Genomic DNA, 132,713 nt, shown 5'->3' with positions numbered 1-132,713 from the left:
ATACTATTCTTGGACATCAACATCTGAAAGCCACTAAAAAATGGGATACGTCAAGAAGATTTTAGTGATAAACAAGTAAAAGACTGCAGATTTCTTGCAGCTGTATAGTCCTTAGTAAGCAGATAGCAATGGTGATTGTTTAAAACCACGTGATGTGCTTGATGAATGGTTTAATTTTAAGGTGTGCATTAGTTACACTAGTCAACAACTGAAGATAATGGAGAATGAGGGCGTTGATCCCCCTACCTCTCACATGCGAAGCGAGCGCTCTACCATTTGAGCTAATTCCCCTTCCATTAGATGTTTTTACTGTGCAAAGCTTTAATTTCACTTTGTGTAATGAATTGACAAATCTTCCTAACATGGTTGCATATCCAAACACTGTCTTTATAGTTTTTCTCTGCAAAATCTCAACATGTTCCAATGGTGGACAACCATAACATACTATTTTGGTTTCCACAGTTGACACGCTAATGCTAGAATGGTTGGCAAGGCCCTATATACAAAGGTAAAATAAAAACCTGGGGCTTCTACATGAATCAAAAAATCTAAAAAGTGACTCATTACCTATGTCCGTAGTTGTGCTGAGTAAAAAGAGACTGACCAGCAAATCTTTCTGATGTCCATTTTCCCTGATGGTAATTTTGCATGCATCTTTTTACCTGAGGCTATACACTCCTTGTGAGCAAAAACTTAGACCCATCAAGAGGGATCAACGAGTTGCCATTGTGTTTTTGCGGAACCCACTGAATACTATTCTTGGACATCAACATCTGAAAGCCACTAAAAAATGGGATACCTCAAGAAGATTTTTAGTAATTAACAAGTGAAAGACTGCAGATTTCTTGCAGATGGATAGTCCTTATTAAGCAGATAGCAATGGTGATTGTTTAAAAACCATGTAATGTGTTTGATGAATGGTTTAATTTTGAAGGTGTGCATTAGTTACACTAGTCAACAACTGAAGATAATGGAGAATGAGGGCGTCGATCCCCCTACCTCTCACATGCTAAGCAAGCGCTCTACCATTTGAGCTAATTCCCCTTCCGTTACATGTTTTTACTGTGCCAAGCTTTAATTTCACTTTGTGTAATGAATTGACAAATCTTCCTAACGTGGTTGCATATCCAAACACTGTCTTTATAGTTTTTCTCTGCAAAATCTCAACATGTTCCAATGGTGGACAACCATAACATACTATTTTGGTTTCCACAGTTGACACGCTAATGCTAGAATGGTTGGCAAGGCCCTATATACAAAGGTAAAATAAAAACCTGGGGCTTCTACATGAATCAAAAAATCTAAAAGGTGACTCATTACCTATGTCCGTAGTTGTGCTGAGTAAAAAGAGACTGACCAGCAAATCTTTCTGATGTCCATTTTCCCTGATGGTAATTTTGCATGCATCTTTTTACCTGAGGTTATACACTCCTTGTGAGCAAAAACTTAGACCCATCAAGAGGGATCAACGAGTTGCCATTGTGTTTTTGCGGAACCCACTGAATACTATTCTTGGACATCAACATCTGAAAGCCACTAAAAAATGGGATACCTCAAGAAGATTTTAGTAATTAACGACTGAAAGACTGCAGATTTCTTGCAGATGGATAGTCCTTATTAAGCAGATAGCAACGGTGATTGTTTAAAAACCATGTAATGTGTTTGATGAATGGTTTAATTTTGAAGGTGTGCATTAGTTACACTAGTCAACAACTGAAGATAATGGAGAATGAGGGCGTCGATCCCTCCACCTCTCACATGCTAAGCAAGCACTCTACCATTTGAGCTAATTCCCCTTCCGTTAGATGTTTTTACTGTGCCAAGCTTTAATTTCACTTTGTGAAATGAATTGACAAATCTTCCTAACGTGGTTGCATATCCAAACACTGTCTTTATAGTTTTTCTCTGCAAAATCTCAACATGTTCCAATGGTGGACAATCATAGGATACTATTTTGGTTTCCACAGTTTACAAGCTAATGCTAGAATGGTTGGCAAGGCCCTATTTACAAAGGTAAAATAAAAACCTGGGGCTTCTACATGAATCAAAAAATCTAAAAGGTGACTCATTACCTATGTACGTAGTTGTGCTGAATGAAAAGAGACTGACCAGCAAATCTTTCTGATGTCCATTTTCCCTGATGGTAATTTTGCATGCATCTTTTTACCTGAGGTTATACACTCCTTGTGAGCAAAAACTTAAACTCATCAAGAGGGATCAACGAGTTGCCATTGTGTTTTTGCGGAACCCACTGAATACTATTCTTGGACATCAACATCTGAAAGCCACTAAAAAATGGGATACGTCAAGAAGATTTTAGTGATAAACAAGTAAAAGACTGCAGATTTCTTGCAGCTGTATAGTCCTTAGTAAGCAGATAGCAATGGTGATTGTTTAAAAACCACGTGATGTGCTTGATGAATGGTTTAATTTTAAGGTGTACATTAGTTACACTAGTCAACAAGTGAAGATAATGGAGAATGAGGGCATCGATCCCCCTACCTCTCACATGCGAAGCGAGCGCTCTACCATTTGAGCTAATTCCCCTTCCGTTAGATGTTTTTACTGTGCCAAGCTTTAATTTCACTTTGTGTAATGAATTGACAAATCTTTCTAACGTGGTTGCATATCCAAACACTGTCTTTATAGTTTTTCTCTGCAAAATCTCAACATGTTCCAATGGTGGACAACCATAAGATACTATTTTGGTTTCCAAAGTTGACACGCTAATGCTAGAATGGTTGGCAAGGCCCTATTTACAAAGGTAAAATAAAAACCTGGGGCTTCTACATGAATCAAAAAATCTAAAAGGTGACTGATTACCTATGTACGTAGTTGTGCTGAGTAAAAAGAGACTGACCAGCAAATCTTTCTGATGTCCATTTTCCCTGATGGTAATTTTGCATGCATCTTTTTACATGAGGTTATACACTCCTTATGAGCAAAAACTTAGACCCATCAAGAGGGATCAACGAGTTGCCATTGTGTTGTTGCGGAACCCACTGAATACTATTTTTGGACATCAACATCTGAAAGCCACTTAAAAATGGGATACCTCAAGAAGATCTTACTGATTAACAACTGAAAGACTGCAGATTTCTTGTAGCTGAATAGTGCTTAGTAAGCACTTAGCAATGGTGATTAAAAACCATGTAATGTGTTTTATGAATGGTTTAATTTTAAGGTGTACATTAGTAACACTAGTCAACAACTGAAGATAATGGAGAATGAGGGCGTCAATCCCCCTACCTCTCACATGCTAAGCGAGCGCTCTACCATTTGAGCTAATTCCCCTTCCGTTAGATGTTTTTACTGTTCCAAGCTTTAATTTCACTTTGTGAAATGAATTGACAAATCTTCCTAACGTGGTTGCATATCCAAACACTGTCTTTATAGTTTTTCTCTGCAAAATCTCAACATGTTCCAATGGTGGACAACTATAAGATACTATTTTGGTTTCCACAGTTTACAAGCTAATACTAGAATGGTTGGCAAGGCCCTATTTACAAAGGTAAAATAAAAACCTGGGCTTCTACATGAATCAAAAAATTTAAAAGGTGACTCATTACCTATGTACGTAGTTGTGCTGAATGAAAAGAGACTGACCAGCAAATCTTTCTGATGTCCATTTTCCCTGATGGTAATTTTGCATGCATCTTTTTACCTGAGGTTATACACTCCTTGTGAGCAAAAACTTAGACTCATCAAGAGGGATCAACAAGTTGCCATTGTGTTTTTGCGGAACCCACTGAATACTACTCTTGGACATCAACATCTGAAAGCCACTAAAAAATGGGATACCTCAAGAAGATTTTAGTGATTAACAAGTAAAAGACTGCAGATTTCTTGCAGCTGTATAGTCCTTAGTAAGCAGATAGCAATGGTGATTGTTTAAAACCACGTGATGTGCTTGATGAATGGTTTAATTTTAAGGTGTGCATTAGTTACACTAGTCAACAACTGAAGATAATGGAGAATGAGGGCGTTGATCCCCCTACCTCTCACATGCTAAGCGAGCGCTCTACCATTTGAGCTAATTCCCCTTCCGTTAGATGTTTTTACTGTGCCAAGCTCCGTTAGATGTTTTTACTGTGCCAAGCTACTGCTAGAATGGTTGGCAAGGCCCTATATACAAAGGTAAAATAAAAACCTGGGGCTTCTACATGAATCAAAAAATCTAAAAGGTGACTGATTACCTATGTACGTAGTTGTGCTGAGTAAAAAGAGACTGACCAGCAAATCTTTCTGATGTCCATTTTCCCTGATGGTAATTTTGCATGCATCTTTTTACATGAGGTTATACACTCCTTATGAGCAAAAACTTAGACCCATCAAGAGGGATCAACGAGTTGCCATTGTGTTGTTGCGGAACCCACTGAATACTATTTTTGGACATCAACATCTGAAAGCCACTTAAAAATGGGATACCTCAAGAAGATCTTACTGATTAACAACTGAAAGACTGCAGATTTCTTGTAGCTGAATAGTGCTTAGTAAGCACTTAGCAATGGTGATTAAAAACCATGTAATGTGTTTTATGAATGGTTTAATTTTAAGGTGTACATTAGTTACACTAGTCAACAACTGAAGATAATGGAGAATGAGGGCATCGATCCCCCTACCTCTCACATGCTAAGCGAGCGCTCTACCATTTGAGCTAATTCCCCTTCCGTTAGATGTTTTTACTGTGCCAAGCTTTAATTTCACTTTGTGAAATGAATTGACAAATCTTCCTAACGTGGTTGCATATCCAAACACTGTCTTTATAGTTTTTCTCTGCAAAATCTCAACATGTTCCAATGGTGGACAACTATAAGATACTATTTTGGTTTCCACAGTTTACAAGCTAATGCTAGAATGGTTGGCAAGGCCCTATTTTCAAAGGTAAAATAAAAACCTGGGGCTTCTACATGAATCAAAAAATTTAAAAGGTGACTCATTACCTATGTACGTAGTTGTGCTGAATGAAAAGAGACTGACCAGCAAATCTTTCTGATGTCCATTTTCCCTGATGGTAATTTTGCATGCATCTTTTTACCTGAGGTTATACACTCCTTGTGAGCAAAAACTTAGACTCATCAAGAGGGATCAACGAGTTGCCATTGTGTTTTTGCGGAACCCACTGAATACTATTCTTGGACATCAACATCTGAAAGCCACTAAAAAATGGGATACGTCAAGAAGATTTTAGTGATAAACAAGTAAAAGACTGCAGATTTCTTGCAGCTGTATAGTCCTTAGTAAGCAGATAGCAATGGTGATTGTTTAAAAACCACGTGATGTGCTTGATGAATGGTTTAATTTTAAGGTGTACATTAGTTACACTAGTCAACAACTGAAGATAATGGAGAATGAGGGCATCGATCCCCTTACCTCTCACATGCGAAGCGAGCGCTCTACCATTTGAGCTAATTCCCCTTCCGTTAGATGTTTTTACTGTGCCAAGCTTTAATTTCACTTTGTGTAATGAATTGACAAATCTTTCTAACGTGGTTGCATATCCAAACACTGTCTTTATAGTTTTTCTCTGCAAAATCTCAACATGTTCCAATGGTGGACAACCATAAGATACTATTTTGGTTTCCAAAGTTGACACGCTAATGCTAGAATGGTTGGCAAGGCCCTATATACAAAGGTAAAATAAAAACCTGGGGCTTCTACATGAATCAAAAAATCTAAAAGGTGACTGATTACCTATGTACGTAGTTGTGCTGAGTAAAAAGAGACTGACCAGCAAATCTTTCTGATGTCCATTTTCCCTGATGGTAATTTTGCATGCATCTTTTTACATGAGGTTATACACTCCTTATGAGCAAAAACTTAGACCCATCAAGAGGGATCAACGAGTTGCCATTGTGTTGTTGCGGAACCCACTGAATACTATTTTTGGACATCAACATCTGAAAGCCACTTAAAAATGGGATACCTCAAGAAGATCTTACTGATTAACAACTGAAAGACTGCAGATTTCTTGCAGATGGATAGTCCTTATTAAGCAGATAGCAATGGTGATTGTTTAAAAACCATGTAATGTGTTTGATGAATGGTTTAATTTTGAAGGTGTGCATTAGTTACACTAGTCAACAACTGAAGATAATGGAGAATGAGGGCGTCAATCCCCCTACCTCTCACATGCTAAGCGAGCGCTCTACCATTTGAGCTAATTCCCCTTCCGTTAGATGTTTTTACTGTGCCAAGCTTTAATTTCACTTTGTGTAATGAATTGACAAATCTTCCTAACGTGGTTGCATATCCAAACACTGTCTTTATAGTTTTTCTCTGCAAAATCTCAACATGTTCCAATGGTGGACAACTATAAGATACTATTTTGGTTTCCACAGTTTACAAGCTAATGCTAGAATGGTTGGCAAGGCCCTATTTACAAAGGTAAAATAAAAACCTGGGGCTTCTACATGAATCAAAAAATTTAAAAGGTGACTCATTACCTATGTACGTAGTTGTGCTGAATGAAAAGAGACTGACCAGCAAATCTTTCTGATGTCCATTTTCCCTGATGGTAATTTTGCATGCATCTTTTTACCTGAGGTTATACACTCCTTGTGAGCAAAAACTTAGACTCATCAAGAGGGATCAACAAGTTGCCATTGTGTTGTTGCGGAACCCACTGAATACTATTTTTGGACATCAACATCTGAAAGCCACTAAAAAATGGGATACCTCAAGAAGATCTTAGTGATTAACAACTGAAAGACTGCAGATTTCTTGCAGCTGAATAGTGCTTAGTAAGCACTTAGCAATGGTGATTGTTTAAAAACCATGTAATGTGTTTGATGAATGGTTTAATTTTAAGGTGTACATTAGTTACACTAGTCAACAACTGAAGATAATGGAGAATGAGGGCATCGATCCCCCTACCTCTCACATGCTAAGCGAGCGCTCTACCATTTGAGCTAATTCCCCTTCCGTTAGATGTTTTTACTGTGCCAAGCTTTAATTTCACTTTGTGAAATGAATTGACAAATCTTCCTAACGTGGTTGCATATCCAAACACTGTCTTTATAGTTTTTCTCTGCAAAATCTCAACATGTTCCAATGGTGGACAATCATAGGATACTATTTTGATTTCCACAGTTTACAAGCTAATGCTAGAATGGTTGGCAAGGCCCTATTTTCAAAGGTAAAATAAAAACCTGGGGCTTCTACATGAATCAAAAAATTTAAAAGGTGACTCATTACCTATGTACGTAGTTGTGCTGAATGAAAAGAGACTGACCAGCAAATCTTTCTGATGTCCATTTTCCCTGATGGTAATTTTGCATGCATCTTTTTACCTGTGGTTATACACTCCTTGTGAGCAAAAACTTAGACTCATCAAGAGGGATCAACGAGTTGCCATTGTGTTGTTGCGGAACCCACTGAATACTATTCTTGGACATCAACATCTGAAAGCCACTAAAAAATGGGATACGTCAAGAAGATTTTAGTGATAAACAAGTAAAAGATTGCAGATTTCTTGCAGCTGTATAGTCCTTAGTAAGCAGATAGCAATGGTGATTGTTTAAAAACCATGTGATGTGCTTGATGAATGGTTTAATTTTAAGGTGTACATTAGTTACACTAGTCAACAACTGAAGATAATGGAGAATGAGGGCATCGATCCCCCTACCTCTCACATGCTAAGCGAGCGCTCTACCATTTGAGCTAATTCCCCTTCCGTTAGATGTTTTTACTGTGCCAAGCTTTAATTTCACTTTGTGTAATGAATTGACAAATATTCCTAACGTGGTTGCATATCCAAACACTGTCTTTATAGTTTTTCTCTGCAAAATCTCAACATGTTCCAATGGTGGACAACCATAAGATACTATTTTGGTTTCCAAAGTTGACACGCTAATGCTAGAATGGGTGGCAAGGCCCTATATACAAAGGTAAAATAAAAACCTGGGGCTTCTACATGAATCAAAAAATCTAAAAGGTGACTGATTACCTATGTACGTAGTTGTGCTGAGTAAAAAGAGACTGACCAGCAAATCTTTCTGATGTCCATTTTCCCTGATGGTAATTTTGCATGCATCATTTTACATGAGGTTATACACTCCTTATGAGCAAAAACTTAGACCCATCAAGAGGGATCAACGAGTTGCCATTGTGTTGTTGCGGAACCCACTGAATACTATTTTTGGACATCAACATCTGAAAGCCACTTAAAAATGGGATACCTCAAGAAGATCTTTCTGATTAACAACTGAAAGACTGCAGATTTCTTTTAGCTGAATAGTGCTTAGTAAGCACTTAGCAATGGTGATTAAAAACCATGTAATGTGTTTTATGAATGGTTTAATTTTAAGGTGTACATTAGTAACACTAGTCAACAACTGAAGATAATGGAGAATGAGGGCGTCAATCCCCCTACCTCTCACATGCTAAGCGAGCGCTCTACCATTTGAGCTAATTCCCCTTCCGTTAGATGTTTTTACTGTTCCAAGATTTAATTTCACTTTGTGAAATGAATTGACAAATCTTCCTAACGTGGTTGCATATCCAAACACTGTCTTTATAGTTTTTCTCTGCAAAATCTCAACATGTTCCAATGGTGGACAACTATAAGATACTATTTTGGTTTCCACAGTTTACAAACTAATGCTAGAATGGTTGGCAAGGCCCTATTTACAAAGGTAAAATAAAAACCTTGGGCTTCTACATGAATCAAAAAATCTAAAAGGTGACTCATTACCTATGTACGTAGTTGTGCTGAATGAAAAGAGACTGACCAGCAAATCTTTCTGATGTCCATTTTCCCTGATGGTAATTTTGCATGCATCTTTTTACCTGAGGTTATACACTCCTTGTGAGCAAAAACTTAGACTCATCAAGAGGAATCAACAAGTTGCCATTGTGTTTTTGCGGAACCCACTGAATACTACTCTTGGACATCAACATCTGAAAGCCACTAAAAGATGGGATACCTCAAGAAGATTTTAGTGATTAACAAGTAAAAGACTGCAGATTTCTTGCAGCTGTATAGTCCTTAGTAAGCAGATAGCAATGGTGATTGTTTAAAAACCCTGTAATGTGTTTCATGAATGGTTTAATTTTAAGGTGTGCATTAGTTACACTAGTCAACAACTGAAGATAAAGGAGAATGAGGGCTTCGATCCCCCTACCTCTCACATGCTAAGCGAGCTCTCTACCATTTGAGCTAATTCCCCTTCCGTTAGATGTTTTTACTGTGCCAACCTTTAATTTCACTTTGTGAAATGAATTGACAAATCTTCCTAACGTGGTTGCATATCCAAACACTGTCTTTATAGTTTTTCTCTGCAAAATCTCAACATGTTCCAATGGTGGACAACTATAAGATACTATTTTGGTTTCCACAGTTTACAAGCTAATGCTAGAATGGTTGGCAAGGCCCTATTTACAAAGGTAAAATAAAAACCTGGGGCTTCTACATGAATCAAAAAATTTAAAAGGTGACTCATTACCTATGTACGTAGTTGTGCTGAATGAAAAGAGACTGACCAGCAAATCTTTCTGATGTCCATTTTCCCTGATGGTAATTTTGCATGCATCTTTTTACCTGAGGTTATACACTCCTTGTGAGCAAAAACTTAGACTCATCAAGAGGGATCAACGAGTTGCCATTGTGTTTTTGCGGAACCCACTGAATACTATTCTTGGACATCAACATCTGAAAGCCACTAAAAAATGGGATACGTCAAGAAGATTTTAGTGATAAACAAGTAAAAGACTGCAGATTTCTTGCAGCTGTATAGTCCTTAGTAAGCAGATAGCAATGGTGATTGTTTAAAACCACGTGATGTGCTTGATGAATGGTTTAATTTTAAGGTGTGCATTAGTTACACTAGTCAACAACTGAAGATAATGGAGAATGAGGGCGTTGATCCCCCTACCTCTCACATGCGAAGCGAGCGCTCTACCATTTGAGCTAATTCCCCTTCCATTAGATGTTTTTACTGTGCAAAGCTTTAATTTCACTTTGTGTAATGAATTGACAAATCTTCCTAACATGGTTGCATATCCAAACACTGTCTTTATAGTTTTTCTCTGCAAAATCTCAACATGTTCCAATGGTGGACAACCATAACATACTATTTTGGTTTCCACAGTTGACACGCTAATGCTAGAATGGTTGGCAAGGCCCTATATACAAAGGTAAAATAAAAACCTGGGGCTTCTACATGAATCAAAAAATCTAAAAAGTGACTCATTACCTATGTCCGTAGTTGTGCTGAGTAAAAAGAGACTGACCAGCAAATCTTTCTGATGTCCATTTTCCCTGATGGTAATTTTGCATGCATCTTTTTACCTGAGGCTATACACTCCTTGTGAGCAAAAACTTAGACCCATCAAGAGGGATCAACGAGTTGCCATTGTGTTTTTGCGGAACCCACTGAATACTATTCTTGGACATCAACATCTGAAAGCCACTAAAAAATGGGATACCTCAAGAAGATTTTTAGTAATTAACAACTGAAAGACTGCAGATTTCTTGCAGATGGATAGTCCTTATTAAGCAGATAGCAATGGTGATTGTTTAAAAACCATGTAATGTGTTTGATGAATGGTTTAATTTTGAAGGTGTGCATTAGTTACACTAGTCAACAACTGAAGATAATGGAGAATGAGGGCGTCGATCCCCCTACCTCTCACATGCTAAGCAAGCGCTCTACCATTTGAGCTAATTCCCCTTCCGTTACATGTTTTTACTGTGCCAAGCTTTAATTTCACTTTGTGTAATGAATTGACAAATCTTCCTAACGTGGTTGCATATCCAAACACTGTCTTTATAGTTTTTCTCTGCAAAATCTCAACATGTTCCAATGGTGGACAACCATAAGATACTATTTTGGTTTCCACAGTTGACACGCTAATGCTAGAATGGTTGGCAAGGCCCTATATACAAAGGTAAAATAAAAACCTGGGGCTTCTACATGAATCAAAAAATCTAAAAGGTGACTCATTACCTATGTACGTAGTTGTGCTGAGTAAAAAGAGACTGACCAGCAAATCTTTCTGATGTCCATTTTCCCTGATGGTAATTTTGCATGCATCTTTTTACCTGAGGTTATACACTCCTTGTGAGCAAAAACTTAGACCCATCAAGAGGGATCAACGAGTTGCCATTGTGTTTTTGCGGAACCCACTGAATACTATTCTTGGACATCAACATCTGAAAGCCACTAAAAAATGGGATACCTCAAGAAGATTTTAGTAATTAACAACTGAAAGACTGCAGATTTCTTGCAGATGGATAGTCCTTATTAAGCAGATAGCAATGGTGATTGTTTAAAAACCCTGTAATGTGTTTCATGAATGGTTTAATTTTGAAGGTGTGCATTAGTTACACTAGTCAACAACTGAAGATAATGGAGAATGAGGGCTTCGATCCCCCTACCTCTCACATGTTAAGCGAGCTCTCTACCATTTGAGCTAATTCCCCTTCCGTTAGATGTTTTTACTGTGCCAACCTTTAATTTCACTTTGTGAAATGAATTGACAAATCTTCCTAACGTGGTTGCATATCCAAACACTGTCTTTATAGTTTTTCTCTGCAAAATCTCAACATGTTCCAATGGTGGACAACTATAAGATACTATTTTGGTTTCCACAGTTTACAAGCTAATGCTAGAATGGTTGGCAAGGCCCTATTTACAAAGGTAAAATAAAAACCTGGGGCTTCTACATGAATCAAAAAATTTAAAAGGTGACTCATTACCTATGTACGTAGTTGTGCTGAATGAAAAGAGACTGACCAGCAAATCTTTCTGATGTCCATTTTCCCTGATGGTAATTTTGCATGCATCTTTTTACCTGAGGTTATACACTCCTTGTGAGCAAAAACTTAGACTCATCAAGAGGGATCAACGAGTTGCCATTGTGTTTTTGCGGAACCCACTGAATACTATTCTTGGACATCAACATCTGAAAGCCACTAAAAAATGGGATACGTCAAGAAGATTTTAGTGATAAACAAGTAAAAGACTGCAGATTTCTTGCAGCTGTATAGTCCTTAGTAAGCAGATAGCAATGGTGATTGTTTAAAACCACGTGATGTGCTTGATGAATGGTTTAATTTTAAGGTGTGCATTAGTTACACTAGTCAACAACTGAAGATAATGGAGAATGAGGGCGTTGATCCCCCTACCTCTCACATGCTAAGCGAGCGCTCTACCATTTGAGCTAATTCCCCTTCCATTAGATGTTTTTACTGTGCAAAGCTTTAATTTCACTTTGTGTAATGAATTGACAAATCTTCCTAACATGGTTGCATATCCAAACACTGTCTTTATAGTTTTTCTCTGCAAAATCTCAACATGTTCCAATGGTGGACAACCATAACATACTATTTTGGTTTCCACAGTTGACACGCTAATGCTAGAATGGTTGGCAAGGCCCTATATACAAAGGTAAAATAAAAACCTGGGGCTTCTACATGAATCAAAAAATCTAAAAAGTGACTCATTACCTATGTCCGTAGTTGTGCTGAGTAAAAAGAGACTGACCAGCAAATCTTTCTGATGTCCATTTTCCCTGATGGTAATTTTGCATGCATCTTTTTACCTGAGGCTATACACTCCTTGTGAGCAAAAACTTAGACCCATCAAGAGGGATCAACGAGTTGCCATTGTGTTTTTGCGGAACCCACTGAATACTATTCTTGGACATCAACATCTGAAAGCCACTAAAAAATGGGATACCTCAAGAAGATTTTTAGTAATTAACAACTGAAAGACTGCAGATTTCTTGCAGATGGATAGTCCTTATTAAGCAGATAGCAATGGTGATTGTTTAAAAACCATGTAATGTGTTTGATGAATGGTTTAATTTTGAAGGTGTGCATTAGTTACACTAGTCAACAACTGAAGATAATGGAGAATGAGGGCGTCGATCCCCCTACCTCTCACATGCTAAGCAAGCGCTCTACCATTTGAGCTAATTCCCCTTCCGTTACATGTTTTTACTGTGCCAAGCTTTAATTTCACTTTGTGTAATGAATTGACAAATCTTCCTAACGTGGTTGCATATCCAAACACTGTCTTTATAGTTTTTCTCTGCAAAATCTCAACATGTTCCAATGGTGGACAACCATAAGATACTATTTTGGTTTCCACAGTTGACACGCTAATGCTAGAATGGTTGGCAAGGCCCTATATACAAAGGTAAAATAAAAACCTGGGGCTTCTACATGAATCAAAAAATCTAAAAGGTGACTCATTACCTATGTACGTAGTTGTGCTGAGTAAAAAGAGACTGACCAGCAAATCTTTCTGATGTCCATTTTCCCTGATGGTAATTTTGCATGCATCTTTTTACCTGAGGTTATACACTCCTTGTGAGCAAAAACTTAGACCCATCAAGAGGGATCAACGAGTTGCCATTGTGTTTTTGCGGAACCCACTGAATACTATTCTTGGACATCAACATCTGAAAGCCACTAAAAAATGGGATACCTCAAGAAGATTTTAGTAATTAACAACTGAAAGACTGCAGATTTCTTGCAGATGGATAGTCCTTATTAAGCAGATAGCAACGGTGATTGTTTAAAAAACATGTAATGTGTTTGATGAATGGTTTAATTTTGAAGGTGTGCATTAGTTACACTAGTCAACAACTGAAGATAATGGAGAATGAGGGCGTCAATCCCTCCACCTCTCACATGCTAAGCAAGCACTCTACCATTTGAGCTAATTCCCCTTCCGTTACATGTTTTTACTGTGCCAAGCTTTAATTTCACTTTGTGTAATGAATTGACAAATCTTCCTAACGTGGTTGCATATCCAAACACTGTCTTTATAGTTTTTCTCTGCAAAATCTCAACATGTTCCAATGGTGGACAACCATAAGATACTATTTTGGTTTCCACAGTTGACACGCTAATGCTAGAATGGTTGGCAAGGCCCTATATACAAAGGTAAAATAAAAACCTGGGGCTTCTACATGAATCAAAAAATCTAAAAGGTGACTCATTACCTATGTCCGTAGTTGTGCTGAGTAAAAAGAGACTGACCAGCAAATCTTTCTGATGTCCATTTTCCCTGATGGTAATTTTGCATGCATCTTTTTACATGAAGTTATACACTCCTTATGAGCAAAAACTTAGACCCATCAAGAGGGATCAACGAGTTGCCATTGTGTTGTTGCGGAACCCACTGAATACTATTTTTGGACATCAACATCTGAAAGCCACTAAAAAATGGGATACCTCAAGAAGATCTTAGTGATTAACAACTGAAAGACTGCAGATTTCTTGCAGCTGAATAGTGCTTAGTAAGAACTTAGCAATGGTGATTGTTTAAAAACCACGTAATGTGTTTGATGAAAGGTTTAATTTTAAGGTGTACATTAGTTACACTAGTCAACAACCGAAGATAATGGAGAATGAGGGCATCGATCCCCCTACCTCTCACATGCTAAGCGAGCGCTCTACCATTTGAGCTAATTCCCCTTCCGTTACATGTTTTTACTGTGCCAAGCTTTAATTTCACTTTGTGAAATGAATTGACAAATCTTCCTAACGTGGTTGCATATCCAAACACTGTCTTTATAGTTTTTCTCTGCAAAATCTCAACATGTTCCAATGGTGGACAATCATAGGATACTATTTTGGTTTCCACAGTTTACAAGCTAATGCTAGAATGGTTGGCAAGGCCCTATTTACAAAGGTAAAATAAAAACCTGGGGCTTCTACATGAATCAAAAAATCTAAAAGGTGACTCATTACCTATGTACGTAGTTGTGCTGAATGAAAAGAGACTGACCAGCAAATCTTTCTGATGTCCATTTTCCCTGATGGTAATTTTGCATGCATCTTTTTACCTGAGGTTATACACTCCTTGTGAGCAAAAACTTAAACTCATCAAGAGGGATCAACGAGTTGCCATTGTGTTTTTGCGGAACCCACTGAATACTATTCTTGGACATCAACATCTGAAGCCACTAAAAAATGGGATACGTCAAGAAGATTTTAGTGATAAACAAGTAAAAGACTGCAGATTTCTTGCAGCTGTATAGTCCTTAGTAAGCAGATAGCAATGGTGATTGTTTAAAAACCACGTGATGTGCTTGATGAATGGTTTAATTTTAAGGTGTACATTAGTTACACTAGTCAACAACTGAAGATAATGGAGAATGAGGGCATCGATCCCCCTACCTCTCACATGCGAAGCGAGCGCTCTACCATTTGAGCTAATTCCCCTTCCGTTAGATGTTTTTACTGTGCCAAGCTTTAATTTCACTTTGTGTAATGAATTGACAAATCTTTCTAACGTGGTTGCATATCCAAACACTGTCTTTATAGTTTTTCTCTGCAAAATCTCAACATGTTCCAATGGTGGACAACCATAAGATACTATTTTGGTTTCCAAAGTTGACACGCTAATGCTAGAATGGTTGGCAAGGCCCTATATACAAAGGTAAAATAAAAACCTGGGGCTTCTACATGAATCAAAAAATCTAAAAGGTGACTGATTACCTATGTACGTCGTTGTGCTGAGTAAAAAGAGACTGACCAGCAAATCTTTCTGATGTCCATTTTCCCTGATGGTAATTTTGCATGCATCTTTTTACATGAGGTTATACACTCCTTATGAGCAAAAACTTAGACCCATCAAGAGGGATCAACGAGTTGCCATTGTGTTGTTGCGGAACCCACTGAATACTATTTTTGGACATCAACATCTGAAAGCCACTTAAAAATGGGATACCTCAAGAAGATCTTACTGATTAAAAACTGAAAGACTGCAGATTTCTTGTAGCTGAATAGTGCTTAGTAAGCACTTAGCAATGGTGATTAAAAACCATGTAATGTGTTTTATGAATGGTTTAATTTTAAGGTGTACATTAGTAACACTAGTCAACAACTGAAGATAATGGAGAATGAGGGCGTCAATCACCCTACCTCTCACATGCTAAGCGAGCGCTCTACCATTTGAGCTAATTCCCCTTCCGTTAGATGTTTTTACTGTTCCAAGCTTTAATTTCACTTTGTGAAATGAATTGACAAATCTTCCTAACGTGGTTGCATATCCAAACACTGTCTTTATAGTTTTTCTCTGCAAAATCTCAACATGTTCCAATGGTGGACAACTATAAGATACTATTTTGGTTTCCACAGTTTACAAGCTAATACTAGAATGGTTGGCAAGGCCCTATTTACAAAGGTAAAATAAAAACCTGGGCTTCTACATGAATCAAAAAATTTAAAAGGTGACTCATTACCTATGTACGTAGTTGTGCTGAATGAAAAGAGACTGACCAGCAAATCTTTCTGATGTCCATTTTCCCTGATGGTAATTTTGCATGCATCTTTTTACCTGAGGTTATACACTCCTTGTGAGCAAAAACTTAGACTCATCAAGAGGGATCAACAAGTTGCCATTGTGTTTTTGCGGAACCCACTGAATACTACTCTTGGACATCAACATCTGAAAGCCACTAAAAAATGGGATACCTCAAGAAGATTTTAGTGATTAACAAGTAAAAGACTGCAGATTTCTTGCAGCTGTATAGTCCTTAGTAAGCAGATAGCAATGGTGATTGTTTAAAAACCCTGTAATGTGTTTCATGAATGGTTTAATTTTAAGGTGTGCATTAGTTACACTAGTCAACAACTGAAGATAATGGAGAATGAGGGCTTCGATCCCCCTACCTCTCACATGCTAAGCGAGCTCTCTACCATTTGAGCTAATTCCCCTTCCGTTAGATGTTTTTACTGTGCCAACCTTTAATTTCACTTTGTGAAATGAATTGACAAATCTTCCTAACGTGGTTGCATATCCAAACACTGTCTTTATAGTTTTTCTCTGCAAAATCTCAACATGTTCCAATGGTGGACAACTATAAGATACTATTTTGGTTTCCACAGTTTACAAGCTAATGCTAGAATGGTTGGCAAGGCCCTATTTACAAAGGTAAAATAAAAACCTGGGGCTTCTACATGAATCAAAAAATTTAAAAGGTGACTCATTACCTATGTATGTAGTTGTGCTGAATGAAAAGAGACTGACCAGCAAATCTTTCTGATGTCCATTTTCCCTGATGGTAATTTTGCATGCATCTTTTTACCTGAGGTTATACACTCCTTGTGAGCAAAAACTTAGACTCATCAAGAGGGATCAACGAGTTGCCATTGTGTTTTTGCGGAACCCACTGAATACTATTCTTGGACATCAACATCTGAAAGCCACTAAAAAATGGGATACGTCAAGAAGATTTTAGTGATAAACAAGTAAAAGACTGCAGATTTCTTGCAGCTGTATAGTCCTTAGTAAGCAGATAGCAATGGTGATTGTTTAAAACCACGTGATGTGCTTGATGAATGGTTTAATTTTAAGGTGTGCATTAGTTACACTAGTCAACAACTGAAGATAATGGAGAATGAGGGCGTTGATCCCCCTACCTCTCACATGCTAAGCGAGCGCTCTACCATTTGAGCTAATTCCCCTTCCATTAGATGTTTTTACTGTGCAAAGCTTTAATTTCACTTTGTGTAATGAATTGACAAATCTTCCTAACATGGTTGCATATCCAAACACTGTCTTTATAGTTTTTCTCTGCAAAATCTCAACATGTTCCAATGGTGGACAACCATAACATACTATTTTGGTTTCCACAGTTGACACGCTAATGCTAGAATGGTTGGCAAGGCCCTATATACAAAGGTAAAATAAAAACCTGGGGCTTCTACATGAATCAAAAAATCTAAAAAGTGACTCATTACCTATGTCCGTAGTTGTGCTGAGTAAAAAGAGACTGACCAGCAAATCTTTCTGATGTCCATTTTCCCTGATGGTAATTTTGCATGCATCTTTTTACCTGAGGCTATACACTCCTTGTGAGCAAAAACTTAGACCCATCAAGAGGGATCAACGAGTTGCCATTGTGTTTTTGCGGAACCCACTGAATACTATTCTTGGACATCAACATCTGAAAGCCACTAAAAAATGGGATACCTCAAGAAGATTTTTAGTAATTAACAACTGAAAGACTGCAGATTTCTTGCAGATGGATAGTCCTTATTAAGCAGATAGCAATGGTGATTGTTTAAAAACCATGTAATGTGTTTGATGAATGGTTTAATTTTGAAGGTGTGCATTAGTTACACTAGTCAACAACTGAAGATAATGGAGAATGAGGGCGTCGATCCCCCTACCTCTCACATGCTAAGCAAGCGCTCTACCATTTGAGCTAATTCCCCTTCCGTTACATGTTTTTACTGTGCCAAGCTTTAATTTCACTTTGTGTAATGAATTGACAAATCTTCCTAACGTGGTTGCATATCCAAACACTGTCTTTATAGTTTTTCTCTGCAAAATCTCAACATGTTCCAATGGTGGACAACCATAAGATACTATTTTGGTTTCCACAGTTGACACGCTAATGCTAGAATGGTTGGCAAGGCCCTATATACAAAGGTAAAATAAAAACCTGGGGCTTCTACATGAATCAAAAAATCTAAAAGGTGACTCATTACCTATGTCCGTAGTTGTGCTGAGTAAAAAGAGACTGACCAGCAAATCTTTCTGATGTCCATTTTCCCTGATGGTAATTTTGCATGCATCTTTTTACATGAAGTTATACACTCCTTATGAGCAAAAACTTAGACCCATCAAGAGGGATCAACGAGTTGCCATTGTGTTGTTGCGGAACCCACTGAATACTATTTTTGGACATCAACATCTGAAAGCCACTAAAAAATGGGATACCTCAAGAAGATCTTAGTGATTAACAACTGAAAGACTGCAGATTTCTTGCAGCTGAATAGTGCTTAGTAAGAACTTAGCAATGGTGATTGTTTAAAAACCACGTAATGTGTTTGATGAAAGGTTTAATTTTAAGGTGTACATTAGTTACACTAGTCAACAACTGAAGATAATGGAGAATGAGGGCATCGATCCCCCTACCTCTCACATGCTAAGCGAGCGCTCTACCATTTGAGCTAATTCCCCTTCCGTTACATGTTTTTACTGTGCCAAGCTTTAATTTCACTTTGTGAAATGAATTGACAAATCTTCCTAACGTGGTTGCATATCCAAACACTGTCTTTATAGTTTTTCTCTGCAAAATCTCAACATGTTCCAATGGTGGACAATCATAGGATACTATTTTGGTTTCCACAGTTTACAAGCTAATGCTAGAATGGTTGGCAAGGCCCTATTTACAAAGGTAAAATAAAAACCTGGGGCTTCTACATGAATCAAAAAATCTAAAAGTTGACTCATTACCTATGTACGTAGTTGTGCTGAATGAAAAGAGACTGACCAGCAAATCTTTCTGATGTCCATTTTCCCTGATGGTAATTTTGCATGCATCTTTTTACCTGAGGTTATACACTCCTTGTGAGCAAAAACTTAAACTCATCAAGAGGGATCAACGAGTTGCCATTGTGTTTTTGCGGAACCCACTGAATACTATTCTTGGACATCAACATCTGAAAGCCACTAAAAAATGGGATACGTCAAGAAGATTTTAGTGATTAACAAGTAAAAGACTGCAGATTTCTTGCAGCTGTATAGTCCTTAGTAAGCAGATAGCAATGGTGATTGTTTAAAAACCACGTGATGTGCTTGATGAATGGTTTAATTTTAAGGTGTACATTAGTTACACTAGTCAACAACTGAAGATAATGGAGAATGAGGGCATCGATCCCCCTACCTCTCACATGCGAAGCGAGCGCTCTACCATTTGAGCTAATTCCCCTTCCGTTAGATGTTTTTACTGTGCCAAGCTTTAATTTCACTTTGTGTAATGAATTGACAAATCTTTCTAACGTGGTTGCATATCCAAACACTGTCTTTATAGTTTTTCTCTGCAAAATCTCAACATGTTCCAATGGTGGACAACCATAAGATACTATTTTGGTTTCCAAAGTTGACACGCTAATGCTAGAATGGTTGGCAAGGCCCTATATACAAAGGTAAAATAAAAACCTGGGGCTTCTACATGAATCAAAAAATCTAAAAGGTGACTGATTACCTATGTACGTAGTTGTGCTGAGTAAAAAGAGACTGACCAGCAAATCTTTCTGATGTCCATTTTCCCTGATGGTAATTTTGCATGCATCTTTTTACATGAGGTTATACACTCCTTATGAGCAAAAACTTAGACCCATCAAGAGGGATCAACGAGTTGCCATTGTGTTGTTGCGGAACCCACTGAATACTATTTTTGGACATCAACATCTGAAAGCCACTTAAAAATGGGATACCTCAAGAAGATCTTACTGATTAACAACTGAAAGACTGCAGATTTCTTGTAGCTGAATAGTGCTTAGTAAGCACTTAGCAATGGTGATTAAAAACCATGTAATGTGTTTTATGAATGGTTTAATTTTAAGGTGTACATTAGTAACACTAGTCAACAACTGAAGATAATGGAGAATGAGGGCGTCAATCCCCCTACCTCTCACATGCTAAGCGAGCGCTCTACCATTTGAGCTAATTCCCCTTCCGTTAGATGTTTTTACTGTTCCAAGCTTTAATTTCACTTTGTGAAATGAATTGACAAATCTTCCTAACGTGGTTGCATATCCAAACACTGTCTTTATAGTTTTTCTCTGCAAAATCTCAACATGTTCCAATGGTGGACAACTATAAGATACTATTTTGGTTTCCACAGTTGACACGCTAATACTAGAATGGTTGGCAAGGCCCTATTTACAAAGGTAAAATAAAAACCTGGGCTTCTACATGAATCAAAAAATTTAAAAGGTGACTCATTACCTATGTACGTAGTTGTGCTGAATGAAAAGAGACTGACCAGCAAATCTTTCTGATGTCCATTTTCCCTGATGGTAATTTTGCATGCATCTTTTTACCTGAGGTTATACACTCCTTGTGAGCAAAAACTTAGACTCATCAAGAGGGATCAACAAGTTGCCATTGTGTTTTTGCGGAACCCACTGAATACTACTCTTGGACATCAACATCTGAAAGCCACTAAAAAATGGGATACCTCAAGAAGATCTTAGTGATTCACAAATGAAAGACTGCAGAGCATTTGCAGCTGTATAGTCCTAAGTAAGCATTTAGCAATGGTGATTGTTTAAAAACCATGTAATGTATTTCATGAAAGGTTAAATCTTTAGGTGTGCATTAGTTACACTAGTCAACAACTGAAGTTATTTGGAGAATGAGGGTCTCGATCCCCCTACCTCTCACATGCGAAGCGAGCGCTCTACCATTTGAGCTAATTCCCCTTCCGTTAGATGTTTTTACTGTGCCAAGCTTTAATTTCACTTTGTGTAATGAATTGACAAATCTTCCTAACGTGGTTGCATATCCAAACACTGTCTTTATAGTTTTTCTCTGCAAAATCTCAACATGTTCCAATGGTGGACAACCATAAGATACTATTTTGGTTTCCACAGTTTACAAGCTAATGCTAGAATGGTTGGCAAGGCCCTATATACAAAGGTAAAATAAAAACCTGGGGCTTCTACATGAATCAAAAAATTTAAAAGGTGACTCATTACCTATGTACGTAGTTGTGCTGAATGAAAAGAGACTGACCAGCAAATCTTTCTGATGTCCATTTTCCCTGATGGTAATTTTGCATGCATCTTTTTACCTGAGGTTATACACTCCTTGTGAGCAAAAACTTAGACTCATCAAGAGGGATCAACGAGTTGCCATTGTGTTTTTGCGGAACCCACTGAATACTATTCTTGGACATCAACATCTGAAAGCCACTAAAAAATGGGATACGTCAAGAAGATTTTAGTGATAAACAAGTAAAAGACTGCAGATTTCTTGCAGCTGTATAGTCCTTAGTAAGCAGATAGCAATGGTGATTGTTTAAAAACCATGTGATGTGTTTGAAGAATGGTTTAATTTTAAGGTGTGCATTAGTTACACTAGTCAACAACTGAAGATAATGGAGAATGAGGGCGTCGATCCCCCTACCTCTCACATGCTAAGCGAGCGCTCTACCATTTGAGCTAATTCCCCTTCCGTTAGATGTTTTTACTGTGCCAAGCTTTAATTTCACTTTGTGTAATGAATTGACAAATCTTCCTAACATGGTTGCATATCCAAACACTGTCTTTATAGTTTTTCTCTGCAAAATCTCAACATGTTCCAATGGTGGACAACCATAAGATACTATTTTGGTTTCCACAGTTGACAAGCTAATGCTAGAATGGTTGGCAAGGCCCTATTTACAAAGGTAAAATAAAAACCTGGGGCTTCTACATGAATCAAAAAATTTAAAAGGTGACTCATTACCTATGTACGTAGTTGTGCTGAATAAAAAGAAACTGACCAGCAAATCTTTCTGATGTCCATTTTCCCTGATGGTAATTTTGCATGCATCTTTTTACCTGAGGTTATACACTCTGTGAGCACAAACCTAGACTCATCAAGAGGGATCAACGAGTTGCCATTGTGTTGTTGCGGAACCCACTGAATACTATTTTTGGACATCAACATCTGAAAGCCACTAAAAAATGGGATACCTCAAGAAGATTTTAGTGATTAACAAGTAAAAGACTGCAGATTTTTTGCAGCTGTATAGTCCTTAGTAAGCACTTAGCAATGGTGATTGTTTAAAAACCAAGTAATGTGTTTGGTGAAAGGTTTAATTTTAAGGTGTACATTAGTAACACTAGTCAACAACTGAAGTTATTTGGAGAATGAGGGTGTCGATCCCCCTACCTCTCACATGCGAAGCGAGCGCTCTACCATTTGAGCTAATTCCCCTTCCGTTAGATGTTTTTACTGTGCCAAGCTTTAATTTCACTTTGTGTAATGAATTGACAAATCTTCCTAACGTGGTTGCATATCCAAACACTGTCTTTATAGTTTTTCTCTGCAGAATCTCAACATGTTCCAATGGTGGACAACCATAAGATACTATTTTGGTTTCCACAGTTGACACGCTAATGCTAGGATGGTTGGCAAGGCCCTATATACAAAGGAAAAATTAAAACCTGGGGCTTCTACATGAATCAAAAAATCTAAAAGGTGACTCATTACCTATGTCCGTAGTTGTGCTGAGTAAAAAGAGACTGACCAGCAAATCTTTCTGATGTCCATTTTCCCTGATGGTAATTTTGCATGCATCTTTTTGCATGAGGTTATACACTCCTTATGAGCAAAAACTTAGACCCATCAAGAGGGATCAACGAGTTGCCATTGTGTTGTTGCGGAACCCACTGAATACTATTTTTGGACATCAACATCTGAAAGCCACTAAAAAATGGGATACCTCAAGAAGATCTTAGTGATTAACAACTGAAAGACTGCAGATTTCTTGCAGCTGAATAGTGCTTAGTAAGCACTTAGCAATGGTGATTGTTTAAAAACCACGTAATGTGTTTGATGAATGGTTTAATTTTAAGGTGTACATTAGTTACACTAGTCAACAACTGAAGATAATGGAGAATGAGGGCATCGATCCCGCTACCTCTCACATGCTAAGCGAGCGCTCTACCATTTGAGCTAATTCCCCCTCTGTTAGATGTTTTTACTGTGCCAAGCTTTAATTTCACTTTGTGTAATGAATTGACAAATCTTCCTAACGTGGTTGCATATCCAAACACTGTCTTTATAGTTTTTCTCTGCAGAATCTCAACATGTTCCAATGGTGGACAACCATAAGATACTATTTTGGTTTCCACAGTTGACACGCTAATGCTAGAATGGTTGGCAAGGCCCTATATACAAAGGAAAAATTAAAACCTGGGGCTTCTACATGAATCAAAAAATCTAAAAGGTGACTCATTACCTATGTCCGTAGTTGTGCTGAGTAAAAAGAGACTGACCAGCAAATCTTTCTGATGTCCATTTTCCCTGATGGTAATTTTGCATGCATCTTTTTGCATGAGGTTATACACTCCTTATGAGCAAAAACTTAGACCCATCAAGAGGGATCAACGAGTTGCCATTGTGTTGTTGCGGAACCCACTGAATACTATTTTTGGACATCAACATCTGAAAGCCACTAAAAAATGGGATACCTCAAGAAGATCTTAGTGATAAACAAGTAAAAGACTGCAGATTTCTTGTAGCTGAATAGTGCTTAGTAAGCACTTAGCAATGGTGATTGTTTAAATACCATGTAATGTGTTTTATGAATGGTTTAATTTTAAGGTGTACATTAGTAACACTAGTCAACAACTGAAGATAATGGAGAATGAGGGCGTCAATCCCCCTACCTCTCACATGCTAAGCGAGCGCTCTACCATTTGAGCTAATTCCCCTTCCGTTAGATGTTTTTACTGTGCCAAGCTTTAATTTCACTTTGTGAAATGAATTGACAAATTTTCCTAACGTGGTTGCATATCCAAACACTGTCTTTATAGTTTTTCTCTGCAAAATCTCAACATGTTCCAATGGTGGACAACTATAAGATACTATTTTGGTTTCCACAGTTTACAAGCTAATGCTAGAATGGTTGGCAAGGCCCTATTTACAAAGGTAAAATAAAAACCTGGGGCTTCTACATGAATCAAAAAATTTAAAAGGTGACTCATTACCTATGCACGTAGTTGTGCTGAATGAAAAGAGACTGACCAGCAAATCTTTCTGATGTCCATTTTCCCTGATGGTAATTTTGCATGCATCTTTTTACCTGAGGTTATACACTCCTTGTGAGCAAAAACTTACACTCATCAAGAGGGATCAACGAGTTGCCATTGTGTTTTTGCGGAACCCACTGAATACTATTCTTGGACATCAACATCTGAAAGCCACTAAAAAATGGGATACCTCAAGAAGATTTTAGTGATAAACAAGTAAAAGACTGCAGATTTCTTGCAGCTGTATAGTCCTTAGTAAGCAGATAGCAATGGTGATTGTTTAAAAACCACGTGATGTGTTTGATGAATGGTTTAATTTTAAGGTGTGTATTAGTTACACTAGTCAACAACTGTAGATAATGGAGAATGAGGGCGTCGATCCCCCTACCTCTCACATGCTAAGCGGGCGCTCTACCATTTGAGCTAATTCCCATTCTGTTAGATGTTTTTACTGTGCCAAGCTTTAATTTCAAGAGGGATCAACGAATTGCCATTGTGTTTTTGCGGAACCCACTGAATACTATTTTTGGACATCAACATCTGAAAGCCACTAAAAAATGGGATACCTCAAGAAGATTTTAGTGATAAACAAGTAAAAGACTGCAGATTTCTTGCAGCTGTATAGTCCTTAGTAAGCACTTAGCAATGGTGATTGTTTAAAAACCAAGTAATGTGTTTTATGAATGGTTTAATTTTAAGGTGTACATTAGTAACACTAGTCAACAACTGAAGTTATTTGGAGAATGAAGGTGTCGATCCCCCTACCTCTCACATGCGAAGCGAGCGCTCTACCATTTGAGCTAATTCCCCTTCCGTTAGATGTTTTTACTGTGCCAAGCTTTAATTTCAAGAGGGATCAACGAATTGCCATTGTGTTTTTGCGGAACCCACTGAATACTATTTTTGGACATCAACATCTGAAAGCCACTTAAAAATGGGATACCTCAAGAAGATCTTAGTGATTAACAACTGAAAGACTGCAGATTTCTTGCAGCTGAATAGTGCTTAGTAAGCACTTAGCAATGGTGATTGTTTAAAAACCACGTAATGTGTTTGATGAATGGTTTAATTTTAAGGTGTACATTAGTTACACTAGTCAACAACTGAAGATAATGGAGAATGAGGGCATCGATCCCGCTACCTCTCACATGCTAAGCGAGCGCTCTACCATTTGAGCTAATTCCCCCTCTGTTAGATGTTTTTACTGTGCCAAGCTTTAATTTCACTTTGTGAAATGAATTGACAAATCTTCCTAACGTGGTTGCATATCCAAACACTGTCTTTATAGTTTTTCTCTGCAAAATCTCAACATGTTCCAATGGTGGACAACCATAAGATACTATTTTGGTTTCCACAGTTTACAAGCTAATGCTAGAATGGTTGGCAAGGCCCTATTTACAAAGGTAAAATAAAAACCTGGGGCTTCTACATGAATCAAAAAATTTAAAAGGTGACTCATTACCTATGTCCGTAGTTGTGCTGAGTAAAAAGAGACTGACCAGCAAATCTTTCTGATGTCCATTTTCCCTGATGGTAATTTTGCATGCATCTTTTTACCTGAGGTTATACACTCCTTGTGAGCAAAAAGTTAGACTCATCAAGAGGGATCAACGAGTTGCCATTGTGTTTTTGCGGAACCCACTGAATACTATTCTTGGACATCAACATCTGAAAGCCACTAAAAAATGGGATACCTCAAGAAGATTTTAGTGATAAACAAGTAAAAGACTGCAGATTTCTTGCAGCTGTATAGTCCTTAGTAAGCAGATAGCAATGGTGATTGTTTAAAAACCACGTGATGTGTTTGATGAATGGTTTAATTTTAAGGTGTGTATTAGTTACACTAGTCAACAACTGTAGATAATGGAGAATGAGGGCGTCGATCCCCCTACCTCTCACATGCTAAGCGGGCGCTCTACCATTTGAGCTAATTCCCCTTCCGTTAGATGTTTTTACTGTGCCAAGCTTTAATTTCAAGAGGGATCAACGAATTGCCATTGTGTTTTTGCGGAACCCACTGAATACTATTTTTGGACATCAACATCTGAAAGCCACTTAAAAATGGGATACCTCAAGAAGATCTTAGTGATAAACAAGTAAAAGACTGCAGATTTCTTGTAGCTGAATAGTGCTTAGTAAGCACTTAGCAATGGTGATTGTTTAAAAACCATGTAATGTGTTTTATGAATGGTTTAATTTTAAGGTGTACATTAGTAACACTAGTCAACAACTGAAGATAATGGAGAATGAGGGCGTCAATCCCCCTACCTCTCACATGCTAAGCGAGCGCTCTACCATTTGAGCTAATTCCCCTTCCGTTAGATGTTTTTACTGTGCCAAGCTTTAATTTCACTTTGTGAAATGAATTGACAAATTTTCCTAACGTGGTTGCATATCCAAACACTGTCTTTATAGTTTTTCTCTGCAAAATCTCAACATGTTCCAATGGTGGACAACTATAAGATACTATTTTGGTTTCCACAGTTTACAAGCTAATGCTAGAATGGTTGGCAAGGCCCTATTTACAAAGGTAAAATAAAAACCTGGGGCTTCTACATGAATCAAAAAATTTAAAAGGTGACTCATTACCTATGCACGTAGTTGTGCTGAATGAAAAGAGACTGACCAGCAAATCTTTCTGATGTCCATTTTCCCTGATGGTAATTTTGCATGCATCTTTTTACCTGAGGTTATACACTCCTTGTGAGCAAAAACTTACACTCATCAAGAGGGATCAACGAGTTGCCATTGTGTTTTTGCGGAACCCACTGAATACTATTCTTGGACATCAACATCTGAAAGCCACTAAAAAATGGGATACGTCAAGAAGATTTTAGTGATAAACAAGTAAAAGACTGCAGATTTCTTGCAGCCGTATAGTCCTTAGTAAGCAGATAGCAATGGTGATTGTTTAAAAACCACATGATGTGCTTGATGAATGGTTTAATTTTAAGGTGTGCATTAGTTACACTAGTCAACAACTGAAGATAATGGAGAATGAGGGCATCGATCCCCCTACCTCTCACATGCGAAGCGAGCGCTCTACCATTTGAGCTAATTCCCCTTCCGTTAGATGTTTTTACTGTGCCAAGCTTTAATTTCACTTTGTGTAATGAATTGACAAATCTTCCTAACGTGGTTGCATATCCAAACACTGTCTTTATAGTTTTTCTCTGCAAAATCTCAACATGTTCCAATGGTGGACAACCATAAGATACTATTTTGGTTTCCACAGTTGACACGCTAATGCTAGAATGGTTGGCAAGGCCCTATATACAAAGGTAAAATAAAAACCTGGGGCTTCTACATGAATCAAAAAATCTAAAAGGTGACTCATTACCTATGTCCGTAGTTGTGCTGAGTAAAAAGAGACTGACCAGCAAATCTTTCTGATGTCCATTTTCCCTGATGGTAATTTTGCATGCATCTTTTTACATGAAGTTATACACTCCTTATGAGCAAAAACTTAGACCCATCAAGAGGGATCAACGAGTTGCCATTGTGTTGTTGCGGAACCCACTGAATACTATTCTTGGACATCAACATCTGAAAGCCACTAAAAAATGGGATACCTCAAGAAGATCTTAGTGATTAACAACTGAAAGACTGCAGATTTCTTGCAGCTGAATAGTGCTTAGTAAGAACTTAGCAATGGTGATTGTTTAAAAACCACGTAATGTGTTTGAATGGTTTAATTTTAAGGTGTACATTAGTTACACTAGTCAACAACTGAAGATAATGGAGAATGAGGGCATCGATCCCCCTACCTCTCACATGCTAAGCAAGCGCTCTACCATTTGAGCTAATTCCCCTTCCGTTAGATGTTTTTACTGTGCCAAGCTTTAATTTCACTTTGTGAAATGAATTGACAAATCTTCCTAACGTGGTTGCATATCCAAACACTGTCTTTATAGTTTTTCTCTGAAATCTCAACATGTTCCAATGGTGGACAATCATAGGATACTATTTTGGTTTCCACAGTTTACAAGCTAATGCTAGAATGGTTGGCAAGGCCCTATTTACAAAGGTAAAATAAAAACCTGGGGCTTCTACATGAATCAAAAAATCTAAAAGGTGACTCATTACCTATGTACGTAGTTGTGCTGAATGAAAAGAGACTGACCAGCAAATCTTTCTGATGTCCATTTTCCCTGATGGTAATTTTGCATGCATCTTTTTACCTGAGGTTATACACTCCTTGTGAGCAAAAACTTAGACTCATCAAGAGGGATCAACGAGTTGCCATTGTGTTTTTGCGGAACCCACTGAATACTATTCTTGGACATCAACATCTGAAAGCCACTAAAAAATGGGATACGTCAAGAAGATCTTAGTGATAAACAAGTAAAAGACTGCAGATTTCTTGCAGCTGTATAGTCCTTAGTAAGCAGATAGCAATGGTGATTGTTTAAAAACCACGTGATGTGCTTGATGAATGGTTTAATTTTAAGGTGTGCATTAGTTACACTAGTCAACAACTGAAGATAATGGAGAATGAGGGCGTCGATCCCCCTACCTCTCACTTGCGCCTGCTGGAGCGCAGATTTTGAGCCAAAGTTGATCTAAGTTAGTTCAAAGTTAGTACATCCCTGCCTCACTACAGCCAATCACGTAAGGTAAATCCAAAGTAAGTTCACACTACAGCCAATGACGTTCCTCTCTAGCTCATACTTGACCAATCATCCGTGCGCGTTAGCTTGCTTTGAGCGGCTGTGAGCGGATGTTTAAATAGCCGTGCTCCAAGTAGTGATTCGTCACTTTTACTGTTCCCTCCTGTGGGTTGTTCGTTTATAGCTGGCATTTTTCTTGGATTTAATCTGCGACCTTTTGTTCGACCACGTTTTTGTGCTCTTGTTCATGCTTGATCGCTCATCGACCGCTCAGACAGATCAACCGCCATTTTCACGTCTTCGAGTTCGTAACAACACAGGTAAACTGGTTTCATTCTTTATTTATTTATTGATTGTCCACCTTCGGTATGATTATGATAGTCTGTAGTTTTTTTATTTAATCCGCGACCTTTTGTTCCATCCCGTTTCTGTGCTTGTGTTTACGTTTGATCGGCCAGCGGCCGCCATCTTTTCACGTCTTCGTAATAACAGGTAAAGCGGTTTGCTAGCGATCAGACATTGATTGTTCACCTTCGATACGTATTTGTTAGAAAAGGGGAAATATCGATAGTCGGCAGTCCCTTTTTCCCCCCATTACGTTAAACTTTTAATTGTGATCGATGCTGCACAAACAAATCAAATGATGCTACAGATCTGATCAGATACGTTAAACATCGCCATAATCATTTATATTGCTTTGAAAGTGTAAATCCTCCAATATGGTTTAAGGGGGATGTTTTTCTAACAACAACAGTTATAACAACGCTCATAATAAAGTAATAAAATGTGTGGAGATGTCAGTTAACTCTGGATGAATGAGTTGTAAATATTCGGTGAAACTGTAGTTTCAAAAGTACAGTGAGCAGCCATCAAGAGTTTTAGCCCTTACTGTAGGAGAACTGGACTGAAGGACCCCCCTCCCTCGCTGGCTCCAAGAAGCCAAAATACCATATGGAGAAAAAACCTGTTACTCAGTCATTCTATTGGTCAGATAACAATTCTGTCTCTGATACCTCTTTATTGGCATCTCCTTATTATTCTAATTTGTTCATGTTTTTTATGGACTGACAGTGTCTGGCTCTTTCTCTCCAACATAGCGGCGTTCATCTCACCCAGAAAATGGGGACTGTATTAACGTTGTTTGGTTGGTTTTCTATTGAGGGTGGGGTCGAGGTTTCTCCTGGGGAAGGGGGTCCCCCACACACACTCACTCACTCACTCACTCACTCACTCACTCACTCACTCACTCACTGTCTGTCTGTCTGTCTGTCTGCCATGGGTTATGGCAGTGTTTATTACCCCATGATTATTGTTTACATATAGCTTGTTAAATTATTGTCACACCCTTAAAATGCAAATTGTTAATGGCTATATTTTCATTGCAGAAAATGTATGCTTATCCTGTTTTCCGTCGCCAATCTGCAACATCAACCCGTCTCCTTCTGGCACCTTCAGCCGAGGCAAAGCGCCTTGAAAATGTGGAGACTGGACGTGCGAAACCAAAGGCGGAGGTGCTTAAAGAGGCCCGGACGTTTGTCAGCACAAACGGAGGTGACCCCAGTGACCAGTTTTTGGTATTGGCTCACTGCAGACTACAGTTTGGTAAATACCAAGGCCAACGATTTAGATGGCTCCTGGAAAACTCTCTGGGCTATGCTGTGTATTTAATGCTTAGCATCTCTGACGAGGCAGCACATACATCACCGTTGTCAGAAAACAAGCAACTCTTCCTTCAGTACACTTCTCAAATTAGAGAGATGGGAGAAGAAGGTGAAAAGTACAAGAGAAAGCAGGAAATGCAAGCAGAAGCCCGAGCAACTGGAGACCAGGGCTACTTGATGGTTGAGTTTGGCGACTTCCAGGGCCGGTCCATGAAGGAGGTTTATGAGGACGGGAGCAAGGAAGCCCAAGCCCTTATCAAGTATCTGGTGACAGCACATGCCAGGCCCAACACCAACATGGCAATTTTCAAGGCATACGTCATAAAAAGACGGGCATCATCTCGTGCTACTGCCCCTCCTGCTGCACCTTCGCTTGCCACTGCAACTCCATCCTTCAGTGCAACTACACCCACCCGTGCCACTACCCCTTCTGCCACCCAGATCCGAACCGGCATCCAGCAGACTGCTGCTGTGAAGGCACTCTTAGGACTTGGCAAAAATATCCCTACTTCCCAGCTCGTCAAAAAACTCACATCACCAGCTAAGCACCGTGAGTATACATGCATATTTATTTGTTCTCAGAGCAATTCCACATGCATTTAACAATATGGTAAAAGTGTCCAATTGCTCTTTTTTAAGATCCTGTACTGCCTCCTCCAAGAGGAGGAGGAGAACCTCCAGCCAAAAATTTGGCCCAAAGGCAGCTTTTTACTGCTGGTAATTAAGCTCTATTTTACATAAGTTTGTCTTTATGTGTTTCTTAGAGTAATATGTTTATACTTTCTTCTAGACACTTCCATTCCTCCTGCTAAGGAGGCTGATGACGAGGAGCTGCTTCTTGCTGCAGCACAATGTGAAGCACAGCTAAGTGCAGGTGTGTTATATTAACCAGACAGTAACCTTAGGAGACTGTTTTTTTTAATCAAAGACACTTTTAGAAGCATTATAAAAAAGCATTTTTTTGCTTGCAAAAAAGCCTAATTTTGAGCCTCATTTCTTTAATCTTTACCATTTGATCCTCTTTCTGTTCTCCACTGTCATTTGTGTCATTTATGCTATAGCAGCTGGAAGAGTCATTCTTCTGTTTGTTCCTGTTCCCTCAGAGGCCTGTCCTGGTCCCTCTCCATCTGTGGCAGCAGCAAAGTCAGCGCTGGAGCTTCCAGTCCACTGGAAAGAACAACTGCCACGCTTCCAGCACGAGTGGATTGCAAAGACGCTTTTCAAAGCCAACCCACGAACCGGCAAGGCAGAACTTGTGTCGCAGCTAAAGCTTTGGTGGCATCCTCCCCAGCCCGCTCTGGTTCACACTCAGCCTCCCGTCTCACCAGACCTCTTCTTCTGCCGGCCCCTGTTCCTGTGGATGCCACAAAAAATGTGGTCATTTCTTTTTGTCTGCGGTCGTCCACAATGTGGTCAGCACAGACTTACGGCGGCTGGAATTTACAGGACTGTTCGTAAAGTCCTGGACATTGATGGGTGGTATGACCTCGCCACGGAGTATCTGGAATGTAAACGCTGCAAGAGAAAATACCCATCCTGGTCAGAGGACATTTTGGGGCAGATGGACATGGGTCATCGCAGCCATTTCCCAGCTCTGCTGACATACAGGTGGGACATATTGACGCATGTTCATAATGAGCTGACTTTGTGTTTTCATTTTTGCCTAACCTAAGGTTTGCATGCCTATCCTATGCTGTTGTTTCCTTAGGTACTCATGTGACAAGCGGGTGCTGAGAATGATGAGGGAGAGGACACTGGGCAACAGCGTGACACAACTTTATAAAAAGTTACTGGAACAGCACAGTGAGGCATGGACACAGCGCGTCCTACAGTACCTCACAGTGTGTGAACCGTTCACAAGGGCCTCTCTTCAGCGACCAGTGTTTGCTGAGCCCCCCCCCATGCCGGCCTTGCCTAAGCCTAAGTGGCTGTTAGCTGTTTATGCAAGGGATGTTCTGGGGCGGATCAACGAAGTGAAGGCCAAAATCACATCTGTGTTTGGATGTGTTTTGAAGATGGACTCCACAAAAAAGGTACTTTTTCAAAACTTTTTTAAACAGATATTAATATGCTTACATAAATAATAAACAGTTTTTACTTTTTTGTCAATAGGTCACAAAGAAGCTTGCGGGGGCTGCTTCAGGAACAGCTGCCTGGTGCACAAATGTCGGCAATGAACATGGCCAGGTTCTGGTCTCTGTTCTGACAGCCGCTGAAGGACATGGACTGGACGCCATGGCGGCTGGCCTGATGAGGCGCTACAGGGAGGCAGGAGAGGCACCCCCAAAAGTGATGTACGTGGACAGAGACTGCTGCAGCAGACACGGCCGGTCTCTGGTGAAGACCCTGTTTTCAGAGTGGGATGAGCTTGAGGTGCGCCTGGACATCTGGCATTTCATGCGGCGATTCGCTGCAGGTGTCACGACAGAGGCTCATCCGCTCTACGGGATCTTCATGGCACGTCTGTCTGCGTGCATTTTTGAGTGGGATCCAGAAGATGTGGCTGCTCTTCGCTGCGCCAAGGAGGCTGAGCTGGCAGCAAAGAAAAGTGGCCATGTTTCCAGAAGGACGGTCAGTGCTCAGATTAGTCGCAGGGAGTTGGCACTCCACTGTCGGAGGAGGACCAGGGGAGTGGAGGAGACTGCAGCATTATTAGGAGCACTCATCCATCAGTTCGACAGTGCAGATGGGAAGGACACCCTTGGAGTTCCACTGTTGGACCACGAACGCATCCAACAGATTTGGAAGGAACAGCAAAACCACCTGCTGTGCATCCAAGACCCCGAGAACTTCCCACTCTACATGAAGACGGGCACACTAAAGAAAGGCGGCGTGGAGCTGTCTTGCTACAGGTGTGCCCGTGGGTCGACCTCCTTGGAGTCCTTCCACCTCCACCTGAACCGTTTTATACCAGGTAATGTGCACTGAACATCTGGGTTCCTAACCTTTCTGTAAACATTTCTAACATTTGCTTTCATGTGGTTCACATCTTGTAAACAGAGACTTATCAAACCCTGTTTGTTTCACTCAGGAACCAGTGCCAGTGACGCGCATTTCCAGGCATATCTCCTTGAGGGCTTGATGCGCTGGAATGATGACCGGATGGAGGATGCTGTCAAAGGAAATTCCTCCTTCCGGTTATTCGAAACTTCAATGAGAGAGGCTGTGGACCAACTCAGCCAAGCAGTGCTAGGGAAGCCCTGGGATGAGCGTTATCGCCCTCCTGGAGCATATACGGGTAAGAAATATATACATTTGTTATTTTGCGATTTATCTATTTATCCTAATGTCACGACAGCGTTTATAGCTTTTCTTTTTATTGTTGTAGGTGAATTGCTGGGAATAGAATACCTGTACAGCCAGACTGGCAAAACATTTACTGCCATGCTTCAGACCCCTGAAGAGGAGGACAGGCTGCTGGAGGGAATCGATGACCAGGACTTCCAAGACGAGGGGTTTGGGGAAGACAACATGGAGGACATCACTGTTCCAGTGTTGGATGACCCCCCTCTTGATGTCGTTGCCAGCCCCTTATCTTCACCTCAGCCTCAACTCTCAGTATCACCAGGTGGACCTGAATCTTCTGCTCATCGTCTTTCCTCTGTGGTGGTGTCACAGCCAACTGAGAGTGAAAGCAGCCCTTCAGACGAGGCAGAGGTGAGACGTTTTAAAGGACCATCCTTTCATTTTAGTCTCATCTGGTTCAGCATTTCTAACATTCATTTGCATTTATTAGTCTGCTGTTGTAGGACCCGACGGCATAGCTGGGTGGGACAAAGTCCAGGATCTGGCCTCTTACTTAGTGGGACTCCGTGAGGCTCCTTACCTCACTGACCCACAAGTTACAGAGGCCATTCGACTATGGACAGCTCTCCTGGACGTGGACAAAAAGCGGGTCAACTACCAGCCTCGACACCAGCCTCAGCTTTCACACGGCCGCTTTAAGGCACCTAAACGCTCCGGGGTGACACCAGGAGTGGAAAGCGTGAAAAGGTGTCTCATTGGACATCCTGGGGGTCCAGCTCAGTGGCCAAGCACCAGCCGCTTGGTTGAGGCTATTTGCATTAAGCTTAGCCGTTTGCACAAGACGCCCACCAAGAAGGCTGGAGTTAGCACCCCAAGGTGGTCCAAAATCCTCACGGATTACCACCATATCCGGGATTTAGTGCTGAGCAGTCGCAGGCTGATGGAGGAAACAATGATCCAGCTGTTTGAGCTCAATCAGAGGACACTCATTCAGTGGTGAGCACAGCGCCTTATTTTATTCTATTTCAATGACTTTTTCAAAACATTATCATAATACCGTTGATTCATTTCAGGTTTCAGCGGCGGGAGAAAAACCAAGAAAGGAGTGTCCTCGCCCAGGGATTGACACCCCCCGAGCCAGTTGCTGTAGCTGCAAGCGACCTTCCTGCTCCAAGGCAAAAAATGGATGAGGCACCATCCACATCTGGGCCCAAATTCAAATTCATTCTTCCTCTAAATAGAGCAGGACAGGCTCCTATTCTGAGACCAGGTCGCAGGCCTGCTGCTGCTACTGCTACTGCTACTGCTTCTTCCTCTTCCTCTGCTGCTACTGACAGTATGATGTGCCCCATCACACCTGCCACCAGTGTAACTGCTTTTATTCCACCTGTGTCAGCACCTGGATTATTGTTGGGGACCATAATTCCTTTCCCAGTTATGGCTGTGCCCACTGCTTATCGATTTCCTGGAGCAACAACAAGCAGTGCAGGCTTCGTTCCACCTGCGACTGCCCCAGCTGTCCCTACTGTCCCTGTGTCACGCTCCACACAGAAGAACAGGCAAAGACGGGCCTTGGAGGAAGAAAGCGGCATCCACAAAAGAAAATACATACGAGGAGTGAACTATAATACGTGTAGCAAATGTGGACAGCCCAAAACAAAAGAATACGGGCATAGTCGCTACAAAAATGCCACATTTTGCTCGCGGGCGTCAAATGGACGATCATTGGATGACTGGTTGGCAGAACAGCGCCAACAGCACAAAGGCAGATCACCACCTCCTCCTCCTCCTCCTCCTCCTCCTCTTTCATAGGTACTCTTCAGTAATACTATCGTAATGTAGATAGTAAATTATTGTTGTATGTACATTCTTTAGTTATTTTAAATTTTATTTTTTATTATTTTTTAGTTATTTTCTAATATTTACTTTTTGTCAATGTGATTCATGTTAGTTTTCTGTGTCTTCATTTTAATAAAACATTTTACATTTGAAGTATCATTTGTCTGGTCAATTAAAGCTACAAATAAGCTTTCACATTCCCAGAATTTGTCCCCTCCACACCCCACTCAAGAAAAAAAGAAGAAAAGATTTTTTTTTAAAATCTGTTATGTTTAATAATGTAAACATCTCAAAGTCTTTTTTTTTGTGGAAAATAATACAATTCGAAAGCTGTAAATAGGTTTTGTGACACGTCACAGACAACTTGTGTAAACAAAGTAATAAAATACATAAATAATATGTAATTATCATATGTATTATACAGTTATAGATAAATATACAGCCGCAAAAAGGTCCTGCACACAAGTGTCAACACAAAGAAACATTCATTTATTGTCAAAATAAGCAAGTTAACATGCTTTTTTGCATTAATATCCATGGCATGATAGTTATTATCGATAAATAACTTGTGAAAACTGCACAAGACATGAGCTTGCATATTTATCAATGAAGAAAGATTCATGATAACGTGACTGAGCGTCTGACCATTCGCGTTTTACGTTTCAAATACGTCATCCGAAAGACGGCGACGAACAGCGTCCTTGGATACCTGAGCGGACGGACAGACCTTCGGTTCGAGTCCAGCTTTGGGAGAGAGTCTCGTTTCACATATTACTGAAAACAATCCACAATATGTAGACGTATATCCAGAGTCTTTCAGCGTGAAAACCGCGCCGCAGATTTCCGGTTTGCGTGTGCTTTTGCCTCGTGCGCGAGCGGGAAGATCAGCCCCCCGCCTTTGCGCAGCGAGCGCTCTACCATTTGAGCTAATTCCCCTTCCATTAGATGTTTTTACTGTGCCAAGCTTTAATTTCACTTTGTGTAATGAATTGACAAATCTTCCTAACATGGTTGCATATCCAAACACTGTCTTTATAGTTTTTCTCTGCAAAATCTCAACATGTTCCAATGGTGGACAACCATAAGATACTATTTTGGTTTCCACAGTTGACACGCTAATGCTAGAATGGTTGGCAAGGCCCTATTTACAAAGGTAAAATAAAAACCTGGGGCTTCTACATGAATCAAAGAATTTAAAAGGTGACTCATTACCTATGTACGTAGTTGTGCTGAATGAAAAGAGACTGACCAGCAAATCTTTCTGATGTCCATTTTCCCTGATGGTAATTTTGCATGCATCTTTTTACCTGAGGCTATACACTCCTTGTGAGCAAAAACTTACACTCATCAAGAGGGATCAACGAGTTGCCATTGTGTTTTTGCGGAACCCACTGAATACTATTCTTGGACATCAACATCTGAAAGCCACTAAAAAATGGGATACGTCAAGAAGATTTTAGTGATAAACAAGTAAAAGATTGCAGATTTCTTGCAGCCGTATAGTCCTTAGTAAGCAGATAGCAATGGTGATTGTTTAAAAACCACGTGATGTGCTTGATGAATGGTTTAATTTTAAGGTGTGCATTAGTTACACTAGTCAACAACTGAAGATAATGGAGAATGAGGGCATCGATCCCCCTACCTCTCACATGCGAAGCGAGCGCTCTACCATTTGAGCTAATTCCCCTTCCGTTAGATGTTTTTACTGTGCCAAGCTTTAATTTCACTTTGTGTAATGAATTGACAAATCTTCCTAACGTGGTTGCATATCCAAACACTGTCTTTATAGTTTTTCTCTGCAAAATCTCAACATGTTCCAATGGTGGACAACCATAAGATACTATTTTGGTTTCCACAGTTGACACGCTAATGCTAGAATGGTTGGCAAGGCCCTATATACAAAGGTAAAATAAAAACCTGGGGCTTCTACATGAATCAAAAAATCTAAAAGGTGACTCATTACCTATGTCCGTAGTTGTGCTGAGTAAAAAGAGACTGACCAGCAAATCTTTCTGATGTCCATTTTCCCTGATGGTAATTTTGCATGCATCTTTTTACATGAAGTTATACACTCCTTATGAGCAAAAACTTAGACCCATCAAGAGGGATCAACGAGTTGCCATTGTGTTGTTGCGGAACCCACTGAATACTATTTTTGGACATCAACATCTGAAAGCCACTAAAAAATGGGATACCTCAAGAAGATCTTAGTGATTAACAACTGAAAGACTGCAGATTTCTTGCAGCTGAATAGTGCTTAGTAAGCACTTAGCAATGGTGATTAAAACCATGTAATGTGTTTTATGAATGGTTTAATTTTAAGGTGTACATTAGTAACACTAGTCAACAACTGAAGATAATGGAGAATGAGGGCATCGATCCCCCTACCTCTCACATGCTAAGCAAGCGCTCTACCATTTGAGCTAATTCCCCTTCCGTTAGATGTTTTTACTGTGCCAAGCTTTAATTTCACTTTGTGAAATGAATTGACAAATCTTCCTAACGTGGTTGCATATCCAAACACTGTCTTTATAGTTTTTCTCTGAAATCTCAACATGTTCCAATGGTGGACAATCATAGGATACTATTTTGGTTTCCACAGTTTACAAGCTAATGCTAGAATGGTTGGCAAGGCCCTATTTACAAAGGTAAAATAAAAACCTGGGGCTTCTACATGAATCAAAAAATCTAAAAGGTGACTCATTACCTATGTCCGTAGTTGTGCTGAGTAAAAAGAGACTGACCAGCAAATCTTTCTGATGTCCATTTTCCCTGATGGTAATTTTGCATGCATCTTTTTACCTGAGGTTATACACTCCTTGTGAGCAAAAACTTACACTCATCAAGAGGGATCAACGAGTTGCCATTGTGTTTTTGTGGAACCCACTGAATACTATTCTTGGACATCAACATCTGAAAGCCACTAAAAAATGGGATACGTCAAGAAGATCTTAGTGATAAACAAGTAAAAGACTGCAGATTTCTTGCAGCTGTATAGTCCTTAGTAAGCAGATAGCAATGGTGATTGTTTAAAAACCACGTGATGTGCTTGATGAATGGTTTAATTTTAAGGTGTGCATTAGTTACACTAGTCAACAACTGAAGATAATGGAGAATGAGGGCGTCGATCCCCCTACCTCTCACATGCTAAGCGAGCGCTCTACCATTTGAGCTAATTCCCCTTCCATTAGATGTTTTTACTGTGCCAAGCTTTAATTTCACTTTGTGTAATGAATTGACAAATCTTCCTAACATGGTTGCATATCCAAACACTGTCTTTATAGTTTTTCTCTGCAAAATCTCAACATGTTCCAATGGTGGACAACCATAAGATACTATTTTGGTTTCCACAGTTGACACGCTAATGCTAGAATGGTTGGCAAGGCCCTATTTACAAAGGTAAAATAAAAACCTGGGGCTTCTACATGAATCAAAGAATTTAAAAGGTGACTCATTACCTATGTACGTAGTTGTGCTGAATGAAAAGAGACTGACCAGCAAATCTTTCTGATGTCCATTTTCCCTGATGGTAATTTTGCATGCATCTTTTTACCTGAGGTTATATACTCCTTTGTGAGCAAAAACTTAGACTCATCAAGAGGGATCAACGAGTTGCCATTGTGTTTTTGCGGAACCCACTGAATACTATTCTTGGACATCAACATCTGAAAGCCACTAAAAAATGGGATACCTCAAGAAGATCTTACTGATTAACAAATGAAAGACTGCAGAGCACTTGCAGCTGTATAGTCCTTAGTAAGCACTTAGCAATGGTGATTGTTTAAAAACGAAGTAATGTGTTTGGTGAAAGGTTTAATTTTAAGGTGTACATTAGCAACACTAGTCAACAACTGAAGTTATTTGGAGAATGAGGGTGTCGATCCCCCTACCTCTCACATGCGAAGCGAGCGCTCTACCATTTGAGCTTATTCCCCTTCCGTTAGATGTTTTTACTGTGCCAAGCTTTAATTTCACTTTGTGTAATGAATTGACAAATCTTCCTAACGTGGTTGCATATCCAAACACTGTCTTTATAGTTTTTCTCTGCAGAATCTCAACATGTTCCAATGGTGGACAACCATAAGATACTATTTTGGTTTCCACAGTTGACACGCTAATGCTAGAATGGTTGGCAAGGCCCTATATACAAAGGTAAAATTAAAACCTGGGGCTTCTACATGAATCAAAAAATCTAAAAGGTGACTCATTACCTATGTCCGTAGTTGTGCTGAGTAAAAAGAGACTGACCAGCAAATCTTTCTGATGTCCATTTTCCCTGATGGTAATTTTGCATGCATCTTTTTACCTGAGGTTATACACTCCTCGTGAGCACAAACTTAGACCCATCAAGAGGGATCAACGAGTTGCCATTGTGTTGTTGCGGAACCCACTGAATACTATTTTTGGACATCAACATCTGAAAGCCACTAAAAAATGGGATACCTCAAGAAGATCTTAGTGATTAACAACTGAAAGACTGCAGATTTCTTGCAGCTGAATAGTGCTTAGTAAGCACTTAGCAATGGTGATTGTTTAAAAACCACATAATGTGTTTGATGAATGGTTTAATTTTAAGGTGTACATTAGTTACACTAGTCAACAACTGAAGATAATGGAGAATGAGAGCATCGATCCCCCTACCTCTCACATGCTAAGCGAGCGCTCTACCATTTGAGCTAATTCCCCTTCTGTTAGATGTTTTTACTGTGCCAAGCTTTAATTTCACTTTGTGAAATGAATTGACAAATCTTCCTAACGTGGTTGCATATCCAAACACTGTCTTTATAGTTTTTCTCTGCAAAATCTCAACATGTTCCAATGGTGGACAACCATAAGATACTATTTTGGTTTCCACAGTTGACACGCTAATGCTAGAATGGTTGGCAAGGCCCTATTTACAAAGGTAAAATAAAAACCTGGGGCTTCTACATGAATCAAAGAATTTAAAAGGTGACTCATTACCTATGTACGTAGTTGTGCTGAATGAAAAGAGACTGACCAGCAAATCTTTCTGATGTCCATTTTCCCTGATGGTAATTTTGCATGCATCTTTTTACCTGAGGCTATACACTCCTTGTGAGCAAAAACTTACACTCATCAAGAGGGATCAACGAGTTGCCATTGTGTTTTTGCGGAACCCACTGAATACTATTCTTGGACATCAACATCTGAAAGCCACTAAAAAATGGGATACGTCAAGAAGATTTTAGTGATAAACAAGTAAAAGATTGCAGATTTCTTGCAGCCGTATAGTCCTTAGTAAGCAGATAGCAATGGTGATTGTTTAAAAACCACGTGATGTGCTTGATGAATGGTTTAATTTTAAGGTGTGCATTAGTTACACTAGTCAACAACTGAAGATAATGGAGAATGAGGGCATCGATCCCCCTACCTCTCACATGCGAAGCGAGCGCTCTACCATTTGAGCTAATTCCCCTTCCGTTAGATGTTTTTACTGTGCCAAGCTTTAATTTCACTTTGTGTAATGAATTGACAAATCTTCCTAACGTGGTTGCATATCCAAACACTGTCTTTATAGTTTTTCTCTGCAAAATCTCAACATGTTCCAATGGTGGACAACCATAAGATACTATTTTGGTTTCCACAGTTGACACGCTAATGCTAGAATGGTTGGCAAGGCCCTATATACAAAGGTAAAATAAAAACCTGGGGCTTCTACATGAATCAAAAAATCTAAAAGGTGACTCATTACCTATGTCCGTAGTTGTGCTGAGTAAAAAGAGACTGACCAGCAAATCTTTCTGATGTCCATTTTCCCTGATGGTAATTTTGCATGCATCTTTTTACCTGAGGCTATACACTCCTTGTGAGCAAAAACTTACACTCATCAAGAGGGATCAACGAGTTGCCATTGTGTTTTTGCGGAACCCACTGAATACTATTCTTGGACATCAACATCTGAAAGCCACTAAAAAATGGGATACGTCAAGAAGATTTTAGTGATAAACAAGTAAAAGATTGCAGATTTCTTGCAGCCGTATAGTCCTTAGTAAGCAGATAGCAATGGTGATTGTTTAAAAACCACGTGATGTGCTTGATGAATGGTTTAATTTTAAGGTGTGCATTAGTTACACTAGTCAACAACTGAAGATAATGGAGAATGAGGGCATCGATCCCCCTACCTCTCACATGCGAAGCGAGCGCTCTACCATTTGAGCTAATTCCCCTTCCGTTAGATGTTTTTACTGTGCCAAGCTTTAATTTCACTTTGTGTAATGAATTGACAAATCTTCCTAACGTGGTTGCATATCCAAACACTGTCTTTATAGTTTTTCTCTGCAAAATCTCAACATGTTCCAATGGTGGACAACCATAAGATACTATTTTGGTTTCCACAGTTGACACGCTAATGCTAGAATGGTTGGCAAGGCCCTATATACAAAGGTAAAATAAAAACCTGGGGCTTCTACATGAATCAAAAAATCTAAAAGGTGACTCATTACCTATGTCCGTAGTTGTGCTGAGTAAAAAGAGACTGACCAGCAAATCTTTCTGATGTCCATTTTCCCTGATGGTAATTTTGCATGCATCTTTTTACATGAAGTTATACACTCCTTATGAGCAAAAACTTAGACCCATCAAGAGGGATCAACGAGTTGCCATTGTGTTGTTGCGGAACCCACTGAATACTATTTTTGGACATCAACATCTGAAAGCCACTAAAAAATGGGATACCTCAAGAAGATCTTAGTGATTAACAACTGAAAGACTGCAGATTTCTTGCAGCTGAATAGTGCTTAGTAAGCACTTAGCAATGGTGATTAAAACCATGTAATGTGTTTTATGAATGGTTTAATTTTAAGGTGTACATTAGTTACACTAGTCAACAACTGAAGATAATGGAGAATGAGGGCATCGATCCCCCTACCTCTCACATGCTAAGCAAGCGCTCTACCATTTGAGCTAATTCCCCTTCCGTTAGATGTTTTTACTGTGCCAAGCTTTAATTTCACTTTGTGAAATGAATTGACAAATCTTCCTAACGTGGTTGCATATCCAAACACTGTCTTTATAGTTTTTCTCTGAAATCTCAACATGTTCCAATGGTGGACAATCATAGGATACTATTTTGGTTTCCACAGTTTACAAGCTAATGCTAGAATGGTTGGCAAGGCCCTATTTACAAAGGTAAAATAAAAACCTGGGGCTTCTACATGAATCAAAAAATCTAAAAGGTGACTCATTACCTATGTCCGTAGTTGTGCTGAGTAAAAAGAGACTGACCAGCAAATCTTTCTGATGTCCATTTTCCCTGATGGTAATTTTGCATGCATCTTTTTACCTGAGGTTATACACTCCTTGTGAGCAAAAACTTACACTCATCAAGAGGGATCAACGAGTTGCCATTGTGTTTTTGTGGAACCCACTGAATACTATTCTTGGACATCAACATCTGAAAGCCACTAAAAAATGGGATACGTCAAGAAGATCTTAGTGATAAACAAGTAAAAGACTGCAGATTTCTTGCAGCTGTATAGTCCTTAGTAAGCAGATAGCAATGGTGATTGTTTAAAAACCACGTGATGTGCTTGATGAATGGTTTAATTTTAAGGTGTGCATTAGTTACACTAGTCAACAACTGAAGATAATGGAGAATGAGGGCGTCGATCCCCCTACCTCTCACATGCTAAGCGAGCGCTCTACCAGTTGAGCTAATTCCCCTTCCATTAGATGTTTTTACTGTGCCAAGCTTTAATTTCACTTTGTGTAATGAATTGACAAATCTTCCTAACATGGTTGCATATCCAAACACTGTCTTTATAGTTTTTCTCTGCAAAATCTCAACATGTTCCAATGGTGGACAACCATAAGATACTATTTTGGTTTCCACAGTTGACACGCTAATGCTAGAATGGTTGGCAAGGCCCTATTTACAAAGGTAAAATAAAAACCTGGGGCTTCTACATGAATCAAAGAATTTAAAAGGTGACTCATTACCTATGTACGTAGTTGTGCTGAATGAAAAGAGACTGACCAGCAAATCTTTCTGATGTCCATTTTCCCTGATGGTAATTTTGCATGCATCTTTTTACCTGAGGTTATATACTCCTTTGTGAGCAAAAACTTAGACTCATCAAGAGGGATCAACGAGTTGCCATTGTGTTTTTGCGGAACCCACTGAATACTATTCTTGGACATCAACATCTGAAAGCCACTAAAAAATGGGATACCTCAAGAAGATCTTACTGATTAACAAATGAAAGACTGCAGAGCACTTGCAGCTGTATAGTCCTTAGTAAGCACTTAGCAATGGTGATTGTTTAAAAACGAAGTAATGTGTTTGGTGAAAGGTTTAATTTTAAGGTGTACATTAGCAACACTAGTCAACAACTGAAGTTATTTGGAGAATGAGGGTGTCGATCCCCCTACCTCTCACATGCGAAGCGAGCGCTCTACCATTTGAGCTTATTCCCCTTCCGTTAGATGTTTTTACTGTGCCAAGCTTTAATTTCACTTTGTGTAATGAATTGACAAATCTTCCTAACGTGGTTGCATATCCAAACACTGTCTTTATAGTTTTTCTCTGCAGAATCTCAACATGTTCCAATGGTGGACAACCATAAGATACTATTTTGGTTTCCACAGTTGACACGCTAATGCTAGAATGGTTGGCAAGGCCCTATATACAAAGGTAAAATTAAAACCTGGGGCTTCTACATGAATCAAAAAATCTAAAAGGTGACTCATTACCTATGTCCGTAGTTGTGCTGAGTAAAAAGAGACTGACCAGCAAATCTTTCTGATGTCCATTTTCCCTGATGGTAATTTTGCATGCATCTTTTTACCTGAGGTTATACACTCCTCGTGAGCACAAACTTAGACCCATCAAGAGGGATCAACGAGTTGCCATTGTGTTGTTGCGGAACCCACTGAATACTATTTTTGGACATCAACATCTGAAAGCCACTAAAAAATGGGATACCTCAAGAAGATCTTAGTGATTAACAACTGAAAGACTGCAGATTTCTTGCAGCTGAATAGTGCTTAGTAAGCACTTAGCAATGGTGATTGTTTAAAAACCACATAATGTGTTTGATGAATGGTTTAATTTTAAGGTGTACATTAGTTACACTAGTCAACAACTGAAGATAATGGAGAATGAGAGCATCGATCCCCCTACCTCTCACATGCTAAGCGAGCGCTCTACCATTTGAGCTAATTCCCCTTCTGTTAGATGTTTTTACTGTGCCAAGCTTTAATTTCACTTTGTGAAATGAATTGACAAATCTTCCTAACGTGGTTGCATATCCAAACACTGTCTTTATAGTTTTTCTCTGCAAAATCTCAACATGTTCCAATGGTGGACAACCATAAGATACTATTTTGGTTTCCACAGTTTACAAGCTAATGCTAGAATGGTTGGCAAGGCCCTATTTACAAAGGTAAAATAAAAACCTGGGGCTTCTACATGAATCAAAAAATTTAAAAAGTGACTCATTACCTATGTACGTAGTTGTGCTGAATGAAAAAAGACTGACCAGCAAATCTTTCTGATGTCCATTTTCCCTGATGGTAATTTTGCATGCATCTTTTTACCTGAGGTTATACACTCCTTGTGAGCAAAAACTTAGACCCATCAAGAGGGATCAACGAGTTGCCATTGTGTTTTTGCGGAACCCACTGAATACTATTCTTGGACATCAACATCTGAAAGCCACTAAAAAATGGGATACCTCAAGAAGATTTTTAGTAATTAACAACTGAAAGACTGCAGATTTCTTGCAGATGGATAGTCCTTATTAAGCAGATAGCAATGGTGATTGTTTAAAAACCATGTAATGTGTTTGATGAATGGTTTAATTTTGAAGGTGTGCATTAGTTACACTAGTCAACAACTGAAGATAATGGAGAATGAGGGCGTCGATCCCCCTACCTCTCACATGCTAAGCAAGCGCTCTACCATTTGAGCTAATTCCCCTTCCGTTAGATGTTTTTACTGTGCCAAGCTTTAATTTCACTTTGTGTAATGAATTGACAAATCTTCCTAACATGGTTGCATATCCAAACACTGTCTTTATAGTTTTTCTCTGCAAAATCTCAACATGTTCCAATGGTGGACAACTATAAGATACTATTTTGGTTTCCACAGTTGACACGCTAATGCTAGAATGGTTGGCAAGGCCCTATTTACAAAGGTAAAATAAAAACCTGGGGCTTCTACATGAATCAAAAAATCTAAAAGGTGACTCATTACCTATGTCCGTAGTTGTGCTGAGTAAAAAGAGACTGACCAGCAAATCTTTCTGATGTCCATTTTCCCTGATGGTAATTTTGCATGCATCTTTTTACATGAGGTTATACACTCCTTATGAGCAAAAACTTAGACCCATCAAGAGGGATCAACGAGTTGCCATTGTGTTGTTGCGGAACCCACTGAATACTATTTTTGGACATCAACATCTGAAAGCCACTAAAAAATGGGATACCTCAAGAAGATCTTAGTGATTAACAACTGAAAGACTGCAGATTTCTTGCAGCTGAATAGTGCTTAGTAAGCACTTAGCAATGGTGATTGTTTAAAAACCACGTAATGTGTTTGATGAATGGTTTAATTTTAAGGTGTATGTAGCTGTCACAAAATAAGTTTTCATTTTGTAAATGTCTTTTATGTTTAATTTTTTGTGACTCATTGCTGACCCCTTGTGGTGAACTGAAAATTGATTGTGCATGCGCTGTCCATGCGTTTGGTCATAAAAAGTCTGATGGGCAGCATTAGCGTTATAAGAAAGAAGCAGAGAACAAGCTGGAAGAAGACGGAACAGAGCATGGTGCAAAGACTTTCAAATGGAAAAGCAACTCCTTAAAATTTGATCAGAGGGCACACGGTAATATTGTTTCATTTTATTGTAATTTTGTATATCTTTATGTATAAGTGTAATCTGAAAGTGTAATTTGTTTTTCTTTAGTTTTTCACGGTGATTCGTTTGGTTACGTGAAAAATAAACAACCAAAAGATCAGCAGTCGGAGCGTGGCTTTTTCCTGATCATATTGAAAAACTTGAGGAGCAGCTACAGTGAAAAACGTGACCTGTCGGTGCCACGAGAGAAGCTAGCGGGAGTCGTCCTTGGTGCCATTGGAAAAGGCCTGCAGCAGCTAGAGCTGAAGAAGAGCACAGCCACATCAATGGAGTCGAAAATGGACTGAACTTCTCAGCACAGTGCATTTTATGCCTAACAGGTCAGACTGTATCATTAGAGTCGGTTAGAAAAAGAAGAAGACAAAAAAAAAAAGGAAAAAAAAAAAGACTAATGTTACTGATGTTCTAAGTTACTTGTTATTAGTGTGTTACTTGATGCCTTTTGAATTTTGTTATTGTTGAACATTTAAAGATAGTGATTTGTTAATCCTGTTCTGATAATGACTACTGAAACTTGTGAATTAGAGGCAATAATGAATGCGTTACAGTCTGAAAAGACTCAACTGGAAGAAAAGTTAAACAGTGTTTACCTTGATGAGTCAGAAAAGGAACAAATTGAGGTACGCATAGGAGAGATTTGTGCAGACCTGGAAATACACAAAATTGAAATACAACCAGGTTCTCATGCTGACCCGCAAGTTAGACGTTCTGAAAGAGAGAAACGTTTGACTGAAAGGATGTTTGAGTTGAAGAAAGATGAGTTGATTAAGAGAGAGAAAAGCTTTTTGTCAACTTACATGCAGTTCAAGGCAGAAGTTCAGTTGACAAGATCTAAACTTAAAGTGCAATGCTCCAAATCAGAGCTAGTTGAGAGAATTCGTTCGATTGAACAGTCTGAATGTGATGTCAAACATCATTATGAGTCAATACGTGTTATAACTGCACCGCCTCAAGATGTTAGGAGGAAAATGGACAGTTGTACATCAGTCTCTGCTGAACTCATTCTACTGTTGAAAAGGCGTTATGCAGACGTAGACAAGGAGTTTGACGCTGAAGCAGTAAAAGAATCACTTCAGAAGTTACTCCAAAGGCAGGATGCGAAGTCAATATATGGCTCAACGGTATCAAGAGCAGAAAAGAGTCAGCATGATTTAAGTTCTCAAAGCAGTCATGTAACAGCAAAAAGGGCAGAAGCTGCTGCACGCTTAGCAGCAAAAAGGGCTGAAGTTAATCGAGAAATTGAAATTTCCGCGCAGAGACGGGAGATTGTTGTTCAACAAGAAAGGCTAAAAATGTTGGAAATTCACCGAGATCTTGATGCAATTGAAGCAGAATATAATGTGTATGTCGAAGAGGAAACAAAGGCAAATGCTGAAATAAGAGACATTGAGGTAAAAGCCACTTCACTAAGTCAGCCGTTGGAACAGTGGCACAGTTCCTTGCAACCTCAAGTTCATCTGAGTGCAGCTCCACTTTCTTTTCCAGCCACAAGAAATGTTCAGGATTCCGAGAAAGTTGCAGTTCCCCAAACTAGTGACATTCAGATCCCAGGTAAAGATAGTGAGGTGTCCCTAGTTGAGGCACTGAAAGAATCCCTGACAATGACAAGACTTCCAGCTCCAGAACCGTTTGTGTTTAGTGGAGATCCTCTCAAGTTTGTAGAGTGGAGAACATGTTTCAAGGCTCTTATAGAAAGTGGTTGTGTAAGTTCAGCACATAGACTGTTCTATTTGAAAAAATACATAAGTGGAGAAGCTCTTAGTGTGTTGGAGGGAACGTTCTATCGCAGTGACGAGGAAGCCTACGTTCAGGCTTGGGGGGCCTTGAATAAGCGATATGGCCATCCTTTTGTAATTCAGAGAGCATTCAGAGGAAAATTAAGCAGCTGGCCAAAGATTGGGTCAAAAGAGTCGCTTAGATTGAGAGAGTTCAGTGATTTTCTCATTTCATGTAAGAATGCAATGCCCTATGTGCAAGGTCTCAAGATTTTGGATGACTGTGAGGAAAATCAAAAAATACTCCTGAAACTTCCTGACTGGGTGACTGCTCGATGGAATAGACATGTGACTAAAACGTTGGATGAGGAAAAGGAATATCCTGGATTTGTTGAGTTTGCAGAATTTGTGGCAAAAGAAGCGCAAATAGCATGCAATCCAGTCTCGTCTTTGTTAGCATTAAAAGGACTTGAGAACCCAATCAAGGAGCAAAAACGCATTAAGGCAAGTGCCTTGAATACAACAAAGACAATCAAAAACTCGAGGACCTGTGGTGCAGTGCAGAGTAACAAATCATATCCTGACACCTTTCCAGCTCGGAACAAAAGTCGGATTGAATGTATTTGCTGTAAGGAAAGTCACTTTATCTACAAATGTGAAAAATTCGCAGCAATGTCCCTTCAAGAAAAGAGAAAGTTTGTTATTGAAAACAATATGTGTTTTGGCTGCCTCAGAGTTGGACACATTTCAAGGAACTGCCGCCAGAAAGCTAACTGTAATATCTGCAGGAAAAACCATCCCACTCCACTTCATGAAGATCATCCTAAAGTGGACAAATGTGAGACGCAGTTGGCAGAGGAAAATGCATCAGCAGTGTCTAACAATGTGAAAGTGGACCACAGTGATCACACGTCAATGATTGTTCCTGTCTGGCTGTCATGCACAAAAGGTAATGAACAGGAGACCTTGGTTTACGCTTTGCTAGACACACAGAGCAGCAATACATTCATTGACAAAGAAATTTCGGACAAGCTCAAAGCAGACTCTGAACCTGTGAAGTTAAAGCTTACAACAATGACAGACAAAGGTTCAATCATGCCAAGTTTTCGAGTAAGTGGATTGAAAGTAAGAGGGTACTACTCACAAGAGTACATAGAACTACCCCCTGCATATACTCGTGAGTACATTCCGCTTGAACAAAACAGTGTACCCACTTGTAAAACAGCAGAAGCATGGCCTCACTTGCACAGCATTGCAAAAGAAATACCCAATCTGTTGGATTGTCCTGCAGCACTTCTGATTGGTTATGATTGTGCAAGAGCTCTAAAACCAAGAAAAGTAATCCCAGGCAACGACCATGACCCCTATGCAGTGAAAACAGACTTAGGATGGAGTATAGTGGGATCCATGAAGCCATGGACAAGTGCTATGGATGTAACTGGAACATGCCATCGTAATAACGTGAAAGAGCTGCCATCCATCACACCTTCTTCAGTCATTAAAGTGTTGGAAACAGATTTTATGGACACAAATCCTTCAGAAGAAAACATATCTCAGGAAGACTTCCAGTTTCTGCAGTTCCTGAATGAAAACATTCACTACAACAGCGAAGACCATTTGGAAATGCCTCTACCTTTCAAAGAGCGCCCTCAACTTCCAAACAATAAACAGCTTGCAAAACTGCGTTTGAAACAACTAAAAGGAAAGATGCAAAGAAATCCAAAATACAAAGAAGACTATGTGAGATTCATGGCCAGTGTGTTTGAGGATGGTGATGCAGAAGAAGCAGACAGCACATCTCAGGATGGTAACACATGGTATATTCCTCACCACGGAGTTTATCATCCAAGAAAACCAGAGAAAATCAGAGTTGTGTTTGACTGTGCTGCTAAAAGTGAAGGCACCTCTCTAAATGATCATTTGCTGACTGGCCCAGACCTAACTAATACTCTCATAGGAGTTCTTTGCAGGTTCCGCCAACACCAAGTTGCAATCAGTTGTGATGTGGAGAAGATGTTTCATCGTTTTCATGTTTGCCCCAAAGACAGAGACTTCCTAAGATTTATATGGTGGCAGGATGGAAATATTGATAGTGAACCCAAAGACTATCGCATGCGAGTTCATATTTTTGGAGCGTCATCTTCGCCAGGATGTGTAAACTATGGCCTGAAGTTTCTTGCTCAAGAACACGAGAAGGAATACCCCGAAGCAGCCAGCTTCATTCACAAAAACTTCTATGTGGATGACGGTCTCATCAGTCTTGATTCAATCCAAAGGGCAAAACAGCTAGTCAGTGAAGCACAAGAAATTTGCGAAAAGGGAAAGTTGCGCTTGCACAAATTCATTTGCAACAAGAAAGAGGTCCTGGATGCCATACCAGTGTCTGAGCGTGCTTGTAATGACAAAGACGTAAGTCTGAACTACTCTGAACTTCCAATGCAAAGTGTACTCGGAGTCAAATGGAATGTGGAAACAGATACATTTTCATTCAGTGTCAATCTCAAAGAAAAGCAAAACACACGGAGAGGAATCCTGTCAACTGTCGCAAGCGTGTATGATCCACTAGGATTTCTTTCTCCCTTCATACTAACTGGAAAGCAAGTTCTTCAAGAAATGTGCAAATGTGGAGTTGGATGGGATGAACCCCTCCCACCTGCATTGGAGACCAAATGGAAAGCATGGCTTGGGGATCTGGAAAACCTTCCAAAGGTGCAAATAAAAAGATGTCTCATCCCTGAAAACATTGGTGCAATCCAGAAAATAGAGTTGCATCATTTCTCAGATGCCAGCAGTAGCGGCTACGGGCAGTGTTCATATTTAAGGGTTGTGTCAAGGGACAAAGTACACTGTGCCCTGGTTATGGCAAAGGCAAGAGTAGCACCCACAAGAGTAGTGACTATACCACGTCTGGAACTGACAGCTGCTGCAGTCTCTGCAGGAGTAAGTAATCTTCTCCGAACAGAGCTTGAGCTGAAAATAGACGAAGAATTTTTCTGGACAGATTCCCAGGTGGTACTAGGGTACATAAAAAATGAAGCGCGTCGCTTTCATGTTTTTGTTGCCAACCGAGTGCAGAAAATCAGAAACCTCACAGACCCAAACCAGTGGTTTTACATTGAGACAGACCAAAATCCAGCAGATCATGCATCTAGAGGACTCAAGGTGGCAGAGCTGACTGAATCAAACTGGATCACTGGGCCTAGTTTTCTATGGGAAAGAAAGTTTGTCACGAAACAGCATTCTCCAGAGCTTTTAGTAGGCGATCCTGAGGTAAAAGTTCTAAAAACACAAGCACAGCAGAGGGACAGTTTTCTCGAGAGGTTCTTTAGATTCTCTGACTGGGATACGGTGCTAAATGTTGTTGCAAGGATCAAAAGACTTGTAAAGAGAGACAAAGCAGGACCAGTTAGTGTTGAAGAGAGACAAGAAGCCTCATTGGTGCTCATCAGAGTTGCACAAAGAGAAGCTTTTGAACAGGAATGGAAGCAGTTTAGTCAAAATACAGAAAAACTACCCAAAACACATAAGTTGTACCAACTTGATCCCATTTTCGATAATGGTGTACTTAGGGTAGGAGGCAGGCTAAGAAAATCTACTGCATCATTTGAGCTGAAACACCCTGTGATTCTTCCCAAGGAAGGCCTTGTAACTCGGCTAATTCTAGATTGATGTCACAAGAAAACTCAACATCAGGGCAGAGGCCAGACACTTAATGCACTAAGAGCCAATGGCTATTGGATTGTGAGTGCCAGCAAGGTTGTGGCAAAGTTCATTAAAGGGTGTGTGACATGTAGGAAGCTAAGAGGGTCAACAGCAGAGCAACGTATGGCTGACTTGCCAGTAGATCGAGTGGAGCCCTCACCCCCTTTCACATACACTGGGCTAGACTGTTTTGGTCCCTTTGTTACCAGACAAGGAAGAAAGGAAAATAAGCGTTATGGTCTTTTGTTTACCTGTTTGAGTTCAAGGGCCATTCACATTGAGATGTTGGAAGATCTTTCTACAGACTCATTCATAAATGGGTTGAGATGTTTTATTGCCATCAGAGGAGCAGTACGTCAGATCAGATCAGATCAAGGTACAAATTTTGTCGGAGCTAAAAACGAGTTTCAAAAGTGTCTTTCAGAACTTGACAAGGACAGGATTGCTAGGTATTTAGCCAAAACCCAGTGTGACTTCCAAATGAACATTCCCAACGCTAGTCATAGAGGGGGAGTTTGGGAGCGACAGATCAGAACGGTAAAGAGCGTGATGAGTTCTGTTCTTGCACAAGTCGCCGGACGATTAGATGACGCGTCTTTAAGAACCATGTTTTACGAGGCTATGTCAATCGTAAATAACCGTCCACTCACTATTGAGACAATCAACGATCCAATGAGTGTTGAGCCTTTAACGCCTAACCATTTACTCACGATGAAAACAGCAGTTCCACTCCCACCTCCAGGTAGATTTGTCAGAGAAGATTTGTATGCTAGAAAAAGATGGCGCAGAGTTCAGTATCTGACAGAGCATTTCTGGCACAGGTGGCGCAAAGAGTATCTAACCACCATAAGCTTAAGACAGCAGTGGCACATGCCTAAAAGAAATGTGAAGGTTGGAGATGTTGTGCTACTCAAAGAAGACAACATGCCTAGAAATGAGTGGAAACTGGGGAGGGTAACTGAAGCAAACAAAGACGATGATGGTTTAGTGCGAAAGGTTAAGATTAAAATGGGTCAGAGAGATTTGGGAGAAAAGGGTGAACGCTTGAAGCAAGTGTCTTTTCTTGAACGCCCAGTTCAAAAACTTGTAGTTTTAGTTCAACATGAGTAAGATGTTAAAAATGAAGGTTGACAGTTTAAGGTTCTTCATATTGTTATTTTTGAAAATTACAAGATTTTACATGTGTACATACAAATCTTATGTAATTTTGGTGGCAGTGTAGCTGTCACAAAATAAGTTTTCATTTTGTAAATGTTCTTTATGTTCAATTTTTTGTGACTCATTGCTGACCCCTTGTGGTGAACTGAAAATTGATTGTGCATGCGCTGTCCATCCGTTTGGTCATAAAAAGTCTGATGGGCAGCATTAGCGTTATAAGCAAGAAGCAGAGAACAAGCTGGAAGAAGACGGAACAGAGCATGGTGCAAAGACTTTCAAATGGAAAAGCAACTCCTTAAAATTTGATCAGAGGGCACACGGTAATATTGTTTCATTTTATTGTAATTTTGTATATCTTTATGTATAAGTGTAATCTGAAAGTGTAATTTGTTTTTCTTTAGTTTTTCACGGTGATTCGTTTGGTTACGTGAAAAATAAACAACCAAAAGATCAGGAGTCGGAGCGTGGCTTTTTCCTGATCATATTGAAAAACTTGAGGAGCAGCTACAGTGTACATTAGTTACACTAGTCAACAACTGAAGATAATGGAGAATGAGGGCATCGATCCCCCTACCTCTCACATTGCGCCTGCTGGAGCGCAGATTTTGAGCCAAAGTTGATCTAAGTTAGTTCAAAGTTAGTACATCCCTGCCTCTCTACAGCCAATCACGTAAGGTAAATCCAAAGTAAGTCCACACTACAGCCAATGACGTTCCTCTCTAGCTCATACTTGACCAATCATCCGTGCGCGTTAGCTTGCTGTGAGCGGCTGTGAGCGGATGTTTAAATAGCCGTGCTCCAAGTAGTGATTCGTCACTTTTACTGTTCCCTCCTGTGGGTTGTTCGTTTATAGCTGGCATTTTTCTTGGATTTAATCTGCGACCTTTTGTTCGACCACGTTTTTGTGCTCTTGTTCATGCTTGATCGCTCATCGACCGCTCAGATCAACCGCCATTTTCACGTCTTCGAGTTCGTAACAACACAGGTAAACTGGTTTCATTCTTTATTTATTTATTGATTGTCCACCTTCGGTATGATTATGATAGTCTGTAGTTTTTTTATTTAATCCGCGACCTTTTGTTCCATCCCGTTTCTGTGCTTGTGTTTACGTTTGATCGGCCAGCGGCCGCCATCTTTTCACGTCTTCGTAATAACAGGTAAAGTGGTTTGCTAGCGATCAGACATTGATTGTTCACCTTCGATACGTATTTGTTAGAAAAGGGGAAATATCGATAGTCGGCAGTCCCTTTTCCCCCCCATTACGTTAAACTTTTAATTGTGATCGATGCTGCACAAACAAATCCAATGATGCTACAGATCTGATCAGATACGTTAAACATCGCCATAATCATTTATATTGCTTTGAAAGTGTAAATCCTCCAATATGGTTTAAGGGGGATGTTTTTCTAACAACAACAGTTATAACAACGCTCATAATAAAGTAATAAAATGTGTGGAGATGTCAGTTAACTCTGGATGAATGAGTTGTAAATATTCGGTGAAACTGTAGTTTCAAAAGTACAGTGAGCAGCCATCAAGAGTTTTAGCCCTTACTGTAGGAGAACTGGACTGAAGGACCCCCCCCCCCCCCTCGCTGGCTCCAAGAAGCCAAAATACCATATGGAGAAAAAACCTGTTACTCAGTCATTCTATTGGTCAGATAACAATTCTGTCTCTGATACCTCTTTATTGGCATCTCCTTATTATTCTAATTTGTTCATGTTTTTTATGGACTGACAGTGTCTGGCTCTTTCTCTCCAACATAGCGGCGTTCATCTCACCCAGAAAATGGGGACTGTATTGACGTTGTTTGGTTGGTTTTCTATTGAGGGTGGGGTCGAGGTTTCTCCTGGGGAAGGGGGTCCCCCACACACACTCACTCACTCACTCACTCACTCACTCACTCACTCACTCACTCACTCACTCACTCACTCACTCACTCACTCACTCACTCACTCACTCACTGTCTGTCTGTCTGTCTGTCTGCCATGGGTTATGGCAGTGTTTATTACCCCATGATTATTGTTTACATATAGCTTGTTAAATTATTGTCACACCCTTAAAATGCAAATTGTTAATGGCTATATTTTCATTGCAGAAAATGTATGCTTATCCTGTTTTCCGTCGCCAATCTGCAACATCAACCCGTCTCCTTCTGGCACCTTCAGCCGAGGCAAAGCGCCTTGAAAATGTGGAGACTGGACGTGCGAAACCAAAGGCGGAGGTGCTTAAAGAGGCCCGGACGTTTGTCAGCACAAACGGAGGTGACCCCAGTGACCAGTTTTTGGTATTGGCTCACTGCAGACTACAGTTTGGTAAATACCAAGGCCAACGATTTAGATGGCTCCTGGAAAACTCTCTGGGCTATGCTGTGTATTTAATGCTTAGCATCTCTGACGAGGCAGCACATACATCACCGTTGTCAGAAAACAAGCAACTCTTCCTTCAGTACACTTCTCAAATTAGAGAGATGGGAGAAGAAGGTGAAAAGTACAAGAGAAAGCAGGAAATGCAAGCAGAAGCCCGAGCAACTGGAGACCAGGGCTACTTGATGGTTGAGTTTGGCGACTTCCAGGGCCGGTCCATGAAGGAGGTTTATGAGGACGGGAGCAAGGAGGCCCAAGCCCTTATCAAGTATCTGGTGACAGCACATGCCAGGCCCAACACCAACATGGCAATTTTCAAGGCATACGTCATAAAAAGACGGGCATCATCTCGTGCTACTGCCCCTCCTGCTGCACCTTCGCTTGCCACTGCAACTCCATCCTTCAGTGCAACTACACCCACCCGTGCCACTACCCCTTCTGCCACCCAGATCCGAACCGGCATCCAGCAGACTGCTGCTGTGAAGGCACTCTTAGGACTTGGCAAAAATATCCCTACTTCCCAGCTCGTCAAAAAACTCACATCACCAGCTAAGCACCGTGAGTATACATGCATATTTATTTGTTCTCAGAGCAATTCCACATGCATTTAGCAATATGGTAAAAGTGTCCAATTGCTCTTTTTTAAGATCCTGTACTGCCTCCTCCAAGAGGAGGAGGAGAACCTCCAGCCAAAAATTTGGGCCGAAGGCAGCTTTTTACTGCTGGTAATTAAGCTCTATTTTACATAAGTTTGTCTTTATGTGTTTCTTAGAGTAATATGTTTATACTTTCTTCTAGACACTTCCATTCCTCCTGCTAAGGAGGCTGATGACGAGGAGCTGCTTCTTGCTGCAGCACAATGTGAAGCACAGCTAAATGCAGGTGTGTTATATTAACCAGACAGTAACCTTAGGAGACTGTTTTTTTTAATCAAAGACACTTTTAGAAGCATTATAAAAAAGCATTTTTTTGCTTGCAAAAAAGCCTAATTTTGAGCCTCATTTCTTTAATCTTTACCATTTGATCCTCTTTCTGTTCTCCACTGTCATTTGTGTCATTTATGCTATAGCAGCTGGAAGAGTCATTCTTCTGTTTGTTCCTGTTCCCTCAGAGGCCTGTCCTGGTCCCTCTCCATCTGTGGCAGCAGCAAAGTCAGCGCTGGAGCTTCCAGTCCACTGGAAAGAACAACTGCCACGCTTCCAGCACGAGTGGATTGCAAAGACGCTTTTCAAAGCCAACCCACGAACCGGCAAGGCAGAACTTGTGTCTCAGCTAAAGCTTTGGTGGCATCCTCCTCAGCCCGCTCTGGTTCATACTCAGCCTCCCGCCTCACCAGACATCTTCTTCTGCCGGCCCCTGTTCCTGTGGATGCCACAAAAAATGTGGTCATTTCTTTTTGTCTGCGGTCGTCCACAATGTGGTCAGCACAGACTTACGGCGGCTGGAATTTACAGGACTGTTCGTAAAGTCCTGGACATTGATGGGTGGTATGACCTCGCCACGGAGTATCTGGAATGTAAACGCTGCAAGAGAAAATACCCATCCTGGTCAGAGGACATTTTGGGGCAGATGGACATGGGTCATCGCAGCCATTTCCCAGCTCTGCTGACATACAGGTGGGACATATTGACGCATGTTCATAATGAGCTGACTTTGTGTTTTCATTTTTGCCTAACCTAAGGTTTGCATGCCTATCCTATGCTGTTGTTTCCTTAGGTACTCATGTGACAAGCGGGTGCTGAGAATGATGAGGGAGAGGACACTGGGCAACAGCGTGACACAACTTTATAAAAAGTTACTGGAACAGCACAGTGAGGCATGGACACAGCGCGTCCTACAGTACCTCACAGTGTGTGAACCGTTCACAAGGGCCTCTCTTCAGCGACCAGTGTTTGCTGAGCCCCCCCCCATGCCGGCCTTGCCTAAGCCTAAGTGGCTGTTAGCTGTTTATGCAAGGGATGTTCTGGGGCGGATCAACGAAGTGAAGGCCAAAATCACATCTGTGTTTGGATGTGTTTTGAAGATGGACTCCACAAAAAAGGTACTTTTTCAAAACTTTTTTAAACAGATATTAATATGCTTACATAAATAATAAACAGTTTTTACTTTTTTGTCAATAGGTCACAAAGAAGCTTGCGGGGGCTGCTTCAGGAACAGCTGCCTGGTGCACAAATGTCGGCAATGAACATGGCCAGGTTCTGGTCTCTGTTCTGACAGCCGCTGAAGGACATGGACTGGACGCCATGGCGGCTGGCCTGATGAGGCGCTACAGGGAGGCAGGAGAGGCACCCCCAAAAGTGATGTACGTGGACAGAGACTGCTGCAGCAGACACGGCCGGTCTCTGGTGAAGACCCTGTTTTCAGAGTGGGATAAGCTTGAGGTGCGCCTGGACATCTGGCATTTCATGCGGCGATTCGCTGCAGGTGTCACGACAGAGGCTCATCCGCTCTACGGGATCTTCATGGCACGTCTGTCTGCGTGCATTTTTGAGTGGGATCCAGAGGATGTGGCTGCTCTTCGCTGCGCTAAGGAGGCTGAGCTGGCAGCAAAGAAAAGTGGCCATGTTTCCAGAAGGACGGTCAGTGCTCAGATTAGTCGCAGGGAGTTGGCACTCCACTGTCGGAGGAGGACCAGGGGAGTGGAGGAGACTGCAGCATTATTAAGAGCACTAATCCATCAGTTCGACAGTGCAGATGGGAAGGACACCCTTGGAGTTCCACTGTTGGACCACGAACGCATCCAACAGATTTGGAAGGAACAGCAAAACCACCTGCTGTGCATCCAAGACCCCGAGAACTTCCCACTCTACATGAAGACGGGCACACTAAAGAAAGGCGGCGTGGAGCTGTCTTGCTACAGGTGTGCCCGTGGGTCGACCTCCTTGGAGTCCTTCCACCTCCACCTGAACCGTTTTATACCAGGTAATGTGCACTGAACATCTGGGTTCCTAACCTTTCTGTAAACATTTCTAACATTTGCTTTCATGTGGTTCACATCTTGTAAACAGAGACTTATCAAACCCTGTTTGTTTCACTCAGGAACCAGTGCCAGTGACGCGCATTTCCAGGCATATCTCCTTGAGGGCTTGATGCGCTGGAATGATGACCGGATGGAGGATGCTGTCAAAGGAAATTCCTCCTTCCGGTTATTCGAAACTTCAATGAGAGAGGCTGTGGACCAACTCAGCCAAGCAGTGCTAGGGAAGCCCTGGGATGAGCGTTATCGCCCTCCTGGAGCATATACGGGTAAGAAATATATTTGTTATTTTGAGATTGATCTATTTAGCTCGTAATGTCTGTGTTTACAGCTCTCTTTTTCTTTTAATTTGTGTAGGGGAATTGCTTGGAATAGAATACCTGTACAGCCAGACTGGCAAAACATTTACTGCCATGCTTCAGACCCCTGAAGAGGAGGACAGGCTGCTGGAGGGAATCGATGACCAGGACTTCCAAGACGAGGGGTTTGGGGAAGACAACATGGAGGACATCACTGTTCCAGTGTTGGATGACCCCCCTCTTGATGTTGTTGCCAGCCTCTTATCTTCACCTCAGCCTCAACTCTCAGTATCACCAGGTGGACCTGAATCTTCTGCTCATCGTCTTTCCTCTGTGGTGGTGTCACAGCCAACTGAGAGTGAAAGCAGCCCTTCAGACGAGGCAGAGGTGAGACGTTTTAAAGGACCATCCTTTCATTTTAGTCTCATCTGGTTCAGCATTTCTAACATTCATTTGCATTTATTAGTCTGCTGTTGTAGGACCCGACGGCATAGCTGGGTGGGACAAAGTCCAGGATCTGGCCTCTTACTTAGTGGGACTCCGTGAGGCTCCTTACCTCACTGACCCACAAGTTACAGAGGCCATTCGACTATGGACAGCTCTCCTGGATGTGGACAAAAAGCGGGTCAACTACCAGCCTCGGCACCAGCCTCAGCTTTCACACGGCCGCTTTAAGGCACCTAAACGCTCCGGGGTGACACCAGGAGTGGAAAGCGTGAAAAGGTGTCTCATTGGACATCCTGGGGGTCCAGCTCAGTGGCCAAGCACCAGCCGATTGGTTGAGGCTATTTGCATTAAGCTTAGCCGTTTGCACAAGACGCCCACCAAGAAGGCTGGAGTTAGCACCCCAAGGTGGTCCAAAATCCTCACGGATTACCACCATATCCGGGATTTAGTGCTGAGCAGTCGCAGGCTGATGGAGGAAACAATGATCCAGCTGTTTGAGCTCAATCAGAGGACACTCATTCAGTGGTGAGCACAGCGCCTTATTTTCTTCTATTTCAATGACTTTTTCTAAACATTATCATAATACCGTTGATTCATTTCAGGTTTCAGCGGCGGGAGAAAAACCAAGAAAGGAGTGTCCTCGCCCAGGGATTGACACCACCCGAGCCAGTTGCTGTAGCTGCAAGCGACCTTCCTGCTCCAAGGCAAAAAATGGATGAGGCACCATCCACATCTGGGCCCAAATTCAAATTCATTCTTCCTCTAAATAGAGCAGGACAGGCTCCTATTCTGAGACCAGGTCGCAGGCCTGCTGCTGCTACTGCTACTGCTACTGCTTCTTCCTCTTCCTCTGCTGCTACTGACAGTATGATGTGCCCCATCACACCTGCCACCAGTGTAACTGCTTTTATTCCACCTGTGTCAGCACCTGGATTATTGTTGGGGACCATAATTCCTTTCCCAGTTATGGCTGTGCCCACCGCTTATCCATTTCCTGGAGCAACAACAAGCAGTGCAGGCTTCGTTCCACCTGCGACTGCCCCAGCTGTCCCTACTGTCCCTGTGTCACGCTCCACACAGAAGAACAGGCAAAGACGGGCCTTGGAGGAAGAAAGCGGCATCCACAAAAGAAAATACATACGAGGAGTGAACAGACTGAGAGGTTTGGGCATCTCTGGTACCGTACTAAAGTGGTTTTATTCCTATCTCACAGATCGAAGTTTTTACGTAAGTATGGATACTTGCTCCTCAAGGGTCTTCGACATCAACTGTGGGGTCCCCCAAGGTTCAATTTTAGGCCCACTACTTTTTAATCTATATATGTTGCCAGTGGGGGACGTCATCAGGAGGCATGGCGTTTGTTTCCACAGCTATGCTGATGACACTCAACTCTACATCGCTGTGTCTCCTGATGATGAAGAGTCGGTCAACACACTCTTAAAATGCATTTTAGACATTGAGTCATGGATGGCAGAGAACTTCCTACAGCTAAACCAGGACAAAACAGAGGTTTTAGTGATTGGTTCTGAAGACAAGAGAGAGATAGTTTTATCTAAACTAAAGAATTACAAAACTTCTCAGTGTGTGAGAAACCTGGGTGTCATTTTTGACTCTGAGATGAATTTTATCCCACAAATTAAAAATATCACAAAAACAGGATTTTATCATCTAAAAAATATAGCCAGAGTCCGCCCGTTTCTCTCTCTTGCCAGTACAGAGGTGCTAATGCATGCTTTTATTACCAGCAGACTAGATTATTGTAATGCCCTGCTCTCTGGTGTTCCCAGAACAAGAATATCAAATCTTCAACTGCTGCAAAATTCAGCAGCACGCGTGTTGACGAGGACCAGGGGGCGGGAACACATTACACCAGTTTTAAGATCGTTGCATTGGCTCCCTGTGTAATTCAGAATTGATTTTAAAGTTCTTTTATTGGTTTACAAATGTTTTTATGGTCTCGGGCCTTCATATTTATCTGACATGATTTTAAAGTATGAGCCCTCGCGGACCCTGAGGTCCTCTGATACAGGCCTTTTGGTTATTCCAAAAGTAAGAACAAAAACATACGGCGAGGCCTCATTCAGTTTTTACGGACCTCGCCTGTGGAACAGCCTCCCAGAGAGCCTCAGGGCCGCAGAGACTGTTCATGTTTTTAAAGGAAGGCTTAAGACCTACCTTTTTAATTTAGCTTTTAGTTGAATTTTAGGATTTTAAATTTTTATTTTATTTTTATTTATTTATTTATTTTTTAAATATTTTAATTATTTATTTATTTTTCTTTTAACTAGTTTTATATGTGTATGTAAATAAATTTATTTATTTATTTATCCTATTAATTTTTTGGTCGCTCTTACTATTTCATATGCCTATTAAGGTTCATGTAATTATTTGTTTTTTGTCCATGTTTTATATATATTTTAATTTTATTCCTTTTACATTTAATTACACTCCAGTGTTTTCCTCTGAGGGATCCTGCACATCAGTGACTGACCCTTCTCAGTGAGCGGGGACGCTGCAGTGGGATCTCCTGGGTCTGACTCTTTTGATCGGATCTGCGGGGTTCTGTGGTAGTGTTCTCCATGAACTTGGGTTGGGGGGTCGCTGGTGTGGACATGTCCCCAAACTATCGTTTCCCCACTTCAGGACAAAGCCTGGTCTCTACATTCTATCATTTTAGCACTTTTTTAATTTATTTATTCATTTATTTATTTATTTATTGATGTGTGTGTTTCTGTGGGTGTGTGTGTTTTTGCGGGGGGGGGGGGGGGGGGGGGGGTTGTCGCACGGTTTGTCTTGTCATCTTGTTTTTAAGTTTTATTGTATTTTATGCACAGCACTTTGAGTGACATATGTTGTTGAAAAAGTGCTATATAAATAAAGGTTGATTTGATTTGATTTGATATAATACGTGCAGCAAATGTGGACAGCCCAAAACAAAAGAATACGGTCATAGTCGCTACAAAAATGCCACATTTTGCTCGCGGGCTTCAAATGGACGATCATTGGATGACGTGTTGGCAGAACAGCGCCAACAGCACAAAGGCAGATCACCTCCTCCTCCTCCTCTTTCATAGGTACTCTTCGGTAATATCATCGTAATGTAGATAGTAAATTATTGTTGTAAGTACATTCTTTAGTTATTTAAAAAAATTTTTTTTGTTATTTTCTAATATTTACTTTTTGTCAATGTGATTCATGTTAGTTTTCTGTGTCTTCATTTTAATAAAACATTTTACATTTGAAGTATCATTTGTCTGGTCAATTAAAGCTACAAATAAGCTTTCAGTTTCCCAGAATTTGTCCCCTCCACACCCCACTCAAGAAAAAAAAGAAGAAAATATTTTTTTTTAAATCTGTTATGTTTAATAATGTAAACATGTCAAAGGCTTCTTTTTTTGGGAAAATAATACAATTCGAAAGCTGTAAATAGGTTTTGTGACACGTCACAGACAACTTGTAAAAACAAAGTAATAAAATACATAAATAATATGTAACTATCATATGTATTATACAGTTATAGATAATTATACAGCCGCAAAAAGGTCCTGCACACAAGTGTCAACACAAAGAAACATTCATTTATTGTCAAAATAAGCAAGTTAACATGCTTTTTTGCATTAATATCCATGGCATGATAGTTATTATCGATAAATAACTTGTGAAAACTGCAGAAGACATGAGCTTGCATATTTATCAATGAAGAAAGATTCATGATAACGTGACTGAGCGTCTGACCATTCGCGTTTTACGTTTCAAATACGTCATCCGAAAGACGGCGACGAACAGCGTCCTTGGATACCTGAGCGGACGGACAGACCTTCGGTTCGAGTCCAGCTTTGGGAGAGAGTCTCGTTTCACATATTACTGAAAACAATCCACAATATGTAGACGTATATCCAGAGTCTTTCAGCGTGAAAACCGCGCCGCAGATTTCCGGTTTGCGCGTGCTTTTGCCTCGTGCGCGAGTGGGAAGATCAGCCCCCCGCCTTTGCGCAGCGAGCGCTCTACCATTTGAGCTAATTCCTCTTCCGTTAGATGTTTTTACTGTGCCAAGCTTTAATTTCACTTTGTAAAATGAATTGACAAATCTTCCTAACGTGGTTGCATATCCAAACACTGTCTTTATAGTTTTTCTCTGCAAAATCTCAACATGTTCCAATGGTGGACAACTATAAGATACTATTTTGGTTTCCACAGTTTACAAGCTAATGCTAGAATGGTTGGCAAGGCCCTATTTACAAAGGTAAAATAAAAACCTGGGGCTTCTACATGAATCAAAAAATTTAAAAGGTGACTCATTACCTATGTACGTAGTTGTGCTGAATAAAAAGAGACTGACCAGCAAATCTTTCTGATGTCCATTTTCCCTGATGGTAATTTTGCATGCATCTTTTTACCTGAGGTTATACACTCCTCGTGAGCAAAAACTTAGACCCATCAAGAGGGATCAACGAGTTGCCATTGTGTTGTTGCGGAACCCACTGAATACTATTCTTGGACATCAACATCTGAAAGCCACTAAAAAATGGGATACGTCAAGAAGATTTTAGTGATAAACAAGTAAAAGACTGCAGATTTCTTGCAGCTGTATAGTCCTTAGTAAGCAGATAGCAATGGTGATTGTTTTAAAACCACGTAATGTATTTCATGAAAGGTTTAATCTTTAGGTGTGCATTAGTTACACTAGTCAACAACTGAAGATAATGGAGAATGAGGGTGTCGATCCCCCTACCTCTCACTTGCGCCTGCTGGAGAGCAGATTTTGAGCCAAAATTGATTTACTTAGTTCTAAGTTAGTACAAAGTTAGTACATCCCTGCCTCACTACAGCCAATCACGTAAGGTAAATCCAAAGTAAGTCCACACTACAGCCAATCAAACTTTTCAAAGTTGATGTTTGATTTTCAAAGCTGTTGTTTAGAAATGTTTATTTGTCAATAAAAACTGAATGCTGACGTGAGGATTGTAATAATGGATATGAAAATAAACAAATTTGTTTCATAGCAATGCAGTATATTTATTGAAAACTTAATGTGAAAACTTTATTCAATAACAGAAACAAAGAAACAGTTGTGGATTTTCCTTTATGGGCTTCTTCATGCAGTCAATCAAATGTTACGTTTACATTCAGCATTTACTCAGCGTACCTGTCAGTCACATTTATTAGAGGAAAAAATGCATCTAGGAAAAGTCTGTTTGTGCTTAACAATTATATCAAAAAGAGTCATGTCAGGGAAGGTTTGTCCACATTGCTGCTCAGCATCACATCCAGAGGAAGATGCACAGGTAAGGGACCCCAGTTCTTGCTCGTACATGCTTGCAGCTTCCTCTGCACTGGACTCCAGCTCCACTGAAATCCCTGACAGAAATAAATTTATAAATGAAAATCCCTGACAGGAAAAATATCAGCTGCCGTTAATCTTTCGTTCAGGAAAAAATTGAGTTCATCAAAATGAGGAGAAAATGGGTTATACCAGAAATTCATTAGGGAGGGGTCAAAACACCAAACTCAGATTAAAATACATTATTTCAGTCTTATAAAAATACATTCTAAAACAATTTGGTATTCCTCCTCTGCCTGAAAGACTAAAATTTTTTTTTTTAAGATTTTTTTTAGACTAAAGACTTTGCCACCGTTTGTTACACACCTGGGCGTGTCTGAGGATGTGCACATCCAGTCATTTACTGTCATGTTTCTGTGCACTGACACACTCTAAAGTCACAGATCTTAATAGTGTGAATAAGAAGCATTCATAAATGTTATTCTGAGACACAAACTGCTGCAGTTTACCTGACAGCTTCCCTGATTTATGCGGCTGGTACACCTGTCTGAGAATCCTGCCCACGTGACCCCCCCTCTCCAGCTGATGAGGTAACCTGTCATTAACGTATGACTGAAGGATCTTGGATCTGTCTGTAAACACCCAACTAGAAATCACGTTTAACGCTACATGTATTAGATCAAACAAATGTGCCTCCATACCTTATCAGTGGATGGCGGGACTGCATTTCCTGATCTGTGCGCCGTCTTTAACACCCGTTTCTTCGCAGCTGCTGCTTCAGACAGAATCCTCCCACAGACATTTCGAAACATTTGTAAACCTGGTTGGTGTTGATATTTCTGTGTGCGTTCTGTCATCACATCCGCTAAATATTCAAAGATTAACGTTTGAGTTAACGTTTTATCCTTTCGTCTTTCCCCTTCATTGTTTACCTGCAGAACAAACGACATCCACACAAACTACTTCCGGGTGACCGTTCTGCTTCAGACGAAATATTAAAAAAAGAATTTAAACCTTCATTATCCGTTTGCTGCATTTTTGATTTAATATGTTAATGGGAATTACATGGATTAATATGGTACATTGTTGTTTGGACGATAAAATCCGGCATTGCTTCATTTAAAATACTTTTCAGTTCAAATGATTGACAAACATCATCATCCAATCAGCGTTGTCCCATAGTGCCTGCCTCTTCCGGTTTGGAAATGTTTTTCATTTTTGAAGATTTCGTTTTGTTTTCTGAAATGTTTTCATTTTTTAATATTTTATATCCTGGAAATTAATTTCCTTTTCTGAAATGTCTTACTTGTGTTTTTCATTTTTGTTTTTTAAATTTTGTTTTTTGAAATTTTGTTTTGTTTTCTAAAATGTTTTTGTATCGAGTGATTTGTTGAATGGTTTGCACTTCAGCGCCACCGTAACTAGATGGTGCAAAGTAAAACACAAAGTAGAGCATTCATTCATTCAGTCATTCATTTTCTTCCGTTTATCCCTTTCGGGGTCACTGGGCTGCCGGAGCCTATCCCCATTCCCGGCCACTTATTCGCAAAGGCAGGGAACACCCTGGACAGGTCGCCAGTCTGTTGCAGGGTCCAAAGCAGAGCAACCAATTAAATACATACGTATTTGGGACTGTTACTGTTTAATGTGCCTTGTATGGTTATGGGGTTTCACCTGTCAAATCTTAAAGAAGTGGAGACGCCTCCCATAATTTTATATGTCAACTTTAAAAGAATAGCACAATTGGGGCTGCTGTGATGCCATGGCTTGGAAACCTACCACAAAATAAATTATTTTTCACCAGACCGGATGTGTCTGGAAATTTTGGGCAGTTTGAGTGCATGTTAAAGGGGTCAAATTTTGATCCAAAAAGGTAGAAAGGAAGAAAAAAAATAGCCATTGCAATAACAATATCTGGTCTTTCAAGTCACTTTTTGTGTGTGAAAAGTCATTCGTTTACTTTGTGTTCTTTCTTTATTGTGAGGGGTTTGTGAATGTTTCTCCTTGTTGCTTTCAAGATGGTCCTTCACACATGTCCTATGTTCTGGAGCTCCCTTCAAACTCATGTTGTCCAAAGGGGAGGTGGCCCGGCTTCTGCTCACCGTAAAAACTGGACCTCAAAATGAGCGCGCCCGGTCAAGGCGTGGCCGCGTGCGCGGCCAGAGGGGCACATGAAGGCGCGCGCGCTCCGTCGCAGACTCACGTGGAGCTCTCAGAGGAGCGGCACGAGACCCGAACCTGCGAAAGAGGAAAACAATGAGGGAAATAGTTCACATCCAGGCGGGACAGTGCGGGAACCAGATCGGAACAAAGGTACTGAGCCGGTCCAAGTCCGAAACTTGTTCTGTTCCTGAGGTTCTGTAGGTGTAGTCCTCGTTATTTAAACTTTAAATATACGTTTACTCAAAGGAAGGAATGAGTCAAATGTGACTAGGTTTACGAGGTTCGGTCAGGTTCACTGAAGGGGGCTTCAGTTAGATCATCCATCAGTCAGGACCGGATCCAGGTTTTTGAACCCTCACAGGGAGCACAGCTGCTACATGAACTCTCAGTAATCCACCTGATGAAGGTGGCTGTGGTCAGAATGAGTGGAGCATTTCTCCAGGTCACCTGCTTGATTCTTTGGGAAATCACAGAATGAAGATGGGGAAACCAGAATCCATATCCTGGAGTTTGTTTCACTGATGAATTCTTGAGCGCGATGATGGTTCAATGTTAGCAAGTGTCTGGTTCTAAAGAAAATGAACATTCTATTTAAAGTGGAATGGGCTCGCAGATCAATCCCAGAATAATCTCCTCAAATGAATCTCTTCACCTTTGTGGGTTGTTGATCTTGAATAATCTAGGGAATAGAAATGAAATCCCATGAAAGTTCTTTAATATAAGTGTTGCTCTAAGATTTTTAAGCTATGTAAAGCAGAAAAACCGGTGGTGGTGATATGGACACACTACTGTCCCACTTCTGAGCTTCAGTGAATGCATCACAGTTTGAAGATGAATGAATATGATTTGTGTATATGACATCACAGAACCCTGAAGATCTGAATCAAGTACAAACAGTCTCACTTCCGGTTTGAGGCTGGTTTTGGAGTCAGGTTAGTTCATCAGGTTAGTTCATCATTGAAAAATCAAGTCACTCACTAAGAACCATTAACTCTAAATTAAAACAGTCTAGCGCAGGGGTCTGCCACAAGCCCCCTGTGGCTCTCTGATTAGAGAAAAATACAGTTTTTAGTTTTAAGTTTGAGGCGGTACAGCTCAGTTGGCTGGGCCGAGGACTGTTGTGCAGGAACCTGGGTTTGCTTCCCAGGGTGAGCAATGAGCCAAAATTCAGTGTGGGTCCTTAGACAGGACCTTTTTGCGCTGCTGCCTGTCTGGGATAAGAAAAAAGGAAAGTAGCTCAAACGTTTTTCAACTCATTCACAAACAGTTGTAGGATACTACGCATCACTCCATGAGGCTCCTGATTATGGTAGCTGTGATTCTCCAACAATCCATCAATCCTTCATAGTTTACTGAAGGCGTACTAAATAGTGTAGCAGATGTTTGATCTCCATTTATCACAGAATATCTGATAAAAGACACTGGAACATATAACAGATTTTCTATTGTTGAAGAATTTGATTCATTGTGATGCAATTTTACTTTGTTAGATTTATAAATGTCTGTCAAAGATGCCCAACAAACAGTAAAATAAACTTTTTATTAGTAGAAAAAATGGCAAATACTACTACATTTGCTGATTTGAGATATGTAACACAGGGGTCTTTTATTTTGAAAGAAAGTCATTGAATAACTATCAACTACTTCAAATTTTGTAAAGTTATTTTTTTGTATGTTTAATGCCTACTTAAAAAAAACAATACTTCATCTATAGTTATCATAATAGTAACATTAACATAAATACAAACCAGTGTCTTATTTTTCTAAAGGGTGAAGTCAGACTTTGTGGGCTGTGAGAAATTGTCCTGAATGTCTAAGTGTTGAAGGTTGCAGACCCCTGGTCCAGCCTGTCAACAGAAACGGTTGCTATCTGATTATTTCTTACTTGCAATGACTGCTGAGGCGTGTTTTCATGAACTAGATCATCTTTGTATTCTTTGAGATTTAAAAAGGCCCAATCCCAGATTGGAAATGAACAGAGGGAGCAGAAAAACTGCATTTACTTTTTTTTTAAAAAAAGTCCGTCAGTCCTGCTCTGAAGCCGATGGGTGAAAGTGTTACTGTTTCCAAGCTGGATCTGCTGTGTGAAGCTAATTTTAGCTTTGGTGAAGGTAAACACGGGTGACACTAAGCAGCTCTTCAGTCATAGAGACTTAAATGAATTCCATTTATGGAGAAACAGTTGGTTGAATATTTGTTTGAGTGTCTCTGTAGTTTGAAATCACACGCTTCTGGTCTGGTGTGTGTGTGTGTGTGTGTGTGTGTGTGTGTGTGTGTGTGTGTGTGTAGGGGGGGCAATGACAGGAATCCTGGTAACACAGTTGCTTCTGCGCTCAAAGCTGCTGTTTGTCTTTATCTCCAACGTGGTGACGTCTCCTCCAGAGGTCCTGCTGTTGGCAGCCACAATGCTTCAGAAACACTAACACTGTTTTCACTCAAGACTCTTCTGAAAAGATGGGACCAGATGGCACAGAGACCTTAGTTTAAATCCAGCAGGTAAAAGTTTAGATTGAGTCTGGGAAAGGTTGGATTTCTCCTGCGTCTGAAGGAGCATCTGTGCCTCTGAAGGCTCAGGAGGGGGTCCCAGCTGCTCTTTGGATCCTGGCTTGGCCTGCAGAGCTCCACCCTTCTCCGACCGTCAAACTTCACACATCCTGTTGTGTCTCTATAGTTTAAAATACTTTGAAATGAAGCAGGCAGGAAAGAGTCAGTGAATGCACCATGAAGCACCAACGCTCTTGAGTCAGATGCTGCAGAAGTAACCCCCCCCCCCCATTCCCGTGACTCATGTAGTTCTGGGAAGTGATCAGCGACGAGCACGGCATCGACGCTGCTGGAAACTATGTGGGAGACTCGGCTCTGCAGCTGGACCGGATCAGCGTCTACTACAACCAGGCCTCCTGTAAGCGTTGGGGGTGGGGGGGCTGCTAGTGTTGTGTTTGACTGCGGTTGACTTTCTGACTTCTGTGTGTGTAGCACATAAATATGTCCCCCGCTCAGTACTGGTGGACCTGGAACCAGGAACCATGGAGAGCGTTCGGTCTGGAGCGTTCGGACAACTGTTCAGACCCGACAACTTCATCTTTGGTATGTTTGCTTTGTTCGTGTGGAGGGTTTAGGTGTCCTTAGAGAGGACAGCAGCTGAATGAATTTCTGATGACTAACGAACCAACACAGCTAGTTTGGAACCTGCAGAAAAACCTGCTGCTGTCCTCCGGATGTCTGCGCTCTGAATTGTGTTCTTTGTCTTCTATAGGTTCAGATCAGAAAGGTGAGTTTACCCATAAACTCAGGCAGCTAATTGTTTCATCGTCAAATTGTCATGCTTATTTTGAATAAAGTGCCAACATGAATATAATGAACACATCTGCATCACACTAGGTTATCCTGAACGACCTTATTCCAGAAAAGAGCAAAAATGACCATCTTCTTCTAAAATGTAATTTATATATATAATAAAATAATTGATTTTCTGTTATTTACAGTTCAGATCTGTGGTTAACACCACGCCACTGTCCTGGATCTGATTTAAATCCCACTTCAGTGTTGGCAGTGTTAAGATTACTGTTGACAGAGGTGGTGTTCATTCTGCAGGCAGATGGATTACATTAATAGTACAAAAAAATTCCATGATGAAACACATTTTCTCCAAAATGTCTGGATATTCCTCAGGGGAAAAAGTTTTTCTTTTCATATTTAAACTGCATGAACGGAGCAAGTTTAGCTCGTGCTGGTTTGCGGCACCTTCCGTCCGTGAAACCAGGGTTCAAAACCGGGCTGCTCCCTATTCCCTTCTCTGCAGGAAGAGCATCCGGCATAAAACATCGCCAAGTTAACCATGCGACTCATCCTCGAAGGAGAGGTTGTTTCACTGTGGCTGATGGGAAAAGCCAAAAGAGAAAGAAGATTTAAATTCTATGAACATTTTTTTTTCAATTGATTCCAATTGGTGCTCCTTTAATGTTCTAAATGTTTGTCACAGTTATTAGCGGCATTTACATGGAAAAAAGTAATCGGAAAGGACGCCTGATCGGAAGAAAAATGCGTCATGTAAACACACCGTTCGGAATAGTCTGCCCCGATCAGACTTGTTCAGATCAAAATTTCTTTCCAGTCGAGACAGGTGGGTTATGCCGATTGTTGATCCGATCGTTGTTCATGTAAACGGTTCATTCTGATCGTGTGTCACTTCTGCTCTGGTTTAACGTCATGCATAGACGATGTTTCGATCCAGAGAAAGTTTTGGAGCTAAAACAGGACTGACCGGTTGCTCTGCGGACGCCCGGTGCAAAGCGCCACTCCGCCCACACTCCGCTGGTTCTTCGCCTCTCCCGTCTCTTACACCCCTCACAAGGGGGTGCCGGGGAGGAGGGCTTCGAGGACCCTGCGCGGTCCGGGCTCGGGTGCCGGGGATGAGCGAACTGTGTTTCTGAGCAAAGCAGCCGTGTATAACTTGTGTTTGAGGGGAGGGGAGGAGTCTTTGTTACGTGTGCGTTTGTTACTGCGATCCGTCCCGCCGCTCTGGGTTGGCGGCTGCCGGACTCAGAACCATGTCTCCAGGTCACACAGCAGCTTTGGGGTGGTGTGTGAGCTTTTCAAAACAGAATGTCGCTCAGTCCTTAGAAAATGTTCAAACAATCACGTAGATTTGTGTTTCCAGTCGTGTCCTGACAGAATAAAAGCTGATATTATTCCCACATATTAAGTTTCAGCCAAGATGCAGATTGCGGCATTTCCCGCATGGATTTATGTTCATCAAAGGCTAAATGTTGTTAGCGCGTGTTAGCCTTCACCTATCCTAACCCTTCTACAAGCTCCGTTCTTTCACAAAAAAACACTGACCACACGGATTAAAAATAAAATGATGAGTGAACAGGCGCTTCATAATATTCATTACATTAATAAAAGCATGTTTGGAAGATCGTCTTGTATATTACAGAGCTGCTGCATAAATGTATATGGCAGCTAGGTTTGTTTAAAACAAGACTCCTTTCCTCTTCCGAGATTTTCAACACTACTCCGCATGCCCAAATGATTTATTCCGACTGAAAGTGTGACCATGTGAACGCTTCGGAAAAAGGTTTTCTCATCCCACGTGCACGGTTGAATTTTAATCTGACCATTGATCCGATCAAGATATTTTGTGCATGTAACCGCGGCTATTGACTGTATAAGAGAACTGGACTGAGCGTGACGTCACCTATAGAAAACGGTTTACTTCCGCCTCTAACTAAGTGAAGTCAATTCAGTCTACATTTTTCAGTGATACAGAGGCGCCACGTTTGAGCCTGACATTGTCCGTAAGCAGTGATTGGTTCAAGTCGGTCTGAGTCAACATTTCTCTGGGAACCACTCGCGGTACCCAAACCCAAAGTGCTTTACAGTCACAGACACATTCACACACACATTCACACACTGGTGGCGGTTGAGATTACCCACTCAGCTGTGATGATTAAGGAAAACTCAGTGTAGGCATCTGCTCTGCTAAAAGTTTCAGATTTCCCTCATGGATTTTCTGTCTGCAGGTCAGACAGGTGCGGGTAACAACTGGGCCAAGGGTCACTACACGGAGGGGGCGGAGCTTGTGGACTCGGTCTTGGACGTTGTGAGAAAGGAGTGTGAGCACTGCGAATGTCTGCAGGTGAAACCCTCTCTCTAGAGTTTTTTGTAGAGTGATTGGTAACATTCAGCTGGTGGGGTGGGGGGACTGGATTAAGTACTGGGTCTGGAATGACTGGGCTTTGAGGGGAAAGGGGCCCAGCAGGGTCTCTCCCACTCGTGTTACCCTACAGTGGTGCAGTTGTTCAAGCCCACAGTGTGGCCTCAAGGAAAGATGTAGACGTAAAATCTGTTGGTCATTGAAGGAGGTAAATCTGAACTGATGAGATCCCATTAAAAAAAAGAAGAAAAAGTAATAAAAATAAAATTGTATTTTAGTTGTAAAAGTTATTATATATTATTATATGTAAATTAGAAGTGGAGAACTTCAGGCCTTGAGGGACATGTCCTACTTTCTTTAACCCTTGTGCTATATTGTGGGGTCAAAATGACCCCACCCTTCCATTGACATGTTTTCCCTACCATGACAAAGGTGGACAAAGGTGGAAACATTTCATGTAATCCATGGAAACCAGTGAAGATCACAAATCATTGAAGAAAAAAGGTTCAGAGCACTGTCTAGTGGGTCCAGCTGACCCCACTCCTAATGTCAAAGTGCCTTGGATAGCACAAGGGCTAGAGATGTTTTTCTCCTGTTGTTGACAACCTAAGGTTGCAGGGGTTGTTGACTTGTTTTGCAAATTAATTAATTAAAACAGATCATTTGGATTTTACTCATCGACTGTGTATGAGAACTGGAGCGAGTGAGTGTGACATCACCTAAAGAAATTGACTAACTGCCAGCTCCAACCAAATGAAGTCATTCAGTCACCAGATTTTCATGACACAGACATCGCCATGTTGGAACCACATGTGGCCGGTAAGCAGTGATTGGTCCGAGTCAGTCAGTCCAATAGAGTCAATGGCTTTACCACATCACTGAAAGGTTCACATATAAATAGCTGTAATTTGTCTGCAGGGTTTCCAGCTGACACACTCTCTGGGGGGGGGCACCGGTTCAGGCATGGGCACCCTGCTTATAAGCAAGATCCGAGAGGAGTACCCCGACCGCATTATGAACACCTTCAGCGTGATGCCGTCACCAAAGGTACCTCCCCTCTCTGAAACCAAACTCTGTGATTCTCCTCCATGTCCTCTTCATCCTCATCTGTCCATCAGGTGTCGGACACGGTGGTGGAGCCCTATAACGCCACCCTGTCGGTCCACCAGCTCGTAGAAAACACAGATGAAACCTACTGCATCGACAACGAAGCCCTTTACGACATCTGCTTCCGCACCCTGAAACTCACCACGCCCACCTATGGCGATCTCAACCACCTGGTGTCAGCCACAATGAGCGGCGTGACTACCTCGCTGCGTTTTCCCGGCCAGCTCAACGCAGACCTCCGCAAGCTGGCCGTCAACATGGTTCCGTTTCCCAGGCTGCACTTTTTCATGCCGGGCTTTGCCCCTCTGACGGCGAGGGGCAGCCAACAATACAGGGCGCTGACAGTACCTGAGCTCACCCAACAGATGTTTGATGCCAAGAACATGATGGCGGCATGCGACCCCCGCCACGGCCGGTACCTGACGGTTGCCACGGTCTTCCGTGGACCCATGTCCATGAAGGAGGTGGATGAGCAGATGCTGAACATCCAGAACAAGAACAGCAGCTACTTTGTGGAGTGGATCCCCAACAACGTGAAGGTAGCCGTGTGCGACATCGCACCGCGGGGGCTAAAGATGGCCGCCACCTTCATTGGCAACAGTACAGCAATCCAGGAGCTGTTCAAGAGGATCTCGGAGCAGTTCTCCGCCATGTTCCGGAGGAAGGCCTTCCTGCACTGGTTCACGGGAGAGGGCATGGATGAGATGGAGTTTGCCGAGGCGGAGAGTAACATGAACGACTTGGTCTCAGAGTACCAACAATACCAGGAGGCCACAGCCAGCGATGGAGAGGAGAACTTTGAGGATGAAGAGGAGGAGATCCAGGACTGAGGAGCTGAGTCATACAAAGCAGAAGAACCAACGTGATGATTCCAAAAAATAAACCGACAAATAAAAAGCATTTCTAAATCATTAAAAAAGTCTTTTTTAAGTCTTGTTTTAAATTTTAGCATTAGGACAGCAAATTGATATAATAAAGATGGAATTTTCTTATCTATTAAGACCAACAACATTATTGAGCAACCAACCAGTGTCCACTTGATTTTATTTTTATTTCTGAAAAACAGTGATGACTGACGTGGAGCTCAGAACCCTGGAATTGTTATGGCGGGGTTTCCTGAAGGGGCAGAATAATTGGGCGATAAAAGTTTTGTTGAAAACCTTAAACTGTTTTGTTTATTATTCTGTTTTGATATTTGTAAAGGGAAGAGCGGTTTGGTTTGAAAAAAACCTACATGACCTTTTTTTGCCTTGACACTTTTTTTCCTCTTTTAAATTTATTTCAGTGTGCCATTTCAAACTTTACAATTTAAAATTTTTTTTCTTGAGGTTAAAAGGTTTAAACAAAACTGTTGTAAATCTAACTGCAAACTAGTTCCTATTGAAGCTTTTGTGCTGAACGTTGGTTTAAACTTGGTGTTCCTGGAAATACCAACCTGAATGTGGAGCTTTAAGTTGAAAGGCATTTTTACTGCAGCACCATCAGAACCCGTAAATCCCCGGCCTTCATTTCACAGCAGTTCTGTTTGTGGGGGGGGGATTATGAGCCGAGCGGCGGCAAATCTTGCTGCCAAAGACAAAATCAGACAGTGGATCAGCTCTTTGTGTCTGCAGCGTTCATATCGCATCAGCAGTCGCTTCAGCTCCAGCTGAGGGCTCGGTTTGTGGACTGCTGGCAGAGCCAAAAGACAAAACTTAACTGGAAAACAAACCATAAAAATATCTTCTTCATACTAATTATTCTAGATATACTTAATTCTTGATTAGGAATTCAATCTGCAATTTAGTTGAGCAGTTTTTCCAATTTCTGATTCATAATATAAAAAATGAAAACTTGGTCTTTTTCATTTATAAATAAAACCTTAATTTCAATGTAGTGAAATTCTACTGAAAATGCATTTCGCATGTGTTTTTAAAAGGCATTTTACAATTCAATCGAACAAGTGAGAGTTAATAGTCTAATTAAAGCTAATCCCTCTGCATTTGGTGGATTTGTCAGATTTAATATTTATTTTTCACTTGACTTCAGAGGCCAATCAGAAGCTCCTTCATTGTTTTCATGGTGCCTTAACCTTGTGTCTGCTAAGTCAGCTTATTTATTAAGCTCCAGGTAATAATTTAGGTCATCTGAAGGTGTTGCACAGAAAGCAACCAACACCAAACCCAGTTAATTACTTTTGATTGTAAAGATCCATTGTAGTCCAGACATTTCCAATAAGGTGATTTTAGTAATGGCAAAGTGACCTACAGATTACAGGAAAAGATTTTCTGTTTTTCCCACACGGAGCAAACAAAAGGTGACAGTCAAGAGAAAACTACAAAGGAATCTCCAGCTGCACTAGACTAAAATTTCAAATTTCTCCATCTCCTTTATAGCTCACTTTATATCTGGGGGTCATAATCACTGACAACAATTAACATCACACCTTTAACTTCCAGCCCCAACCTATCTGACCCTCCCTTCACTTCAGAACAAACTCCTCCTTCAGGATCTTTTTCTCTTTCCATTTACACCATGATAAAACATCTTGAAGCTGCTTCCAGTCTAAAAACTTTGATCTCTTTCCATCTGGTCTGTGAAAACCCATCTTACCAAAGTTTCTGCTCTAAGTTCTTCACTCCTGTCTTTCTCTCTCGGTCTACAAACTCGTTTTGGTCTTCTCCTTCCAACAAAAGTCCAACTTCCACCAGAACACTATTGATCAACAGCACCAGTTGTTGTTAACTCAGGTCACGGCTGATCCATGTGAAAGTTCTGTTTGTGATTAACATGACTGATGAGACTTTGGTTTCAGGTCAGATACCCTTCCTGACAAAACTCTGCATTTACCTGAGCTTGGACTGGAGCATGAAAGAACTGGACTGGGCCCCCTTGTGGTTGGATTAACTGGGATCTCTGGATTCAGAGGCCAGTGCAGGGATAGACAACCCAGGCCTCGAGGGCCGGTGTGTCTGCAAGATTTCCGGAAATGTAATGGTATGAAATGTGAATACCATACATTAGCACAGAGCATTATGTCAGCTAAATGGAAAAGCATTAGTGATGGGAGTGTCAATACCAAGGTATCAAAATACAGATTCCCGAATGTCACCAAGTTTAGTTTAAATATTAAAGTATTGAGATGACCAATGGTTATTAGGTGAGATATTCCAGCATTTAGTGCCAAAACACACCCCACCTACAGCATATTGAACAGCTCCACGAGTCATGGGACCAGACGAGCCACGAGCAGCACAGCATGAGCAGGCGATTTTAGAAAGAACACTTGAATTTTGAACCTTTCACAATAAAGTTATTGATGGTATTTGTTCTTAGGATAACAAATAATATGCATGAGAAAAAACTTAACAATAAGAAACTACCAGTAATCTGTATTGCTACAATTGAATACTGTGTATCAAATCCTAAAAGTGTGTTATCGCCCGTCACTAGAAGCATCATTATTACCCACTGAACCTGATGCTGACAATCACACTGAGCTGTGACTGAGGGAGAACAGACCAACATGAACAGAGTTCAAAACATGAACCAAGACAACTAAAAGGCACAGAATGTCAAGAAAAGGTCGCCCTGCTTTTTACAGGCCAGAAGGTCAGGGACTTCTCTTTGCTGTAATGTACATCCACAATCACCAGGGGGCGACACAATTTAACATTCTAACTGTTTTCAGGTCCAGACTGTCCAACAGAGTTTACATCAGGGATGAAAGTCTCAGACCCTCTTCTGTTTTAAACGGCTGTGTCACAGCTGAAGGTGCTGCTGCAGCATCTCTAACACACTGCAGGAGAGGCAGCTCCCTCTAACGAGCCGACTCGGATAATTGGCTGCAGATAAGCAGGAAGTTATGAAAGGGAGATCAGTGGTTCTGTTCTGTTTACGAAATCCCGCTCTGCCATCGACCACTGAGCAGCAAAGATGTTTTAATTGGCAATTAGAGGAACAGAGTGGCTGCAGGATCCTCCTCTGTCTTGCAGCCAAGCTTTGTTTTTTTTTTTAAATCTTCTTGTCTTTGTGTTTCTGCATCATTGATCTCACTGCAGGTACAGCTGTTTGACTCTGTGGGCAATTAAGTGGACTTTTACAGGAAAAATGTATCAGCAGAGCCTCTTACTGTTTGGTTTTATGAGGAAAAATAGGGATAACTGAACTGATCACTGGCAGTGGCGCCTTAAAAGGGGGGAGGGCTTCCAGAAGAACTTCTGTTCAATCCATTCCCCCTCCGAAAGGGTCAGCCCTGCGACACACCGGTGACCCCGCCCTCAACGGTACCTGGGATAGGCTCCAACAACCCTGAAACCCCAAAAAAGATTGAGTTTGGAAAATGGATGGATGGTTCATGGATAATATGTTCATAGAAGCAAAGAGATAGTCATTCAACATCTGTCTAGATGTGCTGCTAAGCAGATCTAGATCTGTTTGGTGTCTGGACTTCCAGGTTCTGCATGGGATTTTTTTCAGTCATTAAAAAAGATGAGCTGATATAGTAGGTTGAAACAAAGCTAAATGATCTTATTCTGAAAGAAAATGCTTCATTCTGCCCAATAGTTCTAACAAAAACACAGTAATGCTTCACCTTCACTGGGATTAAAGGAACTTTTCCCCTGCATCAATAGAAACCTGTAGTCCTGTAGATGTTAGTTAAGTCTGAAGACTAAATTTGTTCATATAGTTGGGGTAGGCATTGGAAGACGGGGACAACTGAGAAAAGAAATCATGATGAAAGAGAAATTAAAGATGAGATGTAATTCTTTTTTATTTATTTCAGGTTGTGGTGAACTTTAAATAGTAAGCAGTCACTCTTCTTTCTGTTTTTTGATGGAGGATTTGTCTATAAAGTACTTTAACGTCCCATTCTGATCATCTTTTGATCTGTTGTAAAGGTGTTTCCGGTGGTCTTTTAATTATGGTAATGCCCTTTATAGCCAAAATCATAAAAACCTGTGTAGTTTTTTAGGACATAGTCTCTGCAGAGCTGCAGGAGTTCATTAGGAATAAGAAATGATCAACTGTGCTCAAACAAAAGAGACAGTAAACATGTCTCCATGTCCGGGTTCATGGGAGCTTTTTAGAGCTGCGTCAGAATGACGTTTTCTTTTTTTTCTCTTCTCAGCTGACCCTCCATCTCTCTCTGTTACCCAGTTTGATGACTTGCTGTCCCGTAACTGTCAGGGGAGTAAAACTATATAAAAGTGAGCCTAAAATCTGAGGACTTTTTTCATTTTGATAATTATTTAAATGTGTGAGTATTGATTACACCAACTGGCCTATAAAATGTCTAAAATTGTCTTTAAATCCATGAAAGAGTTAATGGTGGGTTCTGCAGCATGTGTTTACTGCCTCTATGGCTCAAAATTACCAAAACCAGCAATCGTTTATGTGTCAGCCAAACTTATTAAAGAGGTTGGTGTAAACTGGAGCATATTCCCCGAGCGTTCATCATCAACAGTTTCAGCCAAACAGTCACAGCATTTTTAACCCCTGAAGGCGTGAGGGGCCCGTGCAAACGCCACACCCTTCCTCGTGTTTGCACAACTTTATTGGCATTTTTACAAACAAAGCTATTACCAACACGCCACAAGCCTCTGAGCCGTTATTAACGTGCACGTTTGTGGGGAGGAGGAAAGATAAACCTGGCCAAGAGCTTTCAGTTTGTCGAGGCTCAGGAAAGCACCATGTGGGGACTGAACCTGAACAGTGACTTGCTACCGTGGTAACGGCTAAGAGGGATCTGGGGGAGGGGTTAAGGTGGAAGGGTGCACACAGAGTCCTGCTTTCAATCCTCCCAGGGACATCTGTAGCCTTAAATGCGATTGCTGTTAGTGGCAGAGCAGCTGAGAGGAGCCTTCTCTGCAGAATGAGTTATGACACAAACACACAGACTTGGTGGGAAAGCAAAGCGAAGGAGGAGGAATGAGGCTGCGCAAACAAGCCTGAGCGCGACACACACTCTCTCTCACAGGCGCACACACACTCTGTCTAAGAGCGAGGAAGAGGAGGAACTGGAGCTGCAGGAACACCAGACGGCTGCTGGAGCCTCAGAGGTGGCCTGGCAGTCCAGAGTCAGGGTTTACTCTCCGCCAGCAGCTGGATGGCCCACGCAGTCCCTCTGGAGCATCTCAGTCAGACCCATGTTAGACTGTCTTTGGTCAGACCCACTCTGGTCCATCACCTCGAGGAACCCCAACCCTGATGTCCACTGGAAGCTTCAGCTGGTTTCTCTGACACACAGAAGCAGGATCGTCTGCAGGCAAATCCTGCTTTCTTCAGCTCCTCAGAGAGAGAAAAACAAGCCTGACTCAATTAAGTGCTCTTATCTGGACCGTGGAGATGAGCTGCCTGTGGCACTGGGATTTCTCTTGAGCAAAGTTAGACCTGCACTTTCGATTGTCAATTCAGGAAATGAAGAATCTTTATCATCGGGAGCTCAAAAATCAGACGAAAAATATCTCAGAAGAGTTATAGGTTAAACTGGATTAAAACCAAAGAAATTTCTAATTTTATTTAATAGTTGATCTTTCTACCCTCACAAGTGAAGAAAGGAATAAAGCAGGAGTTTTTTTTTCTGCAGATCATCACTTCACAGGCTTCCAGAATGGTGAGAAAAGTTTTCCCTTTGCATGATTCTTACAAAAATCATCGTTGCCTCTGCCTCGTTCTCCAATTCCGCTTGAAACTTTAACTAGTTAAGAGTAAAGTTTATGTTGAGAGCTGTAAAGTTGCAGGTCTGAACCTGACACTTACCTGCAGGAGCTGCTGTAAGTCTTAAATGGTGAGAAGTGAGCAAACATGCAGCTGTAGAAAGACCGGATTGGTCGCAGTTGCACAGCCACATCAAGCCTAGATGATGGAACCTGCAGGTTATTTAGGCTTTGGGGCACGCGAGCAGCTCCTGTTTAATTGTAAAACTTTGCACTTGGGGGGACAACTTTATTTATTCTTTCAACAGAAAGAAGAGTGACTGAAACACAAAGAAAAAGATTTAAAATGAAAAACAGAGCAGCAGAATTGTAAAAATGTAGAATAAAAAGAATGTCCATGTAATAACATTAATTACCGTACATAATATAAAACCTATTCAAGTTCCGCTCAAAGGTGATACCTTCAGTCCCCTGCATGTGAAACAAAGAGAATGACTGAGACAACTAATTGTTTTTTAGTAAAACTATTCCAGCTTTGTGAACTCTGCCTCGATGTGACTTTTTAAAGCATTGCATTTAAAAAAAAAGGCGTGTTTTTTTCCTTCTTCTTCACTTGGCTAGAGGTCAGGCTATCATTAGCCTGAGATATAGAAGATTTCAAAACACAATTGGATCATACCAAATACTCTAAAAATGGGGCATACCAACTCCCTTCATAGCTGTAAGGGTTGGATTGGGTGTTAAACCACTAACTAAATTTTGAGACTGCATCTCACTACTTCTTTGAAGAGAGAGAGCTAAATGTGAAAAACGATTTAAAAATGATCAAATGCGTGATTAATTATGTCTCACCAATTTTGTCCACAGTGCAGAGTAACTTACAAAATAAAGTGTTGAATACATTCACTTTATATGAGAACTGGACTGTGACTAAGAAGCCAAAATACCATAGAAATTATTAAATAAACAGCTATCATTTAGTCATTACATTTGTCAGAATAACCATTGTTGCTCTGGTACATTTTATCAACATTTTCTTGATTTTTTTTCTGTAGTTCAAGTTAATCATGTTATAAACTGACCAATCAGTTTATAACTGATTAAAAGTAAAAGTAGGTGATTGCACGTCAAACTTTTGAAGCATTTATTTGACAGATTCCACTGAGCCTGTGTTTAACTGGTGGGTGTGGCCTTCTAACGTGCTCACTCCTGACTGGCAAGCGTGGCTGCCATAGAAAAGTTGATTTAGACAATTTTACTAACAACATTTGGCTCCAATATGTTGGCATGCATATCCCAAAAAATGGCGACTGAATTGACATCACTTGATTGGAGCCATAAGTAAGCCGTTTCCTATAGGGGACAACACACTCACTCATTCACTCCAGTTCTCGTATACAGTCAGTGGTTGGATAAGTATCATCATACCTTCATTTGCAGACATGACATGGCAGTTATTTAGTTCTAAATAACTGTGGCTCTTCCTAAACACGATGTAACTCATTTATGTTTATGTTGATTTTTGAAGTAAAGATATAACAGGAATCAAATAAAGCAGTTTAATCCCTGCAAACAAATCTATTTTTACAGTGGTTACACAGATGTGATATATATATTGACTCTCTGTTTTCACGTCAGTTAAAACAGCCTTGTTTCCGTCTCTGAAAAAAAACAAACTGCATCCACTGCTGCCTGATGTAAATAACCTTTGGGAGCAAAGAAACACGATATTTTTTTGATAATCCAAACCTTTTTAGTGTTAGTTCTTTTGAGCAGTAGAAGAGACCCACCCGTGAACTTCAGCAGGTGAATGCCAAGCTAACTTACCCTGCTGCTGCCGTACCACTCTCCTGCAACCTGATTGGTTCATCACAGTCTGACATTTCCAGACATCAGGCAATCATCACATAATATGTAAAAATGAAAATAAAGGTCATTGAGAGGGTAGGGGGAGCGAAACTGTTGCAAAGGCAGATTAATGGCAGATGCGGATTTTGATCTGGAGACCATATTTATCGTAAAAATAAGAAATTAAGTAGATGCTTTATATTTGCAATGTTTTTAAAGAAACATTTTTTGAAAGACTTAAACATTAAATAGCTTTTAGCCTTCAAAAAGTCTTTGTCGGTGAAATGTTTGGTTTTGTGTGAAATTTGTGTGGGGAGTACGGTGGCCGAGAGGTGCAAGACACGCTTACATTTAAGATACAGCAACAGCAAATCCCAGTACAAATGAACAAATCACGAAACACAACAGCAAATCACGAAACACAACAGCAAATACTGAAACACAACAGCAAATCACGAAACACAACAGCAAATACTGAAACACAACATCAAATCATGAAATACACATCAGCAAGAACTGAAACACAACAGCAAATACTGAAACACAACAGCAAATCATGCAACACAACAGCAAATACTGAAACACAACATCAAATCATGAAACACACATCAGCAAGAAGTGAAACACAACAGCAAATACTGAAACACAACAGCAAATCACGAAACACAACAGCAAATACTGAAACACAACAGCAAATCACGAAACACAACAGCAAATACTGAAACACAACTGCAACTCACGAAACACAACAGCAAATCACGCAACACAACAGCAAATACTGAAACACAACATCAAATCATGAAACACACATCAGCAAGAAGTGAAACACAACAGCAAATACTGAAACACAACAGCAAATCACGAAACACAACAGCAAATACTGAAACACAACAGCAAATCACGAAACACAACAGCAAATACTGAAACACAACTGCAACTCACGAAACACAACAGCAAATCACGCAACACAACAGCAAATACTGAAACACAACTGCAAATCACGCAACACAACAGCAAATACTGAAACACAACTGCAAATCACAAAACACAACAGCAAAAACTGAAACACAACAGCAAATCATGAAACACTATAGCAAATACTGAAACACAACAGCAAATCACGAAACACAACAGCAAATCATGAAACACTATAGCAAATACTGAAACACAACAGCAAATCACGAAACACAACAGCAAATCATGAAACACTATAGCAAATACTGAAACACAACAGCAAATCATGAAACCTATGGTGGCCGGGAGGTGCAAGACACATTTATATTTAGGACACAACCAACAATAAATCCCAAACTAATAAATCACAAAGCACTGATAACAATCTCGGAACAAATGAACAAATAATGAAACACAACAGCAAACCACGGAACAAATGACAGAATCCTGGAACACAAAAGCAATTTTGGGTGAAAACTAACAAATACTGAATTACAAAAACAATCTCGATACAAATGAACAAATCCAGAAACACAACATGGAAAGCGGAGAAACGCTGTCTAACTGAAACGGAACATCCTGAATCCCGGAAGTGACGTAATATAAAACTAATTGTGTATTATTTTCTACATTTCCTTGTTACTGTCTTTTTTATGTGGACATTTTCAATACATGAGACAGTCCAAAAGCATTTCTTCAATTGTATTACTACAATAAAAATTACAACAACGTTTAACAAGGTAAAGTTTTTGCTTTTCCGGTATTAAGGGTATTCCCTCTCCGTTAAGACCACTCTAGCAAGAATGTTTCAGGACTGTTTCATGTATTTAAAATGTCCACAGAAAGAAAACAGTAATTAATAATATTTAAAAAAAATCATACACAATTAGTTTTATATAACGTCCATTTCTGTTAGAAGCCATGTCTCCGCTTTCATTGTTGTGTTTCTGGTTTTGGTCATTTGTAACAGGGTTATTTTTTTGTAATTCTGTATTTGTTTCAGGACTGTAATTTTTATGATTTGCTGTTGTGTTTCAGTATTTGCTGTTGTGTTTCGTGATTTGCTGTTGTGTTTCGTGATTTGCTGTTGTGTTTCATGATTTGCTGTTGTGTTTCATGATTTGCTGTTGTGTTTCATGATTTGATGTTGTGTTTCAGTATTTGCTGTTGTGTTTCGTGATTTGCTGTTGTGTTTCGTGATTTGCTGTTGTGTTTCATGATTTGCTGTTGTGTTTTGTGATTTGCAGTTGTGTTTCAGTATTTGCTGTTGTGTTGCGTGATTTGCTGTTGTGTTGCGTGATTTGCTGTTGTGTTTCGTGAGTTGCAGTTGTGTTTCGTGATTTGCTGTTGTGTTTCAGTATTTGCTGTTGTGTTTCATGATTTGCTGTTGTGTTTCAGTATTTGCTGTTGTGTTTCAGTATTTGCTGTTGTGTTTCAGTATTTGCTGTTGTGTTTCGTGATTTGCAGTTGTGTTTCGTGATTTGCTGTTGCGTTTCAGTATTTGCTGTTGTGTTTCGTGATTTGCTGTTGTGTTTCGTGAGTTGCAGTTGTGTTTCAGTATTTGCTGTTGTGTTTCGTGATTTGCTGTTCTGTTTCAGTATTTGCTGTTGTGTTTCATGATTTGCTGTTGCGTTTCAGTATTTGCTGTTGTGTTTCGTGATTTGCTGTTGTGTTTCGTGAGTTGCAGTTGTGTTTCAGTATTTGCTGTTGTGTTTCGTGATTTGCTGTTCTGTTTCAGTATTTGCTGTTGTGTTTCATGATTTGCTGTTGTGTTTCAGTATTTGCTGTTGTGTTTCGTGATTTGCTGTTGCGTTTCATGATTTGCTGTTGCGTTTCATGATTTGCTGTTGTGTTTCATGATTTGCTGTTGTGTTTCCGTATTTGCTGTTGTGTTTCCTGATTTGCTGTTGTGTTTCAGTATTTGCTGTTGTGTTTCAGTATTTGCTGTTGTGTTTCGTGATTTGCTGTTGCGTTTCATGATTTGCTGTTGTGTTTCATGATTTGCTGTTGTGTTTCATGATTTGCTGTTGTGTTTCAGTATTTGCTGTTGTGTTTCCTGATTTGCTGTTGTGTTTCCTGATTTGCTGTTGTGTTTCATGATTTGCTGTTGTGTTTTGTGATTTGTTCATTTATACTGGGATTTGCTGTTGCTGTATCTTAAATGTAAGCGTGTCTTGCACCTCTCGGCCACCATAGGGGAGGACTCGGCTGCAGGAATCTGCTGTTGGAGATGATATAACCAGCAACTAAAGCTCTTCCTGGTCTCAGGGGGACAGCAGTTTGAGAGCAGCTGTCCTTTTTCCATCGTCAGAAGGAAACAAAAGCAAACGGTGACTGAGCGTTTGCTCTTTTCTTTCAGAAGGAGCAGCTCCTTGTTTCATTTCTGGACCTCTGAGTCTCCATATTTCTGAAAGAGGTTGAGAGCCTGACGGAGCCCCACTCTGCTGGTGAGCTAACCCACAATTTCTAGTCTTCATTTTTGTGTTTTTTTCTCAGTTAATAGTTTGCATGCTTTAGGGGAAGCAACCACAGGCAGCGGAACGAGGCCTAAAAAAGTGGATTAAAACTCAGGACACTCTTTCTAGCTTTTTTAAAACTCAAACTTTTTACTATAACTTACTTTCAGCTAATTAACCTTTTTCAAAAATGTTAATTAACTTAAGATGAGTGTTTAATTAACCTTTTTAATAAAGGTTAATAAATCTACACATCTGCACTGCTGCACCTTTGAAAGGCTTTGCCATTTTGTACAGAATTGGAACTGTCTATTTTTTACTCAAGATACTGTAAAGGTAAACGTGTCCTATGTTTTTCTCCATTTTATGGAGTTCTTGAATTTGGGTCCTTTTATTTTGAAAGACAACTTCTTAGTGTTTAAAAACACAGTGAAATAGTTTCAATGCAGATGATGTTTAGCTGTATTTTCTGATTTAGAGTTTAACTAACATGAGTAACTGATCTGTAAATTAGATGTTCAAAAGTCTAGTAGAGAAAACTGAATCTTTCTTTAGTTGAGACATGTCAGTGTTTAATATTAATATAATAAACTTTTGTTACAATATTAAATGAATCTTTTTTAACTCATCTAATTTTTCTGCAGCTTTGCTGGATCCTGGTTTTTGGATGTTTATCTTCTGTTTTTTTTTTCGGGATCATTGTGATCCTTTTAGGGATATGAGTGCAAACCCTTGGAGTCTACCTTCCATGCGCTCAGTTGCCCTCAAGCTGGAATCTCCTCACCTCATTCTGTGATCTTCTGTTTTTTTGTGGAAAAAGATGAAAAGCCGGACATGAAAAGTCAGTTTGGAGACTGGAAAGTTTCTGCGTTGGGAACCATGGACTCTGGGATTGAATCTGGTCTCTGTTCAGACAAACTTTTTGTTGCTAACAGCAGACTCAGGTCTGCATGATGATGAGGAGGACAGCGAAGCATCGAGGAACCTTTTCTATGTGAAAGTTCTTTCCTGAATCTTTCTGGTGAACTTTGACTTTGCCGACACAGAACCTCCGCTGACGTTTTCACCAGCAGATGTTTTCGAACCAGTAGCCGGTTTGGTAGGTGAGCCTCTTGAGGAGTCGCTTCCCAGGCCATGATGCTGCCCGGAGGACCGGTGGTGGGCGGAGGGGGCTGGGGAGGTGGGCTGTGCCTGCTGAAGTGGCTGGGCCTCAGGATGTTGTCCCGCCGGGGAACCCTGGTCTTCGTTCTGCTCTGGTTCGGGTCCTGGTTGTTCCTGAATGGTCTGGTTCTGGTCCACAGGAGCATCCTGTCTGATTACTGCTCTGATGAAAAGAGCAAGAAGATCCTGCAGCGACTGGTGAGTCAAGCTAGTTCCTCACTTTAAACTTCTGCCGCCAGGACGACGTTTGTTGGGTTTTTAAAACAAAGAATGTCAGTATAAACACAGGATCAACAAAACCAAAGACTGCACTAAAAATCAAGAGCACAACACTTTCTAATCACTTAGGACCAACTCAGTGGTCATGTGGTAGAGTGTCATCCCATGAGGCCAGACAGGTTGGGGGGTTCAAATCCCCGGTTGATTCATCCCAAAGACTTTAAAATTGACATTCAGAACAAAGGGGTTTGGATTGGGGGGTTAAACCACAAATGGTTTCCGAATGTGGCGCTGCGTGCAGCTCACCCCTCCCTCAGGGGGCGGGTCAAATGCGGAGAACAAACTTCACACACCCTGGTCTTTGACAGCTAGTGGGACTTTACCTTTATCTTAACCGATCCTCAGTGAGAGCTGTCAGTGCGGTGCGGGAGTCTGTTTTTTTGGACGTCAGAAAAAGGACATTTCCATCCCAACAGAATGTTTAAACTTCCTCCATCATTTGATTCAGAACTGCTCAGATGCTTCTGGGGCTGCTCTCTGTGGTTCTTTAGCATTTGTAGAGAGACAGGAATTTGGACTTAATGCATTTTATATGTCAAGCATCGTCAATACATTACAATGAACTTGGGACTTTTTTGCACATAATCAGATAGCTTTTCCCCTTGAAGACCATAGAACATATAATATATCTATTGGCCGTGTACCTCGTCTCTGCTCCTGCTCCTACAACTGGCTGTGGATCCTGTCTCCGGCTCGACTCCGACTGTGCCTCCAACTCCATCTGGATGAAGCTCGTCTGCTGAACTTTAAATATGTAGTCGTAGATTTAGATAAGTTAATTCTTCTCTATGAGTTCTGATAAATCGCCTGTCTGTCCTGGGGAAGGATCCCTCCTTCATGTGGGCACTCCTGAGGTTTCTTCGTTTTTTCCGGAATCCGTTTTTTTAGGAGTTATTCCTTACCGCGAAGGGGGGTCTACTGGCAGGGATGTCCAGTTTGGCTCAGTCAGTTTGTTAGTTAAATTTAGTTTTCATGATCCTTTTGATTTCATGTTTAACTTTCTCAATTACCGATACGAAGCCCATCGAGACGACTGTTGTTGTGAATTTGGGCTATACAAATAAAATTTAATTGAATTGAATTATTTTGAAAAATTATGAACTTGGGCCCCTTCTGAACTAACCGATTAATTTGCTACGTAAAATCCTTTTGTTTTAGAAAAAAGTCAAACATTTACTGTTAATGGAAGCAGCACAGAAACAGTCCCTAGCAGAACATTAATAATTTTTTTTTAAGTCATGTCTGCTTAAAGCTTCTCTGGACTCTGCTGCTTCAAATGTTTCCTGTTCTCCTGAACGCGCTGTGCAGCTCTCCTGCTCGGCTCCAGCCTTTCCTCTCCGGATTTAGCTGAAACTTTCGGGGGGTGAATCTACAGGATGTCCCTGCAGGCCTCTCAGCAGGCTGGATGTCCGTCATGAAGGCTGTTTGTCGGAATGCGATGAAACATGAATGTGCAGAAACATGCAGAGCCCGATAATGATGGTCAGGCTTTAAAGGTTCTGCTGGTTTTCTGCAGGGCAAACGGCACATCAGGCAGGTGTTACAGTGAGGCGGGGGGCAGCTGATAATAAAAGAGTCTCTTTCATTTCTGTTGCTTCCATGTCCTCCCTCCTCCTCAGCCTTCATCTTTCTTTCAGATCTCCTTCTCTCCCATCACTCCTCTCCTGCTGATCTCCTCTTGTTCTGCTGCTTTTCTCTCCTGCTGTTTTTTTTACTGTCATTAGTTTTCTCCTCTGATCCTCTTCAGCTTGTTTTAGCGCTCAGAGGAGGAACATAAATCAAACGGTGAAAGTCCTCGGCATGAATGGTTTTGTCAGGCGTTCAAACACCGTGACAGCTTACATTCTCCTGCAGTCGTGTGGAGCAAAGTGATTCTTCAGCGCAGTAAGGAGACAGCAGCTGCTTCAGCAGAGACACACTTTAAGAACAGATTGATTCTGAGTTCTGACTGAACTCTGACTGCTCCGCCTTCATTCACATCTCTGCAGCTCTGCTCATAGCAGCTACCTGTAGTGGGCGGAGCCAAAACTGCTGGCAAAATTTGCAGTATAGTTCTCTTCCTGTCCAAAGGATTTTGCAGTTGGAAAATCATGTCCAAATATGGAAAGAATGTCAAATCTGCAAACATATATATTGATGATAAAATATTGATAATATTTATTGTCTGTCCAAAACACATTTTTTTTATTTTAATTTTTTCAATATTTTATTTTCGTCTTCAAATAGACAAAATCACAGACAAGCAAAACAAACAGTTCAGGTGCTATTTTGACCATTACAAAACCGAATGAAAAAATACAAGTAAATAAATAATTGCCAGTTACACTCTATTCAATAATATTTACAGGCCGTCCAAATTGGGCATAAAGAGAAGAAAGAAAAATGCAGTCTCAGTAAAGAGCTAAATAATTTTAACCTTCTGAAAGTGATTTAGAAATTGTGTCCAGAGTTCATTGTGAACATTTTTGTGAACAATTTTTTCCATGTGAATGAGAAAGAGCATGTCAGTGAGCCATACTGTAAAGTAGGGAGAAGCCGTAGATTTCCAATCTCTCAAAATGTATCTTTTTGCAGTCATAAACCCAAGTTTTAGTGGCTGCTGTATTACAGTCGGGATAGTTCTGGTACATATGCAGCCACAAATGGCAGGCTCTGCATTGGGTGGAATTAAGCAACCATAGGCTTTGAAATACCAATCAAATACTCTGTTTCAAAAGCCAGCCAATGAGGGATAAGACCAAAAAGCTTGAACCAATGTGCTTTTGAGATATTTTACATTTATCACAAATGGGAGTAATTGAAGGATGTATTTTGTGCAATCGTACTTTGGAGTAGTGGAGCAGATGGATGATTTTAAATTGTATCAGTTGATGTCTGCTGTTAACATAGCAAGAGTGAATCTTGGATAAACACTTTTCCCACATTGATTCGAATATTTCTATGCCCAACTCCTCGCTCCAAGCATCTTTCATTTTTGTCGATTTCACCCTGGTGCTGTCATCAAATAAATGCACTATTCTAGAAACCAAATGTCTGCAGCCAGGGGCACTTTGGAAAATGTCATAAAGATTATGTTCAGCTGGAAGATCTTGAAATTGTTTAATTTTGGACTGAACGTAATGTTTAATTTGTAAGTACCTATAGAAGTGTGAATTGGTAAAGCTAAAGATTTTTGTTTAAGTTGATTAAATGATGCAAATTTGTTATCTATTTACAAATCTTCAAGTTTAGTCAAACCCATCTCATTCCATTCCTGATACAATTTATCATCCCAAGGAGGCAAAAAAGAGTGATTATGGCATATTGGTGACTGAACAGAAATGTCCGGCAAAGAAAGAAAGCTTCTAACTTGATTTTAAATGCGCACCGATTGTTTTGGGACAAAACCCAGTTTTCGGAGAGATTCCGCCCTCTCCAGTTTGGAGAAGAGCAAAGCATGTAAACACGAGAAATCTCCCACTCGGCCCTCCATTTTAACCCATAGCGGAGTGGTGGGACCAATGGTGTCTGGTCGTCCCTACTGCCAAAACATCAATGCTCTGATATTGGCAGCCCAGTAATAGTGTTTGAATTCTGGTATTCAATTCAATTCAATTTCAATTCAATTCAATTTTATTTGTATAGCCCAAAATCACAACAACAGTCGTCTCGATGGGCTTCGAAGTAAAACATGAAATCAAAAGGATCACGAATACAAAGAGTTCAATAGAAAAATACTAAAATGAACTAACAAACTGACTAAGCTATACTGACATCCCTGCCCTTAGACCCCCCTTCGCGGTAAGGAAAAACTCCCAAAAAAAACGGATTCCGGAAAAAACAAGGAACCTCAGGGGTGTCCACATGAAGGAGGGATCCTCCCCCAGGACGGACAGGCGATTTACCAGAACTCTTAGAGAAGAATTAACTTATCTAAATCTACAACTACATATATAAAAGTCCAGCAGACGAGCTTCATCCAGCCGTGGTTGTGGGGACAGTCAAAGGCGCGAGTCGAGCCGGAGACAGGAACCACAGCCAGGTGTAGGAGCAGGAGCAGAGGCGAGGTACTCGGTCAGGCACAGAGCAGAGACGAGCCAAAGATGAGCCAGAGGCAGGATCCACAGCCAGGTGTAGGAGCAGGAGCAAAGGCGAGGTAAACGGTCAGGAACAGGAGCACGGATGAAACAACTGGAGTCTGGAAGCACTCCCACTCCCCAGGAGGGGAGAGGAAAAGAGGGACAATACATGAATCGCACTGTACCAAACAGAGGCATGGAGAACTAAATGATAAATTATGATCAAGAATAGAGGAGAGGAAGGGTAGAAGTAAAAAAGGAAAGAGGACAGAACCCCAGTGCACCATAGTTACCCCAGCTTCAACTTCTAGCAGCCTTTTAAAAGAAATAGTTATTATTAAGTTTAATTTAAACAAACTAACATTAAGTTAAATAATCTCTGAATACTAACTAGTGTGACAATAAGCCTGTCCAAAGAGGAATGTTTTCAGTCTAGCTTTGAATGTAGAAACTGAGTCGGCCTCTCTTACATGAGCTGGGAGTTTATTCCATAAAACAGGGGCTTGGTGGCTAAACGCTCTACCTCCAACCGTACTTTTACTAATTCTAGGAACCACAAGCAGTCCTGCATTTTGCGAGCGAAGTGTTCTGATTGGATGGTAAGGGACTATGAGGTCCTTAATATAGGACGGGGCCATTCCATATAAGGCTTTATAGGTTAACAGGAGGATCTTGAACTTGATTCTAGAATCAACTGGGAGCCAATGGAGCGAAACTAACACAGAAGTGATGTGATCTCTTCTGCTAGTTCCTGCTAACAATCTAGCAGCTGCGTTCTGAACAAGCTGGAGACTTCTCAAGGAACTCTTAGGACACGCTGCTAACAAGGAGTTACAGTAATCCAGCCTCGACGTAACAAATGCATGGATGAGTTTTTCAGCATCACTCTTAGAAAGTATATTTCTGATCTTAGCAATATTCCGCAGGTGAAAAAAGGCAGTTCTACACGCCTGAGATATGTGAGCCTTAAATGATAAATCCTGGTCAAGTAAAACCCCAAGGTTTCTAACTGTGGAATTGGGGGCTATACTTATGTCATCCAGGGAGACTATCTGAGCAGACAGAGCATCTCTGAGGTTTTTAGGACCAAGTATAATGACCTCAGTTTTTTCTGGGTTCAAGAGGAGGTAGACCAAGACCTTCTTCCAACTTGGATTTTGTAAATCTGATTATTGAGTCTAACTCCTTAAAGAAAGAAGCTGTGAGGTAAAGAGGGAGATTCTGGCATAGATACAAGAATCTAAAAAGAAAAAACATTTTTATAGAGTTTATTCGGCCGATCATGGATGGGGAAGAGTCTTCCAAGTCTCAATATTCTGCTTTAATTTTGATAAAACTGTTGTGAAATTTAAGGTAAAGATTAATTCAAAATCTCTGAATACTTCAAAACATTTTGAAGAGAATTTGGCGAATAAGTTTTAGATAAAGGCATTAATTCGCTTTTAGTCCAATTTATTGAGTAAACTGAAATTTTGCTTAAAGAAGCATTTAAATCAATAAGGAGGGGCACAGACTCCCCAGCATTTCGCAAGTATAGCAGTACATCGTCTGCACACAAGCTAACAACAGTTTCTGTTCCCCCAACCAGAATGCCTTGGATATGTGAATGTGCTCTTATTTTAACAGCAAGAGGTTCCAAAGCTAGGGCCAACAGAGCAGGAAAAAGAGGGCAGCCTTGCTGGACAGAATGCTGTAACGGGAATGGCGTTGATCTTTCCGCATTAGTCAGAAATGAATACAATGGACCTGCATATATTAGTTTCACCCAAGATGTAAACGTTTCACTAAACCCAAACCCTCACAGCGATTCAAACAGGTAAAGTCCATTTAACCTGGTCAAAGGCTTTATGTAAGAGTCAAAACCGCAGCTCCACCAGAGCCATTGTGTTCGGCATAGATGGTGTCTAGAAGACGCCTAACATGGAAAAGGAATGTCTGCCTGGGATGATTCCTGTCTGGTCAGGGTGGATAATAGAAGTTAAATATGTGTTTGACCCTTGTGCTATCTTAGATGACCCCACCCATACATTGACGTGTTCTCCCTACCATGACAAAGGTGGATAAAGGTGTGAAGATTTCATGTAATCCATGGACACCAGTGAAGATCACAAATCATTGAAGAAAAAAGGTTCAGAGCACTGTCTATTGGGTCTAGATGACCCAACTCTCAATGTTAAAATGCCTAGGAGAGCACAAGGGTTATTCTGGTTGCTAAAATTTTGGTTATTACCTTCTGATCAAAGTTTTGGAGAGCAATGGTTCTGAAACAAGCTGGATCTCTGCCTTACTTCAAGATTAAGGAGATGTTGGCTTCACACAGAGCTATATCTCTGCGTTTGGACTCGCATATCATCATAAGCATGAGAGGAGAAGGATCATCACAGAATTTTTAGTAAAACTATGAGCCAAAGCTATCAGGGCGTTAAGTCTTGCCTTATGGAAATGACTTGATGGCTGCAATCACTTCTTGCAGTGTGAAATTGGAGTCCAGATGATGCCTTGCAGCATCAGTTAACCTGGGCAAATGAAGCAAGCCAAAGAATTTATCCAAGTCTGACTGTGATATGTTCTGATCAGAACAGTAAAGTTCATGATAAAACTCTTTAAAAACGATTGTTAATTTCTGCTGGGTTTGTTAAAAGAGTGACATTTTTGGTTGTTTTTTTTTGAATGGCTCTAGAAGCCTGCATTCCTTTAAGTTGTGCTAGGAGCTTATTGGGTTTATATCCTATCTCAAAATGTTTTTGCCTCAGTTTCGATTATTAATGTTATCGCTCATGATTACATTGGATTCATACTTAAGTTTCAGCATTTCTCTGAAATCAGAGGGGGATTTAGAAGTTTCCTATGTCTTTTCTAGAATAGAACTGCAATTTTAATTTCAGAAAGCCATTTATTTTTTTCCTTTTTGAGAGCTGAGGTATAAGAAATAATGTCACCACGTATAACAACTTTCAGTTGAGTCTGACACCTCCCCATTGTGATTTCTTTCAATAAATTCTTTGAGTTTAAAAGCAATGTGTTTAATAAAGTGATCATCACTGAGAAGGGTGGGGTTGAAGCGCCAGGAATAGTTTTGTTTAGGTAGATTTAGGGACAGTGATATAGACACAGTGTTGTGATCTGATATCAAAATGTTTTGGTATTTAGAGTTTGTGATATGTGAAATAAGGTTAGAGCTGGTTAAAAAATAATCTATCCGACTATGAGATTTGTGCACACTGGAAAAGAAAAAGTATCTTTATCTGTGGGGTGTTGAATTCTCCAATTATCTGCTAAATTTCTATTCTTCATGAGATTATGCAAATCCCGCAGAGATACACTCTCTGGAAGAGGGCGCAAGGGTAGACGATCAAGGAAAGGATCTAAGTAGCAGTTCCAATCTCCTGAGATTATTATGTTTGAGTCATTTTCATCCAGCAACAAGTCAAATACTTTACTGAAAAATGTTGGGTCATCCGTGTTCGGTACTCATTAAGGAAAGTTAAAGGAAAGGAAGAAAAATGAAATGCAAGGGGGGGAAAAATACCGCGATGGGCAGCGGCGCGTCTACTTACAAAAATATCGACAAGTAGAAAAAGTTTAAGGTGGTATACAGTGATCCCTTGCTATAACGCGGTTTACTTTTCACGGTTTCGCTACTTCACGGACTTGCATCGTGCATTGTGTTCTGCATTCTGATTGGCTAAAAAAGTCACTCCGCTACTTCTCTACCTGTGCGTCAATAATGTTGCAGTTTAATATGTACACGTACGTAAATCAGCTTTCCAAATTACGTGCATGCAAATCATCTTGAAATTTCAAGTTTCTCTAAAACCCATAGAAAAAGAGCAACACCAACTGTCAATCACTATGTTCTTCTCCCGAACAAACACACACAGCTGCACCGCGGGCTTGAGAAGGAGAAAACACTGCAGCTTCTCAGACTGCAGAGCATTGAAATACACCTGAGCCACTATTTGTCCGTTTGTACTTTGTATTTTTTTCATGATCATTTTAAATTTTCTCCCGTTTAATTTAATTACTCTCGGGTCGCGGTGGGCGGGGCTTATCTCCGCGATTTGAAGCCTTCTGTTTACAGCATGTTTCAAATTATTATTTGACAGTACAGTACAGAAGTTATTTGTTGAAAAATAAACGTTTTTAAAGTACTTTGATTTGTGAAACAATTGCTTGAGCCTGTAAAATGGTTTGTTCTTTCTTTTCAATGTATAATAGAGTATTTAATTGTATAATAATTGTTAAAAAAAATAGAGGTTTCTACTTCACGGATCTTTCCTATCACGGGTTCTTTCTGGAACGTAACCCCCGCGAAAAACAAGGGTTTATTGTATAACGGAAAAGTATGAGTTGCAGTGGAGAGCCGTGAAAAACACGTCAACGTCTTACAGCTGCGCACTAGCGCCCAAAACAATTTTTTTGAAGTTGGATTTTGAACGAAAGCAGAAAAGGATTCTAAACTTTGAGATTTTTTCCAAAAGAAGCACAAATGTTAGGGGGTAGGAACAGAAAAACAAACAAAAAGGACCAACTGTCATTTCTGGGCTATTGTTTAGGGCCACGCTCTGACCTTTAACCTCTTAAAATGAGTTTGAGATGCAAACTGCAGACAGACTCCATCCGTCCTGATCTTTCAGTGGTGCTCTGAGCTGGTTTCATGAATGCGGCATCGACATGTTTCCTTGAGAGCAACATGAGGCTTCAGGTTTCAGCAGTAACGCAGCACAGATGTGGGCCTCCTTCAAACCGTTAACAGTGGGGTCCGGGGCCGCCGGCGCTGACTCGCTGCTGTCAGGACCAGATTAGCGCTCCGATCCGTTCTGGCTTGCCTCGCTCGCCTGCGGCGACCTGAAGGGAGGTCTGTCACTTGTCTGCTGAGCGTTTCATCTCTGCAGGTGCATCCCTCCTTTCTCTGACACTCACTGAAGTAGAAAACCGTCTAAACACCGTGGCAGGAGCTGTCAGAGCTTCACTTAGCCTTCGATCTATATTTGGCTGACAGACGGCATTGAAAAGAGCTTCAGGCAGGAGAAACCCGACTCCAGCAGGTTCTGAGGACATTCGTTTAAGGGAAAAAGTAACAATTGGAAAGGAAAAGTCTACTGGAATTTTATCACACCAAGTCATTTATATATTGGCATAAGTCTTTGAAAGAAAAAGATTCACCAGATTTGCAGTGCGTCAACTTTTCACACCAAAAGTCTGCCAGCTGTAGATGGGGGACATGCGCTAGTAAACAGTAGAAAAAGAAGCCCCTCCCTGCATGTTCAGCGTGATTACCATGAGATAAATGTGCGTTCAAGAACCCACGTTCAGCAGGTTCTTGAACACCTGTCACATGTCCGGTGTGTCCGTAGCGTTAGATGGCTCTGGAGAAGAAAAGAACCAGGAAGCCTCACAACTTTGTACAGTTGGAATAGATCATCACTGAAGCAGAAACGTTGTAAAAAGAAGATGAAGAAAACTCAAATGTGTTTAGTTTCCGCAGTAAGTGAAACATTATTACAGGAAGGAATAAAAAATCCCGAATCTGTAGTTTAATCGTTTAAAAGTTAGAAAAATGTTCTCACTTCTTTAAAGAGATCTACGTTCTTTTGAACGGCATCTAGTAGATCATTTGGTAGAAAAGGAATTTCTGGCTGAGCTCTGACTTCTTTTTTCTTTTCAGATCGTTTTCTGATTATTAATTTAAAATGTCCAAATAAACACACATCAACTTCAAACAAACGTTGTTATTTTTAAAGACTTGATCCAGGAACCAGCTACACCCTGGTCTTGCCTCACAGCAAGGAACCTGGATCCCGGCTGGGGCCTTTCTGTGTAGAGTTTGCATGTTGTCCTTGTGCATGCGTGGGTTTTCCCTGGGCAGTCCGGCTGCCTTCCACAGTCAAAAAACATGCTTATAGGTTAATTGGTTCCTCTGAAATGTCCCTTTGTGTGATCCTGTAAGACTGCTGACCTGTCGGGATGTTCCCGGGCTTTGCCCAATAGTAGCCATGAACAGGCTCCAGCGACCCCATGACCCCGAAAAGGATATAGTGGGTTAAGAAAATAGACGGATGATTAAGTAAAACTTAAAAAAACCGAGAATCTTTTGTGTAGTATTCTTCCTTTCCTTTGATCTACTCATCCATCACATCTTTGCTATCATTTCTCTCCCGCAGCTTCATCCTTTACTGAGTCCCCCCCCAGTCTTTGTTTTCTGCGCTTGGAGAACAAACAACAGAAAGTCATGGATGATGCATCAGTTATGAACTGTTGCTTTTTATTCAGAACTGTTGTTCTGAGCTGCAACCGACCTCCCTGTGAGAGAGATATTTTTAGAACATTGGAGCCCGACCTCGGTTTTGAAGCAGATGACTTTTATGAGGAGCGAATGAAAGGAGCAGGAATGATGGTCGGATGCTGAGTCAGTCATGGAGTGAGAAGAAAAAAGAACATGCTGGCAAATTTAGGGGGAAAAGGTTACGCCTGTAGAGCCTAGGAACAATTTTCTTCTGGGCTTTTAAAAGTAATTTGACAATTCTTTAATGTCTTTGTTTATTTCAGGTAGCAACAATCAACAAAAAATAAATAAAACAAGAAACTAAGTAGATCAAAGTCATTTTCTTTTAAAGCGGCCAAATGTAGAGCCTGTAGGTTCTCCAGGGTTTAATTCCTGTCAGATGTAGAAGGTTGATGTGGGATTACAGCTTGACAGCCTGACAGCAGCACCATCAGCAGCTCTACTCAAACTTCTGTCTTTAACATCTGATGCAGAACTCCAACAGAACTCCAGGAACACCATCTGCCCTTTAAAGGTTGGATATTTCTGTTTCAGGCAACCGGAAAGTTAGTCTTTTTCTTCTGAATTAAACTTTCTCCGTTAATTTCAGCAGATGATCTTTCAGTTCTATACATTCAGCATTAATGTAAATATCCAGCAGAACGGTCTGGTCAAAATGTAAGCCAGTTCTGCAGCCACTTTCAAACCATGAAATGCTGTTTAGCACTATCAAGGTTTGGCATTTTAAAGATAGTTAGTCACATGTTTCTGGCTTGAATTTAAAGGAAAGAATAAAAGCTTTACTTGAATAATCAAATAGTATAAAAAAAACAGAAAACTAAGCAGAAGACTGCAGCATAGAGCCGCTCAGGGTGACGTCATGTGACTATAAGACTAAAATACACTCCTGGGAAACTTCACAGGGCTCGTTTTTCTCTGGGACGTCCTTTCTGGGCTGCGGCATTAAAAAGCAAACATCCCTGATTGATTCTGCAGAGAAAATCCTCCCAGCGTGAAGTCATTTATCATTTTTATGGATGATTTTGTTCATCTTCTTTTGAAAAAAAAAAACCCACATTTTTGGACCAAAGAAACAAAAGAAAAACTGTTTTATTTCAGAAGTTCCTCCTCATGCGTGCAGAGAATCTCAGCTTCCAACCTTTCATTTAAACTCTGTCCATCCTGCAGATGTTTAATGGATGAGAAGCATCTGAGAGACGATGAAACAGAAATCTGGAGCCTTTGTGAAGCAGAATCTGAGCTGAAAGAAAAAAGGAGTTCTGCAGGAATTCACCAGTCCAGCTCATTCCTACTCATTCACAACGAGGGTCCGGCAGATCTGCACCTGCATAACCGATCATCAAAACCATTCCTCTGTGATGGAGTCACACCTCTAATTGTTTGTTTAAAGTTACATTTATTAAATGAGGCCTTGTTGCTTCTTTTTCTCCATGCTCCTGTCTGCTGCACACATGCTTGCTGCTGACAGAATCTGCATGCTCCTGGAGCTCCTCTGACATTTATGGTGGATCTGCTGCATGCTCTGAACCTGTCCCTGCTTGCAGCATTCCTCTCTCTGTTTATGGCCTGCTGATACTGTTACAGTCTCCGCTGTTAACGCTGCCTTTGCCCCCCTAACTGGGACTTGCCTTCGTCTCTGAATTCAACACAACATCCCAAACAGCCTGATTTACCTGACAGAGAGGCAGCTGCTCATGACAAATTAGAAACAACGTTCACGTGAAGATTTCCAAATTACCCTGAAGCGCCTTGCAGGGTTTTGATTTTTTCCTTGTATGAGTCACGGTGCCTCTCTGTCACCTAGTTTTTGAACATCAAAACATTTTCTTTGTGTAATTGCAGTTTGAAATAATTTTCTCCAGCTGGTTTCAGTTTCAGATTCAGAGATAGTTTAAGAAAAGTAAAAAAAAAGGAAAGACAAACTGAGAACAAAAGCAGCGAAAAAGCAGAATATTAAAAAGGCATAATATGTTGACTTAATTTCTACAACTTAAAGATTGTATAAAGCGCCACACTAAAAGGCAAAAGAGCAGATTGTTATGGTTCCAAGTAATCCAGCATGACTGGGTCAGAAAGGACTTGAAAGGGATAGACACAAAAAGATTAGAAGAACCACTGTTAGGCAAAATAGGCACAAGACCACATTCATGAATGAGATGGAGCAGACAGAGGAAAGGTCTGCATTGAGAAAGAAGAAGAAAACCCCCAAGTTACACTGGAATGCTCCCCAGCAATTCGAACCAATAGCAGCATAAGTAAAGGATCACTCAGGTTAATGTTAACAACCATCTTTACGAAAAACAAATTCAAAATTCCTAAAGACAGAGATGGAGTCTGCCTCCTGAACTGAAGCAGAGAGTTTGTTCTGCCTGAGAGGAGCTGGAAACTGAAGTCTCTATCATAGTTTAAGAAATTCTAGGAACAAGCAGGTGGAATCCTGCAGACTGGGAAGAAGAGCTGAATGGTACTCCTTGAGATAAGAACATTTAAAGTTCTCAGTGGTCTTTTAATTCTGATCATGTCGTTTTTAGCCTAAATCAAAAACCTGTGTTGTTCTCGAGGACGTTTCTGCAGAGCAGCAGGAGTTCATCAGAAATTCACCTTTTAATTATGTGCTGTAGGGCTGTGCTCATTTCCCATGATTCATTTGTTCACAAGCTCTCCCACTAGCTTACGGCCCTCCACAACCCCAAGCTAGCATTAGCGGTGCAACAAAAAGGAGGGGCGGTATTGGAATTATCCAGCAGTACAGTTTGGATCCAGATTCCAGCTCAGACCAGGAAAGCAGACGTGCATGGACCTATTTGTCTGTAAGTGGATGATCAGAATGGAGCGGAGCAGGGAGCTGGTGGTCCACACAGTTTATTTTTTTTCCACGTTATACATCAGCTCTTTTTCCAACTTAATTGTTTTCTTCTGTTCCTGATTCACAACAACTTCTCAGAAATGCAGCCAACGTCTTAATTTTATTTATAATTGTGCTCCTTTATCTGAAAAATGCCACAAGAGCATGTTAACAACACCAAAAATGTCCTTTTCATCAGAGTGGGTCTTTTTTCTCTGTAAAAGAATGTCATCTGTGCTAACATGCTGCCAAGGAGGAGATACGGATCCAACGTCTTAATTCTCTTCTGCTGATCTCCATCAGAATGGCAGCATTTCAGAGCTTTTCAAACTTTTAGAGAAGTTTTAAAAAGTAAAGACGGCTTTATCTGGAAGCTACTCTCATTTCACTCTGACCCAGGATGTTCCTGATTTTAGAACGTTGCAGAGATGAAAGAAGGAGGTTCTGGAAACTTGATTTATGTGAAGGTTAAAGTAATTCGTCCAAAAATGAATCCACCGTTCCTCACAGCAGGACTGGAAATGGAATTATTGGCATCTGGTGTGAATCTACTGCTACCAGGTGAATCCCAGAAGGAGCAAGAACGAATTCTGTTAATCTGGGTCGATTTAGAGAAAATGAGAAACATCAGGCTTTAAATCTATACGACAGTTGTGTTTAGTTTGAAAGTGTTTGTGAAGCTGCAGACATTTGTTGTTTTTCTGTGAAGGTCAGCTGACCTTACAGGGCCAGCAGTGATTAAGACTGCATGCGTGTCACGGTGAAAACGCTGCTCCTGTCTGTTAGGAATGAAGGTCATCATTCTTGTTCAGACTGCAGGGGCTTTGCCCGCGGTGGTGGGTCACTGCTGCCTGTCAGCTTAAACTCATTAGCAGGTTTTTACTGTTGCTCATAAAAGGAAGAAATACATAATAAAACTCGACTTTGACCGTTTTGGAGTGTCGAACCCGCCACCACACCTCAGCACAGCATGTGGGAAAGGCGCACATGATGGATGAAGAAAAGAACGTTTTCAAATGTTTGTAATGTTCAGAGTTTGGGGATTTCTTTCATTTTCTCTGTTAGTGTACATTCACACCAGACAATCTGTACTGCAACTTGCATTGACCCCAAAAGTCACAGAACTGCTGCGATTGATAAATGCATCATGTACACTGGGTGTATATGAGAACTGGACTTAGTGACTCCTCCCCCCTGGCGTTCCAACCAGGAAGTACTTGTGGTTCCAAATCACATAGACTTTTATAGAGAAAAAAAACAGCTGTTACTCAGTTATTCTATTGGTCAGAATAACCGTTCTTACTTTGATACCTTTTTTTTTACATGTTTTTTTTTTTCATAATATATTTTTATTTGAGTCATGAACTGACCAATCAGATGCCTCTATAAAAGTAGGTGATCCCATGTCTCTATCAAGCCCTCTTTCAAGTAGTAGGGGTGTGGCCTTCCAACAAGCAGACTCTTGATTGGCGAGACTGGTTGTCTGATTCAGACCAATCGCTGCTTACTGACAATGTCTGGTACCAACAGGGTGGCGTCCGCATTGCGAAAAAAACGGCGTCTTACTTGACTTCATCTGGACCATTTTCTATGAATGATGCACACTCAGTCCAGTTCTCTTATACTGTCGATAGTTGTGGATGAATGTCTGAATTCATGTTGTTATCTGGTACGCCGTATTTTGTGTGAGTCGCTCAAGAGTGCGTACTGCCACCTCCTGTGTGAAGCAGATCCAGATCTGTCAGAATCCTGTGAGTGTTAATTAAACAAGGAGAGCTCAGACTAGAAACAAAATTGTGATCCAGCACTGATTGGATCTAATAGACTGTTGTGTACTAGATCGTTTTAGATCCTGGTTTGTGGTTTCAGTTTTAGCCTAAAAGAGGCAAAGATAACAGACGTATGTGTTTCAGGCAAAACACCATCCAGTAATCTTCCTTTTAGCAAACTTTTATCCCTCTTTAAAGTTATTTCTGCAGAGATCAACCTCACTCTAAGTATTTGTCAGAGGAGGTTGTCACGATGCAGGGGTGGCTCGAGAGCCGGTAGGACCCAGATGCAGAGACGGGAGGCCAACGGGTTCAGGACTGAAAAGTTTAATGACCGACAAACAAAAAGCGCTGCAGAGCAGGATGACAAAAACCAAACAAAAACTCACTGTGGCGTGGCAAGGGACATGAAACGAGGACCATGGCATGAAGCCGTGAACACCGAGACAAAGGCTAATGGACCAGCACAGGAGGAAGGCAGAGACAAGACTTAAATACAGACAGGGCAGACGAGACACAGGTGAACACGATCAGGGCAGATGGGGACCAAAGGAAGTAAAACTCAAGAAACATGACAAGACAGGAAACCTTTCAAAATAAAACAGGAAACAGAACCAAACAAGACAGAACAAGAACTAAAGCAAAAACCAAGACAAAACAAACTCAAACCATGACAGAGGTTCTGTTTACGGAGAGCAAGGAGCCCTGGACATGTCATTAAATAATATGTTTAAATGGTTCCCTCCAATTAATTCTTAGCGGACACAAATTAGTACTTTATGAGCACAATTCAGCATTTTTTGGCCAGTTTTTTTCATTTGTGTTCACAAATTAGCATTTTGTACACAAATGAGAATGTTTGTACCATCAGTTCCTACTTTGTGTGCACACAAAATATTAATAAAAGGCTAATTTGTGCCCTCAAAACACTAATTTGTGTACATCGTGTTTACAAGTGATTAATTTGAGAAACATTTTGTTTTGTTTTTTAATTTAAATGATTGGCTTGAGCTAATGGCAGTTTGCTTTCGTTCACACTAAGAGAGTCTCAAGAATTGGGCTTGAACGAGTGGAGAATGCTAGTCTTTTGCACACCTGTATCTAGTCTGGTTTTCAGGTCATGCCTGGGACGTTCAGAAGCAAACTGAAAACTGAAGTGGGCCACACTTTCCCAGTGAAAAAAACACAAAGAATAAAAGCGTCTGATTTTCAGGCTGTAAAAAGGGCCTGTACCTCCTTCCTACACCTTATTTACAGTGAATATTTCTTCTTTCCTAGTGAACCCCACTTTTTCAGTTTCACCCCTGCTAAGCAGAACTAATTATCTGAAGGAATGATTATCTGTGCAAATCTAACCTGTCAGTGTGAATTTGCCCTAAGGGGGAGCACAGGAGGCTGGTTAGGTGGGTCTGTGGTGTCTGGATGCTTTTCTGCTACTGCAGGTCTGCTGCCTGTCAGCTCTGTTGTTTTAGAAAAACACTTTCAAACTGCAGGTTTGATGATGAGGATGAACCGGTCTGACAGACCAACAGAGGCATCAATTTCATTTCCAAGGAAATCCTCTGAGGAGATCACGACGGCTGCATCAGAGACGTGTTAGACGAGAAGGTTTCTTTTGAAAACCTGGTCGTGTGTTTGCAACATTTGTTCAAATGAGAAGCAGTTTGGTCATCGGAACAGCCACTTCACAGAGCCACACCAAAGATCATTTGAGTTTCAGTTTCTGGAATGAATCGATAGTTTGCAGAATGAATGAACATCCGTCTTCTTCACACCAGAGGAGGTTATAAAAGCTGCAGCAATTTGCAGGAATTGATCTGTGTCCCTCTGAGACAGAAGACACGTGTGAAATTCATCTTTTGCATCTGGCCTTCAAAATGTAGCATTAAAATCACAGACATGAATTGGAATTAGTGTGTTAAGGACAAAACATCCAACGTTTGTATTTGATAGATTTCCAGCTCAATGGCCGAGTGGTAGAGTGTCTGCCCTGAGGCTAAGAGGCTGTAAATTCCATGATCAGGTAATACTAGCAACTCAAAAATGGCAAACTTGCCTACATTACTTTCAGCATAATGGGGTTAGTTCAGGTGGGTTAAACCATCTAATGGTTCCCAAGCAAAGCTCTGTCTGACTGCTTCTCTGGTGGAGGGGTCAAATGAGGAGAAGAGGTTTTGCACATCCAGACAGTGACACACTGATGGGATTTTATTTGATTGGACTGCAGTGATGTTCTTATTAGAGCTGTAAGGGAGTTGAAATACAAAAAGTCATTAAACTTAAATATGTAGAACTAAAAAAGTTTCTGAAAAAAACTCAAAAGGAGCAGAAACTGTGGCTTAGTGACAAATGTAATGGTGGCTACTTTCAATGCAATGTATTTTATTCAAGCCTTTTACCAGCAATGGTAAAGTTGTGCAAATCTGGCCTACAGTTTCTGTTTTGTGCTTTTGTCTTTAACCCTTGTGCTGTCTTAGATGACCCCACCCTTACTTTGACGTGTTCTCCCTACCATGACAAAGGTGGATAAAAGTGGAAAGATTTCATGTAATCCATGGACACTAGTGAAGATCACAAATCATTGAAGAAAAAAGGTTCAGAGCACTGTCTAGTGGGTCTAGATGACCCAACTCCCAACGTTAAAGTGCCTAGGATGGCACAAGGGTTAAAGTGGACTTTTAGCTCCTCAGTCCTGATCAGATTCAGTTTCAATTAAGAAAAAATCACATATGTCATACATAGAGAGGCTCTGCTGCAGCTGCTGACAAAAATAATGACATTTCTGTGGACAAATCAACACAGTGACTTTATACCGTATTTTCTGCTCTATAGGGTACACTGGATTACACAGTGGGCCAAAAAAGTATTTGGTCAGCCACCAATTGTGTAAATTCTCCCACTTACAATGATGAAAGAGGCAGTAATTTACATCATAGGTATACCTCAAAATGAGAGAAAAAATACAGATAATCACATTTTCTGATTTTTATAGAATTTATTTGTAAATTATTATTATTCAATTTTTAAACTCATGTCGTATAAGGAGCACGAACTGTAAAGAGAGACTAAAGAGTCAGAGATTAGTTTGTCAGTCATGAGATGCGTAAGCTAACATGTAGGTTATCACAGGTTAGCCACAATAGCAAATTTAAAATACCTGTAACTCCCAACCTTGTCATTAACACATAAAAAAAACACACAGTCGGACACCAGTATACATTAGCCATGTTAGCGTATTTACAATAAGACCCAAATTCGTTTGCAACAAAAAAACAGACAGTGTCGTGTGCCTCTCAAAATGACTTCAACGTCAGTGAACAGATGCTCCAGATCATAAAGCTCTCTGTCGTTTTTGGAAGAAAAAAAGTCAGGCTATAAGTGCACCTATAGAGCAGAAAACATGGTACTTTAGAGGGTATCTGAGCTTCTTTAGCTCTTTGGAAACCTTCATTTTACTTTGAATGTGGTTCATTTTTAGAGCTGAAATCTTTTGTGTGTGTTCAAAGTCCATTTGTCGATGGATGTGCCTGTTGGTCTCCTAAAGATGCAGTCATTATAAAAAGGAATAATCGATGTGTCCCCTGACGCAAAGCTTCCTGTTCTGTTAGCAGCCGAGGAAGAACATGAGTGTTTGACCTTCAGTCAATGGCGGCTGCATCACGGATACCAGCTCTGCTGCTCAGATTGGGTTCCACCCCCCCCAAGAATCAGCCTCCTGAGCAATCTCACCTTGACACCTGAGATGAATTCAGCAGCTGCTAGAGTTTGTGTAGGAGACTCAGCTGCAGGTGTCTGATAGACTCTGCCTCTTTCTTTCATTTCTGCTTCTCCCAACTTTTCTGCCTTCATTTTGTCAAACTTCTGCTCAGATTTCTCTCCAGTTATTATTAAAAAATGTTAGTAGATTCACTTTGGCTGGTATCTTTAGGTAAAAGCAAATAAACATATCAAAAAGTTTAAAAAAATGTATGATTTAAAATGAATTTTGCTTTATTTTATTTGAGGTAAATGTTAAAACAGGTTATTAATAAATGATTGTCAAATAATGGGATTTAAACTATTTTTATGTTGCTTTAGTGTCAGCCTCCTCTGCTGTTTCGGCTGAAAGCGGCTATTATCAGGAGGAATCATCCAAACACGTCATGCCTTCTTGATCTGTATTCAGCCGCGTCTCCTGGTTGAGAACAGCAGAACAGAAGGTCAGGCAAGGAGAGCGCACAGATAAGAGGACTACTTTAAAAACGGAGCTGCAGTCAGTGTTGAAGGCGAAGGCTGCATACCAACGAGGAGGCCCGCAGGGTCACAACAAACCTCGTCAACCAGCTTTGCTCTGCTCTTCCCTCTGAAGCTGCTCTGACCCCGAAACGGCCCAGCACTCCGGTTTTAAGCTGCGCCTCTGAACTGAGCATCAGACCCTCGTCAGGAAGCGTCTTCTCTTGGGAGCCCTGTCATCTGCAGCTGGGGGGAAGGGGGGGGGTCGGAGCCACAGCAACGTTCATGAGCGGAGGCCCAGGAGGGATCTGCAGTTTCTGCTCCTTACCGGGTTCCGGTTATGCTGGGTAAAAGAATAGGAGCAACTTTTTTTTATTTATTAGGTGTCGGAAATTCACTGACACTGGAAGAAGACAGCATGGATGCTCTCTGATGACCAGATTGATTTCTGTCACAAACAGGATGAAAAAATGATCACTACATCACGCAAAGCAAAAACCACTTTCTGAGCTTTTAGGTGTAACAAAATGTTAAGTCCTCAAAAAAGCAACCCCAAAGTTTTTTTTAGATGCGTATACACATCTCAGAGGATTCCTCTAAAAACCTGCTGTCTGAGAACCAGTTCCTTTCAACCCACGAAAACGAGCGGGTCCTCACATTGTGATGTCACAAAGTGAGGAACAGCCCCTTCCAAGTAGAGCACAGCCCCCAGGTTAACACACACACTTTCTCTGTGGAGCTGGCTGGGATAGTCAAAAACGCCTTCATTTTTATATTCACAATACGCACATTCATCTTTGCAAAAGTTCTGATGATGTTTGTTTTTAGTCGGTGAAACACAGACACGCTGCTGAGGCCAACTCTAGGTTGACGTCATTAAATGGGCGGTACCCACACGGAGTGAAAGGCGGTGCCTCAGAGATGTGAATGAAGTCATAAATATTAAAGACTGTTTTTTAAAACCAGGCTGTACCAACATTAAGTTCTGGTGTGAAGTAGACATTTTTAACACGGGTAGGTTGAGGAAATGCAACATTTGGTACTTTTTTTTTCTTTTCTTCAAATTTTAAACAGAAGCTGGGGACATGTTCAATGCATGCTATTATTATTGTAGTTTATTCGAGCTAAAGATGATTTCGAGTGTGATGATGTCACATGTCAATGTTTTATTTTCAGAAATAAAATAAAAACAGCCTCATAATTCTTCAAAACATGGACTACTTCAAGTAGTGCTGGAGAAAAGTACTTGTAACTTTTAGTTGAGTACCTCTTATCCACTTTACTTTTTAATTATTTGATATTTTGACAGTACAACTGTACCTTTACTAAAGTACACATTTTAGTGCTTTGTGAATTCTGTTTTCAGCTCCAAGGATCTTATTCTCTCTTTTAAAAAGACATTTCTTTAGAAAACAACCTGCAGGACCATAAAGAGAAGAGACCCTTCAGAGTCTGACAGACAAGTGTATGTCTGTAAGTAACACATGAAGTGCAGCAAGCGAGTTGACCTCAAACTTGGAGTCTGCTGAAAATGTGTGCAGTTTATAGAGAATAGAAGGGTGCTCTTATAAAATGTTAATTTGATGGAATTTCAGGGCTAGATTGTCCAGATTCCCATCACTTTGCTGTGTGTGAAGCTCTTAAAGCAAATTTACAGCCCTGTAACAACTCTCGCGGTGCCACTCGCTCTCTGGGTACACAAGTAATAAAGTTTCACAACTGCAGCTGGAGGACAATCCGCCCTTAGACAGATTTCGGTGTCAGCGTTTGGATCTCAGGTTGATTTTTTCAGGGTTTTCTGTTAAAGTCTCTCAGCCTATATTAGATTCATTCCTTGTGAGGGGATGGTGGAGTAGAACTAGAATGGTGGATGATCCTGACTTTAGGAGATGACAGAGCAGATGTCAAACCTGATATTGACAAGCATCAGGATGGACGGACGGACGGATGGATGGATGAACTTTTCAAGTTTCAGCTTTCTTCCAGTGAATCATTTCTTTGAATTCCTGTTTTTTGCAGAACCACGCCACATCACCATCCTTCCTCCACCGTGCCTTACAGTTATGTTTTTGCTGGATTCTCAGAAAAGCTCCCCCACATTTACAGATGCTGAAAGTAAAGCCTACAGCTTACAGATGAGCAGGCCCCCCTGACACCAGTGCTTATACCGAGCACCTTGAAAGCCCCCCCACACACACCCAGCTGACTCAAAAAGAAATCTGTTCTTGCATTTTGCTCATGAATGATAAGTGATTCATTTGAACCCCACTCCCTCTCTCAGTGATCTAGCCGGAGGTCAGTGAGTCCGCCCCCACCATAAGTGTGTGCACGTGTTTGCAGCGCACTTTGTACACAGCCGAGTGAATACAGACCATTCAGCCCACGTCTCCCTGAGGCTGTAAACCCACTTTTGTTGTGGGGCTCTGGGCGTGCTCAGGACAACAAGAGCTGTGTGGTTCCTGTGCACAACCGCGGTTGACTTCTGACCCGCTGTCTGCCACCAGTAATCACTCACTGTCACTGCCAAGGCACTGGATCCCACACTGATGATTCATATACGCTTCTTATCTATCATTTCCGTTCGACCTGCAGCAGGAAAATCATTGAGAATTTTTGTAGAGTTCAGGGTTGAGCAGAATGAATTTCTGAAGTTTGACTCTGATTTTGGGTTCAGTCTGGGTTTTCCCACGGTCATGTTCTCCCACAGCTCAAAAGTCTTGCAGATTGGTGAATAATCTGGAGGAGTGATTGTGTTTAGATGTTTATCTTTGTGTGGCCCAGCAAACCTCTCTGACCCTGAAGAAGGTCTGGGAAAATAATGAAAACAAGAATGAGAATTTCACTCCCATCTTTGTCCATGGATGTTTGCAGATGCTTCTGTCAGTTTATCCAAACTTGTATGCAGGTCGATGGCAAAGTGGGTTTATCAGAGACCATTGACTGTCTCAGTTTGGACTGAGTCAGTGTGACATCACCTGTAGAAAACGGTTTACTCCCAGCTCTAACCAAATGAAATCAATTCAGTCACCAATTTTTATCATATGACTGTTGCTATTTTAGAGCCAGACAACACCAGTAAATAGTGATTGGTCAAAGTTGGTCTGAGTCAGCGTTTCTATGGCAACCACTCTCGCCAATCAGATATAAGTTTGTTGGAAGTCCACACCCCTAACACTGAAAGCAGGCTACACAAAATCTGTCAATCAAACGTTTTGAATGTTGGAAGTGGGGGCAGCGGGCTCCGCCTACTTTTATTGAGGCACCGATTAGTCAGTTTACAACTTGCATAACTTGAACTACAGAAAATATATGTAAAACATTAGGATTATCAAGAACATGTCTAAAAATGTATCAGAGCAAGAATAGTCATTCTGACACATCTGTTTATTTCTCTTTAGAAGTTTAAAGAAAAAAGAAAATGATCTAAAATCCGGCAATTTGTAGGTAGATTGTTGCTGTCTTTTTAATTGACTTATAGCCGAGTCTAACTATTAAAACAAAGACTGAGCCTCATCACCGCAAAGACGTGAGGATGAGGCGAAATGTCCTTCAACAACACATATTCTCTGAGTGTGACTGTCTGCATCTGCATATAGACAGACATGCACGTGCACATGCGCGCACACACTTGTCTTTCAGTGAAATGACAGCAAAAGCCATTATAGATTCAGAAAGGAGGAGGGGAACCATAATTGCTGGGTCTCCACTGACTCTCAGCACCTCTAGCACTTCCCCTCCCACACCTGTTGAGTCTGTCAACACATGCACACACATACACACACACATACACACACAATTTAAAGCTTTTATCTAGTGCAGAATAGGAATCCAGAGAGAAAAAGAAGGCTAAGGCTTTGACCTTCAGTTTTTTTAATGAGACGTAACATTTACAGGGAAATCTTTGTTTAAACAACTCACTCAGCAGCAACTCAGGGGAAAAACACTTTTCAGTCACACTGGACGATCATTTTATTTCACTATTTTGGTTTGTTTTTGAACTTTTTTTGTCATAATTGAAAGCCACTTAATTTCAGTCCAGTTCAGGCTTTATTTTTGGTTATAATTGGTTCATTTTTATAATACTTGCATTAGCCGACATAGTTCCCGATATTCTGAAACAAACATATGTGCATTGATTTTTGTTTTTTCTTTGCTATTCTGGGACTTTTGCATTGTAAGTTAAAATTTATAGTTTATATGTTCGAATCTTTAATTACACTTCTAGTTTTGAATTAAAATTGTATTTTTAAAATGTTTCTACAACAACTCTATTTGTTCTGCAGTCTAAAAACAAGGAAGATGAACTGTTTCATTTTGTTCATGATCTTTTTAATTTCAGATGTTTTTAGTCAGAAATCTGAAGCTGCAGCTTCTGTGCCCTCATCACCTCACAATAAGCACTTTTCCTCAGATATCCAGTCGTCTAATTCTATTGTTTACTGTGTCGCTTCACAATTTCCCATTTGTCCAGGTCTTGCATGTGTGTGTGTCTTATTTTTCATCTTTAGTTTTGAATGTTTGCTTTTTAAATAATCTTTCCATTTCTTAGAAAATGTATGTTTCTATTATCCTGTGGTTTTCTTGTTTTTGGCTCCTTCAGTCTCCGCTCACATGACATTTACTCCAGTTATAAATCTCATTTGTTTAAATCACGATTGTATATACATAAAACATATACTACAACACAAGCATTGAGAAAAGATGCATTTCAGTCATCATCTGTAGATTTCGTACTATATTTAATGCTCTGCAGAAGTTTGCATCTCATAGAAAACAAAGAAAACCTTCGAGACGTGTTTTCCAAACTTTAGCTTTCCATAGACTGGCTGACGATGCTGAAACGATGAAGGAGCACTCGTCATCGCTCTACTCAGCTTTTATCAGTGTGTCTGCCTGAGAACAATTGAGCCCGTCTGCATACCTGCCATGTTTTGCTCACCTGTCTGCCGCACTTCCTGCCTCTTCAACCGTGACTCTGGTTACTTTTAGGGTTCATCTGGTTGGAAACTTTTCGGCTCAGTTGCTCAGAAATTTGGATTCTGATGAAACTTCTCTAATTCAAGGACTTTGGAAAAAACTTTTTTTTCCAGTTAACTGTGGGGCTCTTGGAAAACAAAATGAACATGGAAAAGAGAAATGAGGGAAAAGGCTGGAAAACAGGTGTCAAGAAAATGTTGTATCAGTAATGACACAGCTCTACTTTTTTAAACGTGACAAAAATAAGTAGCTGCTAAGCTGCATCAAAGTCTTTTGCTTCTCAACAGAAGTCCTTAAATTCTTTCTGGTCGTTCTTCTTTTAGCAGGTAAACCCTTTAATGACCAGGCAGCATGCCATTATACAGCCTTTGTTGTTCAAAAACCTTTACAGGGATGTGGTTTTGACAAAGGTTATTTTCAAAGTAAGAGTCTCATTAGCTGTTACACATGACGTTCCCCCAGAGGGACCTGTTAGCTGCAACCGCACTGGCTGGCTTAATCCCCCCAATCCCAGCTTTGAAGCTGAAGGCCAAACAGGCAGATGCTCTGCCTCATTTTAGATACTTTGGTTTGGACCAGCTGTGGGTTTGAACCATTCACTGTACATGGGAACTGGACTGAGTCACTCCTCCCCACTGGCATTGGAAAAAAGGAAGTACCTGCTGGTTCCAAGAAGCCAAAAATCCCATACAGCTATTACTCAGTTGTTCTATTGGTCAGAATAACCATTCTCGCTCTAATACCTTTTTTTTTAAACATATTTGTGATAATCCTCATTCTTTTCTGTATCACAAATTATTCAAGTTACAAATTGACCAATCAGATGTCTCAATAAACAAACGTATGTCGTCTCACATCCAAGGTTCAAAACCTTTGACAGATTTTGCGTAGCCCACATTCTAGTAGCAGGGGTGTGGCCTTCCAACATGCTCACTTCTGACTGGCTAGAGTGGTTGCCAAAGAAATAATGACTCAGACTGACTCGGAACAATCACTGCTGACTCACGCCGTTTGGATCCAACCTGCCACTATGGCGTCCATAGTGAAAAAAAAAACTACTGAATTGACTTCATTTGGTTGGAGGTAGAAGTAAAACATTTTCTGAGTGATGTCACACTCACTTCAGTTCTGACATACAGTCAATGATTTTTCATTTTTTCAAAAAGAAAGAATAGTATTAATTCAGACCTCTGGTGGTTCTCTACACTAGGCAGCTCTGAAAGCTCACCTGAACTCTGGTTGGTCCAAAAAGGAAAACTCGGGTTCTCTTGAGAAAGAGAATTTCTGTTGACATACAGATAAACTCTGGTGGACAGACTTTTCTCTACCCAAAGAGATAAAAAAAACAAAGCAAAAACAAAAAACAAACAGCCCACAGCTGAAATCTGAACCTTTCCAATGGACTTCAAGAGTCTGTTAAGGAGAAGGAACAACTCAAGTCTTTTTCTCTGTTACAACATTATTAGGGAGACTTTAAAATGGAAGCAGAGACGCACGCCTCTTTAGACACCGGCAGGCTCAAACAGACGTCCGCTCACGCTCCTGGCTTTCTCTTCTGCCCTGCAGTGTCTGGAGTTTGGCGAGGGCTCGGTCACGGGTGACATGTGCGAGGACCTGTGCGTGCTCGGGCGGGTCGAGTACAAACGCTGCCTCTACTACGAGAACGGCAAGAAGGTGATCGAGGCACACTGGAGAGGAAAACCCATCATCTTGAAGTCCAAAAAGGAGAACTTCTCCTCCTACGAGCCGCTGGGCATCCTGGACTATGAGGTGGCGTCCGAGCTTTACTCCTGTGAGGAAGACCAAAGAAGTGTGACCTAACTCTACCTTCTGCTCAGCAGGACACAGGAGAGGAGTTGTCTGCTCTTGATGTGGTTTTCTATGCCACTCTAGAGGTAAGTCCTTACTTTGAGAGCAACCGTCCTACTTCCATCAGTTGGTCTTCAGAGTGTTTGTCTCCTGTGATGCAGGTACGAAACTCTCTGGGGCTTAACGAGGAAGAGGAGTATGAAGAGCGGGAAGGAGGAAACATCAGCACTTTGGCCAAGCTTTGGGGGAAGAAGCTGAAAATGAGAAACACAAGTTACTCCAGAGCAGAGCTGGACTCGCTGTGGTCCCTGCTGCAGCAGGAGGAGTACACCTTCCTCAGGTAAACTGTTCTGAAGCTTTCTGATGGATCTGAGACGTCATTACCTAAAGGTGTGCTGAAGATGCTGATTTCACTGACCTGCACTGCAGCGTTTATTTCTGTTCTCTGTTATGTTCCTTTGTAATGGTGTCGTCTTAGTTCAGATGGTCCTGTTGGTGTCACCAAAGCCTCGTCTCAGGCTTAGGACAGGTTGGGGATCTTCAGGAAGCACTTTACTTGGGTAGCAGGCCTGAACCGGAACCAAAAGTGCTTCAGACAAAAACAGCATGAAAAGGGAATCTTCACAGAAACTTGTTTGATGTTTGTTTTAAAAACAGTACTGACTAATATCTTTTTTTTGTTTTTAATAAAGGCTGTCAGCTAAAGTCTCTATTGTTTAACAAAGAAACACAATTTAGTTTTCTAAACATCCAAAGAGTACAGATTTGGACTTTGATACTGTAAAGCAATAAAAAAAAACTGAGATCCTGAGAGATTTCAGCTTGTTATGACAGAGCAGCATGTCCTCCAAAGGTCCACCATGAAGACCAGATCTGTTGAAAAGATTACAAAGAAGGCTGACTGCCTGGAAACTTCCCTATCTCTCCAGCTAAAGGTTTCCAGGAAGAGACTGAGGCATAAAACTGATCAGACACTCTGTGAGCAGAGCCATGTCAATTTCCTGTCTGACAGGTTAGAAGACAAATCTGCTCCAAGTCCAGAAAAGAAAGAGGGTTAAATCAGCACAAATGTTTATCTGCTAGCAGAACCAACGTTTCTATACGTGACGTAGGATTTAGCAATAAAAGCAAACTAATGGCAGATGTGTGGTCACTTAATCTGGATACTAAATCTTTGTGATGAATGGTTTACACTCCATAATTTAAGCCTGTAACTGCCTGGTTTGCCTCTTTGCGTTTTTGTCTTAACCCTTGTGACCCACTAGACAGTGCTCTGAACCTTTTTTCTTCAATGATTTGTGATCTTCACTGGTGTCCATGGATTACATGAAATCTTTCCACCTTTATCCACCTTTGTCATGGTAGGGAGAACACGTCAAAGTAAGGTGGGGTCATCTAAGATAGCACAAGGGTTAATTATGACACCAAATAAGCGGTTTTTGAGTATGAAATGAAAGTATTGATTTTTCATTTTCATTTTGAGTCATTTGATGCAGATACATTTTGAAAATGAAAAACCTTTTTTTTAATCAATTTTAATTGTCAAATTAGACATTTCTAGATGAATTTTGCTACACATTTACCAGAGAACTTTTTGAAAATGAAATGTCAAATACCATGTTCTTTATCATTTTAATTAAGTGACAGAATAAGGTGTGTTGAAGAAGAGAATGAAAAAGCATTTTGACGGATTGCTTTTTCATTTTAATTTGAGTCAAAAAATGCAGCTTTATTTTGAAAATGAAAAAGCATTTCTGGTTTTGACTTTTATTTTTAATTTTGCTACAGAATCGCTTCCATAGTTAAGACAAATGAAATATTTGACTTGATATAAAGACCACAATGTTTAAGCATGTTTTGGACTGATCTATAGTGGAAATATGTTTTTTTTGATAAACCCAAATCTGTGTTATTATGTTATCGTCAGCCAAATTATTGTGAACTCCAAACTGTTAATCCATGTGAACCAACAATTTAGATAATTAACAACAGAAATTTGTTGTGATTCATCCTGAGACTTTAAAACAAGTAGGAGCTAAAGAGGAACAAATGTAATGAGGTTTTAGAGAGTGACGTCTGACGCTTTAGGACCCGTTCCCTCTGCCCAGAACCAAAAACAGCCTCAGAGTCTGGACTTTAATAGAGTTCAGATGACAGTCTCTCCTCCCAATTGTCAGAATCATTCTAACCTGAGGACGATGAGTTCTGCCTCACAACTGATGAAGGACGTCATGTCATTTAAAAATGTAAGCATTGGTTTTGAAAATGATTACTCTTGTCTGAACCTGTTGACTCAGCGTGTTGACTTTAGGGCCCCACAGAGCCAAAAGGGTTCTTTCTGTTTGAGTTTTTATGGTGTTTTAATGCCTGAAAGCACTTTGGAAAATGTCAGTCACACGTCCTGGAAACGTTTCCTTCAACTTGTTTTATGTCCCCGCGAATCCGAACACCTGCCTACAACAGTATAGGTACATGAGATTCCAAGTTTCTGAAAAGGTTTGGCCAAATCCTTTGGAAATCTCAAATTGGAGCCAAATTGTCCTGATGTACCTGGATAAAATAAAAGTACACATATTTTTATTGTATCTACCTATACTTCCCAGAATCCTGCAGGATCTAAGCAGCCATGTGGCCAAAGTGTTGGGTTCCTGCGGCCACTTCTACGCGGTGGAGTTCCTGTCAGCTGGACACACCTGGGACCAGAACATCTTCTCCCTGGAGGAGGTTGCTGTTCCCGGGCTGCAGCTTCCAGGCCGAGGGAGGTGGTCCGCCCGGGAGATGGTGCACCGAATCGCGCTGAGCTTCCTGGACATGGTGTGGCACTTTGACAACGACTTCACTCATCAATTACACCTCTGCGATATCAAGCCGGAGAACTTTGCCATCAGGAAGGACCTGACAGTAAGTTCCACATTAGGCATGAGTGACAGAAGCAAACCAGGAAGTTATAAGGCATCCAGGGTGTACCTCATCTTCCCCCTTCATTAGCTGGACTGGAGGAGAGTAACCTGGTACTGTAAAGAAAATGGATAGTTGATGTACTGATGCAATAAAAAAGTATTTTTGCCATTAAACCTCCAGATTTCTGTAAGGCTTACCAGTACATCACTACTATTTTAATTGATCGCATTTTTTTATTTAATCTTTAACCATCACACATATAGTTTTAACACAGATGATTGATTTTAGGGCGCAAACAAATTAAATCAAACTTTATTAATAAAGCACTTTTATAAAAACAAATAAAACATACCATGACCTCCGCACCCCTCCCCCCCCCCCCTGCACCCAACATTATGAAACATAACATAACATGAGCAAAACTAGAAATAAAAGCAGAACAAGGTTTTTATTTTATTTTTTATAATAAGGGTCTGTCTAATTTAGCTTTGCCTTTAACAAGCTTTCACAAATCCATCCACCCACCCATCTTCAGAACCCCCCGAATCTTGCAGATCCAGATCTTTCTCCATCACAAAGGACCAAAACAAAGTCAGCATTGTTGCAGAAACGCAGTCCCATGATCTCACACTCTGGCCGTCCTGAATCTGTAAATGTAGCTACACTTTTTTCTGTCATTTGCAGCACTGCATGTTTTTCAAAGAAAATGTAATTAATTGAACAAACGATGGATTTCAGTCACTCTGTAATGATGACATCTCAGGAGTCCCGTGATGTGATGTGATGTGAGATCATGTTGCAGATAGTCTGCTAAGCTCCGTTTAAGTGTTTTCCTCAAAATCTAAAGTCCTCTGACTCACACTCAAGTGTCTCCTGCGGCCCTCCATCCAGGGGAGCAGATCTTTGAGAGAACGCTTGGACTGCACTCGAACCCTCACACTTATGGAATCTCTCAAATTTGATCACGTCTCTTCTGTTTTGTCGCTGTGCTATAAAATCCCAGATTTATCAAACTCATTACAGAAATGATGAAATGCGTAGATTAAAAAAAAACAAAAAAAAACAAAAGCTAAGACACACTTGAGTCACATTTGATTAATTTAATTATTATGTAAAGTCAAGAAGAGCTTGACTTATTGGTTGAAAAGAAGTGGGAAGAAGCGAGTTTACATAATCCCATCCCCACTGAATTAATTCATTAATTTTATAGCGTTACAAAATCAAGTGCTTAATGATGATTGATTGTCTTCAGAAAATAATCTGTCATTGTAAATCAAAAACTTTGGAGACTAAAGCAAAAATTTCCGTTAGAAAGATCACCAAACTCCATAATTCAACAGATTCCTTCCCTTGAACTCCACATTTAAAATTCATTATTACTTTTTTATGTGACGTCCGTCTAAGTTTCATCAAGATTTCTGACCTTTTCTTACTTTTTAATGTTTTTTTCAGGCCTTTGATGGAGTTTCGTTTAACCAGAATTCAGTTGTGGACTTTTTTCAGGCATTTTCTGCTGATTGCTGCTGTAACTGCAGTCTTTTTTCTGGAAAATATGTTTCTGAATTATTCTTGAGCAAGCCTTAGTGATGGGAATCAGCTATTTCCACATGAAATGCAGTAGTTTGATGTGAAAGGTGGGATCAGATAAAAGGTCAAATCAGCTCGTTTTAGAAACGTTAGAGGACAAAAATGTTAAGAAATAAAAATAGCCGTTTTATTTGGCTGGAACCTCAGGTCACCCCTGAGAATTCTTTCCCTTTAAACCCGACATCCTTTGATTTCCACTGTGGAGCCGCTTTGATGGAAAATGAACACAGAAAATCTGAAACATCAAACTACGACCGACTTTTCCTGCAGACTTTGAATGCAGCAGAGCGGAGAAGGTCCAGAAGGGTTCGAGTCATCCTCTATACAGATGATGTTTTGTGTCAGTCCCAGAACTAAAGCTTCCTCCAAACAAGACGCCAATTTCATGATTCAGCAGAAAGTGTTTCTGGAAAAAAAACAAAAAAACATTAGATTTGTTTTTGTTTAGAGGCTTCTAAGATATTTACAGTAAAATGTAACAGAGAAAATCATTTTAATGATTGAGTCTAAAGTGGTGTAAACTTTATTTCTGTTGAAAATGTATAACTTTTAGCCTCATAATCTTTATTAAGAGTTAAATTTTTCATTTTCTTTTTTATCTTTCTCACGTACTTTCTTTAGGAAAGAAAAGTTTAAGTTTTTTCATGTACCGTATGTTAAATTTCGGTTAATAAGTTTACTTTACATCAATACAATTACCTACTGTAAAGATTTGCCAATACATTTTTATTTTTAAAGAAACATAAAGAATATTTGATTTTAATTAAGTTTCATAGATAGATCACTTTTGCTGTTCCATTTTTCCTCACAAACAGATTAATTAATTAATTTGGTGTTTAATTAAAAACGTTTTATACCACATTAAAAATAATTTTGTTGAAAGGTTTGGGGGGATTTTAGCAAACATATTTTCTTCTCCAATAACATAAATATTGTGATGTTGAGCTCATGGCTACAGTTTCTTTATCCAGCCTCAACAATGCTGCTTTGCAGATTAATATTTCTGCTTTATTTTCTAATAAAAAGTTCCGTGTGACATCATATTTTAATAAGAAATATTAAATTTTGTATTAATAAAGATTTTTACGTCAATAATGATGTAAATAAAATGTTTTTCTACTTTCTAGGATGTTTTTCTATTTCACAGTTTTATTACAATGACCCAAAAATAACTTTAACAAAATAGATTTACCTATCAAAAAATTAAACTAGATTGACAACAGTCTGGTTTATTAAAAAAAAAAAGAAACAAACTAAGTTCAAATTCTGTTGTCTAAAATTTCAAATACAAACTTAAAAGGAGGGAACATTCTTACAGCAGTTTAAAATTTCCTCCGTTTACCTGTTGTTTTTGTGACATCTCTAACGCGGCGGTGGCCTTGCTCTCGCCGGCGCTCTCGTCCAGGTGGTGGCCATCGACGTGGACATGGCCTTCTTCGAGCCGAAGATGAGGGACATCCTGGAGCAGAACTGCAGCAGCGACGAAGACTGCAGTTTCTTCGACTGCTCGTCCAGGTGTGACGCCGTCAGACGCCGCTGCAGCCCCCGCCGCCAAAACAGCAACCTGCAGGTCAGAGGTCATGCTGGCCCTTCATCACTTTTCATGACAGCCCGAGGATGAAGAGGAAGAGCTGAAAGACTGAGAGAAAAAAGGTTTTCTAGGGAACTGCAGGAATTCTCAAAATCGGCGTGTGAGGAGTGATGTGGAGCGCTCCGTGGAGATAAAAAGAAAATCTTTGTTTCTCAGTGGATTATTTCACCTCTACAAGTAAAAAAATCTGAAATAGTAAAATTGTAAAATGAAGAAATATTATTTTAGACACTGACTTTCAATTATAAAAACACGAACCCCTGATTGTTGTTTTAAACCCAAAAATCCTGATAAATCACCAGTATTTAACTATTTCCTTTATTGTTATAATTTTAATTATAAATATTTTAATTGTAGGCATTTATACATATGCACACACACACACATATATATTTTTTTAACTGTCTTTTTTATGTAATATGCTAATCACTAAATCCTATAATATTTAAACTAAATTAAATCAAAGAAAAAGAAAAATTAAAATCATTCAAAGTAGTACATTTTGCAAATGTTTAAAGGACAAATCATTTAAAAAGGTAATTTGTATAACTCTGTCATTTAATATACATTAAAAGTTTCAGGTAACAATCAGAATTTTATTTTATCTTATGTGTAAAAATTAAATATTGATTCAATATAGATTATGATTAAACTTTGTTTTAACAGTTTTATTCTAATATATCTATATCTATATATATCTATATATATAGATATAGATATATATATATATATCTATATATATCTATATATATCTATATATATATATATATATATATATATATATATATATATATATATATATATATATATATATATATATATATATATATATATATATATATAAATTCTTCTTTCTTTTTTTTTATCTGGACGAAACAAAAACGACGCCCCAGATTCTCTGTCGGTCGCAGGGTCTCCGTGACAATGGCCGTGTCCAGGCTTTGCGAAAATCCGTTTTCTGCCTGAAGATCAATCGTTTAGTCCAATTAAAGGAGGTAAAAGAACATAAAAAGTAAAGACTAAAGAGTTTTGGCAAACCAGAAAAGGACAAGATGTTAGTAAAAAAAAGAGAGAACGATTCAGAGAGAGAGAAAAAGATATAAGCACTAAAATGAAAGTGGTATTAAAAAATAATCTGTAAGAATAAAAATGAAATTGAAAGATTATAATCTTAAAATTGTTATGGAAAATCAGTCAAAGGTGCAAGTGGAGATTTTTCAGAAAGCAAAAAAAGGAGAAGAATGAGGAATAAGACAAAGTTTGAGTGAAGATATGAGTTGATGACACGCCACTCTCTGATTGGCTGATCTGAGGCCCCGTAGGTCAGCCTGTGATGACCCTCCGCCTGCCAGTCATCTCACAGAGAGAGCCATTGTGTGCTTAACGGTGTGTGTGTATGTGTGAGTGTGTGTGTGTTTGATGAAAGTCAGGTATCATCTGCATAAACACAAAACCACCTTCCCCTCCTCTCCTCCTCCTCCTCCTCCTCTCCTCCAGCCTGTGTTTCCTGTCATCTCTCTCCTCTTTATTCCCTTTACTCTTTATCTTCTTCCTTTTCTTCTTCTCCTTTGTTCTCACAGTTTTCCACTCTCACACAAATCCTTCATCTCCCCTCAGGTTCTCCACTTCATTTACAGATTTTTTCTACTCTCTTCCTCTTTTGTCATCTATTACATTTCTCCTTTGTCATCATCCTCCTCTCTGCAGGTGATCTGTGAGAAGATCTTCCAGCCCTGGTTTTCTCCCACGATCCTCGGAGCCAAAGCAGGACTCCCTCTGCAGGTAGATTTTCCTGTGTTTTTTTCTCTCTTGTTTCAAGTCTAAACTCTGGGAATGCTTTTACAGTAGATCGAAAGATGATTAGAGTGGGACTTTAAAGACAAACAGTTCTGCAAAAACTTTGTTTATGAACGTGTGTTTTGACTGACTGAAGAATACAGGCCATCACATGGAATAAAAGAGTCACAGTGGGGTTAAATATTTGTTAAAAATTATTGCTGATCAATGCCAAATACTATACAAACTAGAAGTGTTGTCCAAAGACACACTAAAGTGTGTTGCTTATAAAATTTAAAAGGCTGCAGTTCCGTCCATGACAATTTGGGATCAAAAAGAACAATTTCAGTTTTATTTATTCAAAGAGTTTAATATTTTCAGCCAATAAACCCTGGCGTCTGACAGTGAGGTTTCCGTCAAGCAGCAACTCCTGGCATGACAATCTGGCAAATCAACAGTAAACTATGAGACAGATTTGGAAAAATCAAACCACAAGCAAGAGAGCACAGTGCAAACAAATCAGGTCTGAGAACTGAGCCTTGGGGAACTCCACAGACAAAAGTTGAAAGTTCATTTTTGAATGTGATCCATTTAATTTGACATTTCAGTTCAAACTCCTTCCTTCTTAGTTCTTTCAGTCACAGGTGGAGCTTCTCCTCTGAGTCTCGCGGTCTCCCCTGTCACAGGTGGAGCTGCAGCGGGCCGTGCAGGAGTGCTCCGAAACAGACAGAGGGGACAATGAACCCGAGGAAGACGGGGAGCAAAGCATCCTGCAGCGTCTGCGCCGCATCCTGAACCGCCTCCTGCAGGAGGAGGGACCACAGGAAGAAGGAGGAGGAACCTTGGAGGGACAGAGACACGTCCATACAGCTCTGAACTTCTGAGGAGGTGAAGAAGAGCAATGAAGATATTGACCAGGATGTAAAATCATCCATAAAAATGAATGTGAAGGCAGAATTACCACATGGAGGAACCGCAAAGGAGCAGGAGAGCTGACCGAGGGGGGTTGAAAGTAAGAGAGTGGTTCCTGTTTTTATCGGATGTTAGGGTCCAGATTCTATTAGGAAGTGAATGACCACTCTGAAAAATAAGGTCAGTCACCTCACTGATCGCATATCCAGGCCGTTAGGCCTACTGCCCACACCCCACCCCTCCTAACGTGGATCAAGTGTGAGGCTGCAGGTTGTCCATCTGCATTGAGACAAATCCGTCCATGAAGGCTGGCGTCCGTCCTGGAGATGGTTCTCCAATCTCTATACAAGCCTTCAAAGTGATGTTGTAGGGTTTTTTTCACTTCCTGTGGGGACACTGGAAGTTTCACACCAAACACAACTGTGGCCACAAAGAACCTCCGTTTTCACAACGTCCTGTCTTCATCCCTGTTCAAAAGCAAACCCCCCCCCCTGACTCTCTTTGACTCACAGTTCAAACAAATGTGAGGATTTTTCTACCTGTGCGGTTTGATGTTTTCATTCTTTTGAACATCGTTCATAGTCTCCAGCAGAAAGGTTATTCTCAGTGAGAATTCAACAGATTTTTCTAGTTTAAAGAGAAACGCGGAAGAAGAAAAAACAGCTATGCAGCAGAAACTGAAGGGCCAGTGTGCAACATGTTACCTGGAAAGAAACAAGTACCTCCTAAGATGCAGTTCCTCCAAACATCAGAGCGACTGTGAGGAGCAGCAGATGGCGTCACCGTCGGTGCTTCTGCTGAGGCGCTCCACAGCCTGTCAGCACAGCTTGACATACTTTTTACAGATGGACAAAAACAAACCAGAACAACTTTTATCTGACTCTTCTTTTTATTTATGTTGTTAGCCATGTAATCATGTTTACACATAATTTATTTGTAAATATTGATCATTTTAAGAAAATACATAATTATGCATTAGGTTAAAGGTTGTGGTCATTTTTTTGGGAAAAAAATGTTACTAGTCTTTCTCATCTTTGTGCATTTACGGATGCTTTTTCTACAAAGTGACTGCAAAATGATCCTAAACTGAGACTTAAACCCACATTTATACTTACTGTTAGAAAGGTTCCACTGTTAGAAAATGTCTCAGCTGAGAGGAGAGTCCAAAAATATATTGTTTTTTGACGTTCAGAGGAACCTGGACAAGGTGACTCTAACAGGGCTGTGATGGTCCAGGCGTGTCACACAGCCACTACGTACATTTCTGCACATATTGCACAGATGAAAATTGGTCATACATGAATTTAGGTGGAAAAAGTGAGAAAAGTTGTGATCATGAAATTGTCACTAATGTTTCACGAATGAACCACGTTCAAACCACGGAAGAACTCAAAATAAACCACGCAAAGAACACGTAAATCAACAGAACTATGATTATTGCACTGTTTATATGTGATTCATGCCTCAATTACGTAATTTGAATGTGAGATGTTGGCCGCAAACGCAATATAAATGTCTTGCATCGGTGGGACATGCCCGTTAGAGGTGAAACGGTCGTGGAAAGCCACAATTTGCATATGCATCTTGCAAAGATCACTTACCGGGCCTTGATGGACCTCTGTGTACATCGATGAATGATAAACGCGAGAAACACTCACAAATTACATGTGTCACGCATGTGTCATGAAAGACTTAAATTTCATACGTGGAAAATGTGCTAAATGTATGTAGTGGCTGTGTGACAAAGCCTTAACATGCAAAGATGAAAAAATGAAACAAAAACATATTTTCGTCCAAAAACTGCTATTTCAAAATCCATATGAAGAACTTATCACATTTACATTTTCTAAAAATTTCTATTTTAAATGAATAAAGTAGTGAGCAAAACATTTGAATATATTTTTAAAAATCACTTAAACCATACATTTTTTATGCACATTTTCTTTTGTTTTGTCTTTTCCCATCTTTGTTTTTGTTCCATGATGTTATCAGCTATAAGAAAGTAGGTCAAGCTGTGCTCAACTATGGCTCCACTTTGCAAATGTTTCAGTGGAACCATACAAGAAGCCTCATGTTGGACCAGATCTTCAGGGTTTATTCCAGGATCCAGCAGCTTCTTGTTAGATCTTTACTGTGAACATTCATTTGTTTCCTTTTTTAATTCTGTGTCTCCACCTCATCATGATTGGTTGCTGCTGAAGGCCTTCAGCCTCCATGTTTCTTTCACACTTTAGTGTTTCTTTTCAGCATTTGAGGTCAGATAATTCATGAGGCTCAAAGAAAATGACTAATTCTGTGTTTTTGAAGGCATTAATATCCCATCACTTACATGTACTGTATGTCCCATGTGGACGAGATTTGATTTAATGTCGCTTAAGCTCATGTTTGGTTTGTTGTAGTTTCTAATGAAATTGTTTTTCTGCTGAGTCATGATCACACATGGTTGCAAGTAGCGGTGACCAGTGCTCTTTCTGTTTTCTTAGTGTTTGCTGCTCTTGATCAGATCCTCCTGTGTCCCTCATCTTTCACGTTTTCTGATGTTTGACTAATTCTTTGTTTTTTCACGTTAAGTTCTTCCAGGAGAGTTTGGATGAAAGTTTACAGAATTAAAAAATAAAAGCTGGAGAAACCGTTTTTCTGAAAGATTCTGTCGGCAAATGGATGTGTTTTAAACCATCAGAAAAAATGGATGGCAACAGAGTTTTTTTTTTTTTTTTTTTAAATACTAAGGGTAAGAGTAGTGCTGCATGGTGGCACAGTAGTTAGCTCCACTGTGCCACTTACAGTAAGAAGGTCCCTGGTTCAAGTCCCAGCTAGGGCTCCTGAACCAGAACATCATTGAGGGACCTTTCTCTGTGAAGTTTGCATGTTTGGAGTTTGCGTGTTCTCCCTGTGCATGTGTTAATCTAAATTGTCCCTAGGTGTAAATATCGGTGTGTGATTTTGGACACTCCAACCTGTGACAGACTGGTGACTTTGCCCACAAGTGACCTGGATAGGCTTTGGCAGCCCCGTGACCCCGAAAGGGATAAATGGATTGGAAAATGAATGAATAAACTAAGAGTAGGATCAGTTGACTGCAGGGCCTCTGGAGCAGATATGGTCAGAGTCTTTGTTCTGTGAAGACAACCAGGAAAATGTCTCCTAGACAACAACATGAGGCTGTTGCTCTCATTAAAATGACAAAAGGCGTTTATTTAAATATACACCTTGTGTGTCAGAAGAGCCACAACCACTGTTGTAACAGTAAAATATGTGCAATACAAGAGCCTTCAACTCTCATCTGTCTGCTCAACTGTTGGACAAGACAAGTTAAAAAAAAAAAAAAAGAGTCTCCTAATGCCTCAGTCCCAGCAGCCCTTGTGGGTGACTACAGGCTGTATGTGTTTAAAAAAAGGCAAACATATGTGTGTCCCATACAGGTTGTCTGCACAAAATATCAAACTCGTGCACCACTCAGTGAACCTGTAGAGAAAAAATATACAGGAACTTTGTTTTTACGGACATGCTTCTGGCGTCAGGTTGTAGTGAAAGCCAAAGGCTATATCACACAGCCACTGTGTAGCCGCATATTACACGGATGAAAATCGGTCTTTATGTGACATTTTTACAGATGTATCATGAATGAACCACGGAAGAACCAAAAAAAATGAATGAATCTAAATTCTGTTTCTTACTCTCAGGCTGGCCCCTGCCTTGCTCCTTCCTGGACCAACCGTGGGCCGGTTGGGTGGCTGCCTGGAGTGCGGAGCGGGTCCCCCTTGGGGGGTCCTGGCTCGTACCTGGGGTTGGGGCGGGGGAATGCCCAGAACTCCTGGGTGGTGGTGGGGTGCTCGTCTGGGGCTGTGGGCGCCCTTCTCGGGTGGGACCCTGCGTTGGGCCCTCCCGGTGCGGCGGGGGAGGCTGCTCTCCTGGTTGGGGTGGGGTCACTCTCTTTCCCCCCATGTCTCCCTGCTCTCTGGCTCTGGGGGCCTCGCGGCAGTCCTGCTGGCCCTGGCCTGGGTGGCGGATGTGATCGCCCGGGGGGCGGTTGTTCTCTGCCTGCTGCCGTGTGGCGTTGGGGGGTTCTGGCTGCCGCTGCTGCTGCGGCGGGGGTCTTGGTGTGGGGATGGCTGGAAACTCTCCCTCCTTCTTTTCACATTCCACCATCCATTTTAGTAGAACATAAACACTCACCTGAGCACAGGTGTTAGCTCACCTTTGCACTAATAGTTTGCAAGATTGAATTTCAATCATGTTTGAAAATCATTTGTGTTGGACCGGACGGAAAAGGAAAGGAGGGAAGAAGAGAGAGGGATGTTAAAGGGGGGGGGGGGGGTAGGAGGGTGATAATAGAAGGGGGGGGGGGGGGGGGATAAGACCATGAAGCATCATAAAGCAACAAGTTTACTGGATGTTTATCACTACGGTAAGGTTCAGGGGCCTCATTTATAAAACTTTGCGTAGGATTTGCGTCAGAAGTGGCGTACGGATGAAACATAGGACGTGCGTACGCACAGAAATATTCGGAGTTATAAAACCGTGCGCACGCACATCCTACGCATCTTTCTCTTAATAAATCACAACCAATTCTAAATGCTGCGCAGCTTTTGCGGCTTCATGACACGCCTATAGTTGCCCATAAATAGTCCGTGAAACGCCCACAAATGAATATTCATTGATTGCGAAACCATGCCAAACACGGAGAGAAAATCAAAAAAACGTAACTTCTCTCAATGTGAAGTAGAAGTTATCGTTGGCGAGGTGGAAAAGAGGAGAATAATGTTGTTTGGAGGGCACAGTGTGGGCATTAATAATACCAAAAAGGCACGTGAGTGGCAAACGGTGGCAGACGCCGTAAATGCTGCAGCCTCACAACCTCGGACCGTGGCCGAAATAAAAAAGAAAAGGTCGGACATCAAAGTCAAGGCAAAAAAACGTCTAGCGCTGACCACCCCCCCCCCCCCCCCCCACACACACACACACCCGTGTCTGCCATGGGTGTGTGTGTGTGTGGGGGGGGGGGGGGGGGGGACACCGGAGCTGACCCCTCCTGATGAGAGACTGGCGGCAATAATTGGGGAATCCCTTTTAAGTGGAGTGGTGACTGAGGCGCAGGGGAACACCGACGCGCCAGATGCACGGGGTGACACACCCCCAAAAGCCCGCAGAGGAAGTCGGAACCGGCTCATAAGCCACTCGTCCTCGTTTGCCAACAAGTCTCCTTGCTGTCTAAAGATGCGTTCACTCCGAATTCTTCCATTTGCCACATCTTCTAAGAGCGCAAGATCAGCCATTGTGCGTCATTACGCATTGTGATGGGGCATTTTATTTCCATCTATTTAATTACATCTGACAAGCTGCAGATGTCGGTAATATAATCGACGTGGAAATGGGAAATTGATCAGCAAATGTAATTTCTTGTTGCTTTCTGAATGGTCGAGACATACGCCATACATGGTTTTATCAAAAATAAAACAAACTAAAGGCATATGCATGAATACCATAATTCTGTAGCTTATGAAGAAATGTTTTACTATGTAAACAACTTTCCCCAGTGGACAATTAATGCATCTCTCTCTATCTATCCATCTGTCTGTCTGATTGCACCTATATCTGCTCCGCCAGACGGACACATTGACGGGAATGTCAGTTTTGTACATTATTTCGTTCTGTTAAATATATTATTTATGAGGATGAATTGCATAACATGCCAATATTGTAGAAAATATTTCACTTTTCTTTTTGCAAATATGTGTTCATTTGAATTTCTGTTGTAATTTTCGTTTGATTTTTTTGTTTGTTTCACTGCTGATCGGTCCAACGGGTGTTCGTGTAGGCTGTTAATTGTAAGACTTTCTTTGTGAAGTCTTCATGTTATTTCTGAGAGGCAGTATTGTCATTTTCACTTTCACATGTTTCTTCCATCTGCCGACGGTGTCGCCATTTCTCATTTCACCCGTTTTTGTGCGTACGCCTGGGTCAGAGCTTGCGTGGAGGACCGCACATTTCCCCGTCAAGTTTGCTTTTTATAAATCTCAACTATTGCGTAGAGAGTGGCGTACGCCTTCTTTTGTGCGTACGCAACGTTTATAAATGAGGCCCCAGAACTTTTAACGCGGCCCAACAGCCACCCAACTCAGTCCGCGACAATTTGTTTAAAACTAAATATACAAATGAATGTGTGCATTTGATTTAATTTCAACATTTTTAAAGTACAATAAGTCTGTGGATTCTTTTTAATAACATTGTTATTCTGTTGCTAATAAATGATGAGTATTTTTCGTGGTAGTTTTGCTGATGGTCTAGTCTGGTTGATACGTGGTGAGTTTCTGCTTCGTTCAGGCGTTGAGACTTTAAACGTCATCGTAGGTCTGAATGTTCTGTAGATGTGACAAAGACTGCTCACCTGCAGACCTGGAGCCAAACACACACTCACGCTGCAGTGAGTGACGGGAAGCGGGTTTTACGTTTTTACAATCCCTGCGCGTTTCACCTGCTGCCTGTCCCCACAACACCTCACCCCCACCCTCTGCTTTCTTCCTCACACATCCCGTCCCCGCATCTGCGCGCTCTTTCTCAGAGACGGGAGCGCAGTTTTAGGCACGTCAATTCACAGGTTTCCGGGTGGTACAAACTCTGTGAATTAATAGACAATTTTAAACTTATACTAGTGCTGGCGCAGATTTCTCTCTCTAAGCACCGCTACTACTGCTCGCCTCTGGCATCGCATCGCGCCCGAGAAGGACTGGTCTAATGAAAAAAAAAAAACTATAATTAAAGATTTGTCTGCGAGCCACATGTGACCATCAAAAGAGCCATATATGGCTCGCGAGCCTTAGGTTCCCGACCCCTGCACTAGACAGTGCTCTGAACCTTTTTTCTTCAATGATTTGTGATCTTCACTGGTGTCCATGGATTACATGAAATCTTTCTACCTTTATCCACCTTTGTCATGGTAGGGAGAACATGTCAATGGAAGGGTGGGGTCATCTAAGATAGCACAAGGGTTAAACATAAATTGGAACATTATTCAACATGTAAGCTGAAATACAAACAGAGATGACATAACTAGATCCAGACATTTGCATCTTGTGTCATTCCTATGTAAATCCTCAGGTTGGAGAATGCGCCTCTTTTCTTCTCTAAAACTTCCTCTCTAAGAAGTTAAGAGTTGGTGCCAAAAGCCTCCAGGCTCATTGGCTGATTAAAAAAGATTTAAATGCTGTTCAGGACATTTGATTCAATCTGCTTCGCTCCACTTACTGCAGGAGGTTTTGCTCTCATTAGACAGAACTTGGATTTCACTTCTGCTGAAATAAAAAGGAAAAGTAAAGCCTGAAATCAGAGCTGTTTCCTGGAGCGTAAATCAGTGAAGTCATCCGCCTCATCTAAATGTTTCCAGCAGCCACTGGAGAAGTAGTTCCAACAATCCTAGAGAGGAGCCTGACCTTCAGCACACATTAAATCAAGTCGGCTTCTCAGAGAGGACAGCTTATGTGGGGGTGAGGGGGTAAGCTGATCCCACCTCTCAGTCCGAGGAAAACCTTTTCTGATCCAGAAGCTAATTTAAAATCTGTGAAACTTTAAGTCTTCTGGGCTGGTTGGAAAGTGTTAAACCGCATTAATGTGAGGTTGTTTAGCTCTGGAAAGACCACCAACAGATCAGTGATTACTTCACATCTGCAGGTCAGACACCTTCTGCTTTCACTGCAGTTTTAGTCTATTTTTACAGTTTTTTTTTCGTTTTCTGAAACCTTAAACCAAGTTAACCAAACACGATTTTCAAAATCTGGTCTAAATATACAAAATACTTAACTGTAGAGTCAAAAGCTAACTGAAGACTCTGTTGTCAAAACCTACACACACACACAGCAAAACACTTACAAAATGGTTATTAAAGAATGGAAACACCTCACCCCCCAAAAAAGAACAATTAGAGTAAACATTTAGAATGTCTTTTGTTTTTGTTTTACTGCAAGACACGGTTCACATTTATTGCACTTCACCATCTTATGTCTGTGCGGGTCACACCAGAGGACATCATCCACATCCCAGACAATGTTCACCAAAGCCACACAACGGGAAAAACATGATCTCGTGTGCCTCGTCCAGCCTTTACAAGACACATTTCAAGTGTCATCACAAGCCATCTCAATGGCCTGCCACAGGTTTTCTCGAGTGTATGGTTGTTTCTCGTAAACCTTCCAATACTAAGAAAACTGGGTTAAGGAATGGAGGACACAGTGGAAAAAAACCCTACAACTTGGGAATTGGTGTTGTACAACGGAGTTTAAGGGCCACCAAAAAAAATAAAATTAGTTAAACTACGAGATTTTAAGTCGTATGAGAAAAAACTCGTAAATTTACAAGAAAAAAACTCGTAAATTTACGAGATTAAAGTGGAAGTGAACACACAGAGCAGCAAGTGAACGCCGCGCAGAAGAGCAGACCGACTAAACTCAATTGAACAGGTGAGCTGAATGTTTATTGATAACGTTCCAAATGTTTGGAAGCTCATTTGTTTGAGTTACGATTTATTAATGTTTTATTCATTGATGGGTGGTTTGCAGGATCTCTGCAGCCCGATGAAACCGTCGGTGTCCCTGCAGCTGTCCACCTGAATCCTTTCTTCCTCCACCAAAGACAAGATTTCAATGTTTGTGTGATGCCTCCGTCCGTTTTTAAACCTATCCGGAAATAATTTCGCTGGGGACCCCTCACTGGAAATTTACGGTTTGAAGAAAGGCAGACTGTTCCGTTTCAGACTTTTTATATTCTGGAATGAAAATGTTCAGCTTTCTTGGGAGGTTTGGGTTTGTCGTTTGAGCTTTTCAAAATATAAACTGTGTAATAGGCATTTGAAAAGATTAAAAAATCTTAAACTCAGTCAAAAAAAAAATTTGTAATAATTTTATCATTTTTATAATTTTTCACCAGATCATTACAATAAAGAGAGAATGTCAGAACTGTATTTTTTGAGTTTCTGGAGGGCTGATCCAGGTAAAGGATGTAAACTTGTGTCAATCAAACTGGATTACAGTTACAGCTACTTGGATACATTTACTTGCTAGACTTTATTTTTTTCTTTTACTTTCAAAAATGGTCCTAATTAATAATCCATGTTTCTTTTACTTGTGTTAAGAACACTTATCTCAATACTTTTTTATTTAGTGTTTAAATCCTGGAAAAGAATTAAAACATTCAACTTCTTTTATCAGCTCTCATTTAAATGATTTTTCAAACAGTGTCATATTGTTTTATTCAAGAACTTGACACTAATTATTATTTTTTAAATGTAAAATAGTTTGAAATTCAGACTGTACTTTTGTTTTAACTGATTTTTTCTTTACACTTTTCTTGGAGTATGTGGATCATTACTATTCTATTGGAGTATTACATGAATGTAGTACTCTTACTGATTATATCCATCCATAAAATACTACTGTCAGATGTTGAGATCTGCTGGATACTAAGACACACATAAAAAACTCAGTTTTTAAAAATTTTTCTATATTTTTTGTGATGTTTTCTTAAACAGCAAATGATAACGATAATGAAAGGAATATTAAAAATAATGTTTTTGTTTTGTTTAAATCATTCGGATAAATTAAATCTTCATTCAATAAATTGATGAAGACTGTTTTTCAGAAGTAGGAGCTCGTCACACCGATGTACAGAAAAATGCTCATTTTTTGTGACTTTCTGATAAGAATTTCTTACAGGTATCAAGAAGATTTCATAAAATAATTTTAAAGACAGGAATTTCTTTGCCCCGTGTTTGTTTTTGCAGCAGTGTGAGCCCTGCTTGAGGTTCAAAACCACATAAATGCAGATTAACTGCTGCTAATTTCACACTGAGCTGAGTCTGAAGTGAGACATATAAACCCCCTGGATTAAAGATGTGTGAGAGTGTGTAGGTGTGTGTGTGTGTGTGTGTGTAGTGGTGGGGGTATTAAAATGTCAGCTGCTTTAATGAGAAAAGACAATACGGGTGGAGGGGGGGCATCCAAACATCAGAGTGCTGCTTTTGACGGAAAACTGTGATAAAGAAAATCCGATGTTCTATTGGTGACCCGATCAAAGGTTTTGTTGGTTCTGGTAGAGGGGTACCACAGGTTTCTGCAGCCCTCTGAAGCTCTACCTGGATCACTTCCTGACTCAGGATCTACCTGGTCTGGTGTTTCTACCGATATGTTAAATGCTGCATCTGTCAGAAGGGAAGGAACATCAGCTTCACTGAACGTATGACCATTTTTTAAATGTTTTTTTCCTTAATAAAACAGTAAGGAGCCAGTATTCGCATCTTAGTAATTACTACAGCAGGGATAAGCAATTCCAGTCCCCAAGGGCCAGTGTGTCTTCATGATTTTCTGATATCCAAGCCCTAATCATGACTGATTACCTGGTTCTGGTGTGTCCAGTCATATAACATGAAGGAATGCTGCCCTTGAGGCCTGGAGTTGCCCTTCCCTGGACTGGAGTGTGCCGTAAGGACGCTGTACAACATCACAGCATCACAATATACTTACCACATGCATGACAATCGTACTTTCCACTTTCCATCAGGGCTGTTGTGCGAGCCTTAGGGGAACAGCAAGACATATCTGTGCTCCCTTTAACCCTTGTGCTATCCTAGGCACTCTAACATTGGGAGTGGGGTCATCTAGACCCACTAGACAGTGCACTGAACCTTTTTTCTTCAATGATTTGTGATCTTCACTGGTGTCCATGGATTACATGAAATCTTTCCACCTTTATCCACCTTTGTCATGGTAGGGAGAACACGTCAATGTAAGGGTGGGGTCATCTAAGATAGCACAAGGGTTAAGGTGTGTCTGCTGCTGTCTACAAGTCTGTATGAGCCCAGACAACCCAAAACTCTGCAACTCCCATACGGGTATGGTGTATCACAGTGTATGTGGTAAAAACAAGACCTTTTGACAGACCCAATCTGCATTGACAGGTTTTTTTCAGTTGACCTGGGAACAGCTTAGCATCTGCTAGAAAAGCAGAACAAGGTCAATGGTTGTCTCGGGTTGTTCCTATGTGACCCAAACACA

The 132,713-nt window shown here is 40.6% G+C and overlaps 4 protein-coding genes and 1 long non-coding RNA gene across 10 annotated transcripts; all 5 read left to right on the top strand.

The window, feature by feature from the left end:
• The first annotated feature begins 30,869 nt into the window (after nucleotides 1-30,869).
• Nucleotides 30,870-36,194, top strand: LOC110014201 (uncharacterized). The gene is made up of 10 exons (XM_078938922.1): nucleotides 30,870-31,323; nucleotides 31,413-31,490; nucleotides 31,564-31,647; nucleotides 31,877-32,381; nucleotides 32,482-32,806; nucleotides 32,886-33,687; nucleotides 33,805-34,011; nucleotides 34,102-34,430; nucleotides 34,510-35,015; nucleotides 35,093-36,194. Exons 1-10 carry the CDS (start codon nucleotides 30,870-30,872, stop codon nucleotides 35,829-35,831), a joined length of 4,029 nt encoding a protein of 1,342 aa, XP_078795048.1. The 3' UTR covers nucleotides 35,832-36,194.
• A 10,272-nt stretch (nucleotides 36,195-46,466) lies between these two features.
• Nucleotides 46,467-53,766, top strand: LOC105356638 (uncharacterized). The gene is made up of 2 exons (XR_013651927.1): nucleotides 46,467-46,705; nucleotides 46,787-53,766. It is a non-coding gene; the product is annotated as an uncharacterized LOC105356638 (long non-coding RNA).
• A 2,017-nt stretch (nucleotides 53,767-55,783) lies between these two features.
• On the top strand, nucleotides 55,784-60,134 carry LOC111946695 (uncharacterized). The gene is made up of 8 exons (XM_023950424.2): nucleotides 55,784-56,237; nucleotides 56,349-56,404; nucleotides 56,664-57,295; nucleotides 57,396-57,720; nucleotides 57,800-58,601; nucleotides 58,719-58,925; nucleotides 59,014-59,342; nucleotides 59,422-60,134. The coding sequence occupies exons 1-8, from the start codon at nucleotides 55,784-55,786 to the stop codon at nucleotides 59,929-59,931; spliced, it is 3,315 nt and encodes a 1,104-aa protein (XP_023806192.1). The 3' UTR covers nucleotides 59,932-60,134.
• Nucleotides 60,135-66,829: 6,695 nt separating this feature from the next.
• Nucleotides 66,830-74,531, top strand: tubb6 (tubulin, beta 6 class V). The gene is made up of 6 exons (XM_004080822.5): nucleotides 66,830-66,996; nucleotides 69,640-69,748; nucleotides 69,823-69,933; nucleotides 72,372-72,487; nucleotides 73,424-73,552; nucleotides 73,624-74,531. The coding sequence occupies exons 1-6, from the start codon at nucleotides 66,940-66,942 to the stop codon at nucleotides 74,440-74,442; spliced, it is 1,341 nt and encodes a 446-aa protein (XP_004080870.1). The 5' UTR covers nucleotides 66,830-66,939; the 3' UTR covers nucleotides 74,443-74,531.
• Nucleotides 74,532-79,258: 4,727 nt separating this feature from the next.
• On the top strand, nucleotides 79,259-124,305 carry dipk1c (divergent protein kinase domain 1C). 6 transcript variants are annotated; one of them, XM_078938911.1, is made up of 10 exons: nucleotides 79,259-80,207; nucleotides 85,412-85,499; nucleotides 86,223-86,867; nucleotides 112,662-112,865; nucleotides 112,937-112,990; nucleotides 113,066-113,244; nucleotides 115,508-115,805; nucleotides 118,798-118,962; nucleotides 120,691-120,765; nucleotides 121,446-124,305. In XM_078938911.1, the coding sequence occupies exons 3-10, from the start codon at nucleotides 86,643-86,645 to the stop codon at nucleotides 121,641-121,643; spliced, it is 1,398 nt and encodes a 465-aa protein (XP_078795037.1). In that variant the 5' UTR covers nucleotides 79,259-80,207; nucleotides 85,412-85,499; nucleotides 86,223-86,642; the 3' UTR covers nucleotides 121,644-124,305. The 6 variants fall into 6 exon arrangements, with proteins under 6 accessions (XP_078795037.1, XP_023806105.1, XP_023806106.1 ...); XM_023950337.2 differs by having other exon boundaries at nucleotides 79,650-80,207; nucleotides 112,934-112,990; XM_023950338.2 differs by having other exon boundaries at nucleotides 79,652-80,207; nucleotides 86,153-86,867.
• The last annotated feature ends 8,408 nt before the right edge of the window (nucleotides 124,306-132,713 follow it).

Source organism: Oryzias latipes, chromosome 20, assembly GCF_053564925.1.
Source record: "Oryzias latipes strain Hd-rR chromosome 20, Olatipes_Hd-rR_3.1".
NCBI classification, from domain to species: domain Eukaryota; kingdom Metazoa; phylum Chordata; class Actinopteri; order Beloniformes; family Adrianichthyidae; genus Oryzias; species Oryzias latipes.
This window is presented reverse-complemented; position numbering and strand designations above follow the sequence as displayed.

Coding starts and splice junctions, on each gene's coding strand:
- LOC110014201 (XM_078938922.1), top strand. CDS start 30,870: ATGGGAGAAGAAGGTGAAAAGTACAAGAGAAAGCAGGAAATGCAAGCA. Junction 32,807..32,885: donor AGATGGACTCCACAAAAAAG/GTACTTTTTCAA, acceptor TTTTGTCAATAG/GTCACAAAGAAGCTTGCGGG. Junction 33,688..33,804: donor CCTGAACCGTTTTATACCAG/GTAATGTGCACT, acceptor TGTTTCACTCAG/GAACCAGTGCCAGTGACGCG.
- LOC111946695 (XM_023950424.2), top strand. CDS start 55,784: ATGGGAGAAGAAGGTGAAAAGTACAAGAGAAAGCAGGAAATGCAAGCA. Junction 56,238..56,348: donor CACATCACCAGCTAAGCACC/GTGAGTATACAT, acceptor GCCTCCTCCAAG/AGGAGGAGGAGAACCTCCAG. Junction 57,721..57,799: donor AGATGGACTCCACAAAAAAG/GTACTTTTTCAA, acceptor TTTTGTCAATAG/GTCACAAAGAAGCTTGCGGG.
- tubb6 (XM_004080822.5), top strand. CDS start 66,940: ATGAGGGAAATAGTTCACATCCAGGCGGGACAGTGCGGGAACCAGATC. Junction 72,488..73,423: donor AGCACTGCGAATGTCTGCAG/GTGAAACCCTCT, acceptor ATTTGTCTGCAG/GGTTTCCAGCTGACACACTC. Junction 73,553..73,623: donor GCGTGATGCCGTCACCAAAG/GTACCTCCCCTC, acceptor TCTGTCCATCAG/GTGTCGGACACGGTGGTGGA.
- dipk1c (XM_023950337.2), top strand. CDS start 86,643: ATGATGCTGCCCGGAGGACCGGTGGTGGGCGGAGGGGGCTGGGGAGGT. Junction 112,866..112,933: donor TGGGCATCCTGGACTATGAG/GTGGCGTCCGAG, acceptor CCTTCTGCTCAG/CAGGACACAGGAGAGGAGTT. Junction 120,766..121,445: donor AAGCAGGACTCCCTCTGCAG/GTAGATTTTCCT, acceptor CCCCTGTCACAG/GTGGAGCTGCAGCGGGCCGT.